Source organism: Urtica dioica, chromosome 12 (genome assembly GCF_054948205.1).
Source record: "Urtica dioica subsp. dioica isolate 48M chromosome 12, U.dioica_male_clone48M_v1_H2, whole genome shotgun sequence".
NCBI lineage: Eukaryota > Viridiplantae > Streptophyta > Magnoliopsida > Rosales > Urticaceae > Urtica > Urtica dioica.
The window spans coordinates 19,449,512-19,592,478 of NC_142767.1; the positions used below are offsets into that span (position 1 = coordinate 19,449,512).

The 142,967-nt window shown below is 35.5% G+C and overlaps 14 protein-coding genes and 5 pseudogenes across 18 annotated transcripts in view; 15 read left to right on the top strand and 4 right to left on the bottom strand.

Annotated features, from left to right (window-relative positions):
• NEET (2 iron, 2 sulfur cluster binding protein) overlaps positions 1 to 4,129 on the top strand; it is an 11,986-nt gene extending 7,857 nt beyond the window's left edge. The window contains exon 2 of the mRNA XM_089603395.1: positions 3,836 to 4,129. Coding sequence (XP_089459521.1) covers positions 3,836 to 3,938 — 103 coding nt within the window. The 3' untranslated portion in view covers positions 3,939 to 4,129. The remainder of the gene's footprint in view (positions 1 to 3,835) is intronic.
• Positions 4,130 to 11,267: 7,138 nt separating this feature from the next.
• Positions 11,268 to 13,517, top strand: GT18 (glycosyltransferase 18). Its single transcript, XM_089603233.1, has one exon. The coding sequence runs from the start codon at positions 11,643 to 11,645 to the stop codon at positions 13,071 to 13,073; it is 1,431 nt and encodes a 476-aa protein (XP_089459359.1). The 5' UTR covers positions 11,268 to 11,642; the 3' UTR covers positions 13,074 to 13,517.
• A 7,201-nt stretch (positions 13,518 to 20,718) lies between these two features.
• PRH75 (DEAD box RNA helicase (PRH75)) lies at positions 20,719 to 25,015 on the top strand. The gene is made up of 14 exons (XM_089603179.1): positions 20,719 to 21,265; positions 21,606 to 21,740; positions 21,822 to 21,962; positions 22,070 to 22,181; positions 22,284 to 22,354; positions 22,528 to 22,682; positions 22,791 to 22,902; positions 23,075 to 23,176; positions 23,274 to 23,334; positions 23,439 to 23,607; positions 23,683 to 23,779; positions 23,885 to 23,979; positions 24,297 to 24,430; positions 24,534 to 25,015. Exons 1-14 carry the CDS (start codon positions 20,837 to 20,839, stop codon positions 24,719 to 24,721), a joined length of 2,001 nt encoding a protein of 666 aa, XP_089459305.1. The 5' UTR covers positions 20,719 to 20,836; the 3' UTR covers positions 24,722 to 25,015.
• Positions 25,016 to 25,421: 406 nt separating this feature from the next.
• On the top strand, positions 25,422 to 28,817 carry LOC149380011 (Peptidase family M48 family protein). The gene is made up of 3 exons (XM_089603182.1): positions 25,422 to 26,455; positions 27,125 to 27,273; positions 27,897 to 28,817. The coding sequence occupies exons 1-3, from the start codon at positions 25,637 to 25,639 to the stop codon at positions 28,147 to 28,149; spliced, it is 1,221 nt and encodes a 406-aa protein (XP_089459308.1). The 5' UTR covers positions 25,422 to 25,636; the 3' UTR covers positions 28,150 to 28,817.
• LOC149380012 (cytochrome P450 704C1-like) lies at positions 28,216 to 33,636 on the top strand. Of its 2 annotated transcripts, XM_089603181.1 has the most exons (8): positions 28,216 to 28,268; positions 30,630 to 30,743; positions 31,649 to 31,862; positions 31,931 to 32,146; positions 32,264 to 32,557; positions 32,637 to 32,939; positions 33,014 to 33,217; positions 33,326 to 33,636. In XM_089603181.1, the coding sequence occupies exons 1-8, from the start codon at positions 28,216 to 28,218 to the stop codon at positions 33,506 to 33,508; spliced, it is 1,581 nt and encodes a 526-aa protein (XP_089459307.1). In that variant the 3' UTR covers positions 33,509 to 33,636. The 2 variants fall into 2 exon arrangements, with proteins under 2 accessions (XP_089459307.1, XP_089459306.1); XM_089603180.1 differs by lacking the exons at positions 28,216 to 28,268; positions 30,630 to 30,743 and having other exon boundaries at positions 31,416 to 31,862.
• Positions 28,895 to 30,548, top strand: LOC149380013 (pentatricopeptide repeat-containing protein At5g66520 pseudogene; annotated as a pseudogene).
• Positions 33,637 to 34,670: 1,034 nt separating the features above from the next.
• Positions 34,671 to 37,394, bottom strand: LOC149380014 (putative alpha-L-fucosidase 1). The gene is made up of 3 exons (XM_089604286.1): positions 36,737 to 37,394; positions 36,012 to 36,254; positions 34,671 to 35,438 (listed from the first exon to the last, which is right to left on the bottom strand). The coding sequence occupies exons 1-3, from the start codon at positions 37,300 to 37,302 to the stop codon at positions 34,754 to 34,756; spliced, it is 1,494 nt and encodes a 497-aa protein (XP_089460412.1). The 5' UTR covers positions 37,303 to 37,394; the 3' UTR covers positions 34,671 to 34,753.
• A 14,295-nt stretch (positions 37,395 to 51,689) lies between these two features.
• LOC149380015 (elongation factor 1-delta 1-like) lies at positions 51,690 to 53,840 on the bottom strand. The gene is made up of 8 exons (XM_089602346.1): positions 53,728 to 53,840; positions 53,352 to 53,450; positions 53,158 to 53,274; positions 52,965 to 53,058; positions 52,500 to 52,626; positions 52,282 to 52,395; positions 52,010 to 52,171; positions 51,690 to 51,907 (listed from the first exon to the last, which is right to left on the bottom strand). Coding segments are annotated over exons 2-8 (702 nt in total). The 5' UTR covers positions 53,438 to 53,450; positions 53,728 to 53,840; the 3' UTR covers positions 51,690 to 51,905.
• Positions 53,841 to 54,601: 761 nt separating this feature from the next.
• On the top strand, positions 54,602 to 54,742 carry LOC149380016 (mitochondrial import receptor subunit TOM6 homolog pseudogene; annotated as a pseudogene).
• A 3,937-nt stretch (positions 54,743 to 58,679) lies between these two features.
• On the top strand, positions 58,680 to 62,465 carry SBT1.3 (subtilase 1.3). Its single transcript, XM_089602345.1, has 3 exons — positions 58,680 to 59,556; positions 60,013 to 60,478; positions 60,835 to 62,465. Exons 1-3 carry the CDS (start codon positions 58,909 to 58,911, stop codon positions 62,058 to 62,060), a joined length of 2,340 nt encoding a protein of 779 aa, XP_089458471.1. The 5' UTR covers positions 58,680 to 58,908; the 3' UTR covers positions 62,061 to 62,465.
• Positions 62,466 to 66,752: 4,287 nt separating this feature from the next.
• LOC149380018 (putative protein phosphatase 2C 75) lies at positions 66,753 to 71,230 on the top strand (annotated as a pseudogene). Its single transcript, XR_016294248.1, has 6 exons — positions 66,753 to 67,096; positions 67,582 to 67,713; positions 68,416 to 68,470; positions 69,743 to 69,874; positions 70,512 to 70,622; positions 70,949 to 71,230. The product of XR_016294248.1 is annotated as a putative protein phosphatase 2C 75 (transcript).
• Positions 71,231 to 76,266: 5,036 nt separating this feature from the next.
• LOC149380019 (putative protein phosphatase 2C 75) lies at positions 76,267 to 78,959 on the top strand. Of its 2 annotated transcripts, none has more exons than XM_089602666.1 (4): positions 76,267 to 76,707; positions 77,054 to 77,380; positions 78,093 to 78,198; positions 78,292 to 78,959. In XM_089602666.1, the coding sequence occupies exons 1-4, from the start codon at positions 76,303 to 76,305 to the stop codon at positions 78,573 to 78,575; spliced, it is 1,122 nt and encodes a 373-aa protein (XP_089458792.1). In that variant the 5' UTR covers positions 76,267 to 76,302; the 3' UTR covers positions 78,576 to 78,959. The 2 variants fall into 2 exon arrangements, with proteins under 2 accessions (XP_089458792.1, XP_089458793.1); XM_089602667.1 differs by having other exon boundaries at positions 78,325 to 78,959.
• A 767-nt stretch (positions 78,960 to 79,726) lies between these two features.
• Positions 79,727 to 82,641, top strand: LOC149380020 (putative protein phosphatase 2C 75). Its single transcript, XM_089604095.1, has 4 exons — positions 79,727 to 79,876; positions 80,285 to 80,626; positions 80,706 to 80,793; positions 82,280 to 82,641. Exons 1-4 carry the CDS (start codon positions 79,727 to 79,729, stop codon positions 82,630 to 82,632), a joined length of 933 nt encoding a protein of 310 aa, XP_089460221.1. The 3' UTR covers positions 82,633 to 82,641.
• A 6,396-nt stretch (positions 82,642 to 89,037) lies between these two features.
• Positions 89,038 to 91,391, top strand: LOC149380021 (receptor-like serine/threonine-protein kinase At4g25390). The gene has a single exon (XM_089602665.1). It carries the CDS (start codon positions 89,266 to 89,268, stop codon positions 91,201 to 91,203), a length of 1,938 nt encoding a protein of 645 aa, XP_089458791.1. The 5' UTR covers positions 89,038 to 89,265; the 3' UTR covers positions 91,204 to 91,391.
• Positions 91,392 to 97,815: 6,424 nt separating this feature from the next.
• Positions 97,816 to 100,736, bottom strand: LOC149380022 (transcription factor bHLH120-like). Of its 2 annotated transcripts, XR_016294160.1 has the most exons (5): positions 100,147 to 100,736; positions 99,585 to 99,968; positions 99,417 to 99,497; positions 99,133 to 99,270; positions 97,816 to 98,470 (listed from the first exon to the last, which is right to left on the bottom strand). XR_016294160.1 is itself a non-coding variant. In XM_089603144.1 (4 exons), exons 1-4 carry the CDS (start codon positions 100,504 to 100,506, stop codon positions 99,265 to 99,267), a joined length of 831 nt encoding a protein of 276 aa, XP_089459270.1. In that variant the 5' UTR covers positions 100,507 to 100,736; the 3' UTR covers positions 98,856 to 99,264. The 2 variants fall into 2 exon arrangements, 1 of the variants encoding a protein (XP_089459270.1); XM_089603144.1 differs by lacking the exon at positions 97,816 to 98,470 and having other exon boundaries at positions 98,856 to 99,270.
• Positions 100,737 to 109,720: 8,984 nt separating this feature from the next.
• On the top strand, positions 109,721 to 111,079 carry LOC149380023 (transcription factor bHLH118-like). Its single transcript, XM_089603498.1, has 3 exons — positions 109,721 to 110,188; positions 110,343 to 110,675; positions 110,772 to 111,079. Exons 1-3 carry the CDS (start codon positions 109,925 to 109,927, stop codon positions 110,844 to 110,846), a joined length of 672 nt encoding a protein of 223 aa, XP_089459624.1. The 5' UTR covers positions 109,721 to 109,924; the 3' UTR covers positions 110,847 to 111,079.
• Positions 111,080 to 114,413: 3,334 nt separating this feature from the next.
• Positions 114,414 to 115,600, top strand: LOC149380024 (transcription factor bHLH118-like; annotated as a pseudogene).
• A 15,573-nt stretch (positions 115,601 to 131,173) lies between these two features.
• Positions 131,174 to 135,328, top strand: LOC149380025 (Protein kinase superfamily protein). Its single transcript, XM_089603487.1, has 4 exons — positions 131,174 to 132,332; positions 132,432 to 132,878; positions 133,049 to 133,108; positions 133,408 to 135,328. The coding sequence occupies exons 1-4, from the start codon at positions 131,300 to 131,302 to the stop codon at positions 134,856 to 134,858; spliced, it is 2,991 nt and encodes a 996-aa protein (XP_089459613.1). The 5' UTR covers positions 131,174 to 131,299; the 3' UTR covers positions 134,859 to 135,328.
• Positions 135,329 to 140,742: 5,414 nt separating this feature from the next.
• LOC149380026 (carboxylesterase 1 pseudogene) lies at positions 140,743 to 141,920 on the bottom strand (annotated as a pseudogene).
• Between the last annotated feature and the right edge of the window lie 1,047 nt (positions 141,921 to 142,967).

Consider the following 142,967-nt stretch of genomic DNA (forward strand, 5'->3'; position numbering starts at 1 on the left):
CCTACCGACTACAACAGTTGAGCGGCGATATGGAGAAAAACCCCTGGAACGCTGAGCACCTTCGCCAATTTTACGTTTGACTTGTTTATTTGTTAATCTTTCAAAAAGCGGCTTGATCGCAGGTATCGCGTTTACATTTTCAAAAAGCGGCTTGGTCGCATGAATTATGTTTACTTGTTAAATTTTCGAAAAGCGGCTTGGTCGCACGTACATATGATTTCAAGTAATTTTCTATCTTTCAATTTTCTACTCGGAGTTTCGAGTAATCACGTGCTTATAATTTCAAGTATTTGTTCATTTTTCTTTCCTCTGCTCGTAATTACTTATGTATCGCGTTATGTATTACTTATCACACTATATATTATTATCTTTCAAAATTTCGACAAAGTAAACTGGGCAGCTAGATAACTAACGAACAGTTTTTAGAAAATATACCTAGTAATAGTAATACTTTACTCTACCAAAATTTTGAAACTAAATTTACACAAAATATAGATCCGACCAAGGATCATTTGTTCAAATCCCGAAAGGGAAAAACGAAAATTACATAATAAAAATCCGACCTCAGATCATTTGTTCAAAACCCAAGCGGGTTAGCAGAAATCAAAATAAAACAACAACAAAGACAAATTCTACTCCTGGTCGCCTTCTTCGCTAGCCCTCGACTCCGAGTCGAGATCGAGATCCGTCGCATCCAGAGTAGGATTCTTCGGACCAAGAAGTCGAACAGCCTCGGTCATCCCAGCGGTATAGAGATCATCGCGCATATCACGATAATCGTCGGAAGCTTTGTACTCTTCCACCGCCGCTAAACGAGCAGCCTCGAGGTCTTCTCGGAACTTTCGAGTTAACTCATACCTAACCTTGGCTGTCTCATCCCTGACAACATCTCTCTCCTTGAGAAATCGATCATTCCTTTGTCTCAAGGAGGTGAGCTCGGAGCCTAGCAGTCCGACAAGACCGGTCATACTGACAAAATTCTGCAACGATCAAACGATCAGCCACAATGAGTTATCAAAAGGGAAGAGGTACCGACTAGACGAGTCAAAACTTACCGAAATCGCCAAGTCAGTGGCCTGGTTAAGCCTCTCCAAAGGCTCGAGCCTGAGAACCTCCTGAGCCTTCTCGGCAGGGAAACGCTCGCGGAAGAAAGAAACGACCGGAGCCAAAGGATCGGAGGCAGAGGAAGGCTCGGCCAAACCCTTAACGGGAGAAGAGCTCAGAGGCTCCGAGACCTTCGAAATCGACGAGGACGCCCGCTTGCCGGCCGTCGAAGCCTTAGAAGCCTTGACGCGTTTCGGATTGGGAGGGATCAGCTCGGGAGCGGATTTCTTTTTTGCCATCTGGGCGATCTCTGTTAAGAAACGAAAATGAAAATGAGAAAAGAACATATGTAAGCTGAGAAAGGACAGGTAAAATACTTACTTGAATAAGGGTAATAATAATATTGGTCGAGCAGGTCCGGGTCCGATAACAAAAACGTCGACCGATCAGCCTCTGAAAGATCAAAAATTTCCGAGTGAAGTGGTCGCTCCTCCTCGGAATATTGCGGAAGGGAACCTGGAACCAAACATAAAACATATAAAAACCCAGAACAAAAGCCCGGCTCAGATTATCAAACAAGAATTCTGGACCAAAATCACACCCAATTCCGAGAACGGAGCCCTTATGGGGCACCTTTCATAAGAAGCGTTCCCTTCAACCCAAAAGAAATGATCTTTCCAATTTTTCTGGCTGGTCGGCAGGCGAGTAACCACCTTAGAATGATCGTCATTAGCCCGAGCATAATAGTAACCATGCTGCCCTGGGGCCGACTTAAACGAGTAGTATTGTGAGAAATCTTGCAAAGTGACAGGGCGATCATAAATTTTCGCCCACAGCACGGCCATCCCGACGAAGATTTTATACACATTGGGAACGAGCTGGGTAAGAGAACAACCCAGGTCGGAAACGAACTGGGAAATGAGAGGATGCATTGGCAACCCTCCGATCACGTTCAAAATGGCCCTATTGAACGCAATCTTTCCAACAGGAGGCTGATCGGCTCTCTCGTGCTCCAAAGGTGCCGAGAGGATAATTCCATCAGCTATCTCAAATTCCTCCCTCAACCCTTGTAGATATTTCTCGGTAACCCGAGAAGTCCAAACCTTGGCCGAAAACTGGCCCTCTTTCCGTTCAAAAACCAGGGCCTCTTCCTCTTCCTCTGGAAGATCAACCCCAAAGGTCCTCCCACTTGGACCCGGAATGCCTTGAGAACAGCCCTCTCCTCGGTCTTGCGAAAGAGAAAGGCTCGTCGTATCACGAGATTCCGACCCGCTCTCCCTCGAAGAATCGGACGAGGACGATATCTCCACGACCATAGTGTCCCTACACGACAGGGAAGACGAGTCAAAAACCTTTTTCTCGGTATCAACCCCCTCGGACTCAGGATTGGGAGGCACGCATGATTCATCATATGCCATTACAGGACGGTCCCATCCAATCTCTGGGACATGATACCACACGGGACTTCTGAGGAAAGGAAACTTGGACCCATCCAACAAGGTAACACTATCGGGATCAGGTTCCGATCGCCGAACGACGCGAGGATCGAAGCTTAGATCAGGACGCGCAAGTCCACCCATAGCCCTAATGAAGTTGAGAAACTAAGATTCCTAAAGTCCGAAGGATCCGAATACAATAAATAAAGAAGATATCGATCGCCGAACAACGATCTCAAAACAGAAGGAAGGTATCAAAACAATGAAAAAAGAACAGACCTTACCCGCGAAATTGAAGATCGGAAGATCCGAGCAAAAACGAAAAAGCCAAAAGCACAATCTGAATAAGCAGATCAAGCCGAGAACGCTCTGAGACCAGAATTTAGAAGAAAAAGCGAAATGAAGTCAAAAGGTGAGGAAATGCCTTATATAAAGACTTCATGAACGGTGAGGATTAAGCTTGTCCAGGAAGCCAAACACATCTGACCGTCGAAGCAAAAGACGCTACGGTTCAGAAAGGCCAGATGACAAACGACGTCGTCCTGTAAAAAGAAAAGAATGAAGAGTTCTACTCGGATCATCCCGAGACGAGTAAGCAAAGATGAACACGGTCACGAAGCAAACCGAAATAGTTCCTTACCATTTTTGCTAAAGAAAAAACTAAGAAACTGGAGGGCAGCTGTTACGGGGTAAATTAGTCAGACTCCGATCTGGCTAGTCGGACTACCGAGCAGAAATATGAATCCAGCACCGAGCTCAAGTTAAGTAAACCCAAGGGCCATCCATTGAAAAGGAACGAACCGTTCATAAGTTAAGAACGAAACCCACCGATCAGAACTTCGAAGAGAAGAGAAGAACGTGGGTCAAAGACTAGTCAAAACTAATAGAAAACATGTTTCAAGCTCTAAAACGCACACCTCGACGGTTCAGGAACCACACGAGGAACATTAACCGCCCACCTCAGAGAGAGGCGAAAGGCAGTTATCCATAACCGTCCAGAACGTGGGATTGATCACCCCACGTTCCTCAAAATAACCGTCAAAGACACGACCAGATGAGTATAAATAGAGGCAGCAGCACAGAACGAGACACGGACTTTTTTACACACTTTCTTTCACTTGAAATCTCTAGAAAACATTGCTCTCTTGTATTAGATTCGTCTGTATAAAGAGAAAGTCTTGCCTAAATCACCTCTGTACTCGGAGGCTTTGTACTCGGAGTCAGTGTATTTTCGTGAGATATTGTTGTACTAATTTTATACAGGTCAACATATATGTATACATATATGTATTCGCAATGATCGAAACGCTATATAAACAATGAGTTTGGTTTGTTGTGTGACCATATATTTTCAGGTGTTGGAGATCAGGAACTTTCCCTTTATGTGATGGTTCTCATGTGAAGCACAACAAAGCTACCGGCGATAATGTGGGCCCACTTCTCCTCAAGAAGCAATAGCGTCCGCTTTCTTTCATTATTGTCCATTTATTTCAAAGTTTGTGTTTTGTAATAAGGAAAGACAAGTTTTTTTGTATTATTAGCAGAAACGAGTTTTGCGGACGAGTTATTGTCGGGTTTAGATTTTATGGCACACCACGCATACTCTTTTCATATGCTCATTTATCTATTTGTTGGAACTCTTGCAGTTTTTTTTCCCTTATTATATAAATATGTGATATAAATATAATTGCATTAATGTACTATAATGAGTTGTTATCGCTCATAAGTCATAAACTCATAAGAAATAACATTTGAAAATTTGAACCCATATTTATGTTGACCTTTAATTCATCGTCACTAGACTAAACTTCTGTCTTACATTAATGATACTATTTCGGCCACGCGTAAACACCATTAAATAAGCTGTAAAGGCGAGACAATGTCACATTATGGAATTGTAATTTTCTGCGGGGGAAAAAAAACGTGTTTGAATTGTTGAAAAGTCGAAAACTACACTTTGTCATAAGTTTTGTCCTTTAATTAACCTTTAACCTTTAACCTTTTGCCATATGAATGTATGGCACTAATATTTCCAACTATTTTTATTCTCAGCATATTCCATCAAAATAGGGTAAATATAAATTGCTCTATCCCACATATATGGCGTTTAATTATCCAATTTGTGTGGCACTTTACTTGCAACAAAAATATATATAATTTAATTAATTATATTTTGATGTGAATTTGTACTGATACAAATGAATATAAAAGATTTGGTTTGGTAAAATTTTGATAATTAATTTGTAATACATGACTAATTTGTAATTAAAGTCAACCGACAAGTTCCATTTAGTATTAATCATAATTAAACTCCATTACAACTCAACCATACAATAATTAGAGGTCCTTGTGTATCTTGGAAACTCGTCAAATATCATATTCAAGTCGAGGTTCATGTATGGACCTCGTTTGGTCGATCTCATAAAGGGAATCAAAACTTTAAAGTGTCTTATTAATTGACGCACTCAATGAACATAAGTAAAATGGATTAAGAATGTTGTAACACATTGGGAACTATAACTTTGAATTGTTCATTTTCGCATAACGATTTTGACTCATGCCGATAAAAATGTTTATTTGAGTAATAAGGGAACAAGTTTTTTTTCTCCTTAGCAAAAAAAAAAGGTAATAAAATTATCCTACATCGCCTATTTCATTGTTCGTTCAAACTTGTTTGAATGCCTTTTTTGATGGAGGCAAAATTTCATATATAAGTCATAACCCATTTGATTATGCAGATCTATCATCGGAGGTGACCACTACGTTCGATCTCAAAGGCGACTTCCGTGTTGTCTATATCCGAGTGACAACAAAAGTCATATATAGGCAATATGTTTATGGCACTTAATTATGAGCATAAGGTAATCAAACCTTTTCTAGTTTGGATCGGTTATAGAAAACATAACTTAAAAAAGGGGTGTTGTACTATTTTTAGTTTTTTTGTTAGTAAAACGTTTCAAAATTATGTACTTGTTTATTTTGACATAATTGTTAAAGTGACCGGTAATGGCGATGCAGAAGATGTATCTTTTTCTTAAAAGGATTATATTGCTTTTTCTGCTCACAAAGAATTAAGTCCTAAATCTCAAATTCAACCATGCCATATTGAAGTGGAGTAAAGCTACAATATCCCGTTACGTAAACATCAGATTAATTAACAAAATAAGTAATATACGAGTAATATTTAATGGGAAATTTATAGATTCATCATTCATACATGTGTATTACAGGAATACATGTACGCATTTGTATTAAAAGCTCATAATAATCCATGCGCCGTTTAAAACTCCAATGATTATGATTTGAAGAATTTAAAAAGAAACATTAACTGTGATACTTAACATAATTTAGTGGGTAATTTCACACCATCTCTAAAGTGAAAGTCATGGGTTTAATCTCCATTAATAGCAAATATGTCCTTTTAAAATAACATTAGCTAGTGTTTTTACTATACATTTTTTCATGAGAAAGATAAATCAAGTTATAAGTTCTACTTTATCCATGGTTTAATTAAAACCCCAATACTAAAGTTGATCTATTTTATGCATTTTATTTATAATAGGTTTTGGTTATATATGTGTACAACGACGTTGGGGAACTGAAGTAATTGCTTCTATATTTTCACACCTAATATTGATAAGTAACTAAGTCACTTGAAATATAACAATTATTATTTAATCAATTTTTTTTTTAGGAAAATAGTCATAAAAATGAGGTGATAGTGTTTAAGCGGTTTTCAGTTTACGTTTTTCCATTTAGTAGATCTTTTAATATTTACATATTCACTTTATCATTTGAATTTAAATCAAATATTCAAATTAATTCAATTTAATATTATTTAGTTGTTCGATTTTTATACTCAAAGAAATCAGTTTTATTTAATTTTTTTACTTTGATTCAGGGTTATTTAATTATTCAATAATTTTTTTGAGAGGCATTTTGAACTATTATGGACGATATTGACAATTGTTATCGTAGCATATTAAATACTATATAAAACTATGTGTTTTGTGAACATTTTTGCAATGAAGCTGTTTCAACTTGTTTTTCTTCCCATATTTAAAAACTTAACTCGCTGATACCTACACAGTTAATGGCATCGTTTTACATAGCTTTGTTTTTAAAAAAAGTGGTTTTAGATTCAGTTTTTGAAAAAGACTGTTTTTTTCAAAAACTGACAAGGTGTTTGGTAATCTGTTTATAAAACAGTTGTTGCTGATAACAAAAAATGATTTAGCGTTTGGTAAAATAAATATATTATAGTAAAAAGACTAAAATAGACATAAAATAAATATTTAACAGTGCTATGGATAATCACGTGAGGATATTAATTTTATATCAGATACAAAAACGCTTTTTCTAAAAACTAAGATTCTTAGCTTTTGTGACTCATGTACAATTTTTAAAATCGTTTTTGAATTTTTTATAAAAACTGTTTTACCAAACAGTAAGATTGTAGTTTGGTTTTTGCTAACAGCAAAAACAGGCTTAAAAAAGCTGTACCAATCATGCACAATAACGGAAACAAATATAAAAGATAACGAGAATTTGTCTTTCAAGTTGATCACTTATAAAGATAACTATAATATTATAATAACAATAACAAAAAAAAGTGATAAGAAGAACAATAAATGCTATAAATAAACGAGTTTTAAACTGCGTATCGTATAAGAATTTTAAACGAAAATATGTGAGATTGACAAGACTAGTGATACCGCTTTCAAATATTCAAATGACATATTAAAAAATATTTACGTCGAATATAATTTAGATTGATTTTAATGCACACAAATATAATTTGGAAATTCATTGCCAATTTTAGCCTCTTTTTTTATCGATTATGAATAATATGAATTAATCAAACTAATCCCTAATATTAAAGGACAGTGTAGCAAAATAGCCAAAATGAAACTATAGATTTTGTTTTTAGCCTACGTTTCACATTTTTTAAGGAAATAACCAATAGACTTAGGTGGCAATATTTATTAGACTACTTTGCCCTTTTATTTTAAAAACGAAATAATGAATATAAGAAAATTATAATACTTACTTTAAATAATTGTCAAAAACTATTTGGTTACACGCAGCCTTAAAATCTAACAAACAATTCGAACTATCTCCACAATATTATCATATATATTAAATATTAAATATCATAAATTATGCGCGATATCCTAGAAGCCCCCATTGCCAGGAAAAATATTGGAAATTTCTCTGTGCATCAGTTTCTGTTACTGTGTAATAAGAACCCGCCAACACAGATAATAAACGTAAATTATTGGAAATTATCTCATTGTCCACATTGAAGTATTCTGAATGGAAATAAATAGAAACAATTGTAAATACCAGAATCCACCAACGACCAAGATGAAGAAACCATATTTTTAACGTTGGAAACAAATTATTTCTTCCAGGGGAAGAATTTTTTTTCTTCTGCGAAAGAGTTTCAAACAGCTTCAGATGCAACAAAAAAAAAATCGTGAGATTGCTTGTGTTTCAAAAATTCAAACTTTCCAAAATTTAAAAGCTAACTGCTTCCTTAAAAACAACAAAAAATATTCTGAGAATAAAATAATAAGTCAAATAGGCTAATTATAAAACACATGCACAAAAAAACAACGTGTCATAACAACCTTAAAAATAGAAGTTATTGGACCTAATTTTAATTAACACACGCATAAAGAAATTACCAACACATATGAAAAAAAAAAGTGTCCAACAAATTAACACACGCACAAAAAAAGGAAGAAAAAATATACGCTAATTTAAAAACTGTCTTAATTATTGAAGGATAAAAAAATAAAATATATTTTGCCACCTAATACGTTTGGTTATTTCCCTAAAAAACTTCAAACATAGGCTAGATCTCAAAACTAACGTTATAGGTGGTCTAGTCAGTTAAAAAACTCAATATTAAAAGGATATTCATCCGATATATCTACGTATCAAAATATCAAAAATAATAAATTAAAACTAAAGAAAAAGTCAATAATGATTAATGGTACGTCAATAAAACTATTTAAACCTGGGCTGTTCAATATTTTTTTTTTTTACTGATTTTACTATAAATGATAAATATGTGTCCAACGAACAGAAATTGTCACGAGCGAAAAGTTACTATTTTTAAAACAAAGTTGAAATGTTGTATAAATTGTAGCTTATAGTTATACATTTCATGTGGCCAATTTAGTATGATTTTATTATTAAAAAAATTACTTCTTTAAGTAATTTTTTTTATTGATAATGCTGGTAAATATAAGAAACTTAAAAAATTATCACAGCAATTAAAAAAAAAAAAAGATGAAAGTTCTAGAAATAAAAAAAAAATAATAATGATGATGACAGCGGTCAATGGATGTAGTTCAACTTCCATTTTGGACATACTTTGATGTTGATCTAAAAGTAGCTCACACAGAGCTGAATTCCAAGCCGCATAATTTCAACATGATCGTAAAAAAAAAAAAATCTAAATAAATTAAATAATCAGATTTTAAGATATTATTTTGCCAGTTCGTATCTGACATAATTTACTCTGGATTTCATATCACATACCTGTTGAATGCTGTATTAAACTGGAACAGCAGGCAATTAAAGGCGAAAAAATCAAATTGTGGACCTACCAAAACCAATTAGTACTATCGCAGTCGGTGATTAAATTGAAGTGGTCGCCGCCGATCATGTGGCTCCCATTCGAACACTTGCGTGTCCACTTAAACCATCCATCACGGTAGCCCAGGCACGTGTACGGTTGTGATGAACGTATCCACACGCAAGGGAATGGGGTTGCACGTACATTATCGAAACCCCGCAACACTACAAAATGAACCAATTTGTCGGCAAATGCTAAATAGTATGGTAGTCCTCCTCCTTGACTCCTTGGAACTCAAAGAACACATAATTCGCAAAACGTTTTTTAGTATTACAAAAAAATAAAAATAAAAATCCTATTTATCACAATCACGACTCCCTATATGCTTAAGAAGCGTCACTAATTTGAAAATTGAAACAAGAATTTGAAAATATGAATAACATGCATATACCTTCTGTTTTCCAAAAAAAACTTTTGTTTTTATTTTATTCATATAAAATTAGATGAAATATGACTACAAAATGTGAGTGTAAGATCCGAGTTCTTCACTCATGAATATCATTCGGGCCCAAAATCAAAATTGATTTTGATTACAAATGTGACAAGATCATTTTTGGCAAAATTGCATGTAGTTTGACGTGATTAATTCGCTTCCATGACCGAGCTCAAGACTAGTACACGTCGGCCCTAGAAGAGTCGGTCCTTACCGATGATCGGAGCTCACCCATTATCTAAGTCCATTTTCAAGGTCAAGCTGACATGCGCGTCATGACTAGAGTCCCAATTCGACTACATTTCTCCGAGATAGACGAAGAGCATGAGCCGATATTCAGCTATAAATTAGACACATGATAATATATACATTCTTACGCTTTTTCATATAATTTCTCGTTTATTTGTTGAGCTCGGTTAGTTTACATCGAGATTATAAATTCATGTAGTTGTTCATTCAAATAAATGAAGATCGTTTATTTTCGTTAGATTTATTATATTTTTTTTGTCATTTTATTCAATTTGTCGTTAGATTTCTTATATTTTTATTTCATCTTATTCAATTTGTCATTATTTTCATTAAAATACGTGTAATTCAATTATTATTTGACAAAGTTTTGAGATCCACCTAAAATATAAATAAAAACGATACTTCATGTTTTTAATACATAATTTGTGGTTGTTGAGGAGTCAGAATTCGACATCAACACAAAACACCTCTGAAAAAACAAATAAATTGAAAAATCTACAATTTGATGGTCCATCGTTAGCAAAGAAATAATCGCTCAAACGCTGTGAATTTGTAAATCAATATTGGAATAGGCGTTTTGGGGCTACGATGTGGCGGGTTTTGATTATATGCCCATTAAAATATTTAACCGCTTTTGAACTCTCTATAGCTGTTATACGCCGATCATAGAGCATTCATTAATCTCTTTGACGTCAAATTTGTTGTTTAGTAGTCTTGTCTTTCAAAGTTCAAACTTCCTCATCCTTGTACAATTTTAGTGTCTACTTTCTTTTTCAAAGATAATGACGCTAGCACATGGTTTGTATTTTGAGATGTTGTACGTGAATAGAAAAAAAAATGAACTTCTGAATAATTATTTACTGATTTATCGAATAAAATCTTATATTTTGTTTTGTGCAAGGACAAACCTCTGACATCAATATAGCCAACAAATTTCCAACTATCAACCGTTTTAACCACCTATGATTTACAGGCTTTAGTAGGTAAATAAGTTGGAGAGGAATTTATGAAGGAAAAAAAAAAAAATTATTATTATTATTATTATTATTACTACTATAATCATTAGTTTTATATAATTATAATAATTATTATTACTATTATAATCATTAGTAGGTAAATCTATTCTTTCATTGTCTTTGTCGTTTGAAGTTTAATTCTGAACTTTTGAAATCAAATCTTAGTTGATCGTGATTATTTAAAATTAAATGATTCTTAATTAACTTTGATGATTGTTATTTTATTCCCTTGAAAAAAAAGATTACTTTTGATTCAACAAAAATGAATTTCTTAAACCGTAGATTGCATTTTAAACGTGGCCAACAATAATAACAAAAAGAGAAAACTAAATCCAAAGAAGTAAATTAATTCCCATTTTTTGGCCTTACATATACGATATTATTTATCCCCATAACATTTCAGAAAAAAAAAATATCCAGAAAAAAATACAAGAAAAGAAAATATAATTTAAGGAACCCGGACAGAAAGCAATAGAAAGCAACAGGCACGTGGAGGTAAATAACGCAGTTTCACAAAGCCTGTCGGTGTTAGCCAGTACTCACACGTGTCACTCCCTCACTCCCTAAATTTCATATACACTGGAAAACAAAATAAAAATAAAACACAGTCCTTTTATGAACGCCCAAGAAGAACCCAAACAAACCTCCACGAAAGTCTCTCTCTCTCTCTTTCTCGTAACTCTCTGTTACTCATCATCATCAAAGCTTTTTTCGTATCAGTCTCTCTCTCTCTCTCTCTAGAGAAAAAGTCAGTCACACAACTCACAAAGCCGAAAAAGCCTCTCTCTCTCAAACAAAAACAAGAATAGAAATCTATGCTTTCCCTCAATCCTCTCGACACAGCGACAACAACAACGAAGAAGCCCAAACAACCACCCGACTCGCCAAACAAACTCAGACCCAACTCGGTCAACTCGGTCTTCCACAACAACCCGAGAACATGCCTACTCGCCGCGATCCTGACCCTCCAACTCACCCTCCTCCTCCTCAACATCCGATCCCTCCCCTTCTCCCACCGCCGCCACGTGGCCTCACCCTCCGCGGCCACGTCACTACCTGACCCGTGCGACTCGGGCCGGGTCTTCGTCTACGAACTCCCGGAGTCGATGAACGAAGGAGTCCTCGTCGGACTCGACTCGATGTCCAACTCCGGGTTTGGGCCGTCGGCGCGTGGGCTTTCGGGGATAATTCCGGCCAATCTCGCCGCTTCCTGGTTCAGAACCGACCAATTCGCCACAGAGGTGATATTCCACAACCGGATGATGAGTCACCCATGCCGCGTGTCGGACCCGGAAAACGCCACGTCATTCTACGTCCCGTTCTACGCCGGGCTCGCTCTCGGGAAACACCTCTGGAAGGAAACGAGCACCGCCGAGGATAAGGACGGAGACTGCCGAGATATGCTGACGTGGCTTCAGGATCAGCCGTACTATATGAAGTCCGGGGGGTGGGACCACTTCATCGCGATGAGTCGGATCTCGTGGGACTTTCGGCGGTCGAAGAACCGCGACGGCGCGTGGGGGTCGAGCTGTATATACCTTCCAGGGATGAGGAACCTCACGCGCCTCCTGATCGAGCGAAACCCGTGGGACTACTTCGACGTCGGAGTTCCTTACCCGACCGGACTCCACCCCAGGACCGCCGAGGATCTCGCCGGATGGCAAGGCTTCGTCCGAGACCGCCAACGCGACGCGCTCTTCTGCTTCGCCGGCGCAGCGCGTGGCGCTTTCCGCGACGATTTCCGCGGGAAGCTTCTCCGCCACTGCGCCGAGGAGTCGAAAGCGTGTTTGGCCGTTGACTGTTCCGGATCGAAGTGCTCGAACGACTCCACCGCCGTGTTGGAGGCGTTTCTCGGGTCGGAGTTTTGCCTCCAGCCGCGCGGCGATAGCTTCACGCGCCGGTCGATTTTCGACTGCATGGTGGCCGGAGCGATCCCGGTGTTCTTCTGGCACCGGACGGCGTATCGGCAGTACGAGTGGTTTCTTCCGTCGGAGGCGGAGAGCTACTCGGTGTATATTGATCGGAACGCGGTGAAGAACGGGACCGTTTCGGTGAAGAAGGTTCTGGAGAGTTATAGTCCGGAGGAGAAGAGGAAGATGAGGGAAAAGGTGATCGAGTATATTCCGAGGATGGTTTACTCTCAGCCCACCCAGGGTTTGGGCACTGTAAAAGACGCGTTCGATGTTGCACTGGACGGCGTTTTTCGGAGGTTTACGGACCACCAGAAAGAGGGATTCAAGTGGTAAAATATTAAAAAAAATAATAAACAATATATATATTTTTTAATTTATAAATTCATTTTGGTGTCAGAAGAGGGAAAACTAGGAGGATAAGAAGGATTATGGGGTTTGTATTCTTGTGATAATTTTTTTTTTGTACTCTCTTTTTGTCGTGTACAATTTACAGTGGATAAAGAAACAATAATGTCTGAAATATCATACTAGTAACCATGCAAGGTTAATATTCTTTCCTTTTTTTATTTGTTTGGGGGTGCTCTGCGAATATGTATGGACTATGGAGTTGAATAGCCACGCTTGTGGTGGGTGGTCCTGAAGAGGTGATTTGTATTGTAATTTAAAGTTGGACTTGGATGGGAAGGACTTTACTTATTGTGATATATATGAATATGATGATGAAGAGAGACATTGGTGTAATGTAATTTATTTGGAGGAAAACATTGAGCTTGAATATATGTTGGTGTTTTCATATCTAATGCAGCTAGCTACTTTTTTAGCATGTGAAGAAAAAGACTATATAGTGAGGCATTTATGTACATCTTTAGTATATAGACCAATAGTTTAGTTGCTTTTGTTTGGTAATTATATGATCAATGCTTGCTTTGCTTGCCTGGCAAGGGAAGGCTATGAGCAAAAAGAAAACTACTTGGCAAAAGTGAAGTTATGGTCCTAAGTGAAGTAATTTTTGGGTTCAGCTTCTCAAATGTTTGTTGTCTAAATAGAGAGACCAATTAAGAGGAAATTTTCTATTGCGCTATTGATTCTTTTTAGCCCACTTGGTCTGTCTTTTTCTTGTACAATATATATTCTCAAAATCTTTCTCTATTTTTTTTTTTTTTTTACTTTTGACTTTTGAGTAAACTTGAGGTTCCACTATGGAACCTTTTCCTTTAAGTGGGTAAATTTTTTTATGCATACATAATCAATCGTTTAAAACACATGGAGAGACTGATGACGACTACTTGAGTTGAATTTTATCTATTTGGAGCAAAAAAAAAGTTTTGAATTTTATTTTTAAATAGGGTTTATTGAATATCAAAAAGTTTAAAACGCTCAAGTATCTTAAGCGCAAGCATCTTTTGAAGCACACATGGAAAGAGACTAACGAGGACTAATTGATTTAAGCATATGTGGGATCGTGATTTTTAATTTAATATTTATTATTATTAAAATTAACCTCACTTGAGATTTTTTTTTTTTTTTTTAATTAACCCCTAATAACAGGGCCGAGGCTCCGTCCCTGTGTTGGATGGTAATTACTTAGTTCAATATTCAAACATTTGATTTCGGTTTATGTAGGAAAGTTAAAAATAATAAGACAAAATTTATTTGCTTTCTATGATCATAAAAAGCAACAAGATAATAGCGTGAAAAATGTTTTGGTGGTTGGTGGGTTATATTTGTTTTATAATTTATACCTATACCTATATCGAGGGGCCTTTAAAAACTACTTATTCCACACCCTATAAAGGTATATAAACAAAGTGTAAAAGCTGAATTGGAATATTTATCTTATTACAATCTTTATTATTAGTTTGTAACATTGCCAAAAGCAAATGCAATTAGAATTATAAAAAGTGAGAAAAAGTTTGAGCCTGTTTACTAATCCAGAACGAAAGTAACGATTACAAACATGTACAATGCTTATGTTTATGAATTAATATAATATGTATATATAGTTAATAACACTAATAAAAATATTAAAAAGAATGTATAAACGTCACTTTCTTTAGTGTTAAAGCAAAAAAAATAATAAATTATTTGTCCAACTACTAAGATACTGCTGATCACAAGTTATGCTACAATTAAGCTGATATAATAACATATAAGATTTCATTAAAAAAACGTCACATTCTTTTATAGATCAAAACCTTAAGATCCAATTATTTGTCCAACCATACTACAACACTGCTATGTGATGTAATATTATATACATAAATAACTCAGATACTATACATGTCCCCACGTACACTAAATTAATTTAAATTCCGTTGTTAGCGTGCGAATTGATGATATTACACGCTATTTTATATACTTATGACGACAGATCACTAGTACACTTGGCTAACTCTGCGTTGCACATATAACATCCTTTTTCCACAATTTTCTGATCTCATACCTACACTTGGCTTTGCCTCTGAATTGCCGAGAATTCGTGATCTCAGTCTTATAAGATGAAAACTAGGATCCATTATTGAGAAGAAAAAAAAAACGCGTTTCGTCGTTGGCGATATTCAACTTTCAATATAAGTAAACGCAGTCGGCGATTATCAAGGATCGATTATTATGATTATTATTATTAGACAAACCTTAAACAGAATCATGATTTTGACATCTGTTTGCTAGTGATTCATTAATTAACGTGGTCTCAAAGACTCAAACCAGCAAATCAACGTGATTAACAGTGATATGATGATGTATATATGTACACACACATCTCTCTCTCTCTCTCTGTTACGCATTATTAATATAAATAATGCGTATATACATAAGCATGTGAAAGTGTCAATGCTTTTTTGAGACAAAGATCGTGCATTGCGAGGGATTGGTTATTTACCGGACTATGAATTGCAAAGAAAAGCCAACGAAAATGATGGTCGTTTTTAATTTTAGTCCATATTTTTTTTAAGTAGCTAAACAAATACTTAATATGACATAAGTATGGGCTGCCTTGTATCGAGCTGACTCTCTAGGAAAGTATTTGTCCCTTAAGAATTAAGATACTTAGGCGATCGATAAGAAAAAAGTCTATATGGAAGCTCTCGCGGCCGATTTTCGAACCTCGTTCGAATAGGGCTCTTTACTACGAGCCTGCTTTCTTATGATCCACTTGTTTCATATGCGCACTAGGTCATCCACCGATCTGCTCTTTAAATTCCTTACATGCACCCTTAAAAATCGAAGAAATTACTTAGACAGGACTTTACATAATAATAACTAGAAAAAATTATTCCTATGAAAAAATAGGTACGTCTAAGGAAATTTCCCTAAAAAAATCGACAACAAAGGTGAAATACGCGAGCGTAGGATTGAGTTTCACTTACATCTATATGCATATACTATATAATTTTCTGATTACCAAATTAATGTATGTAAAATATCAAGCTTGAAACCCAATTATTATTTTGTATATAATTTTTTTTCTCCTAGAATCCTCTAAACTATTTCCTTTATATCATTTTTTCACCACAACAAATGTAGTATCACTTATTGTGAACATGTATAGATAGTTGAGTAACTTTCCAAACTAAGTAAATGAGTAGATTTCAAAATAAGAAACTTAAAGTAGATAATTATAGTATACATTTAAATATAATCTTACTTAAAAATTCAAATATAAACCTACCGTTTTGTTTCTAATCACTAAGCCACATCTAAGCAAAAGAGAATAAGTTACATGTAGTACTTTTATTTGAACCTTATAAGAATATCGTCTCAATCAATTTCATTAGGGATTATTTTTAAACTATAACATCTTCAATACTTTATGACCAAAATTCAGTAAGTCAAATTTAATCCAAAAGTATGACTTTTTTTTATATGTGGTTGTACAAAAATACTATGAATGAAATATATGTTTTTTATTTACTTTTGTTATTTACTTAATGGTCACAAAAGTAAGGCTAGAGATCATTTTTCGTTTGGTTGTGAAGTTAAAAAAATGAATTTTTATTTTTGGAAAATCTGAAGAAAAAAAAATGATTTTAAAAATTCGGAAATCGTTTTGAAGATATATTGACATTTGTCTTTGTATTGGCATCGTTGTCAATAAAAAGACAAAATGTCAATAAATCTTCAAATGACTTTTATATTTTCAAACCATTTTTTTCTTCTTCTGATTTTCCAAACAATTTTTTTTTTTTTAACTTCACAACGAAACGAAAATGATCTATAACTTTAATTTTGTGACCATTAAGTAAATAATAATAATAATAAATGATATTTCATTAAGTGTGTATTTGTCAAACACATATAAAAAAGTCATATTTTTGTATTAAATTTGATTTATTATATTTTGGTCTTAAAGTATTGATGATATCATAGTTTATTAATAATCCCATTTCATTATATGTAGGAATAATGCGTTTATATTCTTTATTTACTCGTTCATCCATGTTGTAAGTTGAACTTTTATTTCATCAAAATATTTATCGGAGCCTTAGTTTCGAGCTTCGAGTCAACCTGGCTATTGGAAGGAAATGGAAATTTCATTTCCAATAAACAACCTTCCATTTCTTATTAGAAATGGTATTTCCATTAGGCAATTTGATGCCTTCCATTTCTTATTGGAAATGGAATTTTCGTTAAACTTAATGGAAATCCATATTTTTAACGGAAATCCATATTTTTATTAACTTCCAATAAAGAATTAAAAAAAATAAAAAATTAAATTTAAATTGTATTAAGTATATAATTTATATGAATAGAATATGTGTACAACTTTTTGCCCCTTGCCCATATAATAGTCCGAGTAATTAGTATATTTTATAAAGAATGGCCATGTTTCTTTTTTTAAATAATTGATAATTAAATATTATATATATATATATATATATATATATTAAGGCAATTAAATAATATAAATTATAAGGTTGAATTGTTGAAACTTGAAAGTGTGTACCAGTTTACGCTTTGCATAAATGGTAATTCATAAAATAGCAGCAGTATACAATGCACACAGAACAACAAAGAGCCAATTATATACACGTTACACACACACACACACATCCTCAGTCAAACCAACGGCAATATGCCTTCCGATACCTTCCGACAACCTCTGCCATTTCCATGTGCCACGCGGAAGAAAACTGCCATTTCCGTGCCACGCGGCAGACGGCACTTCCGCGAGGCTCACTTCACGTGCGGAAGCCATTCCTTCCGTGGGACTCCCGTCCGAGAAGCCAGGATGGGCTTCGAGTATACCATAAAGTACTGTATACTGGCAGTCAAGTTGTTCAAAAGCTCAATCGAGTTTATCAATGATTTTTAAATCGGGAGATTGTAAAAGGTAAAGTTGTTCCGAGTTATAATCAAAATCAATATATATTTTCAAAATTTTGCGAAAGTTTATATATTTGGAATGGCAATTTTTTTTTTTTTTTTTAAGATTTGGAATTACCACTTAAAGAGCACTAAAATGTACATATTGTTGTCTGGCCACATGTTTAAGAGAATCGTTGAGATGAATGCATTTTCTACTTGATGTTTTTTTTAAGAAGCATTTTTTAATGGGTTAGCACCGATCATTGTGCAAATGTAAGAACTACAATAATACATGTGAAATGAACAAGACTATTACTGGCTAAGATTTTTTTTTTCTTAAAATCAACCTAAACTATAATTAGGACAGTTTTATTAGTGGACCCAATAAGCAATTATGTTTTTACCCTTTACTTAATTTGTTCTCTAAATTTTATCACCGGTTGATCGATCAATCGTACCATCGACAGAGTTCATCACCGCATTCGTCGTACAAAATGGTGGTAGAGTTCAGGTTCATGTACACGGAATGACCAACGTGGCCGTACCACTAGTACTATGACAAGGTCTTGACGGTGGAAGGACCGGAGGCCAATCTCAGCCCAAGCCTCTTCTCTCGACGGGTTTGTGGCTCGAGTCCAAGTGTCGCGACTTAATACTAGTGGACGGCATATGTGGCTCTTGGGCACCCGCCGCCGCCAGGTCATTCCCGACCATCTCCCCAACATGAGCACGGTGACTTTTGTGCTCTCGCCGCCCGTCGCAATAACTTCGACTTCAGGATCCTCCACTTGGTCGCGTCGCATGGTGGTACAAATCGACGGTTTTCAGCCACGAGAACGGGTGGGGGAGCTATCCAGATGACACCCCTGCGCTCGACCAAAGCTTCAACGTAATAACAATGACTCTGTTAGAGAAATATGGGAAGAAGGGGATTATGAAGAATACATTTAAGATCGCATAGCTCGTGAAGAGTGTTGAGAAAAACCTCTGATCATGATCCCAAATACACTCATCAAGATTTTATGTCACTTACAAAAATTCAATTACAAAATTTAAATTGAGCTATTATAAAAAGTTTTAAGTGTTTGCAAGTGAGATGAATCAAGTATAAGCAATAAGCCCCTTTATATAGATTTTGAAATTCATTATGATATGTTTTCCTTTTAGTGTGGGACTTTTCACATATAATGATGGAGATTTTTTCTAATTATGAAAACTCACACGACGCAAACGCACGTGTTGTCAAGTAATAAAGCATGCTTACGCACGAGTATCAATCTCACGAAGAACTTGTCTATTTTTTTTAATTCAAACTAACTAGAAACTCTGTATGAGTTGAGAAAATGTAAATAAATTGTGCAAATCATTTATTATTATTTCCTATATATTGTACTTCTTTTTCTTTCTCACAAATTAATTGGATTCAATGAGGGGCCAATCTACTTTCCAATTAAGTATATCGTGAGTCTGTCGTCATTTTCATTATAGTCATCCTAAAATCAATAGCATTTCGTCCGAATACATCATGTCATTGAACCTTAGTACTCCTATACATAGTAAGTACTATAACTAAGTTATATGGATTTTGTACAAGCGCTTATTTGCAAAAAAATTAAACAATATACCCGAATTACAAAAAAAAAAACATGCATCGGAACCCAATATTAACTATGATCGAAGATATTAAATTAATTTAAAACCCACAGTTATATCAAATTAACTTGATACTATTCCCAAACGACTCTGAAGGCTGAGCCACAAAGCAACTCAAAGGGATGAGCCCCAAGCGGCTTTGAAGATTGAAGCACAAAACGGTTTAGAGGACTGAGCCCCAAGCGATTCTGTAGGCTAAGCCAAAACGTCTTTTAAGGTTGAGCCACGAAATAGATCTTATAACAGAACCACAAATAACGGCTCTCGAGGCTGAGCCTTAGAAACTTGGAGTCCAAGAATCAAACTTCATATAAATACTACATATGTTTTGGAAGAAAAGAGAATAATTCTAAGAGAAAAAAAATACTACAACTTCTCTATCTTTTTTTTTCTCTCTCTCTATAAAAATCAAATACCAAAGCAAAAGATTTATTTCCAAACACCCAAAAAACAAGAGAAAAATAACCACAAAGCTCTAAACACTCTCAAAACACTCAATACGACCTAATGAAGGAAAACGATAAAAAACTCTCACCGATTCGAAAGACTCCCAAGAAAAAACAAGCCTTCACCACTTTTTCGAGATCCGAAGAAACGTGATCCCGACAACACAAGATCGAAATACGTCGCAATCTCACATTTCTATACGTATCCCGTGAATGTTATCCGAAAAATCGCATTAACAATGATCACATATAACTTCTACGTTATATACAACTTCTACGCTATAAATCTCATAAGCGTAAATCAATTAACCCCCAATATATATATTTAAAAAAAAAACCCAAATACTTACTAGTATTTTCCATAAAAGAAATACTTGGTAATAAAAAATAAACTCCAATTTTATTATTATCATTATTTTTTTTATAATCCTTAGATTTATTATTTTATTTTTTTATTTATATTTTTTTTTTCTGGAATATAATCCTTAACTTTGATCAAGCGGTTGTATCCCGATTTCGAAATCGAACGGCCTAGATTGAATCCTATAATCATCCCTTACCTATAAGTACCCAAAACCCTAGCAGTGCTCCGTCTCTGTCGATTTCTCTCTGCCTCCGAGCCTAAAACCCTCAGAGCAGAAGAAATCTAAACCTAGAAAACTCGGAAAGCCATAAACCAAGAAAACTGCCATGCCTTCGATAGCCCTATCGGAAAAAGAGAAGAAGAAGATGTTGAAGAACGGAGGCGAAAGCCCAGAGCTCGTGAAGAGCAGCAAGAAAGAGTCGTCGAAGCACAAGAAGAGGAAGTCCTCGGAGATCGACGATGAAGAAGTGAGGAGCGAGACGAGCTCCGAGATAGCCGAGCCCGTGGACAGCGGTTTGAAGGCCGAGAAGAAGAAGAAGAAGAAGAAGGCCAAAATCGACGAGAATGATGAGGGTGACGTCAGCGACGCGAAGGTCGAGGAGGACCCGAACGCCGTCTCGAGGTTTCGGATTTCTGCGCCGCTCAAGAACAAGCTTAGGGAGAGAGGGATCGAGGCTCTGTTTCCCATTCAGGCTATGACTTTTGATATCATTTTGGACGGTTCCGATTTGGTTGGCCGTGCTCGTACTGGTCAGGTAATTTATCCCAAATTGATATTGATTTCATGCCGCAATATTTGATATTTTTTTATTCGAATATCGAATTTAAACCCTGTTTGTGTGTTTTTAACGAATGCGCAGACAATCAAGTAAGTTTGGAATTTAGGGTTTAATAATTTTGGTTCTATTTATACATTCAATAGCGATTTAGATAATTAGGTCTGTTGTTCAGCCGTGGTTTACTGATGTTGGTCTAGATAATCAGGTTGTGAGTAGTAACTAGTAACATGCATGCTAGGGTTAAACATTCGTAGACACAGTTAAAACTTGAATGTTGTTGGAATCATCTGAGATGTGGTGTTGAACATTTATGTAGGGAAAAACTCTGGCCTTTGTGCTTCCTATCTTGGAATCATTAATCAATGGGCTCACGAAGTCATCCCGCAAAACTGGATACGGGAGATCACCAAGTGTTCTTGTGCTCTTACCCACTAGGGAATTGGCCACTCAGGTACTACAGAGTTCTTGAGTCTTTTATCTTTTCCCGAAGTTAATCGCATTTCTCCTTTAATTTACTTTTCATTGGTTATAGGTATCAGCCGATTTTGAATTCTATGGTTCGTCGTTGGGTTTGGCGTGTTGCTGTTTGTATGGAGGATCGCCGATGGGTGCTCAAGAAGCGAAGCTGAGAAGGGGAGTTGATGTTGTTGTTGGAACACCTGGTCGAATAAAGGTATATTGTTATGGTCTCTCGCTATGGATTTTGAATCGTGGTGTTTGGTTTTTTGTACTGTAGGACTGTTGGCTGTGACCTCACTAAGTTTTGTTGTTTTGTTGCAGGATCATATTGAGAGGAATAACCTTGACCTGAGCAATTTGAAGTTTCGTGTTCTAGATGAGGCCGATGAGATGTTGAAGATGGGATTTGTGGAAGATGTTGAACTTATTCTAGGTAATTTGGTTTATTTTTTAGAGTAGTTGAGTGATATGATATGTCTTGTTACTCGATGTAGCCTTATGCTGAATTATACTTTTTTTTTTATCGCGCTTGTAGGCCAGGTAAAGGATTTGAACACAGTACAGACCCTGCTATTTAGTGCAACATTGCCTAGCTGGATTCAAAATGTGAGTTTCATACCCAAGATGTCACCTTTACTCTTGTTGGTTGACTGTTTTCTCAGATTTTCTGTTCGAAATCTCGTATTATTATTTGATAAAAGCTATTGCGTCATAGAAATCAGCTTCCAACATTCGGCTGTTAAACTGTTTGTCTGATTTCTCAAATTTTTTATTTTCAGATTTCGTCCAGGTTTTTCAAGCCAAACAAGAAAACTGCAGACCTTGTTGGTAATGATAAAATGAAGGCTAGTGCGAGTGTGAGGCATATTGTTATCCCGTGTTCAACTTCCGCGAGACCTAAGCTTATCCCTGATATTATTAGTTGTTACAGCAGGTATGTTATACTTTACTTTTAACCCCGGCAATTAATAACTAATTGATTTAATTTGTGTCTTTCGCTAATTGTTTCTTGAATAATTTTCCACTCTTTGTGCTAATTCAGTGGAGGCCGTAGCATTATTTTCACCGAGACAAAAGAGTCTTGCTCTCAACTTTGTGAGATGATACCTGGAGCAAGGGCACTGCATGGAGACATTCAGCAAGGTCAACGTGAGGTTAGTGTCCTCTCTCCATATAAATGGTTTTGGGTTTAAGAAAATAGAATCAGGTGTTATTTTTTTCTTGTGATTCTAAAAATTTAAATATGTTGCCCTTTGGTAGTCTTTTAAAATGGGTAACTTGTTTTATTTATACCATGTTAATTTCGTTTGGAAATTTGCATGGCAGGTTACGCTTAGAGGATTTAGGGCTGGTAACTTCATGACCTTAGTTGCAACAAATGTTGCGGCTAGAGGGTTGGATATCAACGATGTTCAATTGATTATTCAGGTATGATAATGCTTTTGGTACTTTGAAGTTCGGGTTTCTATTGGATTGGGTTTTTGTTTGTTTGTTTCGGACTTATATATTTTCTTCCCGCTTTCAGTGTGAGCCTCCACGTGATGTAGAAGCTTATATCCATCGATCTGGACGTACAGGAAGAGCTGGTATATTCTACTTCTGGATTGTTTTATATTTTTCGCTTTGTAATAGTTTGGGCCGTCTTTTAGCTTGTTTTTAACGTATGTATGATATTTTGTGGTCTTTGCAGGTAATACCGGAGTGGCTGTAATGCTTTACGATCCTAGAAAATCAAATGTATCTAGAATTCAAAGAGAATCTGGTGTGAAATTCGAACACTTGAGCGCTCCCCAGCCAGCAGAGGTTGCTAAGGCTGCCGGTAATGAAGCTGCAGAAACAATAAACCGAATCTCTGATAGGTAAATTTAAAATAACTAATATGCTTGATGAATATTCTCGTTATTTTGTGTATTTACTTATTTATTTTCTTGCAGTGTAATTCCTGTTTTCAAGGCTGCTGCCGAGGATTTGTTAAGCAATTCCGGTTTGTCCGCTGTTGAACTTCTGGCAAAAGCACTTGCTAAAGCTGCTGTGAGTTGGATCTATATCTTATTAAATTTTTTATGTGCTTTGACGTGTTCGGTTTTTCACTTTCCAAGTATATCATTCTCTTGACTGCTGATTTCACTCTTGCAGGGTTATAGTGAGATAAAGAGTAGGTCTCTTCTGACATCTATGGAGAACTGTGTGACTTTGCTTCTTGATGCCGGGAAACCCATCTACTCGATGTCGTGAGTATCTGTTAAGCTATTCATTTTTTTTTGCTCTATCCTTGTTTAAAACCAGCTAAAGATAATAAAATACAAAAGCACCAACTAATTGATGGTAAATGTGATATGGGCATTGTCATGATAAAATACACTAGTTTATCCCTAGTAAGGTCAATTAATTACTTCCCTTTTAGTTCTTAGTTTTGTATCACAGGCTTTGTTCAATCCTATTATAATGGAAAAATTTGAGACGCTTGCATCTAATTATTCTTCATTACGTGGCGGTAATCAATTTTCACTTGGAATATATTAGCCTAATTCCCAATATCTTGTTTCAGTTTCGTGTTCGGAGTTCTGGGCAGATTTTTGCCGGAGGACAAGGTGAATTCGGTGTCGGGAATGTCTCTCACCGCTGATGGAAGCGGTGCAGTGTTTGACGTGCCCGCCAGCGACGTGGATGCCTTCATCGCTGGTACTATTTTTCATTCATTCGCTCCACACTCATCTCCCAATTATCACATACGTAGTATCATAATAATAACGCCACCGTGCATGTCTGTGTTGCGAATTTGCAGCTTCAAAGGACGCAGCGAATGTGAACCTGGAAGTGGTGAAAACATTGCCTCCGTTGCAAGAAAAGGAACAGGAAAGAGGACGATTTGGCCGTGGCGGTGGCGGTGGATACCAGCGATTCGGAAGAGGCGGCGGCGGCGGAAGAGGCGGAAATAGATTTTCTGGAGGCTTTTCCCGCAACAAGTGGTGATCCGAGGAAGAGGGTTTTCCCAAAAGACTTTAAGTTCTTATCATGATGTCCGTTAGTTGTAAGGATTTGTTTCTTTTACAACAAAAAAGACACAATTTATTATTTTTCAAGGTTTTTTTTTTGTTTTTTTTTTTGGGTTTTCTTGTTTTTTAGCTGGCTAACTTACCCAACTCATTATTTATGGGGATTTTTCCATGTGTCCCCATGGTTCCGACAATCCTTGTGTAAGTTTTAAATGTTATATATACAATACAAGAATTTATTTATAAACGTGGGTACGTATTTTTATGGTTATATGCATTTTCTCTTTTCTACTATATGTTACAAAGCTTAAAGAAATTTAATTGTTCCTAATGAATTAAGTTGGGGAAATTGACATCAATAATATCAATTTTTTTCACTTATCAAAAATCAATTAAAACTTAAATATTGACACATTTAGTATAAAAATTGGTTGCATGATCAATTTGATACAATGAGTCAATATTTGAGTTTTGATTTATTTTTGAAAATTGATAAACAAATGATATTACCTAATGTCATTTAGTAATATTATTATTGAATAATAATTGTTGGTAGGTCGGTAGTAACAGTTTTAATTTTTAGTTTAGTAAAGTTAGAATTTATTTAGAGTTCTTACATCAAATTGATCATGCAACAAATTAAAACTATATTATTTAGAGTTCTCACATCACTAGGTATAAAAAATATTAACAAGGTAAAAGGTTTACAATATTCACGGGGAATGATTTATTATGCCCCTCTCAAATTCCAGACACATCTAGACTTGGGGAAGAGTTCTACACGTACTTCATCAGGTGTTCCTTTCCCAGCTGTGCTTCTGCCAAAACCAAAGCAGTAAAATCCTCAAATATTCATACACCGAATCTGAATGTGATCACCGCAAAGAAGGGCATGGCAAGCCATAGAAGAGCAAAGCTCGCTTTCGACGCGCTTCGCGGCCTCACCTCCAAGATTCTCCGCCCCGCTTCTTTTTCCTCCCCCAAGATTCCGAACCCATTTCTCGGGGCTTCGGCGGCGAGGCGTCACTACTACGTTGACCGATACGAAGTCCACCACTTCCGGCCCCGAGGCCCGCGGCGGTGGTTCCAGAACCCGCGGACGGTCCTGATCGTGGTCGCCGTGGGCACCGGGACGATCGCCACCGTCTACTTCGGCAGCCTCGAGACCGTCCCGTACACGAAGCGGACCCACTTGATCCTCCTCTCGAAATCCATGGAGCGGAGGCTCGGCGAGTCTCAGTTCAACCAGATGAAGTCCGGCTTCAAGGGGAAGATCCTCCCGGCGATCCACCCGGAGAGCATCCGCGTCAGGCTCATCGCAAACGACGTCGTCAGGGCACTCCAGAGGGGTCTCAGCCACCGGATGGGCCACGTGGACGACATGGGCTACTCCGCCCCGGCGGAGTACGGCGACGGCGGCGGCGAGGAGGCGGTGGCGGCGCTGAGGGAGGGCGGCGAGGCGGAAGGGAATTGGTTCCGGGGGGACGAGGTTTTGGACGACCGGTGGGTCCAGGAGACGAGGAAGAAAGGGGTGGAGAGTGGGGCCCGCTCCGAGACAAGTCACTTGGAGGGCTTGAATTGGGAGGTCGTGGTCGTCGACGAGCCTGTGGTCAACGCCTTTTGTCTCCCCGGCGGCAAGATCGTCGTCTTCACCGGCTTGTTGGACCATTTCAAGTCCGACGCCGAGGTCGCCACCATCATCGGCCACGAGGTTTGTTCATTCACTCTATAAGCTCTTTTGGAATTCGGCTCGAAATGACTGAAACATTTGATATAAAGACATGTTTAGGGCCACTGAGGATAGTGTCACGGCCTCGGTAATTAAAAAAATGAAAAAAAGACGTGATCTTGAACCCATCTAAGACTGCGATTCCTTGGACCTTATCAGTCCCCGGTTCGATTAGGGCCACCAAGGATATTCTCGTCGTCGAAAAATGAGAAAAGACATGATCTTGAACCCTAAGACTGCGATTCCCGGGACCTTTGATAGTCCCCGGTTCGATTAGGGCCACTAAGGATAGTCTCTTTGGTTGATAATGTCACGGCCTCGGTTATAAAAATAAAATAAAAATGACATGATCTTGAACCCAAAGACTGCGATTCTTGGGACCTTACTGGTTCGATTCTCCGTGGACGCAATAATTAGGGCCACTGAGGGTAGTCTCTCGATCGATAATGCTTGGATTGCGTTGATTTTAGCTGGGTTTAACCCAGATGCCAGGGTTATGAAAAAAAAAATGAGAAAAAAGACATGATCTTGATAGGGCAGAATAGGAATCCTATCTATATTATTTGGGACGAGTGAGATTCCACATGATGGTCAGTGTTCCCTGAACATGTTTTGGAGTGGGATTTGATTGGTTTAATGGGTGTTATATAGGTTGCCCATGCGGTGGCGAGGCACGCGGCGGAAGGGATGACGAAAAATCTGTGGTTTGCGATAGTTCAGTTGGTGCTTTACCAGTTTGTGATGCCCGACGTTGTCAACACCATGTCCGCTCTTTTCTTGAGGCTTCCTTTCTCTCGCAGGTAACACCATTTCGCACAAGTTTTATTAAGTAGAATATTCAGTTAATTGTTCGGGCCGAAATTTGTGTTATCAGAGTGGTTAGCCTATAAATACAAGCTGGAATGCCCGAGTTCATCTTGTATTGTCTTAATCGTGGGTTTATTCTCGTATCGTGTTTTCCACGTATATCTGCGATACCATGTTTCTTCGTATATTATTGATTTGTTTATTTATTTGGGTTTCTTGTGCAAGAATTGAATTTTATCCATTTTAGTTTACTTGGGTCCATTAGGAAAATAGCCAACTTAAACGTTTGACATTGCTAAATAGCGCAATCGTTTGGTAAATCTTAGGTAAATAGTCGCTTTCAGACGTAAATCCTAGGTAAATAACCACTTTCATATATCAAACGTTGGTTATTTACCTAAGATTTACATATGAAAGCGACTATTTACCTAAGATTTACCAAACGTTGGCTATTTAGCAATGTTAAACGTAGTTGGCTATTTTCCTTAATTTTATGTAATTACTTTAACTTGCACATAGCTCGGATGGAATAATTCCTGGGTATTTTTGAATCTTTTCCGAATCGAAAAAAGGAAAAAGAAAGAAGCTTGGTTGATAATGTATAGTTGTTGAGCAGGATGGAAATGGAAGCGGATTACATAGGGCTGTTGTTGATGGCATCGGCCGGGTACGATCCGCGCGTGGCTCCCAAAGTGTACGAGAAGCTCGGAAAGGTGACCGGTGAGTCAGCGTTACGAGACTATCTCTCGACTCACCCGTCCGGGAAGAAGAGAGCTCAGCTTCTGGCTCAAGCCAAGGTCATGGAAGAAGCCCTCTCCATTTACGCCGATCTCATAGCCGGACGGCACGGCGTCGAAGGCTTTCTTTGAATATCAACTCCTCGAATTCTTCATACAATACAACTACATTCCTCTTTGTTTTCTTGTATCTGAAGAATGATTCGACCATTGTTGCTGAATTTCTGTTTTACAAGCTTCGCAAGATTTCGGTATCTCCCTCTCTCTCTCTCTCTCTCTCTCTCTCTCTGTGATGAGCTAATGAAGTGTCAAAACCAAACCTTAGGAATGTGATCTTACGTTTGTTAGTTGAAGAATGCATGAGGTCAAACATACTGTTAAGGGTTTTGACTCTGCATCAATATTTGATAGGCCGGTGTCTGTCGTGTCGGACATCCTCGCCTATTGCTGCGAGTGCCTAATCTCGTCGTGTCGGAGTTCTTGAGTTGTCTTGTACAAGAAGTCAGTTTTTTTTATTTATTATTAAATGGTGTATGAGAAGCTCGGAAAGGTCATCGGCGAGTCCGAATTAGATTAACTACCTCTTGAGTCTCAACACACTCATCGGAGAAGAAAAGAGCTCGGTTATTGACTCAAGCCAAGGTCATGGAACAGGCTCACGCCATTTCCGACCAGGGCTTTCTTTGACAACAAGCAAAGCCGTTCCATAAAGCTCATCACTTTGATATTTTTTTAATCAATTTGTTCGTACATATGGTATCCGACGAATGATTGGTCAATAGTGTTTTTTTTTTTTTTTTTTCAAGCTTTGCGAATTTTCTTTATTTATCTGGGCCGTTTAATTTGTTGCATTCTCTCCCTCTCCTCTGATAAGCTAATGTCAAGTGTCTTAGAAAGTCAAAGGCTGAACCTTAGGAATGTGATGCTACGTTTGTTAGAAGAGTGCATGAACATGAGAGAGGTGAAACAGATTCACACTCAGGTCATGAAGTCTCCGTATATTCACCAAAATGACCGGCCTTTGATCGTTTCTCGGCTCCTCTACTTTTGCGCGATATCTGATACAGGGTCTCTCAGCTATGCCGATGATGTTTTCCGCGCAATCAAGAACCCTAATCTGTATGTTTACAACATCATGATCAGAGCCCACGCGACGAGTCAAGCCTTTGAAACTCGTCCCTTCAAATCCTTGCTGCTCTACAAACAAATGCGTCGCGAAGAAATTCTTCCGAACAACCTGACTTTTCCGTTTCTTGTAAAGGAATCCACAGCCAGAGTCGATTCTTTCGCCGGAGCTAGTCTTCACGCTCAAGCCATTGGATATGGGTTGTACCATGATGTGTTTGTCCAGAATTCGTTGATTACGTTTTACTCTTCTTGTGGGTCTCCGAATCTTGCCCGCCAAGTGTTCAATGAAATTCCTCACAGGGATGTCGTGTCTTGGAACTCGATGATTATCGGGTATTTGAGAAGCGGGAATCTCGACGAGGCATTGAAACTATTCAGGAGCACGGAGAACAAAAATGTGGTCTCGTGGAACTCGATCATAACAGGGTTTGTTCAAGGCGATCGTCCAAACGAAGCCTTGGAACTATTCCACGAAATGCAAGCCGTCAATCTCGGTGTTAAACCCGACAAAATCACAATCTCTAGCGCCTTATCGGCTTGCTCTCGCATCGGGGCAATCTATCAGGGAAAACGGGTCCACAACTATCTAACAAGGACTGGAATACAGTACGATCTCGTGATCGGCACAGCTCTACTCGACATGTATGGAAAATGCGGGAGCGTCGAAAGAGCCCACGAGATCTTCGAGGAAATGACCGAAAAGGACACTTTGGCCTACACGGCGATGATCTCGGTTTTTGCTCTTCACGGGCTATGCGAACAGGCGTTCGAGGTCTTCAGAGACATGGAGATCAATGGAGTAAAGCCGAACCAGGTCACTTTCGTGGGGCTTCTCTCGGCCTGCTCTCACGCGGGCATGGTCGAGCGAGGCCGGCGTTGCTTCGAATCGATGAGACGGGTCTACTCGATCGAGCCGCGGGCTTGTCACTATGCGGGCTTGGTCGATATTTTGGGCCGGGCTGGCTTGTTCGAGGAGGCGAAGAGGGTGATCAGAGAGATGCCCGTGAAGCCCGACCAGTTTGTATGGGGAGCGTTGCTCGGAGCGTGTCGGATGCACGGGAACGTCGAGCTTGGTGAGACTTTGGCGAGGTATTTGATCGGCTTAGATCCCGAGGAACACGCTTTCTACGTCAACTTGTGGGAGATATACGCAAAAACCGGGAGATTTGAGGACGCGAAGAGGGTTAGGTCGGTGATGAAGGAGAGAGGGATGAGGAAAGAGACCGGTGTTAGCTCGATTGAGATCGACGGCGTTGTTTGTGAGTTTTTGGCGGTGAGAGGATCGCCTTGTGTTGGGATGGAGAGAGTGTTTCGTGTTTTGAGTGTGTTGAATTGGGACATGAACAGAAAAGAATGGTCGGCTTGCGATGCAAGTTTTGATATCAAAAAATGACTCGGTTCTTGTTTAGGTTGGTTGATTTTGATACTGGAATTAATTTGTAGTCCTCATTAGTCTAATCAAGCGTTTTTCCTCTGCTTAACAGAAAAATCAATGAATATCTTAGCAACGTGGTTCTACTGAGAGCACATGATTCTCAACTTCAAGAGAAAGGACGCTTCTGCAAACACTATCACTTGGCTTTGTTGCTTGTTTTCAGGTCAGAAGCCTCATCATGTCAGTTCTATTATTTGCTTCTCTTTTTCCTTCTCATAATATAGTATTGGTCAGGTGTTGATTGGGGAGACAAAACTGACTGTTACAGAAGTATGTTTTATTTTCTTTATTATTATTATTATTTTTGGCCGATCTATGTGAGGTGATTTTAGATTTATATGGGTCTTGGATCCTGTTCAGCTCAACTTCTTCATATTAATTTTATTAGAAGGTGAATTTAGAACCGTGTTTCACTCTTCAGATGGATCAAGGACTTCATGAGACACACGCTATTCCTAGGCTGTGAATATATATTTTCCTTCTTCCAAAATCTAAATACGGATAACAACGCTAGTGAAGTTTTATTTTAATAGACATTATACACAAAACTAATGGAGCGAGTCAAACTTCAAGGATGAAGATGCTTTATTCATTGTGGAAAAAGGAAAGTGACTGAATTGTATTGCACCAAAACCAATACTACAGCCCAAAATATAAAAGTGGTTACTTTTAGTGCGTGTGAAATTGAAATATGACAATGACTAATATTTGTCCGAGTCTTTATTTTATAAGCCATTGGCTAATGACTCTTTTTAGATAATTTAATTAATAACTCGGGACGAATTACAATTGTAAACCATCAAAATAATACTATTATTTGGGGGGCTATACATCAAGACTATTATTATTGTTCTTTATAAAAATATCTTATTTCAGAGGACCAATGTTGTTATTTATTATTTTTCACACGGAAGGGAAAAAAGCCAAGTCCTATCACTGTGGATCATCTTGTTCAATGGATACGGGTTTCTTCACATCCATGGATTTCCTCACTGCAAATCCTCTATGTGCCACAATTTTAGCAGCTTTAATATTCATGGCCATTATTATAATCAGCTTCCATGGCAGAAAAAAGGCAGAGAAGAGGAAAAAGTATCATCCAATTGCAGCCACAAGGCTGAACCAACTCATCAACTTCAACAGCCTTCATGACTACATGACACAGCTCTCAAACAAGCACTCAACCTTTAGAGTTCTCGGCTTATTCAGAAGTGAAGTTTACACTTCTGACCCTGCAAATGTTGAGTATATTCTCAAGACGAACTTCTCGAACTATGGCAAGGTTTGTACTCAGAACCCAATGATTGTAAACCTAGGAAAAGGATTTACTGAGTAACTGCTCTTTTTCAGGGTTGGTACCATTATGAGAACTTGTCTGATCTTCTTGGCGATGGCTTCTTCACGGTCGATGGAGAGAAATGGAAAACGCAAAGGAAGATAGCCAGTTACCAATTCTCAACCAAAAACCTGAAGGATTTTAGCACTTCAGTGTTCAAGACCAAGGCTGTCAAGCTATCTCAGATTGTGTCTGAAGCAGAGACCGCCGGTACAGTTCTGAATATGGCGGTAGGTTTCGATGTTCGGTTTCGCCCGAGTTTTTGACGTTTGCTTTTGGCTCTCTTTGTTCTGAGTTTTATGAAGGACCGCTGGAAATTTCCTGTTTTGTTGTGTTGTGTTATGAAGGACTTATTCATGAAATCGACGTTGGAAACGGTTTTCAAGATCATTCTCGGCATAGAAATGGAAGCCGTGTTCGAAACAGCCGAAGATGCCACCGAATTCTCCAATGCTTTTGACGAAGCAAATGCTATCACTCTGCATCGTTACATAGATGGTTTTTGGAAGATCAAACGATTCCTGAACATTGGTTCGGAAGCGGTCTTGAGGAAGAATATCAAACTGGTGGATGATTTTGTGTATCGAGTGATCAGAAGCAAGATCGGCGAAACCCATGAAAAACGAGACGAAGATTCATCTGTGAGTTAAACAATTTCTGCTCTTTACGTATATGTATGCATTTGTTTTGCCCTAAGAACTTTACTGGTACAAATCACAGACAAATAGAGGAGACGTGTTATCGAAGCTTATTGCGTTGGGAGAGAAAGATATGAAGTACTTAAAGGACATGGTTCTGAGCTTCATAATCGCCGGAAAAGACACCACGGCGACGACCATGTCGTGGTTCCTCTACATGCTTTGCAAACACTCGAACATACAAGAGAAAGTCGCGCAAGAAGTGAGAGAAGCAACGAACTCGAATCCGAGCGTCGAAGAGCTCACTGAAGAGGCCATCAACAAAATGCAATACCTTCTCGCGGCTCTGACCGAGACTCTCAGGCTCTACCCAGCGGTTCCGGTGGTATGATCAACACAACTGAACTTTTTTATTTTCAATACTTGTGGCGCAAGTAAACATATTTTTTTTGGGGGCAGGATGGTAAATTCTGCTTCTCAGACGATACGTTCCCAGATGGATTCAGCGTCAAGAAAGGCAACGCAGTGACTTATATGCCTTATTCCATGGGGAGAATGAAGTTTATTTGGGGTGACGATGCAGAGGAATTCAAGCCCGAGAGATGGATCGACCAAAACGGCCTTTTTAGGCCGGAGAGCCCTTTCAAGCTCACGGCTTTTCAGGTTTGTCCCAAAAGCTAGAAACTTGGCACCTTTTTTTTTTTTTTTTTTTTTTTTTTTTTTTTTTTGAAAACTCGGGTAATGAGATATCGTGCTCTGTCGAAATTACAGGCTGGCCCAAGAATCTGTCTCGGGAAGGATTTCGCGTACAGACAGATGATCATATTCATGGCTGTACTCTTGGGAAGCTACAAGTTCGAGATGAGTGAAGAAGGCAAAGAAGTTAATTACAAGGTCATGCTTAATCTGCATATTGATGGTGGTCTTAATCTCAGGGCATACAAGAGACAATGAAAGCCATTACCATTACCTAATTGCTAGCATTTATTTGTTTTAATGTGCTTGCATGGTCTCGTGTTTTTAATACTGTGTATCATGGAATAACGTATGTTGATCCTCCCAAATAAATATAAATTTCAGTATATTTGTTACGTGTGCTTTTATTACCAATTATTATAGAAATATGGCTTCAGTGATGTCAAAACAATAATCTCGTCAAAACCTTCACTTCATTACAATTAACAAATATTATTAAGATTTGGCGGTCTTGATCACGAGCTGAATTTTTTGTAGATTCAACCACACATTTATATAATTTATAGAAACTGTACGCGAAATGACTCCAAGAAAGCGAATTTCTACGCGACAACAAACGACAAAAAAATACGTCAGCTCGAAGAAGAAAAATATCGCAGAAAATTTAACTACAGTAAAACTACTACTTGCGGATAACTTTCAAATGTTCACCTCGCTAAACACTATACGCGAACAAGTTCTTACGAAACTCGAGATTTGAACTTATTGACTAATCCACAACTATTACGGACACGAAATTATCAAGTGCATCCAATTCAAAAGAAAAATTGAAGCTGTGATCCGACAAGGAAAGCTTGGACAATTCGTCAATTGGTTATGCCTTGTGTCTTTATATTAGAGTCGGATTGAAGCTTTGCAAATAGTCACGCTGTGCACAGAATCCCATCATAACAGAGTGATGCCCTAAATAGATCTGGTTCATGTTTAGTAAATTCATTTGAGGAGAGACAAATGTAAGAACTTCTTTATTTAAAGTCATCAAAGCCATTACGGAACAAGCGAAGTGTAGTTTGCAAAACAAAAGAAAAGGCATCGTTTTTCATTCAAATTGTTATTTTTACTGGATGTGTACTCTTTCATCATAATTGTTTATTTATTGTTAGTTTCGTTTTTAGTTGGGGTGTCAATGTTGACGAAGCTGTGTAGCACTAAAGCGATAAACGCGAAAAAGGGTTTTTTTTCCCTTTTCAAATGCGATGTGATGTATTTTGTATAATTCCAAATTTCAAGTGGGACGACATGATTTGTAAGGAATTTGTTTTCAAGCAATTGTACTCATTTATATTTGTCACCACACACAGCAATTATGGATGATTAAGACAATACGTTCTTATTATTGTTGTTGTTGTTGTTGTCGTCATTTAGCTGGGAATGAGAAATTTTTATTTTATTTTATTATTCTCTTGAATAAACTTTACGTAATTAAAAAAAAAAAAAAAAAATTCAACGACGACCCGGGTTCCAAAACGGGTCATAATGAAGACCAAAGGAAGAGATCAAAGGCAATCCTCCTCTGGACTCACTGATTCTGAGTCTCACAACTTTGCCATAAACTAAACCCTCTTCAAGCCTGTGAAGCCTCTTGTACCCGATTGTCGTTCCATTAGCCACCATTTTCCCATCCAAGTAAACCTCATGTCGTTTCACCCTCTGCCCAAGCCCAATAGCTTCCTGGATCCTCACCACGTTGAATCTCAGCCCTCCATCGCCCAAGCCCCGAAGCTCGATCCAATGGTCCTCGTCGCTTGGGCCGTTCGGGGCCCAATAGGTCCACAAGTGGTCGCTGTCGAGGACGTTGTGGGGCCCAAAACGGCCCTCTTTCCCGCCCCTGACGCTACTCGCTTTGATGCCACAATTCGCAGCCAAATTTGTTGAGAATATTTTATTAATAGCGCCTCTGAATTGTTTGAGTCTTTTAACGTCGTTTGAGGATATAAGCCCTGTGGAATTTGGAGGCACGTTTAGGAGTAACACGCAATTTCTTCCCACTGAGTTGTAGTAGATTTCGAGTAGTTGGCTCAGCTTTTTTGGGGATTCTGATTTGTGCCAAAACCATCCCGGTCGGATTGACACGTCACACTCCGCCGGTAACCAATCTCTCCCTTCAGGATCGCCGGTTTGGAGATACCTGAATTTTTGGGAAATGTAAAACTATATAACTTTTGATACAAAATAAACAGTTAAATTAAAGTTTCATCGCACGCAGTTTGTCCTTTGAAATTAAGAATAATATTTTCTTTTTAAAAGTAGAATCCAAAAGTTATCTTTGATGTAATTTGTTGAGTTGCAATTTCTTCTCTTTTTTTGCCTTTAACATTTTGTTGAAATTTGAACATAAATATTTGAGCACTGCTATTCAGCACACTCACGATTTTGGACGATACACACAGCTTTTGACAAGTGGAACAATTTTAAAGAGTTTTTGGTGTTTATCACTTTGTTGGGGAAAGTCGTGAGTCGTGAGGTCGTGTCAAAAATCATTCCCGTAAATATTTAGGGGGGTCAATGAAAACAAAAATCCCCAACAAATTTAGGAGCTCCGGTGTCCGCAAGTCTGACAAATAATCCTAAAATGAAAGTGTCGTATGATTCAAGTTAAGTTTTTTTAAATAAAAAAAAAGTGCATTTCTTTTTAACGCCATGACTACAAGAGTATGGTCGTTTTGGATTTTAGTTTGGAAAAGAATAATAAAGTCCATACCCTTCAATTCCAGCTTTTCCGATTGCAAGCGAGCTCCGATTAATGGTGGACCAGCAAGTGCTTCCGGCGGAACCTTGCTCGTCTCCGACCCAACGGACGTCCGGTCCGGCGTCGGAAAATATATTGATTGAGCTTTGTAATTCCTTAGCCATTGAGAACCATTCAGCGAAGTAATACGTCATGTTTGTTGCATTTTTTCCCTTTGCCCCATCAAACCATATTTCTCTTATATCACTCCCATACCTACACAATCATCACCCATAAATAATTATAATAAAATTCCATAAAATAAAATAAGAACATACCACAGTTCATCCAAAATAAAAACGGAAAATGACAAAGAAAAATATATAATTCTCTAAATTTATATAGTTCATCTATTATTGAACCATATATTTTTCTAAAATCACTCCCAGTACCTACCAAAATCACCATAAAAACAGGCAAAGATATAAAAATAAAAATAAAAAACTTTTTTTTTTAATAGTTATCATCGAAAACAAGAAGGATCGTCGTATTCAAAAATGCAATAAGAAAGGACCCTATATATAATTTTTATTTTTTTATAGTCCTATCAAACCATGTTTCTCTAATACCAGAATAGCCATAACATAGAAGAGAAGACCATAGCCAAGCATTCAAATCAATCCAATACTCCAATAAACATAAATAATTAATTTTATTCACCAGAAAAAAAGGATAATGACAAAGAAATTTAGTCTTACTTGTTGAGAAGCTCTTGAAGTTGAGCCAAGTAATACTCATTGTAAGCCACGTCACGTCCGTACCGTAGGTCGTGGCGGTCCCACGGCGACAAGTACAGCCCAACATCGACGCCGCGAGCTCCGGCGGCGGCGACGAGATCTCCGACGACGTCGCCGGCGCCGGAATTCCAGGGACTGCGAGCGACGGAGTGGTCGGTGTAGACGGAGGGCCAGAGGCAGAAGCCGTCGTGGTGCTTCGCCGTGAGGATGACGAGCGAAGCTCCGGCGGCGGCGGCGGCGTCGACCCACTGGCCGGCGTTTAGGTCCGGCGGGTTGAAGACGGAGGGGCTCTCGGCGCCGGTGCCCCACTCGGAGCCGGTGAAGGTGTTGACTCCGAAATGGAAGAACATCACAAGCTCTCTCTGCTGCCATTTCAGCTGAGAGTACGAAGGAAGAGGAAGGATCGGCAATGGCGGGGTCGGGACGCTCTCGAGGTGACACGTGGCGGTGATAAGGAGAAGTTGGAATGCCGTGAAGACAACGCACCCCCACCGACGACGGCGTAATAACTCGGGTTTATTAGCCATAGCTACGCGACTCGTGAATCTATATATAGGATATGAGAAGATATGTATATATATATAGGTCAAAGTTTAATTTGTTATCCTAATGGATTTGGTCGGTTCGAAAATGTGATCAATTTGATTTTTTTTCGGGATTTAGTTGTCAGCAACATGTATAGGTTGTGGACTTTTTAAATTTTTTAATTTTCGGCTAGGATTTTTATAGATTTTTAGAATTGTATTCTATATTTAGTAATAAAAGAAGAAACTGTTACTCTTAGGCTATTTATTTTTTTCAGAAATTATTTGATAGTTAAGTTAGGATTTCATGATTGAGTTTGGTTCCATTTTGTCTGATGTATCTAGTTTATTGTCTAACTTTTCAGGAGTAAAGTTGTCTCACATCTATTGGGAAGCCAACATAGTAGCCCATGAGTTAGCAACTTACGCTCTTTCCATAGATGATAAACTCGTTTGGTTGGAGGATTTTCCTCTTTCAATAGAGTCTGTAATTAATCAAGAATGTTTGTGATTAATAATAGATTTCTATTTTTCAAAAAAAAAAAAGTTAGGATTTCAACATAGAAAATGAACCACGTGCCTAATTTTCCCAGTATTCTATAACAATGTGTACTGTTTATATAGTATTCTTTTTTCCGGGAGACTCTCAAGACTATTTTGTTTTCTGTGACTGTATGTAATTATATGCCCTTTTTATACTAATTTTCCGAGACTCTCAATACCATTAATTTGTTTTATATCATATGTTAGAAAAGTGACGGTCTGTTTTCTAAACGGAAAAGGTCTTCCACTATAATTTGTTGGGAATCTGCCTGATACCATATTTCTTTGATGTTAATTAATTTGTTCACTAATAAATTCACTGTCTAATCACTTTGTGCGTTTAGGGTCCGGCAATGTACAAATACTAATGAATAATACATAACGTATCCCTCAGGCGAGCTTGATTTTATAAACTAAAATATACGTATAACTATAATAGTAAAAAAAAAGGTTAACGTGTATCTTAGTTTATGACACCAAGCTCGCGCGTGTAATAATTTTCATTTATCGAATTATTTTATTTTTATTTTTAAAAAGAGTAGGGTATGGAAATATTGCGTTCCAACAATATGACACGGATAGGGGACCGAGTGAATAAAAGGTGACTAAAAATATGCTTTTATAGTGTAATGACAAATGAGAAGGCAATTTGTTAAGACTACAAGTAAGCGAATAATTTCAGTGAGAGATTTTTGTTTTCGTCTACTTGTTTCTTTTTTTAATTCGGCAATTGTTCATGGATTGGCTTTGCTTTTCAGTGTAATGACAAACGTTTCAGTCTGCTAATATAGATTCCTATGGGCTACAACGTGCACATTCTGATTTCCACTATATGTAAAAGGAGATCCCACGATAAAAGGAAAAATCAAAACTATATAATACATATCACGCTAATTTATTTGAATAACATGTATATACATAAACGACGGACGAAGCCGAATCATTTTTTCGGGTAGCTAGTATTGCTGAAAATTTTATAATCTCTATCCCTTAAAATATTTTATCTAATATTTAAATAAAAAAATGGCCAAAATAATTTACTAAGACCAGAAAATGTTACCATTCCCCAGTAGTCCGTCAAATATATTAAGTTTTCGTATGATTTATCCATTAGATTTTCTATAAACCGAGTTTGAATGTATGTGATACTTTCTACCTATATTATGGGCTTGTTCATGTGTACATGATGCTCAACTAAAGCAGCGATTTTTTTTTCATTCTATCATCCTGCAGAGCTGGCTGGGGACAGATCACGAGGTGTTGTGTCTGTCTCCGATTTTTTCGTTTAGTGCACATCACATATGGAAAGTAATTAAATTAACAAAAAATTAGGTAATTAGTCAACTAATACGTTTGAGATTGCTATATAGTCAATATTTCGTAAATTTTAGTTAAATAACCATAAAAATGACGTGACATTTTTGGTTTGCCATTTTATTAATATTTACGTCAATTTATACGTGTAATTACATGGACGTGACTATTTACCTAAGATTTATTAAACGTTGACTATATAACAATGTGAAACTGTAAATATGGCTATATATATACTGAATGGATCCTTATATTAAACAAGGACTTGACCTTATTCTTCTTTGATACAAGAGTACTACATAAATTGTTAGTGTAACATTGGCTCTGTCTCATCTCACCAAGTTGTTGAATGATAGATCCAGACTGCTTAGGCCCTTCAAACTGATACTTAAATAAAAATACTAATTCTATCGTCTTCATCGACTTGATACCACGATTATAATCACATCTTCTGATTAGAAGACACATTAAGAAAGTATGTTGCTGTTGAAGTAAAGTGACATCAAACTAAGGTGAGAACAAATCGCACTACATAAAGTCAGACATATTGAGGACTTTTGCGAGCGTATAATATACATATGTCTGTGACCAAACCATGCCTCAAAGATGCTAGAGAGGCTAGAAGAGGAGATATGCCTGTAAATAGAGTTCTTTGAGACTATTTAGATTTCAGAGAGAAAGAGAGAAAAATAGAGATATATATCCTTATAATTTTATCTCCTATGCTCTCCAACTGGTTCTAGCTCTAGTTCTTCTGTCCTTATAATTTATTTTCCTTTCTGTTCATAATAGCTACACCTTGCTCCTGTATTGGACTGACCAATAAAGAAAGTCAACATAAAACAAACTAAGGCAGACAAATTAGACTAAAATAAATGTTAGTTGTAACTTTTAGACATATATTAGATGTGTAAAAACTCCCACATAGGAAAGTCAGAATAGAGTGATGAGCGTTTTAGGATATATTAAAGTGTCATTTTGATAGTCTTATTACCATTTAGTATTGATTATGCTAGTAAATGTGTTTAAAAGTAAGAATGGTTACTTACCAGATTGATTGACGATTTGAATCATTGTATCGCTTTGTCACTGTTTGCTTCCTATGATGACTTTAAGTCTTTTTCGTTAGCGAATCTGGTTAGAGTTGATCAGTGCCATGTAATTTTTTGTACACCGGACCTCGGGATGGCGTGCTGGTTTTGCGTTTGTTACGGACCCTTTGCTTGTCTCGTTTGACTCGTCTTGTTTTCTTTTGTGGCTTTGCATAGTTTTAGTAAATGGTCCCTTAATTTTTAAATTTTTTTTAAAAGTAAGAACTGTTAATTTAAAGCAGATATCATTTTACATAAATCAAATTATTATCTTTACGGGAAGAATTATACAAATATCTCGTTTTAAATATTTATATTTTCAAATGTTTCACAAATATCTTTTTTATGAACTTTTTAACGATTTATTTTTATTTTAAATAAAACTATACATACGGAAAAAAGGAAAAAAAAAACCAATAAACAAATATGAAAACAGTAAAAAACAACAAATTAGATATAAAATATAATTATTTATTTAATTCATTCGGACGATGTGTCATCATTGAACAATTTGATTCCCTCTCTACTTTCAAGTTGCCTCGATGGAAGGGACTATTCAGTCCCTCAGAGTCACAGACGACGATCATCAACTTGCTGGGAGCTGTAAATAGACTTGAGTTCAAGACAAGCAACATGTTATATTAAGTAGAATTAATCGAATTAGAATTTAATTGATCTTAATCTCTGAATTTAGGATATTGTAAATCGACGTGAATCCTAAAATCGTGAATATTCAAGATTCACAGTTGAAATCGTATTAGAAGTTACACAGTCTCTGATTCCATATATATCTCTATGTGTATTACTACAATTAATGAAATATTAGGTATATAGCAATTTATTATGTTTATAAAGCTGTATTGCCAGCAAACCTTGATAATCTGAGCATTTGACTTCTTCCAGAAATAAATAGGATTATACCACAAGTATGATCTTCCTAATAATTTTAGACCAAAATTCAATAAATCTATTTAAATCTAAAAGTATAACTGTTCATTTTGGGTATCTACCTTTTTAACCTTTTTTTCTTCTTCTTCTTCTTCTTCTCTCTCTCTCTCTCTCTCTCTCTCTCTCTCTCTCGTGCGTGGCTGATTTTTTTTATTTTTGAGTTGCATAATTATCACCATGTTCACTTTTGTTCTCATATAACCATTTGAAGATTTTTTTTTTTTTTTTTTTTTTGTATTTTTCATTTGAAAAATTTTGAAATTCGTTTGAAGATTTATTGACATGAATGTCTATAAATCTTCAAAGATTTTGAGAATTCGTTTGAAGATTCCGTGTCTGTTGAAAATTTATTGACATCTGCTTATAATATAAATTGTATTTTCTACTTTGTGCCAGCAAACTGAGGATAACTTCCTTAAGTATTGTAGGAGACGCAATTCCAAGAGAACTTGCGTGGAAATATAAAGAAATGGTCTAGTGCTTGATGGACAACGTGCAATTGCTTGGATGAAGTGTAACGTTTTATAATGCATTTTATTTCAAATCAGCAAAATAAGTTGTATCAACAACATCATCATATACTATTATTTATTTATAGCACTAATAACGTGATGGATTATATATTTGGTTTTATATGATAGTTTTTATTTATTTATCCTATTCGCTTATCCAACAAATTATTTTTAAAAAGTTTTTTAGTCGAACAAAATTATAGTCAAAGATCCTCTCTATGTAATCACCACAATTCAACTCCAACCTAGCTATGAACAAAATATTACCTGTTTAACACAACAAACAGCCATGAATTGAAACACATGGCCTTTTTTTGGTTTTTTTGTTTGTTTTTGTTTTTGTTTTTGTTTTTGTTTTTTTGTTTTTGTTTTTTTGTTTTTTTGTTTTTTTGTTTTTTTGTTTTTGCTGTTAGTATTAAGTGAATGTTGATATTGATCTAAATGAGATATGAACATATCCAAACGTACATTGACTCAACCTGGGCATCGGACGAAATCGAAACTACCGTACCGAGGTCGTGACCTTCCGACGATCTCCCGGAAGGAAGCTTTCCGTCGCGTTTCACACGGAAATTCCGTGGGTCCGGAAATGGTTTTTCCGTACCGAGTGAATATTCGACGGAACTTGACGGAACGCCTTCCTTCCGAGCTGCTCCAACCTGCGTTAATGGCAGAAATGATCTGGGTCGTTGGATTTTATATCCAACGGCCCAGATGAACCCAAATAATAATAATAAAAAAACTCAAATGTCAGGTCAACTGTATGACCCCCCGAGCGCTCCTCTGACATTTCCGCCACGTCCGCGGAAGGAAATTTCCGTCCTTCATCCAGCGGTAGACGGTTCTTCCACGAGGCGCAGTCGATGCTCGGAATTCCGTTCCGACGATTTTCTGCCGTCTGAATGCGCAGGATGAACATTGACTCATTTCCAAAGTTTAGAGTTGACATTTTCAAATTGTTTAAATGGTTTAATCAATTGATATAGCAAGCAAGTTGCAAATAAATGTCAAATTCACTATAAATTAAACATTGTAATTAAAGCGGTAAACTATGTGAAAATGTAATACTAGAACACAAACTTAATATAAAAAAATTGGGGAATGATTTTTGGCACAACTCACGAGTTGGAACGATCCACTCAGAAGTTGACACGTGTCCACCAACATCCACGTGTCAATTTCTGAGTGGATCGTTCCAACTCGTGAGCTGTGTCAAATAGCATTACTCAAAAAAATTACATAATGGCTGTTAGATTTCCATTAAAAAAGTAGGTCTAGACTATTTGTCTATTTCTCATAAGTAACTTGACGCGAAAATACTAAAATGCCTTTATACGGTATATCTACAACTTTTGGAATAATATAGACATCAATTTATGATGATGATCATAAAGCTGTGATGATATTATATAATATGTATAAAATGCATTAATCAGTTTCTCTCATTCAGAGTGGTAATCTAAAAAGGTGAATCAACACTTACACCCACACCTGGTTTGATCTAGAGCCGTACTTATAATAACATGGAATAAATAATGGTTGTGACACCCTTTAATACGTCATCGAAAAATGATTTCCGACTCCTGTCATTTGAAAATGGATAAAAATCTAAACTAAGAGCGTACATAGAAATTTTTCTTGACACGCATTCCGACGCTCAACACGTTGGACTTCAATATTTTTTATTTAAGTAGAGTTCAATATTGGACACATGGCTATATTTATATGACGAGTATATGGCCTTATTGCTGATTGAAATTCAATATTTAAAGTTGGTTATTTTATTTTGCATTTGGACGATATTATCATTTTTATTTACATACTTTTTTTTGTATAGTCACTTATGGTGCGGCTGAAGAGAAAGTATGGCTTATATGGCGTACCTGTAATTAAATAATGGTTCGGGTTAATTAGTAGTCTTTAAATATTAGTTGGTATTTTTGCAATCAGTTTCATCTGGTATGATTTTCACAAAGTTTCTATATTAAAGGATATTTTGTTTCTAAAAACTATAGAATTAGAATTTGATCTACATCAATTAAAAACTGAACCTAAATTGATAAAGATTGCTATGAATCAATATAAACAACAGTCAAAAGCAGCACGGTTCTCTGTCCTAAAAAAAAAAGAAAAAAAAAGAGCTGCTGGTTCTGATAATGAGTCTTCGGAAACCTTAGGGAAAACGTTGTGATGATGGTTATCGAGTGTTTTATAGGTAAAAAAGAGAAGAATTTATTCCAACTAGTCAATCTCCTAGTTTCTTTTAAAATTTTGACCAAAGTTTTATTTTATTAAAAAATAGTCCGACAGGTCAAAGTAATTTAATTTATTTCGGTCTGATGAGTTTTTTTTTTTTTTATAAAATAAAATAAAATTTTAAATATTTTTGAAAATGAGAGTAGGCTATTATCCTAATTGTCCATAAAAAAATGATATTGGATAAGATTTTGACTTAAACATACATTCATTTTAACTTCGAAAAATAAACATGCCACTTAAAATCAACGGTGGCGATACAAACGGTGAGCGTCTCTAATCACCCGGAGACTGTAACATGGTGGAAACCGCTAGTGATATCCCACCAAAAGTCACACTATTCGCTGCCCATTATGCATAGCATCTTTTGGGAATGTCGGAGACTTGATTCAAGCAAGACGGGGGATACTTATTTTTATGTTACCTTGGTTTGGAAAATTTGGAACTATAAAAATAATGTGGCGATAGGAAGACCATATTGGCTACCCGGGAAGTTGGTGGAGTAGCGGAAGGTTTTTGGAGGAGTAGTACCAATATGGATTCGAGGGAGGGACGGTTTGGACCACGGTGATAGCATTAGGCATCTCAAAATCAAGGCTTTTCTCCTCCTCTCATAGAGGCCGCGACAATTCTTCATGGAATAAAGATTAGGGACCGAGTAGTGATTCAATCGTATTGCTTCGAAGTGGTTAAGGTGGCTACACAAGCGGATTCATTCCTAATACGGATATCTTATATGATACGTTAAGGTGATGTCCTCTAATTTTCCTAATTTTGATATTGGCCCCGTTTGGTACAGATTATTAATCCCTGTTTTTGTTTTTTAAAAAAACTAAACTGTTTGTTTACGTTTGGTAAAACAGTTTTTGGAAAAAACTTTAAAAACGATTTTAAAAATTGTACGTGATTCCAAAAAGCTAGAAATCTTAGCTTTTGGAAAAAGCGTTTATGTTTGTGGTATATAATTACTTTAATATCCTCAGTGTCTGTCCTTTGCTTTTTAGTTCCTGGAAATTTGACAGTACACGCGTCCTTGTCTTTATCCCTTATCTCACCACATTCTTTGCCACGCGTCCTGGACTTTTCTTTCCTCACCCCTTTTACTTTTCTCAGTATCATGTTTTTTATTTTTATTCACCCTGCACAATTACTTGTTCTCTCTTCTTCTCTGAGCAAAGCAAACAAACATCTCTGAGCAAATCAATGTATGTACGTAAAAAACTATTCCCAATTACATCAAAAAAAAAAAAAACTATTATATAATATATAAAAAAAAACTATTCCCAAGGTTTGGTTATTATAAAAGACAAAGACGTTCAATTATATATGCACATTAACATTATATTAGTTCTTTTTGTCTTTAATATTATTTAATTTTTAAAAACATGTATATTTTAGTCTTTTTACTATAATATATTTATTTCACCAAACGCCAAATCAGTTTTTGTTATCAGTAACAACTGTTTTTTAAACAGTTTACCAAACACATGTCAGTTTTAAAAAAAAAACAGTTTTTTTCAAAAACTAAATCTAAAAACACTTTTTTTAAAAACAAAGCTATGCCAAACGATACCATTATCATCCTTCTCCGTTCTTGTAATGTGGTGGCAAGACAACTTAGCTTATCATTATCTTGGTTTTAGGGCTAATGTTAGTTGGTTGGGCCGGGTTTTGAAAGCGCTCTCCAATGACAAACATGATTTTTATTCTTGATTTGTAACCACGGTTTTACTCTACGCTGCATTAGTCAGGGGTTTAATGAAATTTAGTCGTGTGGTGCCACCCACACTTTGTTAAAACAAAACAAAAAAATCAAAGAAAAACTAAGTGCATGGGAAATTGGAGTCTCTTAGAAGTGTTGTGGTCGCTATGTTCTTCTTTTTTCTCCATGAATTTGCTACAGAAGACAGTATTAAAGAAACCAAAGATAAACACTGAAATTAGTGTTCTAACTAGTCCATGGAATAATTAGAATTACAAAATAGTCAAGATTTTTTGTACCATGTTAATAATTTTCTTTGAAAGTTGTAAATGGCTATATACATTGGTCAATGTTTTTTAATTGACAAAATAAAAAAAAATGGATCACAATGTTAATAATGGCAATACAAATAGACAAAGTTAAATAGTCCAATTTTTTTTTACAATGTTAATACAAATGTTGACTCCTTTGTATAAAATTACTGACACCTAATATTTACAGATTTGAATAAAATTGAGCTATTTATATTATTACGGACAAATCTTGATTATTTTACAAATTTATTAATTTCACTTTTAGACTATTTAACCCTAACTCAGGCGACATTTGTTGAAAAAGCAAATGTGGTATCAATTTCAAGTTTTCAACTATCTAAAACGCTACTATTATACGACTACGACTCTAAAAAAAACATCCAAAAAAACGACTAAAAAAACGGTACGATTCTATTCCTAGACGCTCTCAAATGTCAATTTTAAGTTTTTAAACAAGGCTTTAAAATAAAACTATAAAGGGAAATGATGTGTCAATGTATTATTGGAGGACAAGAAGGTAACCGGCACTGGGTGAAAAAGGTTAGCTATCAAGCTGAGCCAAACTCAGCCGTTGGATCATAGTTAGTTGTTGCCCAAAGTCTGAGATTAAATCTCAACAATGTATATATAACAGTCATTGATATCAAGACAAGTCAAACAATCATTGACATCCATTCCATGCAATTATACAAATCAAACCAAGAATCTCAAAACTCTCTCTCTCTCTCTTTCTTAGTTCTTGATTCGTTAGTTACAAGAATCAACAATGCCAGCTAGCGTAGCTTACACGCTATACGAACCGGGCGGTACAGTCATCGACGGCAAGCGATACAACTGCCGTCTGACAGTGAAGGAAAACCCACCACCACCGTACTCTCAAGATCAATCGTCGATTCTTCCAGAAGACGGCGAAGCGTACTTCATCTTCACCATGATTTACCTCTTCAACCATTTGTCGCCACCGGGAAGGAAACAGACGGTCTGTCTGTTCAGGAAACAGCGAGCGGTAAAGCGCCAAGATTTCTTCTCCGACACAGACACATTCGTCTCCGACGTGCTCGCCGAACTTCCGTGGCGCTTGCCGGAGGTCCTGACGGCTCCGGCGATTCAGTGGATACGCGCCTCCGCACGCGCCGCGGTGCTCACCGGGGCCTTTCGAGAGGCCAGGGTGGTCTCGCTGGAGATGGAGATCGCCGGTCCCGGCGGACACGAAGTGGCGGCGATAAAGGAGGAGCGTGATGACGTGGAGGACACGTGTCCGATATGTTTGGGGAAGCTGTTGGTCACGGACACGGTGGTGGTTGTACAGACGCCATGTAGCCATTTGTTCCACAAAGACTGCGTGATTCGCTGGCTCGACGGTCCAACTAAGAAGTGCCCTGCTTGTCGGAGCTCTGTCAGAATATTACGACAAGTCTGACGAGAAAGATTAGTTTTCTTTTTTATTCTTGTTTGTACTTGCTTTCTTGCCAACTTCGATATCTTAGTTCTTCGTATAGGACACACGGTATGATATGAATATGTATCTCACTATTTTCTGGTTCTTTTATTTTGCGGTTTCGTCATTATTTCTGTATCTTTCTTTCTTTCTTTCTTTCTTTCTTTCTTTCTTTCTTTCTATACATATACTGTGAAAAAATATGATAGTTGGTTTAATTTCATAAAGTTTCCGGTTTAGCAGGATATTTTGTTTCTTAAAACTATTTAGAGTTGAAATACATGACTGGAATTGACTTGTAATGACGATAAAAGGAACCATTGATTATAGATATATAGTTATTCTAGACCCTTAATATTAAAATTCAAGTTTAACTATATGATCATTAGGAAAAATAGTCGAAACTAACACAAAAAAGTGCCATATTAATCCAAATTAACACAAGAAATATACCCAATATGAGAGTGAGACGTAAGCATGAATTCAGCTATTTTCTTAACATTTGAAATAATCATACTATAATTTTAAATGAAGCTAATCGATACAATTTTTATCTTGTTACTATTTACAATACCCAATATATGCTTCCCTTACAAGCCTCTCTCTCTCTCTCTCTTTTAAAATCTTTTTCAAATGTTCTCATCGATTTTTGTCCTCTTCTGTTTCGAACATTAAATTATTCACTGCTTAGCAATTTAGAATAAAGTCATTATGTTTATAATTGAATTTAAGTTAATCTTCATATTGATAAATGATTTTAGAGAAGTCTATTCATCATCATTAGATTCGCAATTGATATTAATAATATATAGTTTTATGATTTGATATCAACAAATATTAACTAATATTAGCATTTGAAATTTAAAGTGTAAATTTTTTAATGAGTTAATCTTTTTTGTTAGTAGATTTGATTTTGTTATGTGTAGAAGTAGATTTTTTTCGATTTTTTACAAAAAAAAAAATGAAATAAAATGGACGGTTATTTTGGTAATTAATAGTGGTATTTCTGTGAAATATATCCGGTTTATTTTGGTTATCAATGGCAATGTTGCAATATGGATATACAAAACGTTAACTATGCAAAATTCAAAGCAATATTTTGGCTAACTAATTTATAAAATTTGAATGAAATTATATGAATGTTTGCTTAATTAATGTATATTCTACAAATAATTTTACAACTTTTGTTTGTTTTTACTAGGATTAGTTTTGTACGTTGGGCTGTTTTATGTATATATATGTCATCCTATACATAAATAACTAATACGATAAGATTTTTCTAGCCTATATATATAACCTTGCTTTCCCAAACGAGGAATAGGATTCGATTTCCTACTAGGATTTATAGTGTTACACTTGCACCATATTATATTCACAAGCTTCACCGAGCATTAAAACTTAATCCGAGTGAATAAAAAGCACCTAATACCACATTATAACAATAATGGCAGATAGTTTAGCTTACCGACTATACGATCATCACGGCACAGACATCGACGGCGAGCGGTACTACTGCTACCTAGTGATGAGCGAAACTCCTCCGTACTCCTCAGATCCACCGCCGCCGCCGCCGGAAGACGACGGCGAAGAGTACTTCATCTTCACCGCCAAGTACCTCAACTTTATACGGCCTCCGGGAAGAAAGCAGTCCGTGAATTTGTTCACCAAGCAGCGAGTGTTTGACCGCCGGGATTTCTACTCCGACACGCACGCCATCGTCTCCGACATGCTCGCGGATCTTCCGTGGACCTTGCCGGAGGCGCTTCTGGCTGCTGCCGTGCCGTGGCTGAACTCCTCCGCCGGCGCCGCCGTCCTCACCGACGACCCGGAGTTTCGCGACGCCTTCCGCGCCGCCAGAGTGCTCTCACTCCAGTTGGTGATAGGCGGTCCGTACCGTCCCGGCGGAGACGAGTTCGTGGAGGAAGACTACACCGACGACGAGTACGAGCCGGCGATCGAGGCACAGCTTGTGCATGTGAAGCTCGACGGCGACGATGACGATAGCGAGAGAGGTGACGTGGAACGCACGTGCGCGATATGTTTGGAGGATATTGTGAGGGACGCTGTACGGACGCGGTGTTTGCATGTTTTCCACGGTGGCTGCGTCGTCCGGTGGTTGAAGGCTCGTAACTCGTGCCCTTATTGCCGTTCCTGCGTCGTAGTATTACCAGATATATTATAATTTAAAAAAAAAAAAAAAAGTTATATTCTATTGTTGCCGATTTGAATAGAGAAATTTCAGAAATTATACAGTTCAACTCCAAAACAATAATAAAGATTTAGTAGAAACCTGTATAGAAAATATGTGTATTTATACGAAATATCTTTACACCGCATCACATTTTTTTTTATCATATTGAACATAGTTTTGTTTTTGAATCTTGAGCACTTTCACTACCGGTACTTTCTAAAATTTGCCTTTGAATATAGTAGCTTCGATTACGACCGACGATTATATACCTTTATGTTCTATATTGCTTTTTCCCATCAAATATTTGAAATTTGCTTTTTAATATATATTACATATTTTTTATTCTTTCTATGCTTGGCAATTATCATGTTTACAGATCGATGCCTAGCTAATGTGGCTAATATACCTGATATTAGATGTTATATATATAATATCATTAACGAATGAATTCAATTTATAAATATCCAAGTAAAAAAATAAAACTAATAAAAACCTTACATATATTAATTATATTTTATAGTTAAGATGATATTAATGTTTTTTTTTTTTCCCTTTATTAGACTTGTTTTCAAAAGTTGATTTTATTACCATACACTGAGACTTAATTTTGACAATTCTGCAATTCTGAGATATGTACCATAAATGCTCTCTCTACAATAATTAAAAAGAAATATGCTCTCTCCCTCAAGATTTTGCAATGATTTATCCTTTCGTTCAAAAAAAGATAAGATTTACAAAATTGATCGAGGTTTTAGAAGAGATTTCATCTATATACACCGGGATGACTTACAAAACCATATAATACATTACAGGTATCATACCAAGCCTCTTCAAGCCTAGGTACAAAGAAAATAAATATACACACATATATAACTTATATTTAAGACCCTAGTCTAGACCAACTTATTCATTTTTAAAGTCTTTTTATTATATAAAATTAGGTTGTGTCGCTTTTATTAATAAGGAAGAAGACCTCAAACCAAGGAAGTTCAGTTTTCAAACTTCAATACTATAATCAGATGAAAGCAAATCATTTATTTTTTTTTTTGGTTTGAGGTCTCCTTCCTTGTTAAGAGATATACGATGTTTGTATGCTTGCGTTTGCACTGAACTTCAAACGAACAAAAGACTCTAAAGATGAATAAGACTATAATCGAATGAAAGAACACGTGAGTTCAATCAAACATAAGATAGACCACACTAAACTTAATTCAAGCACACCAAAAGATCAATAGAAAACTCGAATTGGGAACTCCCCAAAATACAACCGTAACATTGGGGACAAAAGCATCGAAGTGGAAACAACATAAATGTCAAAGATAAACTATACTAACCAAAAGTCCAAATATTAAGAGTATCATAACACACAAACTCAGGATAAAAATCACTACTAAACCTAAAATTAACATCCTCACTAGAAAAATTAATCACGAAAAACAACAAACACCGCCATAGCTTTCAGGATCGTAGCGGATAGAGAGATGGAACTATGGGCGTTGTTGGGGGGGGAAAGCACGATTGTGACGAACCCATCGACAGAGCCGGAAAAGAGAGCAGTGGGAGCGTCAATGGTGAGAGCAAATTCAAAGGAAGCACCACCCAATCACCGCTCCATTTGTTCCGAAAGCACAGCTCGGACATTGTCGAAAAAAACACTAATAAGAACAAATGGCTAAAATAGGATCGCAATCTAACACGAGAACAAATTTGTGTCACGGAAGGAGGTAAAGGTAAGTAACCAATCAAGGGAAGGGTTGAGTGCTTAAAGCACAAGCATCCCTTAAATTAGAGCTCACCGGGGACCAGCGACTCAAGAAAAAATTAGGGTTACTTTTCTTGGTACGCTGAGAAAAAATCACGAGTAAGTTTTCTTCATCCATTTAAAGAGTTGATGGATTCAGCTTTTTATTTTATTTTTAACTCTAGTGCGTTGATTAGTTCATTATGCGACTACTATCAATACAAATCAAATTAATAACACTTTTCGAAATTTTTAAATTCAAAACATTTGTGTTGTAGCACCGGGGAATATGTTGCAAGATCCTCTTTCCTACGGAATAAATAAAGGAAGCCAAACCAAATTTAAAATCTTAAAAAGTATTTTTCTTCTTATGAATTAGGTCCCGCAAAAAAGCTGCTCACAACAAAAACACACCACCACGCACAACTCATATAAGACATTCCAACAAACCACAACAAGAACATGAATATGAATCCTGTAAAACAAAACTAGGCAGCATTAATAAATGCTTTCAGTCTCTCCCTTCAACTCTGCAAATCCAAGTATGACTCTTGACTCCTGAAAACACACACACACACACGCACTTTTTAGTTAGTATATTTTTTTCCATAATAATTGTACAAATGAGCCCCAAGACTGTGGTGTATAGTTGAGACTTACAGATTTTGTTAAAAGCAGCAATATCGCAACTCTGGACATACTCGTTGATGGGCTCAACAGTGAGACGCTCTTCGATAAGCGAGTCGACAGAGACAAGGTCATCGACGATCGTGAGCATGATCGTCAATTTCTTGATTCCGTACCCGACAGGCACAAGTTTGGCTGCCACATCGAAACCATCCAACAAAATCAGCAAAACTAAATAAATACAATAATACTGAATCATTCAAACAAAAGAAGAAGAAAAAAAAAACGGATATAAATGAACTAACATGCTCCCCAAAGAAGACCCTCCAACTCAACACTCCTCACAGCCTCCTCGAGCTTCTTCATGTCAGTCTCGTCGTCCCATGGCTTCACATCCAACAGAACTGATGACTTTCCACCTATGATTCACACAAAACAGCCGTGTTTGTTTTTAAGGCTTCTTTCTTCAATACAAGACCTAATTATAAAATCATGATTTAAAAAAATAAAATATAAAACTCACTCTCTTTCTTCTTTCCGGAAGCCTTGACGGCAGCGGCGCGTTCCTCGGAAGCTTTCTTCTCCTCCTCGGTCTCTTCTCCGAACAAGTCGACATCGGAGTCATCGTCTTCCTCATCCGCAGCCGCGGCCTGAAAGCAATCGTAAAGAATATTGATGACTAAATTTAATAACTAATTACGCTGAAACATAAACATGTTCACTCAAGTTATGTTTTTTTTTCATTTTTGGCTCATAATCTAATCTTACGAACAACTGTGTCAATAAAGTTTTAAGCCAAGCAACTTGAGTATTTTGCTTCAAGATTTATAATTTATTTCTTTAAATATGTTGATAAAAAAAGTTTATATAATTTTGTTAAAAAATAGAGCTGAGTACTAACTTGCAAAGAAAATTAGTTAATGGACAGAAATGTCTTCAAAGCAAATAGTTCGGGGGCAATTTACGGTAATTTCCAAGAGAGACTTGCCTTGGAATCACCGGCGGGCGGAGTAGCAACAGCATCGTCGACGATCGGAGCACATCCCTCGATAACGACGCCACTCCCTTCTCCGGCAACACCGCTACACCACAAGTCATCACATAATTAGCAACACATATAATACAATAGAATATAAGTACATGGACACCCAGAAATCATTATGTTCTGTGCGTGCACTTACGAAATCCTCAGAAGCGCCTCAATGTGGTTGAACCATCGAGACACGTTCACGTACTCGGCCGACGGAGCTCCGGCGAGAGCGGCGTGCACGGTGATGTCATCCTTGGAAGCTTGATATCTGTAGAGACCAATACAGTGTATCAATAATGATGTGTCTATACAGATCTGAAACAGAGCTTGATTTCAAAAGCTTACCCGGTGATGTAACTCCGAGTCAAAAGGAAATCGTCGAGTTTCTTCAGGCCAGAGGCAGAAGTCAGCTCGTAGAATGCGACAGCCATTGATGAATATTTTCTGATAAAACAACAAATAAACACTCAGTGTTGGGATTTCGTCTCCTATTATTATCTATTGTCTCTGCAGCGAAATTCTCAGAACTAATTTGCTACATCATTCACGTTGAACAAATCAACATAATTCTAGTTCAGCGACAATATGAAATTAAGAGCCGATATTCCAGATAAATATAACACACATCAGGGAGAATAAAAAAAAACTGCAGCGAGAAATGAATGGAAGAAATATAGATGAACGCAAGGGAAATTCTTAATCTTCGTACTTAAACCCTAACCTTCTTTCTTGGTTTTTCGCCTGAGAGAGATGAAGAAAGAGAGTAGAATTGCAGATTGGAGGAAAAGGAGAATAATGAGATTGTATAATCGCAGACCTAGCTAGGCTGTTTTGCACGCTGATCTGATGTAATGACACAATCGTCCTTTACAGCCCAAAGACGAGAAAACGAGGCCCAAAGCCCAATGGGCTTTGAATTTAGGCTTCAAGATTTCCAATACGGAAATTTTAACTATAACTCTTTTTCAATGATGCACCTGTTTATTAAATAACTCTAAATTAGGTGTGTGATAAAAATAGTTTTTTTTTATATAAACGGTAAGCTTATAAATTTCTATTAAATAAACTTCTAAATTATACGTTTATCCCTTATTAAATTTGAATGAAATTATTTGAATGTTTTCTTAATTAATGTATAATTTTAAAAGTTTTGCTATTCTGCTAGGATTAGTTTTTGTTGGGCTATTTTATATTATATTAAAGAAAAATTATACGAACTAAGTCACGTGAAACGTTGCAATTGAAAGCTAACCAACGTTTGTAAATTTTTGTTTAAATAGCCAATTTTGATGATTTGACAACTAAACCAAATATTTGTTTCCAATTTTACCCCTTTTTAAAATTTTCAAACAAAAATAATAATGAAAAATCAAAACGGTCCTACTCCTACCCAATTTAACAAATAGATAAATGTTTGAGTTTCATACGTGAAGCAAGCAAAACCCTAGCTTACGAGTCTCCTAAAACTCATCAATCTCCTAAAAAAACGCATCTCCAAAGCCCTAGAACAAGTAAAACCCCAAACCTTCTAATGCTATTTTCCTCTTTCCACTTTCAATCGCTATTTATTTTTCTTGATTCAGTCGAAGAGCAAGATGTTCCCGGGCATGTTCACAATGAAGCCCGAAAACAGCTCCGAAGCCACATGGCGATGTTTGGATGGTGCGTCGTCGATCCGAGTCACACTTTACATCCTTCATTATCTCTTCCGCGAAACTGAGGAGCTCAAACTCTAATTCTAGATTTTCAATTTCACCACTAATGTCACGTATATGATATGAGTATATACTCGTTAACCTAGTATGATTCTAATATTCTATATATTTCATTTATTCTTTACTTCACTTCGTTGTCCCCTAATTTTTTCTTTTTTCTTTTTAACCCTTTGATTTTTATGGTCCCCATTCCCGCTTCGCATCTGTTTCCGTCAATCGATCTGTGAGATCTGGTTGAGCATTAAATAGTCAAAAATAGTTGCCTCCTCAGTTGAGATGTTTGAGAATTGAGAATAAATCTTTAGTTAATGGATCATCGGTGTCTTTGAGTTTGACTGTTTAAAAGGTGAGCACATAGATAATGGTTTCAACAAGAGAACATGATTATTGATCCGTCGTCGAAGGACCTTTAAAATAGATAAATAAATAAAACACTACAATCCCTGAATGGTTGTGAAAAAGTCGTTTCATGAGCGTTGGGGTGTGGCTGGTGAAGTGAAGCAATAAATAGGTTTTGGTGTCTCACAAAATATAAATATAATAGGTAATATAGAGACATGTAATATCACCATGTGATTGGAAAGAAAAAAAAATGGTAGCTCAGCGCGCGTAAGATTTTTTTATTTGGATAAATATTTCATTATTTATTACGTAGGTATAATACACAATATAAATGTAATAGGTATATAGAGACATGCAATTTCACCATGTGCCTATGTATAATACCTATGTAAAAATCGTTTTTTGAATATTTTATGCTTTATTAATACACAACCACATAAATTATGAAAATAACCTTTAAAGTTGGAAGATTTTTTACGTTTGCTGAGACTAGCTTGAACATACACTCTAATTAATACAAGAGAAAGACTTCACACAAAATAGCTAATATCACACTCTTAGGCAACGACACTAGTACTGTTGTGTGTAAGGATTGTATGCATGAAATGATGTATAATCTAATTTAGTAGTTTTGTATTGGGCCAACAATTGGATAAGATATATCCGGTTAGGTTTTACATGGCCTTTGATATCCTTTCAAAGTATGTGCAGTTCAATCTCAGAACTGATTGATAGTACTTAGTTAATTACAATGCAGTTGTGATGTTGAAGGGGATGTTAAACAGTTATTATTAATTATTATCATTATTATGTTGTTGTTGTTGTTGTTACTTGTTACTCAATAAAATAAGTACCGTGCACAACAAGTTACGAGATAACCCTACACTAATTTGAGATCAATCTAGTTGTGAACGAGCTAGAGAGAAAGCTATGCAATTTAAAGATTCGACCAACTTAATTGCACGGCCAACGCGGTTATAAGTAGTAATACATTCATTTTTGTTGTTTACTAAAAGTTTTGTTCTTGTTAAGATTGCCAATCTTGATCCAGTTGTACTGAGATATAGTATATAATATATTGCCTTTCTTTATAAAATATAGAATATATATCCCAGCCTTCTCGAGCACACGTGACATGCCAAAATATATGTTTATAACATCTACCCTAAGAAAATGTGTTTAGCAGTCCAATTATTTTCGTAGCATATTCACTGAACACTCGTGCGCGGTAGCTAGATTAAATATATGATCGTATCATTATTGTACATATAAAGCAGTAGGATAATAATAATAATAATAATAATAATAATAATAATAATAATTGGATTTTATTATAAAAAATCTGGCCATACCAAATATGCGATTTTCAAGTTTAACATGCTATTTACATGACGCGTGGCAGTGTGGGTCATATCGATTAATAATAGATTGTAATTATATATTTGGAAAAGTATCATTTGGAATTGGGAAAATATCAATAGATTCACTTGTGTTTAATCGAAATGCGAGATTTATCCCCTCTATTTCTAGAAATATCAGACATATCCCTCCAGTTTAATATAAATGACATATACATCCCCTAAAAAATGTTATATTACAAATATCACATTTTTTCGTTTATTTTTTACAAAAAAATAATTTGAAATCCCCTAAATACCCTTAATGAAATAATTTTTTATCTTCTATTCTATATACAAAAAAATTAAATTAAAAAATTTATTTATAAAAAGTTAAGGTTTTTTTTTATAAAGAGAGATTTTGATTTTTTTTAATAAAATGGTAAATAAATATTTATTCTATTAAGGGTATTTTGAGGAGTTCAAGTTATTTTTTTGTAAAAAATAAACGAAAATGGTGATATTTGTAATATAACATTTTTTTAGGGGAGGTATATGTCATTTATATTAAACTGAAGAGATATGTCTGATATTTCTAGAAATAGAGGGGATAAATCTCGCATTTCGATTAAACACGAGGGATACTCTAGATATTTTCCCTTTGGAATTTTGTTGTTTATATAGAAATTAAACTACGTCGAAATTCTGATATCCAACGTCACAAAATGAGCCACCAGAACTTCTATTTTGGTGGTTCTTTCGGACTAGAACTTTCAGCTCAGCTCTGTACATGAATCGAAAGTGTACGGAAATCATTGAAAACCTTTCACTCCGTTTATTACCATTAAGATAATAATGGAATTTTATTTATTTTTTCAAAAATTAGGGCGTTGGATTAGTTATAGCAATTGTCGGCTACTCAATTAAGTGATTGAAATTTAATTCTCCTTTCTCATAATTTGAATTTACATTTTAACTGTGTTTGGTTTATTACTTCAGCAGATTAACTACTATAAACCCTTTATATGAATGTGTGTGTGCATGTTATGGTTTTCCTTTGTTTTTCATGCATTATCATTTTGTTTTTGTGTTATGATTTGTATCATTTTATATAATTTTTCATCGACTCATTGATATTATCATTTATAAACTGCTATAAACCTTTATTGTACATGGTTTTGTTGTGGATTTCGTAGTCTGATTATGTTTTGTTTTAGATTGGTTGATTTGTTATATGCATACTAGTAAGGCAAACATGTTTCTCATTTTGCCAAGATCCATAATACCAAAAAAAAAAAGAACAAATGATATTAAAGTGGTAAGTCTATCTTTAATGCCGTCATATGCTGAAGAAGAAAGTCTATGTATTCTTCAGAGTTTTAGAATCATAACACAAATGGAAGAGAACATAAACATGAAAAGATCTCGCTATAGGGAAGAAAACCATGAACGGAACCGGTGTACTCCATTAACTATATATTCTTTGTACTCTCTTGAGTACGATAATCAATTTCCTAACAACACCAATAATAAAAAAAAAAGACTACAAACAATGGTTTCAATATTGTAATTTCTTTTTGTATTCAAAATCTCAACTACATTTTGTAAATATTTACGTTTTCTTCAACTGAACAGACGTATAATGTGACGTTTCACGCAAAATAAAAAATCTGAGAGACTCAAATTTTATGTACTTGTTCTTTTTTTTTTTTGGGCACTTGCGAAATTATAAAACATTGAATCTACATATACGGTGATGAATTATGAAGCGAGTGTCCTGTGGGCAGAGTTATGGACCGCAAATTGGCCATATCTGGCCCACAACAAGGCACTCTCAGGGTTCCACTCGTAGTCGTATTCGTATTAAATTGATTTTGTGTCTATTTTTTTCACCCATCTAAACCCTCACATGTCATTATTACACATTGCCCCCCACTTGTAATTCTTACCAAAGAAAGAAGCGCAACACATATGTATTGATCGCCTTCACACTATTGCATGCGACTATTGCTGCCAATATTTTTGCATACGTATGACAGCGCATCAATAAATATTATCAGACGAAAGTGACAATCTCGCGGTCCAGAACCAAAGCAAACGTCCCCTCTCAAAAAAAAAAAAAAGGCTTTTTCAACCTCGTTCGGTGCTTAAAAATCAACAGTGAAAAGGGTACGTAAAAAAGACGATTTATTTACCCAAAAGAAATTAAATTAGTGCTGTATACGGAATTCTGCCACAACAGCTAGGCAGTCTCTCTCTCTCTCTCTCTCTCTCTCTCTCTGCGCATTGATGAAGCGACCAACCGTCTTAATTGCTCTTCACAACACACCAGTCCACTGACCAAACTCTCTGTTTTCAAGACATATTTTTGAATCGAGACCAAGAGAAGAGAACCCACCAACATTATTATCGATCCTTCAAAAAGCCTCTCCTTTTTTCTTCCACATCTCACCCCACTCTCCAAACTCCAAAAACACTTCACTCCAACACACACACTCTCAGTCTCTCATGGCCGAAACTCCAGCCAAATGGCTGGTCCTGATCGCCATAGCCGTGCTAACCATCGCACACAAACCCACCGAAGCATCGGAGAAGAAGATCTTCATCGTCCAAATGGACAAAGCAGCGAAGCCGAGCTCGTTCTCTAACCACCTGGACTGGTACTCCTCAAAGGTGAGCTCCGTGGCGGAGAAAGAGTCGTCGGGACCAGACAGAATCGTGTACAGCTACGATACGGCGTTCCACGGCGTCGCGGCTCACCTGAGCGAAGAGGAAGCGTCGGAGCTGGAGCGACAGGAGGGAGTCACGGCGGTGTTTCCGGAGACCAAGTACGAGCTCCACACGACGAGGAGTCCGATGTTCCTGGGCCTCGACGCGGCGCGGGTCGGCGCGTGGTCGGCGGCGGGGGCGGCGGCGGAGCACGACGTGGTGGTGGGGGTGTTGGACACCGGGATATGGCCGGAGAGCGCGAGCTTCAGCGACGCCGGGATGAGCCCCGTCCCGGCGCGGTGGAAGGGTCAGTGCGAGACCGGAAGAGGGTTCGAGAAACGGCACTGCAATAAGAAGATCGTCGGCGCCAGAAGCTTCTACAGAGGATACGAGGCTGCGACGGGGAAGATGGACCCACGCAAGGAATACATTTCTCCAAGGGACCAGGTGTGTGTGTGTCTGTGATTTAAAATTAGGCCCTTTTTTTGGCCTAAAATTCCTGATGGTTAAGATTTTGACATTTTAGTCCTCAAACTTAATTTTTGGACTAAAATATCCTCATAAAGCTATTAAATTTTATATCATACTTAAAACACATATAGCATTTTTTGGGACTACAAAATTTAATCGTTTTTTTTATTATATGTAACACGTATTATTTAAAGAATTTTCTTAGATATTTAATAATTTTATTCCACACGACCTCCACAGAGGAGTGTGGAGGTCGTGGGTTCAATCCCCACTGCAGCAAAACTACCTTGAAGAAAAAAAAAAAAAAAAAAAAAAAATTTGAAGAGTATTTATATATAAAAAAATAGGGATAAAATTATTGAGGGCTTATAAAATCTTAAAATGAATAGTTGTCATATTATTTTGTCTTGATGTCATAAATATGATTATTAGGACGGGCATGGGACCCACACGGCAGCGACGGTGGCGGGGTCGCCGGTGCGCGGCGCGAGCCTGCTGGGGTACGCCGGAGGGACGGCTCGAGGGATGTCTCCGGGGGCGAGGGTGGCGGCGTACAAGGTGTGCTGGATGGGCGGGTGCTTCAGCTCGGACATCCTGGCGGCGGTCGACAAGGCTGTCTCCGACGGCGTCGACGTCCTCTCCATCTCCCTCGGCGGCGGCGTCTCCTCCTACTACAAGGACAGCCTCTCCGTGGCCTCCTTCGGCGCCATGGAGATGGGCGTCTTCGTCTCTTGCTCCGCCGGTAATGGCGGCCCCGACCCCGTCTCCCTCACCAACGTCTCCCCCTGGCTCGCCACCGTCGGCGCCAGCACCATGGACCGCGACTTCCCCGCCACCGTCCGACTCTCCGACCGCCGCAATTTCTCCGGCGCCTCCCTCTACAGGGCCACCACTAAAGGTGCGCTTTTTATCAAAAGTCAAAATTAATCAACAAAAAGTTAATTTTAACCTGTTATTTTATGGTTAACCAGAACAACAATTATTAATAAAACAACAAAAAATTAGGTAATTAGCTAACATTTGACGTTTGAGTTTGCTATATGTTTGACGTGACATTCCTGATTTGAGTATTTACGTCATTTATAAATACATGGACTGGATTATTTATCTAAAATTTACAAAATGTTGACTATATAATATAGCAATGTGAAACTAAATGTATGACAATATATCGAATGGACTCATAAAACAATCTCGGTTAATGGTCAATTGTTAATCGTCTAAAATAGTTTACCTGGTTAACCTCACTTTTAGGCACCAGCAAGGGCAAGGAAACAACAATGTACCCGCTTGTGTACATGGGGAGCAACTCGTCGAGCCCCGACCCGAGCTCGCTCTGCCTCGAGGGCACGCTGGAGCGGCGCCACGTGGCGGGGAAGATCGTGATCTGCGACCGGGGGATCAGCCCCCGGGTCCAGAAGGGCCAGGTGGTGAAGGACGCCGGCGGGGTCGGGATGATCTTGGCCAACACCGCCGCCAACGGGGAGGAGCTCGTGGCGGACTCGCACCTCATCCCGGCCGTGGCGCTCGGCCAGTCCGAGGCCGCGGCCGTGAAACGCTACGTCCGCTCCGCGAGAAGGCCCGCCGCCAGCCTGGCGTTCCTCGGGACGAGGCTGGGCGTGAGGCCGTCCCCGGTCGTGGCGGCCTTCTCGTCCCGCGGGCCCAACTTCCTGACCTTGGAGGTCCTGAAGCCGGACATGGTCGCCCCGGGAGTGAACATCCTCGCGGCGTGGACCGGCGCGCTCGGCCCGTCGAGCCTGCCCACGGACGCGAGGCGGGTCGGGTTCAACATCCTGTCGGGGACGTCGATGTCGTGCCCGCACGTGAGCGGGATCGCCGCCTTAGTCAAGAGCCGCCACCCGCGGTGGAGCCCGGCCGCGGTGAAGTCCGCGCTCATGACCACGGCCTACGTCCACGACAACACGCTGGGCCCGCTCCGCGACGCCGCCGCGGGGCCCGGATCGCCACCCTCGGGCCCGTACGAGCACGGGGCGGGGCACGTGAACCCGGCCCGAGCCCTCGACCCGGGGCTCGTCTACGACATCTCGCCCCAGGACTACTTCGAGTTCCTGTGCTCGCAGGGGCTCACCAAGCCCCAGCTCGCGGTGTTCGCCAAGTACTCGAACCGCACGTGCGGGCGGGCCCGCCGCGGGCCCGCCGACCTGAACTACCCGGCCGTGTCCGCGGTGTTCGCGGAGAAGGCGTCTCCGCCGCCGGTGGTGGTCCGCCGGACCGCCACCAACGTGGGGCCCGCGGCGTCGGAGTACGGCGTCTCGGTGTCGGCTTTCAAGGGCGTCGAGGTCGCGGTGGAGCCGCGGAGGCTGAGGTTCACTCAGGTGGGTCAGAGGCTTTCCTACAAGGTGACTTTCACGAGCAAGAATAGACAGATGGTTCCCGAGTTCGGGGACTTGGTCTGGAAAGATGGGACCCACAGGGTCAGGTCCCCCATTGCCGTCACGTGGCTTCCTCCGATGATGTGATCATCTATTATATATATAGAGAGAGAGAGTCATAGTAAACAGAAATGAGCTCTACAATAAATGGGGATAGATCAATATGTAGGTTCCAAATTAATTAAGCATTCATTGAGATGCTTTGTTGTTACTTCAAAGTTCACCAATTGCGACCGACTGAATGTAAGAGGGACTGTGGGGCTAGCTTTTTTAATTATTATAATTTTTTTTCTGCATTTATTGTTTACAACGACACGGATGTACTTTAGAATTCAGATCAAGCAAAAGTCGCAGAAAAGATAATTGATGTTTTGTTTTTTGTTTTTTTTGAAGTGCTTAAATTTCTTCAGATCATTATGTGAAATCGTTGAGGAAGGACCATGTAACTTTATTTGTGCTAGAAAGAAATGTGGGATCACCTACGTTACCGAATGTATCTATTTCAGGTAAGAATATTAATGCTGAGAGGATTTCCAAAAAATAAATGAAAGGAAGGTCTCCCAACAAAGCACAACGAAAGAAAAGTTATAACTGAAACAGATCAAATAAATCACAGTAAACGCTTTAGGTGACCGTCTTCATTCAATTTCAATTCCCTAGCTGGCTTCATTATTGAATATATTTTTAGTAATTAATACTTTCTGCAAGTGAAAAAGAGTGTTGAATTTTATTATAGCATGAACTTATAAATATATCTAGGATCTACCCTCATTTCATTATTTGAAAAAGAAGAAAATGCCTCCATAGGGCGTAGATATGCTCCACATCAATAGCTGCAACGTAGTCCATTATTAGGTACATATGATAGCAAATTAATATTATCACGCCATATATTATATATGACATGTTTTTTTCTTCTTCTTTATCTTTAGCGAGTAGTAGGGTTGTTTCTTGTGTTTTCTTCTTTCCTTCTGGAATTATATGTTAATATGTATATGTAACAAATAGAAAGAAGATGTATACATGTAAAGCATGGTTCAAATTTCATTGGCGGGTGATGTTTCCATGATCATGGAGTACAAAATATTGCCAAACAGTAAAAGTATAGACAAAAAATTACGAAAAAAGAAAAACTCGATGAAAATTTTTGTGATATTTTATGTTTTAGAGCCTATATTTATCGGGAATATTATGAAGACCTTACGACTTTGGATCGATATAGTGTAAATTTTTATTTTTATGGTATTTTGATAATGTCAAACTTGTATCGGTTAATTAGTTTTAGTTTTTCTTTTATATACCTGATGATCTTAGAGACACAAGTCGCTATATTGGTACAAAAGCCTAACCGAGTAAGTCATCTTCCAAGAGAGGATTTTGGGTTGTGTTTGGTAGTTAACTCAAAAAGTTTTTGTTTTCTGTTTTCTGATTTTTGTAGTTGTACTGAAAAACTGTTTTGTAGTTGTTTTCAAAAAACTGTTTGGTACAGTTTTCATTTTTGTTTTTGAGAAAGTGAAAAAACTGAAAAAAGTGTTTGGTATAGTTTTCATTTTTGTTTTTGAAAGAATGAAAAGAGAAGATGAGGAGAAAGAGGAGAGGAGAAGAAATTTTTTTTCAAAAACACATTTTATTTGTTTTCAGTTTTTTTTACTTTTTTCCAAAACAACTTCAAAATTTTTTGAAATTTTTTTCAAAAAACTTAAACCAAACATGTTTTCAATTTTTGCTTTCAATTTTTTCAACTCAAAAACTAAAAAATTGTTTTTGAGAGGAATACCAAACATGGCCTTGATTTCCTATTCTTTTATTATCCTACAAAGCAGTGGCGGACCCACGTTGAAGGCCCAAGAGGCCTGGCCCCCCCCCCCCCCCAAAAAAAATTCAGGCTTAAATTTTTTTTTTTTTTTTTTTTCCCGGCCAAAATTCAGTTTTGGCCCCCCCGCCTTCCGAGTCTGGATCCGCCACTGCTACAAAGCCACTGTCCATCTGCATTTTTTTTGTACCCTGTTGCATTAATTTACTTACTAATAAAGCCATTTGTGAATTCAATTTTTCTTCGATGTATGTTGGTATCATGTTGTACCCTTTGACGATGGCAAGTTTTTTTTTTTTTTTTTTTTTATAAGGATCAAGTAGTTAAGTAGTCCAATAATCTACTATCCTTTTGAAATAGGGATATCAAGTTTTTTTACAAGGGTCAATTAGCTCAATAATCTAACTCAAGTGGTTTTGTAGACGCGTTCTTGCTCAAGCTTTTGAGGTGTTTTAGTATTTTTAAACCACACAGTGAGTCTCTCAAGTAGGTTTTGGGACACCTAATGTGTCAAGTAGGAATTAGAGTCGGCGTCGGTGTATTTTGAAAACCTATTTATCTAAGCTTATTTTCAAAGTCAGAGAAGGATCTGACACGTGTCGTTTATTGTTGCGACTACAAGTATATTGGGCCAAAGCATTTTCATGACCATGAGTGATTAAGATTTTTGGGCTTTGAGCTTTAATGCCAGATGTGGCCTGATTGAGTAGGCGTGGGTCCATTGGGCCACCAGGTTTTCTTGTATCTCAAATAAGGAGAGTTGGACGTAAGTATCTCTTGAAATTGACGGAAATATCACCTTTTTTCATTTTACACGCAAATGTACTTACATTTTTTATACTGTCATCAATTTTGTATACAATTTTGTCATAAATTAATTTTTGAATTTCGTCAAGAATTTATGCCGACTTTATACAGTACACAGAAGGTGCAAATTTTATAATATCATCTAGAGTTTTATTTTTTATTTTATTTTAACGTGGGGGCACCACATAGAAATTCATTAAACCATCACTTGAATAGCAGAGGAAAACGTGGTTTCATAGCAATAAAACAGTCTCGTTGGTCTCTATTAACGTCAAAGAGAGTACACGGTGGGACAAGCCCCAGCCAGTGCGACTCCGATCTAAAATTAAGATCAAAACGAGCAAGGTTATGAGCAGCAACGTTACAATTCCGGAAAAGAAACTTATTTAAAAAAAAAACTTTAGTCACCCTTTCAAAGTTGAGAGTCACAAAAGTGGAGAGAGGCTTGTTCAAACTTCAAAGTAAAAAGACGTTCGATGGAGGGAATAAAAAGGGAGGGAGGAGAGAGAGGGGATTCATGTGTTATATTGTATGCCCCTGAAACATATTTTAATTACATATTATACGTATACAATTGTATTAGCATAATAGTACATCTCCGTACGTAATTCATATTCTAGCACACAGGACATGCATATTTCCCACAGACGAGACGAGCGTAAAACGTCTAATATTTGTCGAGAGTTCGTGTTTAATCATTGTCACCACATCAACCGATCGAAATTGGACTATCAACAAAATAATGTGAAATGGCTTTTAGCTAATAAACCAAAGCAGGTGGGTGACAGCTTTACAGTCGTACACATGTGAGGCTAATGTGTTTTCGATAATTATACATTTTCACGGTCAGTGATCAGTCTAACGATATATATACTTATAAAAATTTCTCTATATTTATCGAGTGAAATTTGTACCATATACAACTCCCTCTGTCATTGTTGGCTTCATCACAGGCGGGCACGTTCTTTCGACCTCACTTTTCCATCGAGACAAAATTATCTGTTACTTTACGGTGTTATTTTTCGTGTGTCACATTCAATGCCTTAACTTTCAATGACAAACAAATCCCCAATATATCATGCAATATGATGTGCAAAATACCTCGGATGTGCATATGACATCTTTTTTTTTTCTTTTTAACATAAGAAAAGGATTTGTCACAATTATTTTTTATTATCTTTTTATTTTTGCGAGAAACCGAATTACACTAATTAATAGATGAGAGAGTATAGAGTTTAGGCAATTTCAAGTATCTATTTTCTAATGGGTCCTTTCAATATATAATCATATTTACAATTTTGAATTATCATTTAACTAACACTTAATAAGATTTTAATGTATAGTAATGATTAAATATTTATACGCGTCAATTGATTGAAATACTCTATCAAAATATTTTAGTTATTTACTTAAAATTTACCAAAACTAAAAAAACGTTAAACTAATAAAACGTACGTTGATTATTTACTTAAAATTTACAAAACGTTGACTAAGGAAATAAATTTTCTTTTTATAATTGATTAAAAAAACGTCATTAATTTTATGTTTGAAGTTTTTTTTTTTTTTTTTTTATCTTTAGAATGCTTTAGTCTATTTAATTCTCCTGGTCTGAATATATCGTTCTTTACTCCGTTTTTCGAATTCTTGTTTTACTTCGAAGTCTGAAAAAAAAAAAAGAACGAGTTGCTCGTTAATTAGACCTCTAAAGTCGGGAAAGATTTTTACTTGCTCGTCACACCCTCAATCAAAATCTACTAACATACTGACAACATGGTCAAAATGACGATATACTTTGACCCTTTTATATCCAAAGAAGAATGTCTTAATCTGACCTATTTAAAAATAAACTAAAAAACTGAAAATAACCATTTGACAAGGGCCTTCAATGCCACGCTGGCAATCAACCATTAAGCCACGCGTACGCATCTACATCCCCGGATTGTGTGGGCATCGGGTCCCGGTCGGACACGTGGCGTCATGTAAGGATTTTCATGCGACTATGCGGTGAGAGGTCGGGCAGCTTCGACCGAGCTGCCCGAAAAATCACAAAGAAAAATCTTCCTTATTTAATAACCGAAAACAGCAAAACTGCAATACCTAATTTAAACATAAAATATAAAATAAAATACATTCAAAGTGCCGACGGAGATGAGCGGCGTTCTGCTGGGGAATGCTCAACGAAGATGAAACGGATACTCCGGAGACGGGCCGCGAGCGGAGGCGCCGGCGAATCGAGATCCGGAGAGTCGCCGCCGCGGCGTTGGCTTCTGCGTCTTCGCCGTCGTCGGAGAGGACCGGCGCATCGGTGGCCAGCTCGTCGAGCTGCGATGACGTGGCCGGGGATCCTAACGAGGAGCCGAATTTCGCGACGCTTTCGGTCCCAGGGAGGTCGAGGTTCATGGAGGACGCGATGACTGTTCACATGGCTCTCGCTACGCCGGAGATCTCTCGCCGGATGCCAGTTCACTTCTTCGCAGTCTACGATGGACACGGAGGCTCTCAAGTATATAATCACATTAACTCGTAACTCAAATCTGGTTATGGTCAATTGTAGCCCTACTTTTAAAGCAGATCTAGGTTAATTCAAGATAAACATGACCATGGTTCTACTTTTAATATTGAAATATTTAAGCTTCGTTGGCCTATTTCTCAAATTTTAAATAATTATAGTATAAATTTTTTAGTCTATTAAATATATAATCGTATTTGCAATTTCACACTGGTATATATTTAGTATTTCATAAATCTCATTCATATATTTTGACGTCAATAACACACATTTTTATGAAATGACAAATCAAGAATAACACGTCATTTTTATAGCTCTTTAGCTAAGATTTACGAAATGTTTGGTTATATAGCAATCATAAACATTTTAATTGATTAAATACTTAATTTTTTTTAAATTTTTTGTGCTTCATTTTTTTTAATTCTTTTAATTTTAGCCCCTCTAAAATACTTTATTCTTAAAATTATAACCTTGGTTAGGTTTCGGAGCTATGCAAGGAGAGGATGAACGCACTACAACAAAAACTGGCAACAGTCGCGACAAAAGTCGTGGCTGTTGCTATAAAAGTCGTGGTGGTTGCTCTTTCAGCCGCGACAACAGTCACGATAAAAGTTGTGGCTAAATTTAGTCGCGACTAGTCGTGGCTGTTGTCGCGGCTGATTTCGACCATATTATTTTGTCGGAAAAACCTGTTTTCCTCCAATTTTTCCCACCATTTTTTCCCGCCATTTTTTTCAGACATTTTTTCCCGTTATTTTTTCCTGCCATTTTTTCCCGTCCTTTTTCCGCCAATTTTTAGATGGTTCAAATGTAAAAATAATTACATAAATAAAATCTTATAAACCAAAATAAGATATATTTCATTCATACGATACGATGAACTCATAATTATACTAATAAAATGTCTTATAGTATTAAATACAATACAATACTAAAATAAATAACGCTCGCGACGCTAATAAACCAAAATATTATATACTATATCAAAGTAAAGTAAATCACTACTCGTACAGAGTACAGTAATAAACACGCCCGCGCTTGCCACCTCGGGTACGTAGAGGAGCTTTGAAAGCTAGCGCTTCTCTCACAACTTGATTCAATATGGAAGTGCCTAACCGCCGAGACCTCTTTTTCAACTAAACTCGCCGCAATAATAATCCTTTTGAAAAAACAAAACAACGACGAAGATGAACACAAAAAAGGCACAGCTCGCACAAGCCTCGCCGAAACTTGTAAACTGGTTTTTAATACGTAGAAGAAAGAACGCACTTTTCAACACTCGGACCTGCAATAGCTGTTGAATATACAATCAGAGCCCAATCGAGCGTGCGGGGTTTTTCACGAACATCTTGTTCGTAATACATTGCGGTCTGTTGGTTCTTATTTGGTAAGGTGTCCCACTTGTTCACTACGATAAGGCAACCTTTCCCTTCTTTTTCTATTCTGTTGGCGATCTTGAAAACCTACAATGTTATAAAGGCTCTTAGGAAATCATATTTAGACGGTAAAACTTGTCGGCTTAAAAGTCCTAGACTTTGACATACCTGCTCTGAGATCCAGACCATGGCCCCAATAACAAGAGCCACAACATCTGAACGACGAATCGCATGAAAAGCTTGATTGACAGATAAAGCCTCTGTCAGACTACCGACTGAAGCTACTGCGACTCTCCTTCTGATTCCAGCAGTATCAATCAGTTTGAACTTCTGTAAAGCAATTCATACAACTAGTAAATCATCTGATAAAATTTATAGCAAAGGTATCAGCTTTTTTCTTCTTCTCTAAAGAAATGTAAAAAAAAAAAAAAAAAGGAGACATGGCAATTATCTGGCTATATGTTCAAAGTAACTAAATCTTATGAGCCGTAAACCCAAAAGATAATCATAGACTTAGCTTGGGACCCGGATACAGCAAACCCTGACTTATTTTCTTAAAATCCGTCCCGAAGAAGGTAAATAAAAGGTTTACCTTGCAAGATAGACTAACTTTGGTGTGTTTGGAGTTTTTCAAAGTCGGGTTCTCCTTCTTTGTCTTTGATTCTCGCTGATGCATCAGTGGTGTGCCACCAAGACGTCGATTATGGAAAATCCATTTTCAATATCGACGAAGAAAGCTTAAAATTCAAAAGAACAGACCCAAAAATAAATTCAAAATTAGGTCATAAACCTTGATCGGTGATGGAACTGGGGAAGACACGAAGAGGTGAGGCATGGCGGAAAGAGAGACAGAGATAGAGAGATAGAGAGAGAGAGAGAGCTAATGGGATAAGGAAAGAGGGAAATGAATTTTACGGAGAAAAAGAAGTGTCGCTCTTTCTTTTAGAGAAAATTTGATAGCGCTCTTTTTCCAGCAAAAATTTGAGCAAAGTGCCGCTTTTTTTAGAAAAAAATTGATATAGCCGCGACTAGTCGTGGCTGTAGCTTCAAATGTCGTGGCTATTCTCGTATATAAAAATTGTGGTTGTTGCCAGTATTTCTTGTAGTGACGTGATAGTGGCGGAGGAGATGGGGCGGTTGAGATTCGTGCGGGGAGCGGAGGAGAGGGAGACTGAGGCGGAGGAGTGGTAGTGGCGGAGAGTCATGAAGAGGAGCTTTGCGAGGCTGCACTCGGGGGCCACTTACACCTCTCCCGACGGAATAGAAGTCGCCTTCGGCGGATCCACCGTTGTTGTGGCGATTCTCACCCCTCAACACATCGTCGTCGCCAACGTCGGAGACTCCCGCGCTGTCCTTTGCTGCCGTGGCCTCGCCGTGCCTCTCTCCACCGATCATATATATATATATATATATATATATATATATATATATATATATATATATATATATATATATATATATTTTGAAGTATGAATAGAAAGTCTAGAAACTCAGTGGAATTGAAATAATATTGATAACTTCATTGAAGACATATATGATGATTTATAATTTTTGTTTTTTTTGCGTGTGAGTGCCTAGCTAGTCTATTACAAACATCGTTGTGTAATTGATACATGTTTATAAGCTATTTGTTAAATAGCTCTTTTTTCGGTGTTATTAAGATAATATGGTGATATTATAATAATGATTAGAAGATAGATGATATCTGGTTGGATCGATCTTGGTTAATTAGAGTGAAAAAAGGAATATTATATATGAGGAAGTCCCACATTCATTGGGATAAATTATTCGTTCTCTTTATAAAAAGTCATGCGTGGCTCCCTTCATCGTTTCGTTGTCGACTAATATAATATTGAGATAGAACCTCAAAATACTTTTACGCTATAGTATATATTAAATATGATGCAAATTGATTTGTGTTTTTTTTTTTTTTTGAAACACTTTGATGGAGAAAGAGAGATTTGATATGTAGTAATACACATGTTAGTATCTATTTGGATCGATCTCGGTGTCTAATTCCAAATTTAAAATGCAGCCCAATAGATCGGATGAGCTGGCAAGGATTGAAGCTGCCGGGGGACGTGTCATTTGCATAAATGAGGCTCGAGTGGAAGGCATCGATCTTGCAATGTCCCGAGCCATAGGCAAGTCTCATCAAAATGAAATAAGAATAATGATGTTAAAGAAATAAAATATACAAATTAGTCATTAGAAATCAATTTTTTAGCAAATTAGTTTCGCGTTTAAGTTTTTAGTAACTAGCCACATTTATATTGATTGCAGGGACAAAAAAATAATTTAAACTATGTACTTGCACATTTATATAAATTCGAACTATTTCACTCATTTAGACAAATTTTGACTATTTTAAATATGTTAGACAAATTTTGACTATTTGTTAATTTCAATATGCTATTCAGCTATAACATCATTTTTTTGTTGATATTAACTATACGTACTTAATTCGCAGGGGACACTTACTTAAGACCGTATGTGATATCGGAGCCGGAGATGATTCACAAAGAGAGGAGCCGAGGATGTGAGTGCTTGATCATCGCAAGCGACGGCTTGTGGGACGTGCTTTCAAGTGATACAGCTTGCAAGTTTGCGGCGGAGTGTATCAGCATCGGGATTCCCGCTTCGTCCGCCACTGTGGACCACACTCACCGCCACCATTCTCACCCGCCTCACCTTGGGACAGAGGAGCTTGGATAACATAAGCATCATTGTCGTCGATTTGAAGCGGAGCTAGATCAATTTGATTATTATTATGGCACTTGTGTGTGTGTATATATATATACTGTACAAAATAGTCATTTGAAACTTATTGATTAGCAAAATAGTCAAGGTTTAAACTTTTCAGCAAAGTAGCCAAATTTATGTTTTCAAAAAAAATTTGACAGCCAAGATAAAATTTATTGACTATTATTATAAGCAATATTTATCATTTTCAAAAAAATTAATCTTGAGTTCAAATTTTTTTTTTAAACTAACTTGCTGCACATTTTAGCTATTTCACTAAATTAAGACAAACATTGACTATTTTACAAATTCATAATTTTAAATTAGCTATTTAGCTACATCACCCTTTACCGTTACCGTATATAGCTTGAGAAAACCCTAGGATCCGTATGGTAAGATTTAATTTGAATTTGTGTTTATATAAAGAAGATAGAGTGACATGAAATGCATGGTGCTTAGCTATTAAGCCAGAGGATTAGGTTTGGTTTGTGTAATAAAGAGAGAGAGTTGTTTCAGTTATTTGGTTATTTTTCTAGGGATTTTGAGATACATTGAATGTAGACATTCGGTGTTTAATTTTTTCGATGCGAGTGGGATAGTACGTGGCCAGGCAGAGTATGGCCCCGTTTGACATAGCTTTTGTTTCTAAAAAAAAGTGCTTTTAGATTCAGTTTTAAAAAAAAACTGTTTTTTTTTCAAAAACTTACAAGGTGTTTGGTAAACTGTTTATAAAACAGTTGTTGCTGTTAACAAAAACTGATTTAGCATTTGGTAAAATAAATATATTATAGTAAAAAGACTAAAATAGACATGTTCTTACTAATTAATTAATAATTATTGATATGCTTATTTATATACATATATATGAATAATATTTTGTACGAGGATATTACAGTAATTTATGTACCAAGCTTAAAATCACTTTTTCTAAAAGCTAAGAATCCTAGTGTTTCCATCTCATGTACAAAATCTAAAATCGCTTTTGAAGTTTTTTGTAAAAACAATTTTGCCAAACACTAGATAAGCAGTTTAGTTTTTTTAAAAAACAAAAACAGAGTTTTTTAATCTGAACCAAACGCATTAATGATAGAGCCTGGGTCAGGTCATTTTGTAAAATTCTTATTATTTTTTTTTATTTTTTGAGATCGCACGTCAAATTTGTCAAGTACCGTTATATTGATCTCTTAACCGGTGGATTTTGGCACAAGTTTTTATGAATATCATGAGATCTTTTCTTGCTCTTCTGAAAGAAAAGAAAAAAAATTTAGTCAATATGCTTTTTATCGTTCAAAAAAATTGTAGTAACATTTATATTGTTAAACATGAAACGCTTCTCTCTATGAATATATAGCCCAAAGTTAAAATAATTATCGCATATATAAGATCATCTCACTTTATGGAAGTATGATGTAACAAATATAGAATTGGAATTGCTTCACCCCAACTCTATGTTTTAGTACTTTATTATGGAGTTAATGAATAATAAAATTTCAAATATAGAATTTCCCTATTCATTCAACTCTATTTGTTAGTGGATGTTAATAATATAAAACTAATTTATGTAGTTATAAATCAACCACAAAACTTCTTATATTTATAAATTTTATGTGTTGTTGTATTCATTCATCACAAAATTGCATATAAATAATTTTAGCTAATTTTAATTTGATATGATAATTAATTTTGATATGTGATAGAAAATACTTACACTAAAAAAATCTATTAAAATATCAATTTTCATTGCAAACAAGTTAGATTATAAATAACATGACATACATATATAAATATAAAATTATTTAATATTTTTGTATGATATTACTTTATAAATTGTGTACCAAGTATATATATGTTATATATGCAATATGTGTTTATTTTATAAAAATATATATAACATTTTTGGATAAAAAATATGCAAGTTAAATAAATATGACTCTAGTGTAATAAATATAAAGTTGTCAAAATTATTAAAATAATAGAGAAATAAAGTATATGTTTTTTTGGTGTTAAAAATTGAGTATTTGGTTTGAGATGAAACTCTGTTTGATATTAATAGAAAATGCATTTTGGCACTTGTATACAAAAAATTGCATTTTAGAGTTTTGGGTTAGAGATACTCTAAGTTACATATTTGACAATAATAATGTGTTTAGGAAAAAAAAAGATTTATAAACAACTAGCCTACTTATAGAGGGGACTTTTAAATTATAGCCCAACTATCTATTTATTTAGAGAAATAGCCCATATTTCTCATACTTCCAAAATTGACATTGGTTTCATAAAACTTCGTTCTTATTTGTTTGTTAATTCTATATTTTTCCAGTTATTTATCATCGGATTTGAATCATGGAATCGTTCGCCAAATCGGAGACATGTATTTTGTTTTTTCGAATGGTAAATAATATTTACTATCGGATGGCCCGACTGTAAATATTATTTACCATTAAAATTATCCTGCGATTTGCAACCAGGATATTCGACAACTCATTTGGAATAGTAGGATCATCGATTTCGTAAATTTTCTTCTACTGTTCTTATATTATCTGTTCGTTTAGGTTAGTCATTTAATCCATCTTAGTTTATGTTTGTCTAGTGTAGGTGTTTAGGTTCTTTAGTTTCTAACAACTTCGTTCTTATTTGGTTGTTAATTCCAAATTTTTTCCATTTATTCATCATCAGATTTGAATCATGGAATCGTTCGTCAAATCGGAGACAAGTATTTTGTTTTTTCGAATGGTAAATAATATTTACTATCGGATGGTCCGATAGTAAATATTATTTACCATTTGAAAAAGCATATTTTATAGTTAATCTAACAGAGAATTGATCGGAGATGCGGGGGAGGGTTTCGATTATGGTGTTCTATGGGTTAATCGAATTGGAAATAATATATACTTACCATTTTTTCCAAGTCTGAGAACGGAGACGCTTCGTCGGCTTCGGAAGTGACAAAATCAGAAAATTGGTGGCGGAAAAGGAGGTCGGGCGCAATATCGGAGGATTAAGGGATTCGAAATCAACGGAGAGTTCGGAGGCAATATCGGAGGATTGAAGGATTTGGAGTCGGATCCAAAAAATTTGGTGTGTATTTGATGAGGGGTAAGATAAGAATATAATATTGTTTGGTAGTGGATTGGGCTAGTTACCTAATTTAAGTAATAGTTGGGTTAGAATTTTAAAAGAGATAGTCAATTTGGGCTAGATATCTAACCGGCCCAAAAAAAAATCAATTCTAATGATTGGTCCGTCAGCAGAAAGCCGCATTAAAGCCTTAACTAATAATAATGTGGTTTCTCTATAAATTAAGATTCAAACAAACTGTATTGATAAAAACAACTGGATTAATTTCATATCCAACGATAATATGTTAAGTTCCAAATGATGTATTGATGGAATACTTAATTGGAATATGGCAGTGTTTTTTTGTCACTGTATTTTCCTCGCAGAGGATGGAGACATGTTCATCACCCTTATTCCAAAGTGTGAAGATGCGTTCGACAAATTCCATCCTATTAGTGTATATATGCAATTTTAGCTACAAAGTTGTATCGAAGATCATCACCGACCGTCTTTGCTTGGTTCTTCCAATGCTTGTTTCTCCCTATTAGCCTTAAAGTCATGAAACAGTTATGACGAGAGTGCCAGTATTTATTCAACTAGACAGTCTAGATACTTTCTATTCACTTGAATTCAATGTGCCGGCTTTTGTTCGAGGTCTATGGATAGCCGAGATTGGAATGCTTGCGAGAGAGATATTACACACGATGAAAAAGAAAAAAAAATTCGGTGCGTTGGTATAAAGATTGGTATGAACAAGGCCTATGACTGTTTAGAGTGGGGATTTCTCCTCGGGGTCCTTAGATGTTGTGGTTTCTCTCCAACCTTTGTTAAGCTCATTGGGGAGTGTTTGTCATCGATCGAGTACGAGATTCTCTTAAACAGGTCTCCGCGTCACAAGTTTAAACTTTCTCGTGGTTTGAGACAAGACAGACCACTAAAATCCCTAAAGGGTCGGCATCACCGGGGTGGCGCAAGATCTGTGCGACTAGTGGTTTGGTGAAGGAATTTTTAATTTTTTTTATCGGCGATGGGAGATCGACTTCTCTCTCAGATCCTCTTGGGGAGAGACGTGTGGTTTTACTATCAAGCAAGATAAATGAATGGTGGTCCTAATAAAGGTATTTTAGTGTTTTATATCGAATATAAACTAATAATATGTACTTCGATATTCATCTAGGATCTAATACCAATTTGTGAATTATAAAGTGTTGAATGAGATTTTTTTGAGAGAGTTTTTTTTTTTTAATAAAAGTTAAACTAATATTTTTGTTATATTTTTGTCTCTTTCACTCTTACATTATCAGGTCATATAATCCTTATTATTATACAATTTAAAAAAAATAGAGAAATTAAATAACAATAAAAATAATTCATAACAAAATTATTTATTCCAAACCACCTATTATTATAATTACTTAGCGAAGAGACTTTGTTTTTTATTTAGTATAAATTCATTGTTATTTTTAGAGCATTTATCTGTTGTAGTACACGCATACTTAAGACACTATATATTTTAATTTACGAGCAAACGGATCGCTGTTTTTTCAGTCGCCTTAAGAAAGAAAAAAGTGGCCATGATAAAAGACTTTTAACTGAAAATAGAGATTTGACCACCGAACGGGCCTTTAATGTTGAATTTTGCCGATATCGCCACGCTGGCAACTAGACCTTAAGCCACGCGTACATATCCACACGCCCGCAGGTTGTTTTAACACGTGTACCACTGTGTAAAAAGACGAGGTTGACGGTCATTGGGTCACGCTCACAGTGAGCAGGACTCCAATCTCGAACACGTGGCGCGACGATAGGATATTCTGGCGATGAGCTCGGGCAGCTTCAACCGAGCTGCCCGTGCGAGCTTGGCGCGTTGCCCGAAATTACACAGAAAACTTCATTAATTATTAACCGAAAAAAGCATCAGCTAATTAAAATAAATAATATTTATATATATATATATATGTATTCTCAATGTATTTAGAGTGTGAGCCAGTGTCTCAGGCGAAACCTGATTGAAGACCACTTCCGATGACGGAATTCTGCCGGAGAATGCTCAACGAGGAAGAAACAGATTCTCCGGAGACTTGTCGCGAGCGGAGACGCCGGAGAATAGAGATGCGGAGAGTCGCCGCCGCGGCCTCGGCTTCTGCGTCCGCGTCGTCGTCGGTGGGGAGGCCTCCGCCGGCGGAGGACTTGGGGTTGAGGACCGGCGAGGCGGTGGCGAGCTCGTCAAGCGACGGCGAGGACGCGGCGGAGCGTATCGATCCGACGGCGTCGCCGACGGAACCCACGTTCGCCACGCTGTCAGTCGCCGGAAGGTGCAGGTACATGGAGGACATGGTGGCCGTACGGACGGCGCTCACTACGCCGGAGATCGCTCGCCGGCTGCCGGTTCACTTCTTCGCTGTCTACGACGGACACGGTGGCTCCCATGTAATAAATAATTACTAGGCGAAGATATTTTGTGGTGATGATTAATTGTGCTTGATATAAAAAGCTAATAATGAGTCCTTTCTAAATTTATAATTTAATACATTAAAACAAAACAAAAAAATATTTATTTTCATAGCCTTTAATAATATATTGATTTTTATGATAAAATTAACCGACCGCTCTTAAGCTTCTCTATTATAATCTACATGTTAAACAATTTTTAAACTTAATATGAACCCCTCCTTATATATTACACTAACAATAATAAAGAGCTTTTAGTTTATTGTTTTGTATGATGAATTAACCTTTCCCTCATAAGTTTCTCTAACATAGTATATATCTACAGGTTTCGGAGCTGTGCAAGGAGAGGATGAACGTGATAGTGGCGGAGGAGATGGGGCGGCTGAGATTTGCGAGGGGAGATGAGGAGGCGGAGAGGGAGAGAGATCTAGAGGAGTGGTGGTGGCGGAGAGTGATGAAGAGGAGCTTTGCCAGAATGGATTTGGAGGCTTTGAGCAATTCCTCCGACGAAATCGAGGATTTCGCCGTCGGTGGATCCACCGCTGCCGTGGCCATTCTCACTCCCGAACACATCGTCGTCGCCAACGTCGGAGACTCTCGCTCAGTCCTCTGCCGCCGTGGCCTCGCGGTGCCTCTCTCTATTGATCACAAGGTTTCAATGTTTTAGTATTATATCATTATGGGAAAATGACATCTATATATTTTGTGTTTTAGTTAAATGTCGAGTTTAATTTTTTATTTTTAAAAATATCGGGTTCATACCCCCTGTTTAACTAAAATGACGAAATCATACTTTGAAATAAACAACAGTGTTATGAATCTTCTTTTTATTGGCGTTTGAGTATAATATTTATATGTAAATATCAGTTATTTTTATTCATTCACATCATATATTTAATTTATTTAAATACGAAAAAAAACAAATAATAGTATCTGAATCAATCGTGTAGAACACGAAAGAGACAGAAGTAAAAATCGTTACTGTTTATAATATTTTAAATACATTTTTTTAGTTTAAAAAACTAAAACTAATACCGTTGAAAAATAATGGGAATTAAAATGCTTTATAAGTTATTATACTTATTAACTGATTTTGTAAAATAGAATCTCATGATGGTACCATTGAGTATGACTGGATCAGAAAATAAATTGCGCGTATTAACATACAATATATATTGTGCATGACCAGCCTAGCTTTTCTCTTTTAAAATTTTTGTAAATAATAAGACTCCGTATAAGACCGCATAGTTGTTCTAAAAAAAATAAAATAAGACCACATAGTATTGATTAAATGTTATGCAAATTGATTTGTATTTATTACATGAATTGGGATCAGTTTCTGATTCCAAATGTATAACTTGCAGCCGAATAGATCGGATGAGCTTGCGAGGATTGAAGCCGCCGGGGGACGTGTCATTTTTTCGAACGGAGCTCGAGTGGAAGGCATTCTTGCAATGTCTCGAGCCATAGGTAGGTTTCTTAAACAAATTTTGTTGCTATACAAAAAAAAAAAAAAAAGTTTTTACCATGTTATGGGATCGATCACGTATATGTATTTGGCAGGTGACAAGTATTTAAAACAATATGTGATATCAGAGCCGGAGATAACCATAACAAAAAGAGGATCGGAGGACGAGTGTTTGATCATCGCGAGCGACGGATTGTGGGACGTGCTTTCGAGCGACACGGCTTGCAGAGTGGCCGCAGAGTGTATCGCCAGCGGCGGCGAGGCTGTCGAGGCGCTGGATCGCATTACCCTCATCACAGCCATTCTCACCCGCCTCGCTTTGGGTCGCAGAAGCTTAGACAATATAAGCGTCATCGTTGTCGATTTGAGGCGGAGCTAGCTAAGAAGAGAGGTATAGAGAATACATTACTAGAATTAAAAATACAAGCGCTTTTGTAATATACGTGGTAGATTTGATGTTTTGTTTTAGGGTGCGATTTGTGTAGCATAGAGTATAGAGTCATATATATACACGGATTTTATGTGTACGTAGTGTGTATTCGAATGTGTTTTTTTTTTTTTTTTTTTTTAGCTGCGAGAGATAATAAAAGTCGTGACCAGGCATAGAGTATAGTAGAGCCTGGGTAGGAGGGATTTTTGTAAAATAATTGATGAAATGCACAATCTATATATTTTGTTTGATTTTGTAAGATGTCACCGCAAGCAGTTGCTGCTATATATATATATATTTGATCGGATTGTAGCTGCTATATTGATCTCTTCACCATTGAATTTTAGTACAATTTTTTTTTAATCATCAAACATCAATTATTGGATATTTTTTGTTGTTCGTAGAAAGAATATTTAAACCTATATTCTTTATGGTTTCGAAAAAAATCAGCTAACATTTATACTGTTTCTTTTCCCGGTTAAAATTTCAATTGATCTATAATATCTCTGAAGTGGAATCTGGCCAAATCTATAATATCCCTGACATAACAGAGACGCGTGTAAGCAAGGATAAATAAGAACAAACCAATCCAACAAAAAGGGAAAGCCACGTGGAAGGTTTCATGGGCCATGCAAAGGCGTCAAGTGGCACAGTCTCTCCTTCCACGAGTCACGACACAAACAACGTCTCCAACTTCACGTTTCACTCCCACTCCCACAACTTCCTATTATCACTCATTCAAATACCCCACACATATATCAATACAAATGTGTATGTAATGTATATACATATTTTATATATATAGAGCATTTTCAGTGACGAACGTATTCCAAAACATGGTACGACTATTGCAACTGGGACACACTACGAGAAGACCCGCCGTACGGAAGCACTCTCTGGAAGATTCTCCGGCGATGTGCCGGCAGCGCCGCCGCCGGAGAATCGAGATGAGGCGGACGAGGACCAACTGGCCCCCCGTCCGTACGACACTACCGAAGCGGCGTTCGGCGGAGAAGGACGAGGAAGGGGAGGAAAACGACGACTCCGATTCTGACGCCGGCGCGGCGCTTCCAAGGCGGTGGCGGCTGTTCCGGAGCCCGATGCCGTCGTATAGCGAGATTTCGATGACATGTTTAGCGGAGAGGAGCCACGTGGGCGGCGGCGCTGCGTGGGTTCAAGAGGACTTCTGTTCGCCGGACGTGTTTTCTGGTGGGGAGGCTTTGCATTTCTTTGCCGTATATGATGGTCATGTAAGAACACGTGTCACTCTTTACCACAACAATAAAAAATAATTAAAAAATTAGTCAAAGATGTTTGTTTGTTGTGGGTATAGTTTTTGTTTCTGTGCATGTAAATGTTTCACATAAAATAATAACTTTCTATGTTCATGAGAAATAATATGCTACACGCCTATTTATTTTCTCTCCGCCAGTTAATTCCACATAAAATATAGCTTTTGTTACTCGTATTTAATTTTCAAATAACCATTCGAATTGCAATGACACAGTTGTGATTCATATGTATATATATATATATATATATATATATATGTATTTTCAAATATTTATAAGAACACTTGTCTTATCATCATTTCAGTTACAAATATACCAAACATATAGTCTCTCTCTTCTATATTAACGGTAACAAAATATTTATAGGCCTCGTCTCTCTACAAGCAACATATGCACCGTCTAGTCGCGGAGGAGCTGGAGCGCGTGGACCACGCGCTCAGATCGGAGAAAAGCGGCCTCGCTCCGGTGCGGCGGCGAACCCACCGGCAGTGGTGGAACGACCACCTTCTGTCGTCCCTGCGGAGGAGCTTTGAGAGGATGGCCGACGGCGGTGGTGGGTCCCGCACCGCCGCCGCCGCAGTGACTATTCTGACGGCGGAGCATATAGTGGTCGCCTGTAGCGGCGGCGGCGCTTCTCGCGTCGTCCTCAGCAGCGACGGAGTTCCCATTCCTCTTTGTCATGATCGTCAACGTCAATATAATATTAAGGTTCTCATATATTTGTTTGCATAATATTTGGTTAGTGTGTTGTCTTGTCGCTGATCGTCATCTTTCATTACCTTTTCAGCCTAAAGGATCATCTGATGATACTATAGCTCATGATGATGATGATGAGATACGAGGGTATAAAGTTCTTCAAGTGTCTCGTCCGCTTGGTAATATCATATTGATTATACCCTTATTCATTAGTTTTTTAGCCCAACGTTTCTTTTCATTTATCGTACACACACCATAAAAATCCAATCTAATTATAAAGTCGTCGATGGAGTTTAGTTTACGTTGATATTTTCACAAATCATCACGCTTTGATATACATCTAGGATCTTATATTGTTGACATTGGAATCACTAAAATATTCATTACTTGTTGTTATTATTATTATTATTAAAATTATTACTTATTATTATTATGGAAAATTATTAAGAAAAATTTGTAGCAACTAGGCAATTCTTTATATTCGTTTCAGTTTTTAACCAAAGTTTTATTTTATTAAGAAAATAACTCATCAGACCGAAGTAAATTAATTAACTGTGCAAGTTAATTTAATTTGCCTCGACCTGGTGGGCTATTTTTCCAAGTAAATTAAATTAATTTAACCAGTTAATTAGTTTACTTCGGCCAGATAAACTGTTTTCTTAATAAAATGAAATTTTGACTAATTTTTAAAAGCAGATAGGACTATTAGGCTATTGATCTAATTGCCACAATTATTAGTAGGTTGATATTTTCTAACAATATTTTGTGATCAATTTTTTATGCTTATTATATTCAAATCGTATTTTGTTTTCTTAATTATTGAAGAGTCTTTACTTTGATTAAAAAAAACAAATTGTATCAATTAAAAAGCTACTAACCCCTATATAGTCCTATTATATAGAAAAATGACGTTTCAGCGGGCGCTGCTGAACTACACTGCTCTATCATATATAGGCTGCGTTTGGTTGAGATTAAAATGTCATGTTTTTGTTTTTAGAAAAAACTAAACTGCTTATCTGATGTTTGGCAAAACTGTTTTTACAAAAAACTTCAAAAGCGATTTTAGATTTTGTACATGAGATGGAAAAACTAGGATTCTTAGCTATTAGAAAAGTGGTTTTAAGTTTGCTATACAAATTACCGTAATATCCTCGTACAAAGTGTTTCTAAGTCATCTGTATGATATTTTAAATTCTATTTTCCTTCATAAATTGTGAGAATTTTTGTACCATAATACATAACTTTTCTCTGCCTCATCTTTTTCTTCTATTTAAGAGTGAAACTTGTTCAAAAATTATTTGTGCATTTTATTGGAATATCGTTGGCCGTTAGAGTCCAATAGTAGTTTGTCTTGTTACGTTATCTTTTTTCTCTTTGATTTTTTTTAGAAAAAAATATTATTCGTATATATGCATATAAATAAACATATTAATAATTTTTATTTAATTTTTAAGAACATGTCTATTTTAGTCTTTTTACTATAATATATTTATTTTACTAAACGCTAAATTAATTTTTGTTAACAGCAACAACTGTTTTATAAACATACAATTTACTAAACACCTGTCAGTTTTTGAAAAAAAATAAAAGCAATTTTTTTTAAAACAAAGTTATGTCAAACGGAGCCATAATAAACTAAAGTATTGAAATTGAATTAAATACCAGAAAATCAGGAGGCACGATCACCAGGGACAAGGGAAGTGGAGATGTTTATGATAGAAAGATCAAGAGACGAAGACGAGTGCTTGATTCTTGCCACCTACGGTCTTTGGGATGTCATGTCTGACAACCTCGCTTGCGACGTAGCCAATAAGTGCCTTCGTGATCTCGACACCAATTCTACTTCTGGAGATGGTCAACGTTCAGTCAACGCATCAAATGACCATGATCATGGTGATGGTCTATTCCCATCTACCACCACCGGTGTCGATGCAGCCACGTTGCTGTGCCGCCTCGCCATCGGCCGTGGAAGCAGCCATGGAATTAGCGTCGTCGTTGCTGACTTGAAGACGCATTAGTTGCTCTAGCAAAAAAAATTGTTTTTTTTATAAAGTGTTGTGTTTGTTGACTTGGTTGTGGCGTTATTTTCTTATAAACCCAATTGATTGTTTGATGACCAAATACTAGATAAAAGATTTCATATCTAAAGGCTCTTATCCTAAAAACTTGGACTAGTGCACTAATGGGAATACAGGCCCAATAAACATATCAGCAACTCCAGGCCCGATAGAATAATATCTTTTTATTTTTTTAAACAACTGCCCGATAGAATAATATCATCAATTCATTGGGCATTATTTGGCAACTTCGAATAGAGAAGAGCAAAAACCCGATACAATAATTTTTTTTTATGTTTATAGATTTTTTTTTAAATAATTTATTATTTTAAATTTTATTTTACTTTGTTTACTGTTTATAATTTCATTTAAAATAAAAATAATTCAAATAACAATTAAAAATAAGGTATAATAGATATATAGCAATATGAAACTTTAAATTATTCCATTTTTTTTTTGTTAATTTTAGGTAAATAACTAGGGGTGTTCATGAGAACCGACAAACCAAACAACCCGATCACCCTAACCAAACCGCACTCTTTTCTAATCCGCCCCATTACAATCCGAAAAAATTTGGGTTGAAACCAACTCAACCCGCTAGTGTTTCGGGTTGGTTTGGTTTTTGATCGTCATGAGATTGGGTTGAACCAAACCAATCCGATCCCGTTAAAATAAAAAAAAAAATTCTCTAAAAAAATGAAAAATGTTATCAAGGTAAAATAAAAAAAATACACCATATGCTTTATGGTTTTAAAATAAGAATATAAATGCATTTTTAAATTAATTAATTATTTTATAGGTGTATTTTTATGCTCACGACAGTTGATAAATAGATAATATAAATAGACTCAATATGATCATAAAGACTTACTTATATTAGTTTCAACAACTCGTTTTTTTTTTCTTTTACAGATTTTTCACGATGTCTAGATTTTTATGGAGTATGAAATTTGAGATGAGACATAATTTATTTATTCTTAGTATTTGCATGATTTTTTTTTTTATGAATTTGATTCAACGATTCTATTTTGTACATTTGTTGTGACAAATTAATCCGAACAACCCGACTTAAACCACATCAAATAAATCAAACCAAACCAACCCGATTAATACCGGTTCGGGTTGGTTTGGTTTCAGTACCATAAACGGTTTGGGTTGGGTTATAAAAATGACAAATCGAAGATTTCGGGTCGGGTTCATGAAAATGTACAAACCCGAATAACCCAATCCGATGTACAGGCCTATAAAGTGACGTTGCATCCCTTGGACATTTTGGGCTTTCCATAATTTTCCTTTGTGTATTTTTATTTTTATTTGAATATATTAAGTGTTATTCGTTTGAATTTGAATTTTATTATGCGTTTAAAATTTGAAATCATATATTCAGCCGACAATCATTAAGTGCCATATTATTTTAAAAAATATAGCAAGTAGTTATTTCTACATAATTTTGTGGATCGCCGAAATTATATTAGTGTCTAAAATATACGCAACAGTTAATTCTCTTATTTTGTGTCATCGTAATTCGCATTTATAAATATTAACATATATTTAAAAAAAATTACAATTATTTACACATGTTAATAGATATTGACACATTTATTTTATGTTTTTATTTGAACTTTTTGGGTAGTTATTCGTTTCAATTTGAATCGTTTTATGCGTTTAAATATTTCAATCAATTATGTAAAGTGTCGTATTAATTCCAAAAACATTGCAAACATTTATTTGTACATAATTACGTGGATTGCTAAAATAACATCAGTGCCCAAAATATACGTATAATTTATTTTTCTTATTTTGTGTTCATGCGATCGTAATTGACATTTAGACGTATTAACAAAGTTTCACAATAATTTACAATTATTTACACATATTAACAATTATTTTAAATAAAAAATTACAAATAAAATATGGATCTTGCGATTTAGAATTATTACATCTAAAAAATTAATTTTCTAGATAAATAAAATGATTACATTCAAATAACAATTGTTAGTTATTTAGTGATAAAATTTTACCCCTTATTTAATTTAATATAATTTTTTTTAGAATGCCGCGAAAGTAATTAGCAAGGCATGGACACGTTACTTTCTGAGAAAGCTTTGTGAAGTATTGCATTGCGCTGGATGATTGTCGCGATGTGTGCTTTGCCATTTCGATCCTCCACAACTCATGGAATGGTTCAAAATGCTCTGAAGTGCTTTCCATTAGCTTCGTGAAGTTTGAGCAGTTAAATATGGTCACGAACCTATAATTTCAGAGATACAAAAAAAATTATAAACAACTTTCAAAGACAAACTTCGATCGAAGCTTATAGGTAATGGAAAAATGTGTATGATACACACTTATCATTTACACTAAATTTTTTCACATGATTTTTTCGATTATTCAAACTCAAAAACAAAATTAATTAAAGAGCCGAGAAAGAAAAAGTGGTTATGAGAAATATATCAAAAAGAGTTCTCATGTTTATACTATATTTTTTAGTTGCATTGTGATCAGTGCGTTTTATATGTACAAATCTCTCATTTTTAGCATGAATCTAACGAGTTCTCAAGTGTATTTGAGGTTATTTGGTGTTTTTATAGTGAATTTCAGGTTTTGGGATGCATAATTGAGTATCGAAAAGTCATATGAGTCATTTAGAAGAAATCAGAGGTCAAAACAAAGCCAAACGACAACTTTTGATCAAAGTCAATGAAATTTTGAGCTGGTCAATGCTTCGGTGCGGCGCGCAAGTCGTCAACGTGCCACAATTAATATGCCAAATAACATACCGAGTTCAAACGCGTGCACCAGCGCACCACGATGACCTTCTATGCGGCATGCTGACTCCCAGATCAAAAATGTTAATTACCCGATATTTTACGTCTTTGAGCATTTTGATCCAATTCAAATACTCGTATTGCTCCAAAAAAAATTCCTAAACCTATTTAAAGGATCACTGTAACCTAAAAACACATATTTCCCTTTATTTTAGTTTTTCTTTCAGTGTTTGGTTGTTTTTTTTAGAACTTTTGGGAGAGAAAAAAATGTTCTTCGGCAGAATTGACAACCCGACATGTTCATTTTCTCCTAATTCATTCGTTTTTCTTTCTTCTCTTCTTTATTTATATTGTTGCTTTAAATTATTGTTGAACACCATTTTAATTTAATATGAATTCGTTTTTAGTTTTATTGTTTGTTCTTTTGCTTTTAATTATTATTTTGTGCTTAGTTTTGTTTATAAATTCTTTCAGTTGCTATATTTTTATGGGGCTACGATGTAGCCTTGACATATGTTAACGTGTTGATGATTCCCTTATTTTTATCTATTGCTCGTTCCCAAATATGTTTGCTTGATTATTAGCCATGCTTAATGTTAGTTCATGGATTAGCTATCTTTGCATTATTGTTTAGGTTCATTTGTATTTCGAGAGACATTAAATTGTCGTGTTTTTGCTATAATCATCACGATCGACCTAGGTTATTAGAAAACTATAGGCGATAGTGCAATTGTTTGAATTATTGTCATTTATGCGTGTAATTCATTTAATATGATCAGAGGTCGATATGATAAGAATCCGTCAATTGCATATGTTTGCTAGAACATTTGAGAGAGGCACTAGTGAATATGTTAGAAATAGTGAGATTGATACCATAAGAACGAGTCATTCAATAGACAGTAAATGATAGTCAACGTCGTCGGTTCGTTATGAAGTCGTGATCTTGTTTTTGTAAATCGTGATCCTGTTTTTGTAAATAAAGATTAACTATTTTGTGGGATCGATACTCGTACTTCGCGTACACTATATTACTTTAGTGATACGTGTGCTTACGCGTGTGAATTTATTCACAACGCATTGTAAGTAGTGTTTAAGACTTTAATTTATCATAATTGGACATTAAGTTGTTTTCATATTTTTTTTATTAAATATTATTATAGAAGGCTTCGTTTTTACCTATCTTCAAAGTTCAAAGGTTTCCAAGAATGTCGAGTTGCCTATAATAACCATACGATATTTCATATAAAAGTATTTCATATAAAATCAACTGTGTAAAAAACTTAAACGGGTACGTATCGGTTCAAATATAATGGTATCCGGCTCAAAATTTGTGAGCCTAATAAAGAGCCGCACTATAAATGCGAAACCTAATGATATTTAGGGTGACCGGTCATCTGCCACATGTGAACAACTATTCTCATGAGAAATAAATTAGTAAGACAGATCGAATATAAATATGTGATCAAAACTGCAAACCGTTTAGGATATATAATCCACGCAGATGACAGAAAGAATTGAGAGTGACAGTGGATATGAAGACCTGTTAATTACCCTTCGTCCCTCAATTTGTCCCATTTTAATTTCAGAATAAATAGTTTGTATAATATTCATATTAACAAAACTTGTCTGAAAGTGAAACCCTTATTTTAATATACTTCAAGATAGCTATATATAATATATATATATATATATATATATATATATATATATATGCATTTTAGCTAGATATAATAGGTATACAACTTTGTTTATTATTAGATGTGATACGTGTTTGTTTATAGAAGAATAATTTATTATTATTTGAGGTTAGTCTAAGTAATGTATGCATTTGGTATTGGGTGACGAGAAGCGTAAATGAGAACCTAGCCTATTAGAATATAATCCAAACATAGTTGTTGGAAGACAATGCATTAATTAACATAAATGTATTTGCTAAATCAGCCATTATTTCCAGACATTAACTATGTATTGATTGAGATGAATTTTAATTGCTATAGGCACGCGTAATAGAGGTTGAACAGTTCTTATTTATTGATATGATGTGAAAAAGGTAATATTATTGTTGTGACTGAGTCATAATAAATACAAATAAATAAAAGAAGGATAACGACTTAAAAATCAAACGAAAACATGCCGTTGATAACTTGATATAGATCAATAAAAAAAAGACATGATGCAAGAAAAAAAAAAAAAACCATAAAGCAAGAATCTCTGGTACGAAAAAATAGTTTTGTTATTTATCCTTGTACTTTAGTTCTAAATAAAGTTATTATCACATTTTCACGCTGAATACAACCAATGACTAGTGAACAAATTTAAATTCATGTTCATCTCTATTTGTGTCGGTAATATTGCACGGCGTTCATTATTTTAAACAATTTGAATTGAAAATTAAACTTTAATTTGATGAATAAGCGTGGGACACGCCATATGGCAAACTTGTATTAGTCTTTGCGAAAAGAAATATGCATATATTCCTGTGTAATTTAGTCAAACTAAACAAAAGAAAAGTAGATTTATAAGTTGTTGAATGTGGTCCTTTCTTTTATTTTCAATTTTTTAAATTTATTTATTAGAGACAGGGTTGATTGCTTGAAAGTTGAAATAATGCCAAAGATTTTGAGGTTGTAACTTGGAAGAAAAAGACGAAGAAAATTACCTGCTACATTTTTTTTCCACTTTTCTTTATTGAGGAACGAATAGACCAGCTATATTCGGTCTTTAAAAATTTCATCTGCTTGCTTGCTCGTTTGATTTTCAAACTTTTCATAATTCATTATATAAGCTCACTATTAGCCCCACAACTATTTCTTAGAAGTCATAAATGTCTATTCCTCTATTTTTATTCGTCTAGAATATTCGCAAAATATTTTGTTTTTTCATTTTTTCAATTGATAGTTTTGTTTAAAAAAAAAAAATTAAAAAAACCGTTTTTTTTAAAGCTACGAAATTTTGATTTTCTATTTTCTTCTATATTTGTAAAAACACTTTTTAAATTTGACTAAAAACTATTTTACGGTTGAATTTTTATAAAAAATTAAAAGTACACTTAATGAGAAAAGCCAAGCACAGATGTGAATGTACGTTTGCGAAATTGCATATAAATTCTAAAATTTTCAGATGATATGATATGAGGATCTTTAACTTCAATCATCATTGATTGCTTGATGTTGTTCTACTCAATGTTTTCCAACCGTGCAAACTGTAACGTCGCATTTAAAATACTGGGAAAATCGAACTAGAGTTTCTTATTATATTGCGTCGTTAAAAACTTAAATTAATGTAATTTTACGTAAACATTTGTAAGTCAAAGACAAAGACCCAAGGCTCGAGAGAGCGTGGGAAACACTTCCCAATTCCCATAGCACTAACCGAGAGGTCCGAGACATTGAAAGAGAAAAACAAAGTGGACTTTCAGGGTCAATATTTATTTATTGTGCGATACACAAAATTACACTAGACATAAATCACGGCCGTGGATTTTGACTCGAAACCCGAATTTTAACAAAACGACACGGATGCGAAATGGGCTCTCTGATATCCAGGCCCTACGCTTTATAAAAGCCCATTTAATACCCAGGGCAAAATCGTCATATTCGAAGAAGAAAAAGAAAGGACGGAGAGAGAGACTACAGTGTCTGTCTAGTCGAACTTGGGGTTGGGGAGGACAAAAAAGGAAAGAAACAGAAAATCTCCCTCCATTTTTTCTTCTTAATCTTCGGTGACGAACAAGTAGAAGAAGAGTTTTTGCTGAGTTGAAGAGAAAATTGAAGTAAAATTAACAAATAAAAAAAGATCACATAATTTTCGTTTTCATGAAACGACCATGCCGTCGCGCTTCTTAAGCTCGGCGTCTCCGTCTCCGACGCCTTCCGCCACCGCCGCCGCGGCTCGCCACCGCCACCTTCCTTCGACGGCGGCGCTATCCACAGCCGTGGCTTTCTCGTTCGTCCTCTTCCTCGTCGTCTGTCTCCGGAAAATCACCAGAAAGCGCACCGCGCCGGAGAGTCCGTCGAAGCCGCCGTATCGCATCCCTTACTCCGCTCTCCGCCGCGCCACCGACTCGTTCTCCGCCGCTCGCCGTCTCGGACAGGGTGGATTCGGTCCGGTTTTCCGCGGCTCGCCGCTCCCGAAGCTCATCCCTGGAGCCTTGGGCGAGATCGCCGTGAAGGTTATGGACTCAGGCTCAATCCAGGGCGAGCGAGAATTCCAGAACGAGCTTCTCTTCGCGGCCTCCGTCGCCGAGTCTCCGTACATCGTTTCTCTTCTCGGATTCTCTTCTGATCGCAAGCGCCGCCGTATGTTGCTCGTCTACGAGCTCATGCCGAACGGAAATCTCCAGGACGCTCTGCTCCACCGGAAGTGCTCGGAGCTCATGGAGTGGAAGAAGAGATTCTCCGTCGCAGTGGACGTAGCCAGAGGTCTGGAGTATCTCCACGGACTCGATCAGCCGATCATCCACGGCGACATCAAGCCGAGCAACGTTCTCTTGGATCTGTCCTTCTCCGCCAAGATTGGGGATTTTGGTTTAGCTAGGTTGAAATTGGATGTGAATAGCCAGATTGAGATCTCCGTCGAAGGCATCGGTAGTGGCGGCGGCACTGTGGAGGATTACGGCTCAGTTGCAGAGGAGACCGAGAGCGTCGCAACCGCGTTCGAGGACTCGAATTTAGCTTTCGAGCTCTCGCCTGATCCCGCGGCGGCCGCGACCGATTCATCTCCGGTGAGCCACTCCCCGGAGGTTTTCGACAAGGCCTCGGCGTCCGCTTCGACGACTCCTTCGCCTGAATTGGTGAGCTCAGAGCGAATCGAGAAGAAGGATTGGTGGTTGAGGCAGGAGAGCGGAGGAGTGAAGGACTACGTCATCGACTGGATTGGAACAGAGATCAAGTCCGAGAAGCCGAAGAGCGGCTGGGACGGAGTAACAGTTGCAGAGAACACCCCTCCGGAAGCTGCCACGAAGAAAATTAAGAAGAACCGGAAGCAGCTAGAATGGTGGATCTCCATGGACGAAGAGACGGAGAAGAAGAAGAAGAAGGAGAAGCGAAGGCCGGCGAGGGAGTGGTGGAAGGAGGAGTACTGCGACGAGCTCGCCAAGAAGAAGAACAAGAAGAAGAAAGCAACCAAACAGAGCCCCGAACCCGACGAGTATTGGCCCGGGGACGAGGACATGTACGCGGAGAGGAAGAAGAGGAATCGCAGCCGCGGCCATAGCCATAGCCGGAGCCGGAGCAGCCTGGACTGGTGGCTGACCGGAAGCCATGACTCCGGCGGCAGCGGAGGAGAGGTCCCACGGAGCGGGGGCGGGTGCAGCAGCACGCCGAGCATGAGAGGGACTGTCTGCTACATCGCGCCCGAGACCGGCTTCGGAGAGAATCCATCGGAGAAGTGCGACGTGTACAGCTTCGGGGTCACTCTGCTGGTCCTGATCGCCGGACGCCGCCCTCTCCAGGTGACGAACTCGCCGGCGTCGGAGTACCACCGCGCCAACCTCCTCTCGTGGGCCCGCCGCCTCGCCCGCGCCGGGAAGCTGGCGGAGCTCCTCGACAAGAATCTGCGTTCTTTGGACACGGAGCAAGCCGTTCTCTGCGTCACCGTCGCTCTGCTCTGCCTCCAGAAGATTCCGGCGAGGAGGCCCACCATGAAGGAGGTCGTCGCGATGCTCACCGGAGAAACGGAGCCGCCGCAGCTTCCGGATCTGCTGTCTCCGTCGCCGCTGAAGCAGTCTCGTTTTCCATACAAGTCCAGTAAAAAGCCGAGATAGTAGGGGTGAGTATTCTTGCCTTGTATAAATTTGAATTTGAGGAGTAAAGATAGTTTATTGCCTAACAACACTTGTCTTTCATTGCTTAAAAGTTTAGTTTTACTTTCTCTTCATGATTTGTATAGACATTACATTGAGTTAGAAATGAAATCACTGCAGCCCCACTTTGGGGTTGGTTATATCTGTTACATGGATTTCAGGAGTGTCAAGATGATGATGATGATGATAAACCTTTTGCTTTTAGATTTTTTGTAGATACATCTATATGGTTGATTTATTATAGGAAAAAGAAGAGAAAAGAGAAGAACAACTAACTTGCTTTTTAACTTTAGAGAATTCTATGCTCTGTCCGCGTTGCTGGCTGCACTTTTTTTTTTGTGGTGGACTATGATGCTTTTAGAAATGTACAGGATAATAAGATAGTTATATAAGAGGAGATTTTATTTAAGAACATAGATAGATTTCAAAAAATTTACTGATGATTATATATACAGTATAATAAGGAAAATTGTTCAACCCTCGTACTGTGGTGATATACACATATATCAGGTATTGATTTGTTGTTATCTACACATATACCCTCGTTAAATGTCGATTAACCTTTAGTTTTCAAAAATTTGAGTTTGTACCTCTTGTTTAATAAAAATGATAAAATTATACCATAAAATAAATAATTACACAATAAATCATCATTTTATTGGCTTTTAATTAATGTTGACTATGATATTTATATTTAAACCTCATTTTACCCTTATTCGTTCGAGTCTTATAATCTCATATATGTAATTTATTTAAATAAAAAACAACCACTAATCTCCAATTTTGAAATCAAAGTAAATTAGAATAGACTCATAAAAGTCATACCTCACAAACTGCAACTTTAATTTCTGGATTTCACGCTTGAATAAGAGATTTTGATGATTCTCGAATGTCGATTTTTATCCTTTTCCATACTTGTGTTCTCCACGATATTTCAGATTTGAGAGATTGTTGTATTTTTTATTTATAGTTTATATAGGACTATAAAGAACGCGTGAATAAGGGTAAAAATATGATTCACATATAAATATGAGAGTCAACATTAATGAAAAGTCAATAAAAATAATATTTTTGACACAATTTTCTATTTTATTTTATAGTATTATATTAAACATAAGTTACAAAATCGACATTTTTTAAAACAAAAAGATTAAATTCGACATTTTACTTTAACACATGGTATATATATGTCTCATATTCCCATATAAATGAGGTAACTTTGATATTAGTGTTTTTTATTATAAAATGTGTGGAAATAATTGGCCTGCGGACCAATTGCAGCGGTGGATTTTTCTAATATTTTCTTTTGCTTTTTCATAATTGCAATATTAATGAAATTCATACAGCTAAATTTATGGAAAGTCTTAGAACTCTAATGTTAAAATATGTTTGAGTGTATAAGTTATTAAGAATTCCTGCCAGATTAGATTAGGGACTTGTAAAAAAAAAATATAAAAAATAGTCAATCAATCAATCAATTTTTTAAACCATCTGGTCTGATCTAAAATACTTTTTGCATGAATTTATTCGGTTCATCAATTCCGCAGTTAATTAATTAACTAAAGAGTTTAATTTACTACGGACTTAGTGGGTTATTTTCTTAATAAAATGTAACTTTGATTAAAATATTAAAATTGGTATCTAACTCAACCTCACCGCCGAATAAAAAGATAACAAACAATTAAATAATAAATAATAAAAAAAAAACGCATAAACGACATGTCGTAGAAAATCAAAACCCACCTTGACCTTTTCGATAGAGCCGTGCTCTTCTAAGAGCTTGGCGAGCTGGTAGTCGGTGACGTTGCGGGGTATGTTTCCGACGTAGAGCCGCCTTGCGGAAGGGGGTGATTACGTGCGGATGGAGGTCTCTTCGGCGGCAATGACGGAAATGGGTTCGGAGAGAGGGTTCGGAGAGTTGTTACTGGAGCAGCAGCGGAGGTGGAGGATGAGGGTCGGGGTCGAAGAAGCTGCCACGGGTGATGATAGTGCTGGTGAGGGTGGAGCCCACCATGGAGCGGCGGCGGAAGAGTCCGGTGCCCCTGTTCGGCGGCGGCCACGGCCATGTCAGAAAGTCAGAGTCGGGCTCTAGCTAGTTTTAATTAGCTAAAGAGTAAACTAAATAAACTTAAAAATTAGTTAATTAACTTAATGCGAGTTTGTTCGGCTATTTTCTTAATTAAATGAAACATAGCTGCTGATTTTATTTAAGAACATAGATAGATTGCAAAAAATTTACCGATGATTATGTATGTATATATAAGGTTTAGATAACATAATAAGGAAAATTGTTCAAGTCTCCTACTACGGTGATACTCAGATGGAAACAGAAATATTTTAGGTGTTGATTTGTTGTTATCTACGTATTGTTATATCCGTTAATAAAATTGAAAAGTAAGGATCATCCTGTTATAAATAAAAAGGTAACTTTGGTATCAGATTCTTGTAAATAATAAAATATATGAAAATATTTGGTCTAGCCTGGGGACCATCTGCAGGGGGGGGGGGGGGGGGATTTTTCTAAACTTTCCTTTTTCTTTTTCATCATTACAATATTAATGAAATTCATAAAATGAAATTTATGAGAAGTCGTCTTAGAACTCTAATATTAAAATAATGTTGATTGTACAAGTTATTAAATATGCATGCCAGATTAGATTAGGAAATTCTAAAAAAAAATAGAAAAACCATCATATATCATCAATTTTTAAAACCGTCTGGTCTGATTATTTTTTAATAGTTTAGTTCAATTCAATTTTTTTAGACCGGTATCAAATGATCTGACTCGATTTCAAATATTTAAATTTCAGTACTCTCCCTTTGATTTTCAACGCCAAAATTAAATCACCAAATTATACGAATCGACTGGACAATGTATACACATCCTATATGTTACATACAGTGGTACAGAAAGACTCTATGATGTATTGATATCATAGTATAGTATTTAATTATTATACTACAAGCGGCTCAGGAATTAATCATTGTTTTGTAACCTGTAATGATACCTCTATGGTGTGTCTAAACTTTTACGTGACACAATAATGGCTTTACTCGGAAACGACCGTTGTGTATGGATACGTTCTCCAACATAGGTTCACGCTTGAGCAATATTTTTGGTTGCAAACTTTTGCATCTTAATATACACGACGTTTGTACACTAAACAATTGATATAGTGTTGAGTCACCACAAGGTGTCGTTTTATGCATTGGGTTATGCACGAAATTTGGTCTTCTAAATGGCCTTGTTCATTTTTGATGAAATGTTTAGTGATTAATCATGACTAAGGCTGTTGTCATCAAACTCCGTTACTGGGTTAAAAAAAACCCGTTTCTCTCTCTCTCCGAAAACCCTAATTTCTTTTTCAACCAGTCTATCCCTTTGAGTTTTGGATGCCGTTACTGGGTTAACCAGGGCCGCGGTTCCAACCCGGAAGGGAGGGCAAATCGTTCTCAAAGGAAAATAAGATGTTGGGTTGGTCGCTGACCTTATGCTTTCGAGCTCCCGCTGCGATGGGTCGCTTATTCAGCGGGTGTCGAGTTTGAAGATGTGTTCCTTTAGTGGGAGGTTGGTAGTTACTCCATGGATGGATGTTGCTCGGATAAGTGGCATCCTTGGTTATGTAGGAGTTTATCTCCGTTTGAGAGACATGGAGTTGCTTCGGCAAATCCCGAGCAGGCCTAATCATACGGTTGTCTTGGTTGTTCTCAGGAGACACCTTCGGCTTGATCTAATCGGTTTAGTTATTGTGTTTTTCAATTTCAGCGGCTTTAGTGACAACTTTACTCAAATTGCCTTGATTGGACTTAGGACAGCTCCGAGACACCTTCAACAAGATTCAAAACTAAGCATTTTTTTTTTGGCAAACTCCGTTGGAGGAAAATATGTCAAGACCGGGCTAAAAAAAAATTACTCTCCCGGTTTAAGGTGGTGAACGTTTTAAATTTGAGATTCTTTGGGGGGAGAGAGAGAGAGAGAGAGAGAGAGAGAGAGAGAGAGAGAGAGAGAGAGAGACGACATGGAAATGAAAAAGAATAGTGATATTAGTTTAAAGTATATGTTTTCTCGATTTTCATGATTCTCATTAATAAGTTTATTATTTAAGAGAAACCATGCACGTACATAAATGGACGGAAAATATAGTGGGCAAATAAATCAATTTTTTGACCAAATTTTGTGCTTAATCAAAATGATGGCTAATTAACTATAATAAATTAAAGGTTAACCATTTTTCAAATTTGTAGTATCAAAATGACTATATAACTAATAAACTTTAGTATTTTATGTATTTTTTGTCGTTGGACCGTTGATTTCATGGCTTTGAAGTGTTATTTTTCTCTACATAATATCTTCTTTGTAAGATTTAAGTTTTCGTGGATTGTTTTTTCCTATTATTATTATTATTATTACCGAGTTATTATAATATCTAACTGTATTTATAACAAGAAATCTGAAACAAAAAATATTGAAAAATGAGAGAGAGAGTTTGAGGAAAATAATGAGTAAAAAAGAAAAAAAAAGATTCAATCAATGCTGCCATAAATGAACAAAATAAATTCGGCAAATGCATTTTAATTGGTTAAAACAACTTCTTGACTATGTAAACAAACTTCACATTTTTGGCTGATTAAAAAGATGATAAGTTTACATGAATATTATTATTTCAACACCATTTTTTCAAAATTAACTATGATCAAGCAATATTTCACGGATCTATTAGTAAATAAGTTTCATGAAAAGGCCAGTCACGAAATTCAACAATTTCGTGACATATCAGTCGAGAAATCTAAAAATTTCATGATCGAGCTTGAACTTTGCGATCAATATGCACAAAATCCTGAATTTCGTGATCGATCTGTCACGAGAATCGGAAAATTCGTGACCAATCTGTCACGAATTTCAATAATTTTTTGACTGATTTCATCCAAGGTATAACTATCTTTTCGCAACTCATTAACTAATAGATCTGTAAAAAAATTGCTTCATGATTAATTTTGATAGAATAGTGTTGAAATAGTAAATATCCATGTAAATTTCCCTAAAATATTTGGTTCATGTAAATTTCCCTAAAATATTTGGTTTTTTATCGTGCTCTATTTTTTGCGTCAAAATTGGATTTTGAGTATGATTTTGAATTTTAAAAATGACAGATATACAAAATAAAACATAGACGAAGTTTATATCGAAAATGCAGGTGATAAATACTATATGGGATGTCTTAAATGTTTTTGGTATTTTGTCTATTTGACAAATACGGTGATTCTCTTAATATATCAATATATTTAAATATTACATAATTATCTAATTTTTTCAAATAATTTTATCATAATTTGACATGAAATCGTGAACAACTAAGAAAAAATAAAAATTATTGTAAATAGTAAAATAGTATGATATAAAGTGTAAAAAAGATAAGGAAAAAAATGGTAAAATGACGTGCTCTTTAGATAAAGTGAGATATTATCAAGAAAAAGTATAAAAAGTGAGATGTTTCCGAAAAACATTTTCAAATTAAGATAGTTCGGATAATTTTTATCCATATCACTGGTACCTTCTATAAAGTCCTTACAATGTTGGACTTGGGCCTCTATTCCAAATTAGTCATTCGGTAAAGTGTTAATTGTCTATGATAGCAATTTGTTATATTTTATCACATGACTAGCATCTTTAAATTTTTTACTGTGAAAATAACATTTTTTAAGTTGTACATACAGTCATTTTTTTTATGCTTAATGAATTTTTTTTAAGTTGTAATACAGTTTTATTGTTCACTGTTTTGAGCTCCATTTAACTTTATTTTGTGTTTAAAATTTTATTTATAAGAAAATAATTATTTACCATTAAAAAATATCGCTATTTTTTAAAGGATTTATAATAGCCTCTATATTAGTAAATTATACCCTAAAACCGTTATTTTTGTAATCTTTCTTATAATAAATATATTGCCATTTTGTGGGATTTTTTTTTTTTAAGAAAATACCAGCTGTTTTCAAAACTTACTTAACAGATAGCATTTGTAATGACACTATTATGTGTTATAAATAGCCGGTAAGAGTGAGGAAAAGAGAGAGAGAATTAGTGAGTGTTTTAAAAGAGTTTAGAAAAGATTGGAAAAACTTTTTCACTCTTGTAAGGGTAGGAAAGTGAGAAATCTTGTGTCAAAGACTCTCGTATTTTATAGTTCTCGTTTTGATTAGTGAATAGCGGAATTTGATCGAAGACTACTACGTCCAATTTTCAAAGTTTTGTTTTCCTTTTGTTGAATCTCGTGTTAGATCATAGTTACTTGCGAATCAAGAAATCTGTTGTTGATTGTGTTTAGTGCAATTTGTGTAAAATAGGCTTTCACACGTATCAGCACATTATTCAAAGAAATCTAAAAAGTAAAAGCTAGTACTGGAGAAGTGAAATGTCAATTGGAACTTAAACATGCTAGAGTTAATAATTACAATAAATTAGTTCATCACAACTGAAAAATTGTATGTACATATGAGACAATAACAAGTACAATGAAGAAAAATAACTTCATATATATATATATATATATATATAAGTGATTTAATTGAGATCAACCGTAGAAGAGAGCTCATATGTAGTTGTAGAACATATATGTGTACCTAATCATAATTAAACTTTCAATACTCATATTTCATATATATCGATTTTATTCCAACTGGTAAATACACAAATTCTGCATATGGTGAGAGAATCCGCATATATAATCATCAGTATATCAGTGCAACTGAGAATCACATCATCTCTATATATGTACACAGCCAAAACACAAAAACAATGTCGATGAGATCGATTTTAAAAGACAAACTAGGTGGTGGCTCAAATCTAGGCGCTTCCAAAAACATTCAAGCGACCTTATTAGTATAAAAAAGTAATTACGAAATAATTGAAAACAAAATATTCGTCCAAATTATTAAGTAGCGCATAATAATAGAGATCATCCATAGTATCGATATTAGTATTCAGAATAAACCACCCAACAAGCTTTAGACTTGTGACTTACTAGAAACAACGATATGTACTTCAATTATACATAACTGAACTGCACTTTGACCCTTTACAGCATAATTCGGGGAATAGAAAATCAAAGAAAATAATTCAGGATCCAATGATCCATTACATTATTAGCTTGACAGATCGGACAGAATCAATCACTTTATCCATTATCACCAATCTTCCAGGCTAGCTAATATAAAGCGTACACATTACATGCTACCCAAACAAAAAAAAACAAAAAAGATTTTCCAATTAAACAAGATAACATTATAATGTCGATCGCCCAGCCAAATCAACTATATTGTTAAAAAAATTAGATTGCATATGTGATATTTATGAATGCGTATCTTCATGCACGTGGTACACTACTTCATGTGTCATTAATTCTTGTTTTTGAGATCCTATAGAAATTTGATATAAACTATGAAGCTAATAGCTAAATGATGTCATTGTTGGTACAGATTATAAAATATAAATAAACATAGAAGAACTAATCCATTTAAAGGATATTGCTGTCCGCAATTGATCATCTCAAAGAGGAAAAAAACCGGCACAGTGATTATCTATACCTAATTGAATAAAACATGATTTTCTCATATGGAAATTCTAGGCGACTTACTGAGAATTTAACCTAATTAAGAGATTTCGATCTATATATTGTTTAATTTAGAGAACTTTGTGTCTTGGGAAAATAATGTATTTGTACCCTTGTGAAACCTTATAAAAACTGAAGACGCTTTTTATAAAGACATGATCTGACACTCCATACTTCCTTACACTAAAAAAATATATATATTTTTTAATAGTATTCCTAATCATTTACAGAAATTTAATTATAAGACAACTCAATATACTTCAAATAAAAATATATAACTTACCTTATCAATCCACTACAGAAAACAAAATAGAAGAAAAGAAGCTTCTAAATCTGCAGATGCCGTTTTCAGAAAACAGTAAAAACTTGGCTCCATCAAGTGGGCGAAAGATGTCAAAATGACTTTTTTGATGAGTCAAACCTAGGATCAACACAAACATAAAAATGTCAGATTATTATGACAGTGCAACATGCAATACGTCAAACTTACTATTACTTGATAATAACAAGCATTTAATATATATATATATATATATATATATATAAATATATTCATATATATTATACTCTTATGTCCCGGCGACGCAAAATCACTTGATTTAGCTTCTGTTCAAGCGCTGAAGCATTGATGGACTCTCTTGAACTGGCCTGTATAGAATACAAAGTTGAAATTACAAGTTTCACAGTGACACAAGAATGATAATATATATGAACCCTAAGCAACTTAATAAATACCTCTGAGTGAATATTGTAAAGAAATCTTCCATTCACTTTCGTTGAAACACAGCTTACTATGCTAAGCCCTTCTCCGAGAAGCACCTCCAAGACCCTGGAGAGAGGTAAATTACCAATATAGCCCTCTTTACAATCTCCGGCGGTAGCTATTCCGATCTCAACTCCACCACAGCAAGGATGGACTGTCAACCTCCACGGCGGCGGAGTAGAGATCTCCGAGCTCTCTAATCCGCCGTGGAGGTCGGTTGACTCGGCATTTGAAGAGCCGGGAAAATCGAGTTTTATTAGCTCGTCTCTCTTAGCTCCGAGCTCTTTGATCTTTAATTGGAGGATCTTTATGTACCTTGCCGCTTCGTGGATGTGGTCGGAGATCGAACGCTTTCCCTGAAAAATCCATCACATATTCCAAGGTACTTACCAACTGAGCAATCTCCTCTTAATTTTCAAATCGTCTATTGATTCCATAGGCCTAAGCATAAATTAGAAGGTAAAAGTAGAAATATAGTTCCATTTTTTTTATTTAGGTTTTTTTTTTTTTTTTTTTTTTTTCATTGTTAATTACCTTGATAAACTGAAGTGGGAGATGTGACCTAAGTGAAGCATGAAGTGAAGCCATGTCTTGTCTCCTTTGCCTCTCGATGTCTCTGTGCTTCATCTTCTTGTTCTTCTTGTCTTTGATGTCGTTAGAGCTTTGAGGGTTGTTTTTATCATGGTTATTATTATAATTATTATTATTGCTCAGAGAAGGGAAGAGGTTGCGGCTGGACCGTTGGATTTGATCAGAATCATGATGGTCTTGATCCAGAGGAGCAGAATCATGGGCAAGATCAATCAGATCTTCTATTGAGATTGTGCGCTTTTTGTTATCAGGATTGGGTGAAATCTGGAAGCACAGCTCATTGCTTTGGTGTAAAGGAAACATATCTGCAAGAGAGAAGAAGAAGAAAGAGAAGAAGAAGAAACGGAAAAAAAAAAAAAAACAATAATAATAATAAATAATAATAATAATTTGATGGTGGTTTCCTGTATATGGTTGAGTAGTGAGAGGGGGGTCAAAAGGCTGGGGATATGTTTGTTAGGGTATGTGTAAGAGCCAGAGATTCCCTCAAAGCTCTTCACATTTGAAAGATGAGATAGTGAGTGACCTCACCCTCCAAATATTTAATTTTAACCTCTATTATTAGAATTTATAACCCTTTTCTCCTTTGGCTTTTAGCACTATTCCCACCTGCAAACGTTAGCCCCACTAACTCATTTTGCCTTCGCATTTAGTGGACAACCCAAATTACTCTCTCTCTCCCCCTATATGTAAATATTTTGGAGAGCCTGATTGACAATTGGGGATTAAAAATATTATTTTATAGTTTCACACATTTAGAATTTTTTTTTTTCTTGACGTTTTATAATCCATTTTCTAATGGAATTTGACTAGTATTTTGTAATCGTAGAAATTTTAATCATTATATAAACTATATCAAAAAATTGGCTACGTAAGCCATCTAAGCTATAAGAATTGTAAATTAGCCAACCTTTGGTAAATAATTTGTAAATAACCAACTTGCATACGTGGCAGCCTATTAACTACCTAAAATATATATTTGGTTGTGTTAAATAAGACTTTTATTAATCTGTTAATAAGTTTACTTGACTATTTATAATAAATTAATCAAAGGTGAACTATATCTCAATCCACTATATCCATGTGGCTATATAACTTAATAATCCAAACTATATTATAAGTATTTCATAAGACTATTTTACACTTATACTTTGGGCCTTGGGTATCTATTTTTTTATTTTTTATTTTTTTATTTTGCATTGTCAAACGACGATCCATAACTTGATGTCAATCGACAGAAATTTTATAACAAAATTGACTACTTGTACATTTTTTTTTCCTTCCCAATATGATGAGTTCGAGAGGTCATGAGAGTAATCCTCATCAAGGCGTTGTAAGTAGTTTTAGACGATATAAACGAATGTATATTTGACTTTTCTGCTTAATTCTATGTAAGTAAAGGGATCAACCACGAATTCTCGTTTTCTTAATTACAAATATGTTTTTACCTTCCTTTACTATAATTCTTGTGACATTTTAAGCATGTAAGTACACAGTGACTACCAATTATTAGCTGCATGGTCGGTCACATACATTTCCAGATAAAAAATTAAATTAAATGTGCATGTTATGCTAGAATGCCAACCTAATTGGAAACCACCCTCCGTCTTTTAAATGCCATTTTCAAACCAAATATTACAGTGACGCGTTTTCTTTTTGGTTTTTGAAAAAGGTACTCAAAGTTATTGTAGCCTCGATAATATGATCATTTTCCTGGTTATTTTTTACCCACTACATTAAAGTAATACTATATTCAATTTCTGCACGTGTTGAATTTCAGTATTTTACCTTTTAACTTTTTTGAAGTTCGACTTTACACGCCTTATTTTGCGTTTTTATCGTGGAATCGGAACGGAGCACGATATGGTAGCTCGACTTGACTTCTGGTCAACGAACAAAACAATGACCCTAGTCGCCAAAGGAACAGTTTGTTTAAACTAAAATAAAATCGATTATTCGAAGATATGGATATTGGAAAATGCTTTGTTGCTAGGATTTGTTTATTTTGTTACTTTAAAAAAGTGACAGGACCAAACATTTATAATAGTACAGCTAAAAGTTCAAATAAGAGGCCAAAGTAATTTGTTTAATTTCTAAGCATACTATATATTTAGTGAAGATATTCTCCTTCTAGCATATCTTCAGATTCCGGACTTATTATAAAATATATATCCGTGATACTGTTCATTTAGAAGATCTTTGGTCGGAGAAAGTACGATATATTGCAGGAAAAACCGGCCACCACATAGAATCAAAATCAAAGGTTTATTTATGTTATAACAAGTCCATGCTTTATGAGTTGGACTATCGCTACCTATGAAATATGTAAAATATATATATATATATATATATATATATATATATATATATATATATATATATGCACATACATAGGCTCTATCTATGCGATGATGATCAGTGTAACTGGATGTAGGAAATGATAGCCAGCCTAACTATACCAAGAGCATAATATAGAATACTTTTTCTAAGTCATGGACGACGCAGCTGATTGTAACGTACTGTGAATTTTCTAATTATATGGCTTTGATTTCGCAGCAATATCAATAATTATTTTATCAAATACAAAATATATATATATATATTTAAAATTTTGTAGTATAAATAATTAGGGAGATTGTTAAAATAAATTACAAATGAATTATATTTCCTCAATATTTCTTTCTCTTTTTTTTTTTACTTTGTAATCTAATTATCATTATATTGATTTAATTTCGTATTTAATTTTCTTTATATTGATTTAACCAAGCCCAAATATGTCACAACTTGGTATTACTAAAAGTTGACAAATTAAAGTTATAAAATTTTGCAACTGCCACATATGTTAAAATTTTCAAATTTCAAAAATAATTTGTGCTCGTAAAAAGAAAAACTAAGACCAATCAGTAAAGCTCAGTGACAATTGGTATAGATAAGCCTAAAAAAATGTGACAATTACGCTATATTATGTCATCTTTATTCCAAAAAAAAAAAAAAGCTATATTATGTCATCAATTTTATGTGTGTCGTATTACATGCATATAGAGTTATAGACCGACCAACAATCACCGCATCCGCAAATTATACGATACACATTCTGCCAAACTACTTAACAAAGGTTGGTGCAGATTCCATGCAACACCTTTAATAGTTTAGTAGTACTTCCATCCCAATTAATTTTAATGAAACTAGATTTTGAGAATCCTTGAATTTATAGTCCATCGTAAATCCTCATTAAATTAGAGAAAATAAAGGATACTAACTCCCCTTAGTTAAGTACTTCAAAATTTGAAGTTGGTCCTTCTTTTTTTTTTTTTTGAAAAAGAAGTTGGTCCTTAGAATGTTTCATTTTCTACCAATAAAATATAGGCTTGTGAAATTATAACAATATTTCTTTTATTATTGGCGACAAGAACCAAATCTCTCAAAGATATGATCGAGAGGACAATAATACAAATAGACATATTTTCAATGAAATATAAGAAGCCGGGAAAGGTGACCCTCACTTCTCAACTGTTGACCTCGTCAAAGTTAAATTGTTAAACGAAAAGCTTTCTTCTTTTTTTTTTTTTTTTTTTTTTTTTTTTTACAAAATTCTTATTATTTTTTAGGGTACAGTGGCTATCTAGCCATATGAAACGTTAGAAATTTTGAAATATCCAACGTTTCGTTAATTTTTTGTAAATAACCACGTAAATCTATTTACGCTATCAAAATAATAGAAAATGCAGAGTAAATTTCTAGTAAATATGACTATTTACGAAATATTTACAATAGTTTTTGGCTATTTACGAAAAATTTACAAAACGTTGGTTAAAACGCAAATGCTTATATGTTTATGTGGCTTATATCGCTAAATTTTTATAACAAATTGGTATCAGGGTTACTCTAATCTTTTTCTTCATTTGGAGGGGTGGGGTATTTTGATAATTAAGCTAAAAATTCTTGTTTCGTAACGTTGTTATTCAACAAAATGATAAGATTAGGATCTAATTATTTAATTAATTACAAAAATTGTGAAACAGTTGGGCCCGTCTCTCGTTAATCAAAATCAAACACTTGTCCCATTAGAAGTTGACCTAAATCTTGATGCTCACTTATCTATGAGATCACTTTCCCATTTTCTTTTTCAAAAACCCAAACAATTTCTATGGTTTTACTTGTTTCAAAAGATCCCTTACCCCAATTGTTTTGTATGGCGATGAGACCTTATGTCTGTATTTGAGATGAACTTTTATTCACAGGGAGAGGGAAAGAGTTCAAACCCCATAAAATAAAATGTAAAAGAATCTTCAATGCTAAAGTTTAATAAGTATTAATTATAGGAAAAAGCTGGCTTGCCACTATAACAAATATTAATGATTTAGTTGTGCGACCGGGGATAAAACCATAAATATAATAAGGGGTGTTATGCTGTCATTTTTATTATGAGAAAAATGACTCCTCAATCGCTAAAACAGTAATTCAATTATAAAATGACATCATAAGACAAAAGCATAATTCAGTCAAACGGGCTGAGGATCTTCTTGACCAAAATCGATGGCCCGTAAGCATCCGTGCACACCATTTTATGATGGCACGCGCCATGCGTTATGCACCATGCTTCACTCGCCATGCACTATGCTTCACGCGCTTTGTGCCAAGCTCCATGCGCCATGCTTTCGAGATCAATATCCTTTGCATACCTCACTCACACAAATCATAAGGGATGTGAGTTTCAAATGTCAGAAATCTCTCAACTTTCAAACCTCTCTAAACTTTCATTCTTTCTCTCAAACTCTAAAATAGCTCTCAAACTGAAAAACGTAGAGAAAATATACAAATTACTCTCTTTCATTCATCAAATCCTCGCTCTACAATCTAGAATCGAGATGAGCGTCGGAGCGCGTGTCGGGAGAAATCTATGATCTGCAGCTTCTTAGCTTACTTTCTTGTTTATCTCAGGTGACGGAGACCGGAAAATCGAATTTTCGGTGTAGAGAAGATCAAGACCGAAAAACTGACTTTCTAGTGAAGAGAAGATCAAGATCGTAAAATGAGTTACCAGTGAAGAGAAGATTATGACCGACAACCACTGTCCTTGTTCTTATAGATATCCTAAGGCTCTTTAGAAGTTGTGGCATATCAGATCCGCTTTTTCAAAGTCACGGCCCTTTCAAGCCCGACGTGGAAACAACGTTACAATATCACCAACCCGTCGTTTTCTTGACTTTCCTAAAACTCTTTTGAAGTTGTGGCATATTGGGTCCGCTCTTTCATACGGCCTCTCGAGCTCAACGGAGAGACGAAAAACACTCTAGTGCACGTACGTGACATCTCGGGTCCACCATTTGCATTGTCACGTGCACTCTTGAGTGTTGATCTAGAAAATAACATTAACAAGGTATTAATATCCAAATAAAAAAATTAAGAGGAAGAGGGCTAATAAAAAAGTAAAACAAACAAAAAGTGAAAAAAAATTGGAGGGACTTGGGTCTATTGATTGATTGATTTTATAGCCGCGATCGTGGCTAGCGGTGTAGAATGTATCTTTTATCGTGGACCTTTTTTATTTTTATTTTTATTTTTCTTAAGTTAAAATAATAATCTTTCATGGTTTAATGTGTTTTTAATGGAGTTGCCCTATTTAAAATGTGTTTTCATCAGTGTCGCTCAGAACTTTGCACATGATGTGCTACCATTGGATTATAGTGTTGAAATTTTTACGATTTGAGGCCTTTACTCTCGATATATGGAGGAGGTTGGTGTCGGTACGTGTAGGCATTCTACCCATTAATTTTCAAGTCAATATTTAAGCTTGTTTAGCCTAATAATCCTTAAACTAATACTTTTGAACCAATGATAGAATCTATCACTTAAAAAATTTAATTAAAATATACATACACACACACACACACACACACATATATATATATATATATATATATATATATATATATATATATATATATATATTATATATGCCAAGAAATTAAATAATTTTATTTTTATAAAAGGAAAACTATTATCCGGCCATAAATTGTTAAAAGTTGAAATTTTGGATAGTTAGAGTAAGATGTTGTTCAAGAACAACTTTGAAATTATAAACACGTTATGTAAAGTTCTAAATATTTGAGTTATTTAGGTGTTAGAATTTCATTGAAACAAAGTTTTATAATTAAATGAAAAGAACTTAGTTCTCAGAAATCCATATTTCTCAAAAAATATGTTTAAGGCTAACCATCAAATATTTAAATTCAGAAATATGAAACAGATAGTTACAATTTCTATTTTTTTTAAGTCCACTTATCGAAACTGAAATGTTTTAACGGATTCTTACTTCTCATTGCATTTGCAAACATTGGAGTTAAAATGAATGAAAAATTAGTGCTCAAAGTGTATTGAAAAACATCAAAAATTCTAAAGGAAAATAGATGTGTTGTGAACAAATGTACGTGTACATGTAAAAGTCTCACTTAGAATAATTATGTAGTTTGTAATGTCTACACTTCTACATATAATGAATTTAAAGACATGAAATTTAAGACGTTGTCTAAATCATAAAATATTTATTAATATAATACTCTAAATTTTCACATTGACTTTGCTAGTTGTTTGGAACACGACTCTAATGAACTTTAATGTTGACTAAGAGTGGTAGTGTTATCTAGCATTTTCTCGACTAAGAATTTGGGTCACCAAAGAATAACTCTATTTTGTAGAGGGCATAGGGCAAACAAGTCCAAATCCACCACACGAACATGCAGCGCGCCGTTATCGTCCATCCGTCGGGTGGGTTGGACTTACTGTGGTGCAATATTTTGGGATATTAATTTTCCTTCATTATGTTAAATCCCTTAAAATGTTCAAAGCATTTAATAGGTTGTAATTATGCTCTATGAGTTGGTTACTAGGCTGAATGGGTACTTTTCAAAAGCCATCAACACGTTTTTATGGCATTAAGTTGTCATCATGAGACTGGAGCATGAGCTTTTCGCATGAGAAAATCCTATTATACTTTCCTCTCAATTCTCTCTCAGTGATGTTAACTTCTGGCATATGTTTAAGTTCATTGGAGTTTAATGGTGATGTTTTGTTCATTTTGTACATCGTTGTATCTTAAGAAGCAGTTGTACATATTTTTCAACACCCGATAATATAGTAATAACGCTGCAAGAAAATCGTCAAAAGACCCTCAGAGTTCTTCATTTCCTTCTTTCTATACCCTTTTTAGTTTAATCCAAGTTTTATTTTATATCAATTATTTCGTGGTCTATATTATTATATTAATTTACGTCTATTATTTATTTAAATAGTATTATTGCAATTTGTCTTTTTTATTTATTTCTGCCTATTATTAACAAATATGGCGAGCATATATACCTCTCGCCAACAAAACCGACTTATAAAGAAAGGGATCATCACATGAACCTTTTTTTTTTAAACCAAAGTTCACTACATTAATTTCGGAAAAACTATCTAAGAGTTTATTTACAATAATTTTTAAAAAAAATACCATGGGAAAATGCATGAGATGAGAGAACTAGAGAAGATTAGCACAACTGTATATGTGGGTCGAGTTGAGGTCCATATGCATCCAAAATCGCAGACAGCCTTGGATCCGAAAGATAATCTTCAAATATTTTGCTTATAAAAATTTAAAATATATATCCAACAGCTTTGAAGTCCAAAGATATCTATAATAGGGATATGTATCACCTGTTTTTGTTTTCTTTTTGTCATGAAAAGATATCGGAGCAGCTAAGCTGCGTAATAAAATAATCAGTTATATCCTGTAATGCGCTAACATTATTCGTAATGGATTATGGACTCCATTTGTTGATAAACTATTCATAAGAAGATCTCCTGTTGATACTGCTGGTGTCTTAATGCTCTGTAGATGCTGATCTTAGTACCAACTACAGTACCTAATAATATCTAATAATTAAATATGATAAAATTAAATAAAACCAAAAAGTTAAATTAAATGTATATTAATTACAAGATTACGGCTTCCGAAAGGTTGATTAGCTCATATATGCTTCATTTATTTTACGTTACTCATGCTCTTGGTATCAACAACTCATATTATACCAACTTCATCGCCTATCTAGTCCTGCATGGAAATTTGTGTAAAACATTTTTTCAGAGGGTTTATGTCAAACATTTAATTTAACTCTAGCGCTTTTTTTTTTTTTTTTTTTTTTTTAGTTTTTACAATATTACATTTACACTAATACAATAATAAATAGAAAGTTATTAAACATTTAATTTCAATTAATCGGATATATAAATAGGAATAAAATATTTTTTAAATATATATGTTTAATTTCAAATTCAGCTACCATTATTATATAGTAGTACAAGTAATAAATGAAACAAATTAGAAAAATATTCCCAAGTTAGAATTGAAGCTGTATTACTATGTAGCCATACCTTATATTATTAATATCTATATATTTATATGGGAACGCACGGTTGACTATTTTAATTAGCTCAATTAAAATATTAGCCAGGTCATAAAGTATCTTGATATCATTTCATTTAACTAAAGATTCTTCATTACTCAATCTTCTCATTGTTATTAAGCTCGCATAAAAATTCATCACGAGTTCAGCTTGATTTCAAACGAATTTCAATCAAGTGATACATAATTTTTTGAAATAACATTTCTCTAGCTACAATTACTAGCCTCAGAAAACTATATTAAAATCCCTTAACAATTATTGTCAATTTTTTAAACTTCTAAAGCTAACTAATTTACTTCAGAATGGTAAAGCACGACGAACGAGAAACCACGCGAACGTAAGAAATTTAAGGTAAAAAAATGGCTTAGAAGAATTTTTTCGAATATAGAGATACATAATTTTAGAATAATTGAGAGAGAGAGAGAGAGAGAGAGAGAGAGAGAGAGAGAGAGAGAGAGAGAGAGAGAGAGAGAGAGACTTCCTTTTAAATTTTCATAAATACTTATAATATGTTGGTAGGGAGAAAAAAAAAAAAAAAACTAATAGCATATGTGGGTTTTATTATTACTTAAAAAAAATTAGATCTTTTATTTTTCAAGGGGATTGGGCTGGTAAATGTCCTTATTTGCATTCCCCCGTAAAAATTGTCAAGGGATAGAGCCATAAATTAAGATTAGAGGGTGAAGTATAAAAAAAAAAAAAGCATTATTGGGGTCAAAATTTTAATTTTTTAAAATATTAAAATTATTTTTTATTCAAAATTCTGTTGATTCATAACCATTGAGCTAATGAAAATATTAATTTTTATCATTACATAAAAAGGTCTATAAGAATAAATAGATAAAACAATATAAAGTAGTAATTAATTATGTAACAAAAATAATCAAAAGAGTTAAACGCAAAAATGAAAAGAGTTGGAGTGGCTGGGGTTCTGTGGGTCCCGCCTCTGAAAACTTTTATTATACGAGCCACTTGTTTAAAACATAAACAAATAAAATTTTATTAAAAAACAAATAACAAATATAGAAACAGGTCGTTTATTAGGAAATCAAATGACAAATTTTCTCGAAAATTGAAATCTATGGCATATGCAAGATGCCAAGATCTCCCCTTCCCAACAAACTCATCTCCACCTTATTTGCTTTCATAACCCTAATGGAAAATTAAGGTTGACGAGAGCTTATATTATTGGGTTTAACAACCCATTCCCACCCAAAAAAAAAAAAAAAAAAAAAAAAAACATAGAATAATGTTCAGGAGCGGCGAAATTTTCTGCCATGTCTTTTCTTCTACTTCCCACCAACAAAACACAATCCCACAAGATCTCATCAAAACCCACTCGTGCTAATATTTCTGAACACTACTCAACGATTCCCGCCACCAATTATTTGTGGGTACGGACACAATTATTGGCGACTAACATGGACGACGAGACTAATAAGAAGAAGACTAAGCACCGAGAAATCGAAAGGCAAAGAAGACAAGAAATGGCTTCCCTTCACGCAGACCTCAGATCCCTAATTCCCCTTGAATACATCAAGGTATATATATATATATATATACACTAAAGTTTAGCTAGAATTTTTACATTATATCCACGAAATTTAAATACCTTCGTGTTTGGGGTCCAATTGATTATTAACACCCTAAAGTAATTGGATTTGTCTTAGGAATAAGTGGTTTGGATTTTGTCAGGGAAAGCGTTCGATGTCAGATCACATGGACTGTGCGGTGAATTACGTCAACCGGTTGAAGATCACAGTCTCGGAGCTTAGGGCCAAACGAGATAACCTAATGAAAGAGTCTGATTCGAGTCTTAGTTCAAGCGATTTTAGTGTGAGCTCGTGTTTAGCGGTCCACGGTTGCTCGGTCGGCGTTGAAATCCTCCTGAATGGTTGTAGGTCTGATGGACATGGTTTGCCTTTATCAAGAGTTCTTAGGTTTCTGCTCGGAAAAGAGCTCGATTTAGTCAGCTGTGTCACAACCAAAGTGTCCGATGAGGGTTTTTTGCACACCATTCAAGCTGAGGTACACACAAGTACACATATATAGGCGCATATATATATATATATGTATATATATATATATATATATAATTTACTATTTTGTCTATTAATTTGACAGGTTCCTCAAGAAATATGCATCGATTTTTCCGAACTCAAACGAATTTTAGATGAAAGGATCTCATCAAGGAAGTGAATTAGTATTGCTAGTTTCATACTTGTGGTACACAAAATTTTCTCTCTCATTTTCTTTTACTAGAGAATTTAAATTCCAATTTAGTCAAACCTATACATGTTATTATCATTCCTGTTATACATAACAATGTTTTAGTTTTTTTAGTGTGTGTGTGTGCGCGCGCATTCACTTAATTGTTTGAGTGTGTGTATATCTATCTTGATCTTATATGAAAGGGTTAAATTTATACATGAGTTATACATGGTCTCTCTCTCTCTCTCTCTCTCTCTCTCTCTCTCTCTCTCTCTCTATATATATATATATATATATATATATATATCGTTTGCAAAATCAAGCTGTATAGTACTCGAAGTTGGAGTAAACTTCTGTCATGAATCATGGTCATCACTACTTCTAATGACATATGAGTTAACGTCTCATAAGAAATGCCCATGACTTTCAAAGTAGTAACCACAACACGGAATGATATTCACATGAATTTCAAAGTGTTGTCACGATGTCATTAGTATAATTTTTTTTACAACCTCAAGCTATAACTGTAGATGTACTACGTGTCATGCATGCTAGCATAGCATGCACACACATAGGCCTACACACACATCTTACATAATATACGAGCACATGTGTGTGTTTGAACTTTGATTTGATCAACAATGATTTTTTTTTTCCTGTATATACTCAGAAATTGTATACTTTCCTTTTATCTTACATTTATGAGGAGTGACCGGGGTGTGGTTACTTATTTTCCTTTTATCTCGGTTAAACATATTTCTCCTTCTTTTGTCTCTGCGCTACTAAAATATGATTACGCTTTGCCTCTGGATTATACATCTAGACTGGTGTACATATATATTAACGGTCAACGCGTTATATTGGTTTTTCTTTGTTCATGGTTCAACGTAGAAGCAGGACCTTTTGTTGTATGGAAACTTATGTCTTTAAATTATGTGCATATTTTGAATCACGTATTAACTAGGATTGAAACCTGTACAAGCTTGTATCTTTATGTCATGACTTTTTTTTCCCTCTGTGCCTGATATATATAATCTGAAATCGTTTGGATAAATAATGGATTTTGGGTGTGTTCAGATATGCAATTATATGTTGATTCTTAGCTACTTTTTTATTTTATTTTATTTTATAAGAAAGTATATGTATATATTACGTGTGAAATTTGTTGTCATGGAGAATAATAGAATGTGTGCCATAATAGAAGGTGTCGAGATATGTTTGTTCTTTTTCCTTTAAAGGAGAAAATTATTGCACTACCAATACTTCATGAAATTGTTTCGTATGCATTAATTTTGTTTGGGAATTATTAGGCACCCACACAAGTTAGTTCAGAAACTTTATCAAATACCAAATACTTTAAAAGTCTTCAAGTATGGAAGATGGCTCTCTTGTTTCGACCCATCCCAGTCTATTACAAATGAAAATTTCAAAATCAGTATGTGGTTTTTCTCATAATTTTCGCAAAATAAAAAAAATCATCGTAAATCTGATAATCAAGATTTTACTTAGAAAGCAAAAATCTTTGGAATTATTAGTAATATAAATTAATCACATATAATTTGAAACACTTAGATCTCTAATAACATATTAGTGATAAGACAGAGTTTAGTTACAAAGTTTATTATTTATACAAATAAACATTTGAACCTAAATCTAATAACATCAATACACGTAGTTCTCGTGAGTCACCTTCTCAGGGCCAACTTCATCAGATACGTGTGCGAAGGAATGAACACTCGAGAATTTGTCTCAGGCCACATCAAGAGTAATCGAGTGCAGTTATTTTAATCTTCATTGCAGAAGATGTTGATGTAACTTTTAAAGAGAGTTGACTACGTGCATGTGTGGAATTAATCTATAAAAAAAAGCTAATCAAAACAAACACGACGCATATATAATTATTTTTTGGAACCTTTGGTTTCTATTACTAGTCGCATAAGCCCATGAGCATAAACCGAGATAAAAGAATACCCCTAGAAATTGCAACAAGAGACTTGATTGATCTTGCAAGCGATCTTCTAGAAACTACTAGACAAATAAAACAAGCTGACATACTGATTGGAACGAGGACGTAAATATGCTCCTGAAAATCTTATCTTTACACGTTAACTGTTTTCAAATCTTAAATAACATAGTTAAATTCAAAAAAATTTGGATAAAAATATATTCAACTTACCAAAATTATTTATCACTGACTGTAATTTTTTAAATTTTTTTGTCTAATATATTATATATTATACAATCTCGATTCATATTTGCTTTATCATTAATAGTATAATAGTTTCTTATAGATAGAAGAGCACTAATATTAAAACAATTCCAAATAAAGTGCACTACCTAAAGTCCATTGCTTGATTATCAGATTTTCGTACACTTCCTAGTTCCTTCACAATATTCTAACCACTGTGTATATTATAAGGCAATATAGCACTCGATCATCATAGAAAGAAAAGATTTGAAACAGCTAAGCCAATTTTGTGTCATTATACAACTTTAATCTAAACACACATATAACAACATGCATTTTTTTTCCCCAATCAATGAGTTCATTATATAAATCAAGCGAATAATATTATCCGTGGCACCGATCTGTTGATGTTGCTGCTTCTCTGCCCAAGATTATTGCTGTGACCAAATCTTGTGATAACCATTCTTTAATTTCTCAACTTTCATCAAATATAGAAACTTCTAATTAATTTTTTTATGAGTCAATGATTAATACAGACATGTGCATCGGCAATATAATAATTAGAATATCGTTGATTTAAAGTTTGTTTAGTACATATATATATATATATATATATATATATATATATAATATCTAAATGTACGATAATATATATTAGCTTCTTAATAATGAAGGAAAGTATCATGATCTGACATCCCGGTTAATATTTAACTCTAAAATATCAAGGAAAGTATAGCCAAATCGAACATAATTTTATTAGGTCCCATCTTAGTCATAAGTTATTATGATTTATCGCCACTGGTCCTTTTAAGAATGGAGTATTGGAGTGAGTATTGCATTCAACAAATTTAAGGATAGCCCAACCAGAATATTAAAGAATATAGTTAATAGTTTTGAGTGACTCACATGTGAATTATCGTATATATATTGTGTACAAGTATTACCATCAAAGTATTATTATATATAAGAGCAATGCTATTCACAAGGGAACTTAATTATATACTAGCAAGCATTAAGTCACCATAAGATACATAAGAGCTCGGTCTTTCTTTTTTATGCTTTGATTTAAAACACTAGAATACTCTTTAAACTATATACATGAGCAAAAGTGATGTTATATTTATATATGTCAAGTAACATTAGACATAAATATTGTTCATATCAAACAATGAATGCACAGCTTACTGCATTACTTTTACAAGTAACATTATTTGATGCTGTATTCAATACGAATTTTCCATGTCCTCTCCTAACTTGTCTTCTAGCAATCAATAAAGGATTTTAGTGAGAAAAGAAAAACGCGGATATAGTTCAATATTTTTTTTTTTCAAATATAGCTCAATTTTAAACTTGAAGGCGCGTGTGAAATGACAATTAGCAACCCAGTAAAATATTGTGGTATGTAACAAATACATTATTTTAATGTGACACATTTCTCAAATATCCTTGCATAACACACGACACCATCCAACAAAGGGGTGTCTATGTTCTTTGTTAGCTTCTCCTTAAGATATATAAAAGAGAAAGGTGAGAGAGGCATACAAAATATAAATAAGGTTTCATAAGCTTTTGATATTCTGAGAATCTTATATAATTATCACTAGTCTTGTTTCAATTATTTCAAAAAAACAAAAACAAAAAACTAGTCTTGTACTCTTGTTACGATGTTTCCTTCTAAAGTAAATAAAGCGATATGAGCTGGTAACCAAAATCTCCTCCGATCCCCACCAAGAAGATTTTATTGACCAATTATTGGGTCAAACACCAGAGACACTTGTGGATCAAGAATAATCATCAATATCCCATGAATAAAATGGGAAAAAAAAATCAGCGATTAACAACAAAAGTAGTGATAGAACTGAAGACAATACTCACCATGGTGATAATGATGATCGTGAGAGAAAAATCATGCTCAGAGACAATGAACGATAAAGAAGACAACACTTGACCTTCCTAATAAGTAATTCACTCAGATCTCTCCTACCTCTAGAAATTAATGATCAAGGTTCTTAAACTCTCAATATAACCCTCTTTTATTTTTATATTAGGGCTTTGTGTCTTTTATCAGGTGTGGATGAATATTTAGGATTTCGTGTTACACAGAGAACACGTTTCGGCCTCAGATCACATGCACGTGGTTGTTAATTACATAATCCATCTGGAGAGCAGGATCAAAGAGCTGAAGAGCAAGAGAGACGAGCTGATCAGAAATTCAAGTGGAAGCTGCTCTGAGAATCATTGGCTGCTAAACTACTCCGTGGCAGTTAGGCCTTGTTTGGGTGGAAATGGAATAGAGATTGAGATCATGAGTGTGCACTTTCCCCTATCAACGGTTCTTCAAATATTGGTTGAGCAAGGACTTACTATTGTGAGCATATCTTCAACTAAAGTCAATTTCAGTCTGATTCACACCATTCAGCCCCAAGTGCGATATATATATATATATATATATATATATATATATATATATATATATATATTAATTGTTTATCATTTACATTATTGGCAAATTTTGCCCAATGTTCTGCTTAAGAATACATTAGTATTTCAGTAATGTACTTAAGGAAATATTCATTTTAACCTTTTATGAGTCTTCTTTGGTATTAATTCTAAAATTTATACAATTGTTTGAGAAGTTGAGCATGAAAGGTCTAGTATTGACTTGTCGGACATCTATCAGAAACTGAAACATATCATGCGCAGCTCTTCCTCGTGACTAATTTGGCTTGACAGTAATTATCTCCTTATTATAGGGATATCATTATGTAGTATTATTTGTGGAGCATTGGTATTTATCCGGTGATACACTAATGCAGGTGTGACTCACCTGATGACGTGTAGGCTCCACCTCTTCTCTCGCATCAACAACGGTGACTACTGATGAAAATCATTTTTCGTTGTTTGTCGCCTCATTATTTTGCTGATATTTGATTGATCAAGTTAGACTTTTGGCATGCTAGTTAATACAATTTATATATATTATTGCATTTTTGTGAAATTCCATCAAAAGGTGTTGATGGTTGAAAATCACAATGAAAATTCAATCGGCGAAATTTAATTAGAATCAAATGCCGGAATCATAAATGTAGTGCGAATATAAGAAATTATAGGTTCACCACAAATTATGGCTACATCCTCTTGTAATGCTTGGTGATGTTTCTCTCGCTATATTCAAAATGAGTACAAAAAAATGTTTTAGCGTAAAAAAGCGCATTGAACCTCCTTTATTCAAAGGGTCCTTAAATAGGACGGTTACATTCCACTACTTCAAAAATGATAACCAAGTAATTGTTGTTGATATAGTGTTTCAAGTGTCTGGGGAGTTGGATGAATTAACCACTATGAAGTAAACGTTGATGCTCCGTTGTGCTCTGTTCACGAAGTAATCTTTAATGCTTTGACATCAACGTAACTATCAACGCTCCATTATGCTCGTTTTACTAAATAACTCTTGGTGCTCTATTTATGACCTAGCTTTGACCAGCTGAGCTACTTTGATGATCTCGGTCGGTTGAGCTTGTCTAATTGAGCTTTTGCCTTCTCGGAAATATGCTTAAATAAGTTCGAGCTACATAACAAATGACCAGAGATTGAGGTGTTTTAGTATGACACGAGCTCAAGTTTATTATTTTTGTAGTCACTCAAAACAAATGGTTAAAAATGCATTTAAAAAAAAGGGGTAAGTTGGTCAATTATTCACCTACTCGTTAATTCAGCATAGCCTAACTCAAAATCGCTAATAAAGAGTATAATAAGTCGACGGAGAAGACGAAGCCAACGAGTTAAAATCTAATTAATAAGAAGCAAACAACGTTGAAGAAAGTGGAATGTGGTGGTAACAAAGATGAGAGATTGAAGAAGTGTTTAAGTAAGAGAATAAATGGTTACGTGAAAGAAAAAATGGTGAAAATATGAGTTTTTGGACAAGTTCATTATATTATACTTATATTATACTTAAGGGTATTATGTCTTCGTACTTTTTTACCTTTTAAAACACTCATAGAAAAGTCTATAACCTCTTCTAAAAATGTCATTTGATGAATAAAGAACAATTGCATCGATTACTGTAAGCTTAATGTCATGCAAATTCCCCAAGCAGCCTCATTTTAAAAATAATTTTTCGAGAATATCTCACTCCTTATTCGGATCTCAAAATGCCTCATTTTATTATAAAAATATATTTTTATAGTTTTTTTTTATACAATTTAATTAGAGTTTTATTTTTATTTTTATAGTTTTATTTAAATTTGTATAATTTTTTTTATAATTTCATTTTCTATGTATTAACTTTTAAGGGAAAATAGAAAAATAAGATATTACATTTTTTTAAATTTTTTGAAATATTTAAGAACTCATCTTCAAGTGGAATTATCCACCAGCCTCAACCACATAATGGGCCTTAGCGGCCAACTACACCTGTAACTCTTTGGCCCATATCCTTTTTGCAGTTTACTAACGCGCAAACCCCAATCCTCGGCATATGTATAAATAAAATAAATAATTAGAATGCGAAAACCAAAACATTAAAAACCAAATAATGATAGAAACAAAGAAAAGTTATACTTATATGTATCAGATAAATTTTTATAATAATAAAAAAAAAATGACTGAACAGGATAGCCTCTTCCGTGCAAAAACGAGACCTGGTTTAATTTTTCCAACTTGGAAATAATTCCAAAATGAACTACAAAATTAACAATTTTGTATATCTGTAATAGAACTAATCTAACTGATTTTACTTTTACTTTTGATCTTATGTTTCATTTGTTAAAAAAATGAATACTAGATCCTTTTCAGCCTCTCTATAGTTTCGTTTACGGGTCAAACATAAGGGAAACAACTTCATTTCGGACCCTTTTTTTTTAACAAAATTTATGGTACGTAGGTCATCATACACGGCCAACTTTACCTTCACCCCTCTAAATATATAGAGAGAGATTCGAATCAGATTATAAATAATAATCAAAATGTGCGTGATCAAATATTATGAAGTATTGTGGAGTTCCATTTGAAAATCAATTAATATAACTTTATAAATTTTATTAGTTCCAAGTATTATTTTTCAACAACAGATTCCTAACATGTACCATAATATATGGTGGCGCCAGTTCACGTCTAAAGCCGAATCTCAAACACTAACGAATACATGTTTGAATTTTACGTGCTACAATATAATAATACATCAAATTAGTGAGGTTCCGTCTCAAAATTATTTGACAAAGAGCTTATAATTAAACCTTGTTAGATCTTTTTTTTTTAATGTGAGATTCTTGATAAATGGTGGCTCTTTAAGTTTATTTATATTGAACCGAACCTCAAAGATTATATCAAATAATAGTTTGACTTTTTAGACTCTAAAATTATATGTATTATCATGGTGGCTCCTACATAACCAAGGATGATATCATGAATAATCATCCGAGCAACAACTAATCATAAAATGGCTTCCAACCTCCGGCTGGAGAATCACCTCCTCAAACTTGATACCCGCAGATTGAGCACCATTTCGCGGCGGAATCTTGAAAGTTTGAAATCAGCTAACAACTCAAAAAAAAAAAATTATGTATAAAAAGCACACAACAAATAAAAGTAGATACGGCTGACTAGCAAAAGAAACCAAACAACCTAAGAGATCTAAAAACCAAACCAAATATTTAAAAACATCACCAACATCTAAATACTTAAAAATTGAAACTACACTAGGCGAAAATCATCCTCATACCCAAAGAAAAAAAAAATACCCAAATCCATCTCATCCTCGAAGACAGACATCATGGGAATTTTTGGCCGATCGGAACAGCTGAAACACTTGGTCAGCCACTGCCGGCCTTGAGCTAAGGCGGGCTAGGCCCAAGCCTAGGGCCCCATATATGGGTGGGCTCCAAAAAATTTATACTTTTTGCTTATTTTTATTTGTTATCCTAAAATTTACACTTTTGACCCATTTTCTAAAAAAAATTACATTTTTTACCCTGAAAATTTAAATTTTTATTAGTATTATAGGGTCCCAAAATATTGAATCGCTTAAAGCCCCCGGTGAGTTTGGGCCGGTCTTGTGATCAGCGAAAGAGTCGGATATCTGGACGGCAACTCTGACTCCGTCGTCGAGACTCGTCCATGGCGCGGAAAGAGGCACCAAAAAAGGAGGACAAAACACTCCAGATCTGGGCTTAGAAAAGTAGGGTTTCAGAAAGAGAGAAGTAACAATCTTCTGCTGTTGAAGACGCTCGAGCCCTTTGAAAGAAGTTGTTATTTGTTAGTTCATATTTTTTTTTTCACCGTGGGATCTCTTGGCAATCACTCACATCTATCAATCTAATTATTCAAGCAGACACATCTCATTAATTTCAGAGGTATGTCTACTTGCATGCATTTTTTTGGTTTTAGCATAAATTATTATTATTAATCCTTAATCGATAAATTGTTTCGTTAATGAAATATAAGCGTGGTAGAGAAAAGGAAAACATGATAACAGCTTTAATGCTTCACGAATCCCAACACTGCATGGGTGTTGCAAATTGACGTTAAAAGAGATGAAACTTTAGTTAAGCCTATACTTATGAAATGTGTTCCTATGAACTTGGGAATTGCTTTTGTCTCTCTCCTTACTGACAACTAACACAGCTTTTAGTGTTAAGCTACTTCTAAACATATGTTATGTAACTTCCATTAACGTGTTCAGGAAAAAATATCCGTTTAAAGACACAACTTAAAGAAAAACAACAAAATAGTAATAATTAAACACACAATTTAGCGTACGCATAACATAACACATGGTACGTAGTCATAAAAATGGGTATGTGTTTAAAATATTAATATTTAGAATTCTAATATTTAATACATGCTTGTGAATTGTGATTGTGAATAGCCGACCTAGCTACGAATAAAGGTCTATGTATCTATATAGGCTACTAAAATAGAGTGTAGAAGAACCGAGAAATTTTATCAGATTCTATTTACATGTCAGTCTTTGTTTCCACGTCTTAATAATTTGAGGGAGATTAAAAAATATCGTATTCATATCATCATTATATTTTCTCTTTCTATATCTACAGCGGTGAATGAGAAGTGGAAAATGACCTGTGATGTATACAACTATACATACACCAATCGTGTATTGAAGATGTACATTTTATGTATCTGCTGGTCCAGTTTGAATGTTGTTGCAGCCTTGAATATGGCACGCGAATTAGAGATGAAACTTTGATATTTGTCATGAGTACTAATCCACTGATCCATAGGCTATTCTCGAAGACAATTTCAAAGGGCATATTTTCTCATTTCTCAAGTAATTTTTCCGGACACTAACGTATATAAGATATCTACGGCCATTGTCATTAGTCATATTTCTTCATATGAGTTTCTATACTATGTTAGTTTTCAATTCCTAATCTACCAATAATTTGTGTCCGTCATATTCCCGAATATTTGAGCAAGAGAACGTCATAATATATGAGATGGGAAATATGTTGTAGCGTTTACATCTGATCTATATTAGGTAATTAGCTAAGATATTATTACATATATATGGAAGGAAAGATTTACTGTTCATTAATTTAGAAACAATTCACTATTTAGCCTTACATGAAATTACAAGTTACAACTTTGGCTTTCGAATTTAAAAATATTTACATTAATGCCATCAATAATTTTTTTTTAAGAAAACCATCATTAATATTAAATCCAATACGACATAAAAAAAAGGAAAAATTGTACAAAATAACTATTTGAAACTTATTGATTAGCAAAATAGTCAAAGTTTCAACATTTCAGCAAAGTAGCCAAATTTACATTTTCAAAATTTTTATGACAGCCATGATTAAAATTTTTGACGATTATTATAGCAATTTATCACTTTCAAAAAAATTAATCTTGGGGTCAAATTTTTTTAAAAAATCAGATTGTTGCACATTTTGGCTATTTTACTCATTTGAGACAAACCCTGGCTATTTGCAAATTCATAACTTCAAATTGACTATATAGCTACATCATCCTAAAAAAAATTAGAGTGTTGTCATTCGATTTCTCTAATATATAGAAACTCATTCTATATTATTATATTATATATATAGAATATCTATAAATAAACACTCACATTACATTACCACTAATACCGGTGATGTTAAAACTTTTTCTTTTTATATTGACTAATTACATTGCATAAATTTAGTTTTAGCTATTTACATATTTAGTTGTGCTTATTTATCTAATTATTTTTAAGCATTATTTTAAGTGAACACATCTATAAGTTAATCGTTCATTATTTTGAAAACATGAATAAGGACTTAAAAACATGAAACAATTTATTTATTATTTAATAGAGTATATAATTATGTATCATGTGACAACGCGCATGATATACCGCTTGTATTATATGTTATAGGTATATAATAAACGTTATATAAGATAACAGAAGGTGGACAAACGGCATAGAACATTTAATAAAATATGTTATTAAGTAAGTCTTAGGAGTTGGATGCTGAAATCTGAGACGAAACAAAATTCCGATCATTCAGTTTACATAGGTTTACTTGTTTAGCGTTGTTTTCATTTCACTTGAGTCGTAGCAAGCTAGATTATGAAATACTTATTGAGAGAAAGTCCAATATAGGTACAATGAACTAACCTAAAATAATTGAAACCTTTCGACTCATAATATTATAAATTTACGTGCAAATAACTAAGAGCAGCTAAACGAGGGGAATTAACGTGCAAAATAATTGAAATACGTAATTTTATGTCTACATTGATAAATAAAAAATAAAAATAAAAAACCCTTGTAAAATGTCTTATTTGGTATACACAGTTTATTTGTTATAGATTTTTAGTTGTGCGTTAAAAACGTAGGATACTTTATTTTTTCACCGAAACTCAAAACCTTATTCCTCCCCCAATTTGACACTCTCCATCCCCACTTTTTATTTTGTTCTCCCTCGGATCCTCAATCTGAATGTTCACTCTCTCCTCCTTTGTCTTTATTTTCATCTTCCTCAATTGCATTCCTCTCTTTCTCTTAATGTGTATTACTCTCTCTCACGCCCTCTATTTATTCCCCAATCTCTCCTTCGTTTCATGGCCATCCCTCTCTCTCTCTCTCTCTCTCTCTCTCTCTCTCTCTCTCTCTCTCTCTCTCTTCAAGTTCCACAATTGGAATTCCATGTTTCGGTTAAAGAAAAGTGATTGAAAGTCAATGAAAACACGAAAAAACTAAAAGAAAAAATATAACATCGCCACGACGAAGATAAGAGTTCACCGCGAGGTTGAAGATGATGAATTTTTTGCCGTTGGGATTGAATCCAACAACCCTGAAAAAATAAAAAATAAAAAACCGGAATGACGTTCTTCCGGTTATTTCCTTCCACTTATGGTTCGCTTATGGAGCCGGAAGTTCCGTTTCAACGCCACATCGGAACGGAAATTTTGGTGACGTATTCTTTAGCATCGAAATCAGTTTCTTCCGGTTCCAATATTGTCACAAATTACCCTCCCACTCTCATCCCTCTCGTTCTCTTAATGTGCATCACTCTCTATTGATCCCTCTATTTATTTCTCAACTATCTCCTTCGTTCCATAATTGCCCTCAATCTCTTCCTCTCACAGAATCTCATCCGATCATTTTCCCTTTCACTCTTTATCTCTCATCTCTTGTCTTTATTTCCATCTTCCTCAATACCATCTCTATATTTCTCTCAATCTGTATCACTTTCTCTAGCTCCCTTAAAAAATATGATTGGATATAAATAATACAACTCAAGTATATGTGACTTAAAATGTGATATAAAAAGTTATTAAAATAATAGCTAGATAAAAAATATATATTTTGTGTTGAAACTAGAGTTTTAGTTTAGAGATAAAACATTGTTTGATTTAATATAAACGGAAATTGTATAATAAAATTGTATAATAAAATCTATTACACAGAGTTATTGATACTTTAAAATATCAAAGGTGCAAGTATAGATTTAATATCTCCCTACACGACACATTAGGAGAAATTAAAAAAAAATTAAGTGTAATATTTTAAAAATAGTTATTCTTTCAAATATTTTATAAAATAATTGTTTTTCAAACAATAAATAATTATTTTAAAGAAAATTAAATTATAAACAATAAAATAAAGTTTAGAGTCCAAAATAGCAAACTTAAGTATTATGTATTACACATAGTTTCTAAACTTAATCCTCACACTTGCAATTTTAAGTGCCAACGACCTCAAGTATATCAGTTTGACGTATAATTTTATTGTAAGCCTTTTATTTATATGGTAGCTATGTGTATTTTTTTTTAGGAAAAATGGTACAAAATAGGTTTTTGAAACTTATTGATTAATAAAATAGGCAAAGTTTCAACTTTTCGACAAAGTAGCCAAATTTACGTTTTCAAAATTTTTTTGACCGCCAAGATTAAATTTTTTTACGATTATTATAAAAAATTTATCACTTTCAAAAAAATTAATTTTAGGTTTAAAAAAAAATTAAACCAGATTATTGCATATTTTGAATATTTTACTAAATTAAGACAAAAACATTGATTATTTTGTAAATTCATAACTTTAAATTAGCTATTTAGCTGCATTACCCTTTCTTTTATTGTGCAAGTAATTACTCGTTCGGAAAAGATTTTTTAGGAACCTTTATTCTCATTATCCGTGTTAAACTTATAAATAAACATTTCACTTCAAGGTTTAGGGTTTAAATAAGTATAGCACCTTAAAAAAAAATAACAAATTGATGAGAATAAAGGTAAGGATAGTTCAATTACGAATTAGATAAATTTCTTCTTATATCATTATTGAGAGAAGAAAAAAAAACAATTGATGTACAATAGGTGAAGACTTGCTATAATACTGGGGAATTTATATTTATTAATTTGATCAATGTTGAGTATATAAATGTAGATAAATTTCAAATATTTTCCTAACCTACCCATTTTACTTTTAAACTTTACTTTATTTTATTTCCTAGTGTACTCAGATTCGGTACTAGGATATGTGATCAGTGTTTATGCTTCATAGCTAATCCGGGGAATATAGACACTAGTTAAGTACCACTGGTTTCTTCCGGAAGAAATTCTTCCGGCCGTTAAGGGAAGTTCCGACCATCCGGAACCGGAATCTCCGTTCCAAACGTCTGAAATTTTCGGTTCCGCAAGTCGAATAGAAAAAATGAACCGAATATACGCTGGAATGTAATACAAGCAAAAATTACCAGTCTGTCGAGGTGAACATGAAAAAATTACGAAATATAGGCTGTTGAATTTATATTCAACAACCCAGAATTAATTAAAAATGAGCTAAATTACCGGAAGGAACACCTTCTGAATATTACCTTCTACTTCCGGTCTTCTACCGAATTAGAAGTGAATTAGAAGTACCGTTTTTGGTAGTTACGGAATTGAAAGTTTCATGGTAATTATTGACGGTTGAAACAAGGTTCCGGCTACTTCCGGTTCCGAACGCCTATGAGTATTCATATTCATGCTATTTGGCTTGTATCCTTTTATTTTAATTCTTTTTAGGAAGAACGTAATGGGAGGAAAAAAAACAGATTATGAGTTTTCAAAAAAATCTAATAATTATCAAAAGATAAGAGTGAGTCAATCATAATATCATAGTGGTGGTCCAATTGAGGTAATCTGAAGACATAAATCCCCATGCGATTTTGTACAGAGATTATGCTTTTGTTCCCAAGCGCACTTACTCTCTGAACAAATCCTAGAGAACATAAACTCTGTTTAATTTCTCTGCAAGAAAGCTACTTACACGAAAGTTACATATTATTACATACAAAGAAAATTTACTGTTCATTAAAAAATTCATTATTTAGCCTTAGATGAAATTACAACTTTGTCTTAAAAATTTAAAATTATTTACATTAATGCCATCATTATTTTTTTTTATTTTTTTTAAGAAACCATCGTTAATATTAAACTCAATACGAGATTAAAAAAAATAAAAAAATTAGATTGCTCTTATCCGATTTCTCTCAACTTTTCTAGAAAAGTCTTCTCTTTTTGTATCTCATATATTATTTAATTATATTATTATACATAATGGTTCCGTTTAGCATAGTTTTGTTTTAAAAAAAAATGTTTTTAGATTCAATTTTTTTCAAAAAATGACAAGGTGTTTGGTAAACTGTTTATAAAACAGTTGTTGATAACAAAAACTGAGTTAGCGTTTGATAAAATAAATATATTATAGTAAAAAGACTAAAATAGACATGTTCTTAATAATTAAATAATAATTTTTAATATGCTTATTTATATACATATATATGAATAATATTTTGTACGAGGATATTACAGTAATTTATGTACCAAGCTTAAAAACATTTTTTCTAAAAGCTAAGAATCATAGTTTTTTCATCTCATGTACAAAACTTAAAATCGATTTTGAAACTTTTTGTAAAAACAGTTTTACCAAACACCAGATAAGCAGTTTAGTTTTTTCTAAAAACAAAAACAGGACTTTTTAATCTGAACCAAACGCAACCAATATCTGTAAAAAAAATTCTAACATTACCACTATTATCGGTGATGTTAAAACTTTATCCTTTTATATTGACTAATTACATGGCATAAATTTAGTGTTAGGTATCTACATATTTAGTTGTTCTTATTTATCCAATTATTTTTTAAACATTATTTTAAGTGAACACATCTATCTATGAGTTAAACATTCATTATTTTGAAAACATGAAAAATGGCTTAAGAATATGAAACAGTTTATTTATTATTTTATATAATATAATTATGCATCTTGCGGCAAGGCACATGGTATACCGCTTTCATATATCTATAAAACGAAATGTTAAAGTAACATATAAAAAATACATTATATAGCGGTTGAACTATATGATGTGAAAAAGTAGAGTTCTAACATGTTATGAAACAATAGTATCACAAGTACATAAACTGGAAGTAAAGAAATAAAAGAGTTTGTAGTCCAGTTCGGTCAATCATGTCTACTTCTAGATGGATGATACTTCAGGTGAAAAGAGAAACTTCACTAGACAGTAAAGTAAGTACAACGTCGGAAAACCATGGATGATCACCTTCTAGGTTTCCTATAACTTAAACTACCCTAGAGTTTCTAACTCAGGTCCGTGTTTTAGCTCTTCTCACTTTCCATTCACGCTCACTTTCCTATAACAACGTGTATAACAATACGTGTTTACAATAATCAGAGCCAACACACAAACAACTTTGTGACAAAGCTCTAACAATGACTATCATCAACACAAAGTATAAAGAACACCTAGAACAGGATATTTCGGCGATGAGGACTGCAATAAAATACCTAGATGTGCAACCCTACCAAAAGAGGAAAAGGGACCCTTATAAAAGACACAAACCAACGTAGTGTCATTGGCTAGGGTTTCTCAATACACTCGGTTAACTCTCATTGGACGATCGGTAAAAAACGCAGAAGTATATCAGACAGAAGGCATGTCTGCAAAAACACACGTCACTGACATGTAAAGTAGATGTTTCATGTTGTAGACTGGTGTATCCAACATCGTAAGGAACAACAAATTTGCCAACACAAAAACAGCTAACTCAACGTTATAGGATGATGTGATAATGATATAGAAGCTAGAGCATATCAATGCTATATAGAAATTAGAGCATATCAATGCTATATTATTTTAGTTTGATTTTTATATTAAGTGAAGTGTAATTTTTAATGCTAAATTTTATCTGTTCTCTAAGGACACTAATTATATATATGTTACATTAAATAAAATTTTATAAAAATATATTTTTAGTTAAATTTATTTTACTTTACTATATTCTAGTTATAAATCTAACCAAAAATATATATATTTCAATTATTTAATATGAATTGCTTAGATTATAATAATTTTGAAGTATCTGGTGTAATTTTACACAAATTAAATTTTATTAAACTTACTTTAGTGTACCACTGTGGATTTGGTGCAAATCTTATATTAAATATGGTGTTTTTGGTGCTGCCGTTAGTGAAACTATATAATTTGCATACATTTACATAAATTTATTATATTGATAATGTGACTCGTAAATATATATGAAGATAGTATTTTTTTTTCATAAAATAAACACACATTGCAATACTTAAAACTAAATATACTAATTAAAACTTATTAAAAAATTTAGAAAGTGGATCATCATACTTAATATACTAATTAAAACTTATTGCATATCCCCCAAAAAAATTAAATCATTAGATAACAAAGATAAAAGTAGTTATATAAACGACTTATAAGTTATATCAAAGATATATGAAAAATAGACTAATTCTTAACTAGTCATGAAAAATTATACAAACTAAACCACTTGAAACGCTTCGATTTGAAAATAGGCAATGTTTTAGTATTGTTTAAAAAATACCCAATTAATATGATGTGGAAATGGGTGGATTATTACTTTGCCGATTTTGTCCTTTTTAAATTTTGTAATTATTTTTATTTATTAATTATTTTATTGATTTTGCATTTATAGTTATTAATACTTGCCTTCCATAATGTTTCGAATCAGTTATTCACAAATTTATAATTTTCGATTAATGAACTATAGCTAGATCTCTCTCTCTCTCTCTCTCTCTCTATATATATATATATATATATATATATATATATATATATATATATATATATATATATATATGACATTCATGTTATTTTATTTTTCTGTGCTTAAGATTTTACTTATCCAGACTCATCCCCACCTTGCACAAACACAGTCTATCACCCATCCACCGTCCAGACCACTACTCCGCCCTCCTAGGCCACTCGCCTGATCTACCAGATTCGGTCTCCGAGGGCGGCGGAGTTCTTCATCTTCGTCAAGAGTTGCTCCGCTAGATATGGGCTCGAGGGCCACAGAGCTCTTAATTAGTCTCTATCGAGCTAGTGTCGCGCGGTTAGATTTGGGCTCCTTTGCTGGCCAGCGAAGACGCTTATCCACCGTGCGTCGATCGAGGAGGAGAGAAGAATCGCGCCGGAATCGTCTGTATATTAACGTTAATTAATGGTGTGTTCCATGTTTTCCAAACTTTTTACTTTTAAATCTTATATAGTTAATTACCGGAAAAAAATTTAAATTTCGTTAATAATAATTCATTATTATTAATATGCAGTTTTGTTCATCTTCGACTACATATTTATTTTCTTATTTTTTTTGCAGTTAAGTTGTTTTATAAGTTTTTTTTTTATGTGCTCATCGTTTGTTTTTCACAATTAAATGGTTATTTGGTTCCAAAATCTATGTTGTATATAAAATCACTTATATAATTAATAGTGAATTACACGGCGTATTTTTCACAAAAATTCTTCAAAATACTGTCCACCGTTAAATACGAGAATTTTGTGACAACGTTGTGGCAAAATCTTGACTTTTGTGAAAAAGTTACGAATAAATTGCAAATTTTGTAATATCGTTACCATAAAAGCCTATGATTATTATGGAGTATTTAACATTTTGTAATTGTATCGTGTACAATCGAATGGAGGGTTATTGTTTGTTATATTTTTACACTTTCGTTTGTGAGTACAAAGACTGCGATTGAAGTTTTCTTTCATTTGAATTGCTATGAACTTTTTGTTATTCAAGAAAAAAAAAAAACATGATCTCTCACTTAAAAATATTTGTCCAAAAAGTTCATGGCAAACAGTTGTACCCTTCTAAAGTGGTCCATATATTTACGTGGAATCAATGTCATTACGTCCCTAGAGACACGCAATATAGAACCCATCGAGAAAAGAAATGCTTAGTAAATTAAATATATATATATATATATATATATATATATATATATATATAAACATATTCGGCTGATAATTATTACAAAAAAATAGTAAAATAGTCAATTAAATGTTTGGATTTAATAAAATAGTCAACATTTCGTAAATCTTAGGTAAATAATCACTGCATTTTATTTACAAGTGTATTTTTACAAAACCCATAAATAAGTTCAAAATTTTTTGGGTATTTATAGGTATTTCTGTAAATGTACGCTTGTAAATAAGCGTAAATAAAATACAATGATTATTTATTTAAAATTTACGAAACGTTAATTATTCTGTAAAAACAAACATTTAAATTGGCTATAAACCCTAATTATTATGGTTTCTGTGTACATAATTTTCTTCCACAATCTACTTATGTACTTATTCAGGTATTAGTTGGATGACTTACATAAATATCATATGTACTCGTACAGTTATAAGAATACCAGCAATATTGCTTCTTAGTTGTTGCAAGTTGAAAAAAAAAAGTTGCAACGTGTTAAACCTATGTACTCTAGCTACCCTAGATCTTTTTAACGCTCATATTTTGCTGGGTAGATATGTACATCTTTCATCACTAAAATAATGTTGTGTTGAATTAAAAGGAAGCATATGATTAAAGACACAGAGAATCTGTACTCGAAAAAAGTAATAAGTGAGTCGTTTATATATGAGCATCTCTCAACAATACTTAAAAAAAGGCAAGAATTAAAGTGTACTCGGCAAAATAATTTAAATGAAATAATTTGGTGAAGATGAAAAGTATTAGAGCATCTTTAATGCATACACTAAATTTGGTGCAAGTTTTATATCAAATTTAGTGTTATACCAATATTTTTTTTTCTCTAATGGTATTACACTATATTTTACATTAATTAAAGAGAATATTCTAATAGTTTATTTTTTTATTATGGTCCATTAAGAAAATAGCCAATTTAAACATTTGACATTGGTAAATAGTCAATGTTTGGTAAATCTTAGGTAAATAGTCAACTTTCACATACCAAGCGTTGGCTATTTATCTAAGATTTACGTCTGAAAGTAACTATTTATCTAACATTTACCAAACGTTGGTTATTTAGTGATGTCAAATGTTTAAATTGTCTATTTTTATTAAGCTTTTTAATCTGAGATGTTTGTAAATTAAGTGTCTTAATTTTATTAGTTGTTTTTAATGTCTAATTACATATATAAAAACGTAATCGTATTTTATTTATTAATTATGTGTAAATATAGTATAAATCAATAATAAATTATTTAAAAATAAAAAATGTAACTAATAAAAGTGAAAATTAATAAATTTCATTACATATGTAATACAACATTTTTTAGGAAATAAATAATACACTATTACAAAAACATAAATATGAAAATTACATATTACTAATTGAATTAATTTTTACTCATAAATAATACACCATTACATACTTTTGAAATAATAGTATTTGTAGTAATATCTTTTCATACAACACTGCTCATTTAATATAACACTGATTATTTTGCTTAAAATTACACAAATACCATGGAGATTTTCTCAGAGGATGGATGGACTATAGGGAAAGCAAGTGAAAGCAACAAACAAGAATAAGCCAACGAGGACGCGCCCAAAGAGTCATCTTGGAGCAGAGCCATCGATTCGACCAGTCCCTATCTTCCTGCGCTAAACCAAAATCACTCTCTCGCTCTATATATTCTCTCTCTCTAAAAAGATCACTCACTCACTGTGAGTCTCTCCACTCACTCACTAGTCACTCCCTTCAATTCCTTTGCTCAATGCAAGAAATGAATATTGAACCTTTTTCTTTCTTTCTTTTTCTTCTTTTCATATTCTGTAATTACTTGACTTGGTTAATTAGAGCCGCGTTTCAGAGTGTTAAGTACAATGATGACCCACATTTGTGGTGCATATATTTACTTACACAAATACATAGTTGTCAAAAATCAAAATGACAGTTCAAGAGAATAACCCTATGTGATGGTTGCATTAATTGATATTAATAATTCCCTGAAGAGTCATATTCAATGCCAGTTCCATATATAACCCGACTTCTTCTCACTTCTTTTCTCCTCCTTTCTTCCCCATCCTAAAAATTTATTTATTTTTATCTTATTATATGCTAAGTCGTTTTATTGCTTTTTTCTATTAGCTTTGGCTATCCCTACTTATATTTCTCTAGCTCTCTCTCTCTCAAAACTTTTGCTGACTTGCCCTTTGTTTGAGCGATATATATATTATATAAATATAATGACACATATATATACTCGCACCGCTACATATTATGAAAGATATAGAGAGAAGAAAAAAAAAACTTGAACCAGAAACTTCAAAAGACCTAGTTCTACACTAATGGCTCTCGTTCATCTTTTTACCAAGCTCTCTTGAGTTTTTTTTAAATTTTTTTTCCTTCTCTCTTTATTCCCTTTTTCAGTTAGGTTAATTTTCCCTTTAATTCCCGGGCCCCATTTAGATAGAGATCATCGAAATGGGTGACAACAAAGGAGAAACAACAAAGAAATCATCACATTCACAACAACAACAACAAACACCAAAACAACAACAGTCTCAGACTCAAAACCAAGGAGTCTCATCATCTTCCCCAAAAGATCCGCTCGAAGAGCAACAAAACCACCCTCACGTGATCATATCTTCTTCGTCGCCGTCGCCGTTCGATCAGGCGGCGGCGAGTAACAACCCTAAGAGGACGCGTTACACCGCCACCACCGGCCAATGGAAGATCTTGCCGTCTCCGAAATCCTCTCAGCAGCCCAAAGCCGTCCAGACCCAAATGACGGTTATACCCTCCGCCGCCACCGAGTCAAGCCCAATAGCCCAGCCTCAGCACCAGCAACAACAACAACCGCAAATTTCCTCCTCCGACACGGCTTCGTCTCCGTCGCAGTCGACTCTCCCGTCTCTTTCCGGGTCGATTCAGGACACCGGAAACAAGCCGGAGTCAGATTCGAACCCGGTTCACCACCAGTTCAGGAAAGGCAAATACGTGAGCCCGGTGTGGAAGCCCAACGAGATGCTTTGCCTGGCTCGAGCCTGGAGAGTTCAGTACCAGACGACCGGGTCAACGAGAGTCTCGCAGAGCGTTGACCCAGACTCTGGCGGTCTTACCACCAAGGGAAAGACCAGGGCCGATAAGGACAGAGAAGTCGCGGAGTATCTGAACCGCCACGGAGTGAACCGCGACGCGAAGACCGCGGGGACGAAGTGGGACAACATGCTCGGCGAGTTTCGGAAGGTCTACGAGTGGGAGAGAGGCGGCGAGAGAGAGACGGTCGGGAAAAGCTACTTCAGGCTGTCTCCGTACGAGAGGAAGCTTCACAGACTGCCTGCTTCGTTCGACGAAGAGGTCTTCGAAGAGCTCGCTCAGTTCATGGGCTCTCGCCTGAGATCGTCCTCTTCTTCCGCCTCTCCGCAGAGCCGATCCTGTGGCCTCATCCCAGGCTCGATCGTCGCCGTTGATGATAACGTCCATCGGAGTAGAACAACAGACGATCAGTTCCCAGGTTAGAACCGAACGCCAAAACCTAAATATATATCTATAAATGCACGTGAATGTGATTAGTTATTTTCATTTTGAGTAATGTGTATATTCATGTGGTTAGCGAGGTCAAAGCAATTGATGATAATGGGGAGTGGTGGAGATCAGACGTATTATGGGTATGGTGGTGGGAGACAATCTGGGCCGTTGATGGGGTTTGATCAGACGGCGTTAGGGGACATCAGCGTTGTCATGGGACCATCGCCGGCGACGAAGGAGCTCCGTCGGATCGGGAAGGTAAGGATGGCCTGGGAAGAGTCGGTTAGTCTGTGGGCCGAAGAAGGAGAGAATCATAGGGGAAGAGTGAAGATTCAAGGCGGGTCGTTGAACTTCTTGAACGCCGACGAGTTGACCTACTTTGACGAAGCCATGGTTGCTTCGACCATGGAAGGGTTCGAGGACGGCCCTCTCAGGGGCTTCTCCGTCGACAGGTTCGTCCCCGGACAGCAAGTCAAAGTCTTTGGTAGAAAAAAGTCAATCCCTGCCACCACTAGTACTACCACCTCTGGAGGTACATAAATAATATCTTTTTTTATTTATTGATCTGTGTTTTTGTTATGTGTGTTTTATGTATTAGCTGTTTTCTCTCTGCGAGAGCTTGGAATCTTGTGGATTTTTCTGTGACTGTGTATCTATTTCTTATGGAGTTGGTACTGTCGTCTGTGTTGAATTCATTGGCAGCAGAGAAAGTCATATCTCATCAGCAGCTACAGCTTCCATTCACGGAACCCTCTCTAAGATGTAAGTGTTGTGTCTGTGCTTCTATTTAATTTAATGTTTCTAGATCTTCCCACATGTGTGTCACTATTTATTTTACTTCTACAATGCCGTTTCAGAATGAAAACTACTATTGTGATTATGACACACATGTTTTGTGGGGCATTTTTCTGTGTTCATGAATAGGATTCTTTCATAAAAAATAAAAGAAATAAATGGATAGGATTCTTTAATATGTCACGTTGTATATATCTACCGCACGTATATGTATGGTAACCTTTTATTGTATGTATGAGGATTTTTTTTTTTTTTTTTTTTTGTAGCTATATCTCCATGGGAATTTCAAGACCCGTCGGAGTACTACATCGGATGCTTGCGGGTCCCGCCTGCGTCGATCCCGAGCCTGTTCGATCTCTCGTGGTACTTGCAAGAGCCACCGCCGGAGGATCTTCGATTCCCGCTCCGAAAAGATGTGTATCGAGACTTACCGCAAGGGAAAGACCTATTCTTCACGATCGCCGCCGAATCGCTCGACTGTCGGGCCGTCACATATGATATCCTCACCCCGATCCTCCGCTCAAACCCTAGCCTCACCGCAGCCTCAGCCACGAGCAGAGACTCGTTCATCGGCCTTTGGGACGATTGTGTAAACCGAATCGTTTCCAAGTTTTGCTCGGCCGAGACGATCATGGTCCGAAAGCCTACAGTATTCTCGTCCGACGATGACCTACAAGACGAATGGCCGAACGTGACGGGATTCACACGAGGCTTATGTTTGTGGAGAGGAGAAGAGACGGATCAGATTAGGGAAGGCCAAATCGAGCCGTCGAACTCCATCATCGAGAAGCTTCTATGGACATACGGCGATTTGCCCTACATTCTCGGCTACTACGCCGTCGGGTTTTCAATCACATTTTGCGCGCTGAGCCGCGGACCGGAGAGAATAATCCGAACCGATATTCACACACTCGACTTATCTTCCCCGTCCGACCGGCTCAAAGCCCTAGTCCCGTGCTACCGAATCGCCGGGCTCTTAGGGCTCCTAGCGGACCGTTGCTTCAACGGAACCCCTCCTCCGAAAGCCCTAGTCTACAGCGACTTCGAGAGGCTCGAAAGCAACGGGAACGCAACGGAGGCGACGCCAAACACCGTGACTAGGTTTTACGCGAACAAGAGAAAGTGGACCGCGGCGAAGGAGATCTACGACTTCCTCGACCACCGGATCCCACACGCCGAGTTCGTCACGAGGTCGTCGGAGACAGACCTGTCGTTGTCTTTCAAGCCGAGAGGGATTCGGTCTCCGCCGCCGAAGCCGGCGAGCTCCGACCAGCTCGTGGAAGCCTTGAAGTGCGTGACCAAGGCTCTGGTGGCGTTACACGACTTGTCTTTCATGCACCGGGACCTGAAGTGGGAGAAGATCTCCCGGCGCGTGAACGAGCGCGGCGAGAGCGAGTGGTTCGTGTCCGGGTTCGAGGAGGCCGTGGGAGCTCCGCAGATATACCCTTACCGGCACCACCTGGGGTCCCACGCGCCGGAGATGGAGCGTGGGCTTCACGGGGTGAAGGTGGACGTGTGGGGGGTCGGGAACATGGTGAGGGAGTGGTTCGCCGGGGCCGGAGCCACGTCAGCGCCGGCGGCGGCGGCGAAGATGCTCCGGGAGCTTGAGAAGAGGTGTCTGGAGCAGAATCCGGAGGCTCGGCCCACGGCGGCGGACTGTTACCACCATTTGCTACAGTTACAGTCAACGCATCATCACCTGCACGCGTCTGTCTAGTTTTTTTTTGCTTTGGCGGCTCTTTGATGTGACGTCTGTTTAATGCAACGGTCATTTTCTCTCCCTGCTACTACTCCTACTGCCCTATAACATTATCAATTAATTAACGCTTTCTTTCTTATATTTATATAGATATAGATATATGGAATGGAATAGATTATAGATGGAGAGAGATACCTTAAAAATAGGTTTTGGTGGGTTTATTTTGATTTATTTTAAATGAATTAATTAATGTTGGGAAGGTGGGAAACTGTGAAGTGATTTTTGGCGGCGGAAAGGTCTGCTGCGGTTAGTTCAATCAACTATCAATCAAGTCATCGTCAAAACTGATGTGTAATAGTGGTTTTTTCGGGTTTTATTTTGGCTGTATTTTTCTCGAAATGTGGACATGGGGTTTTGGGTCCTTTGGAAACTGTAATTGTTTTTTAAACCTAGATGCTTAAAATCCTTTTGATTATTTGATTATTCTTCTGATATACAATTACGTGTCGTTTATTTCATATTTTCATTCACATGCATTTCGGTATTGATCAATAATGTAATTTGAATTCATGAGTAGAGAGACAATAAATTCTGTTAGTAAATTGGATATTGAAACGACCTTCTTGTAGAAACGCTCAAGTCTCAATATATAAGGCAACCCAGGCTCTCTATTAATGGCTTTACGTAGATAGGTAGAGGAGTGACTAATACCTAATCGTTTTGTATATATGTCATTTCAAGTTAATTTGAGTCTCTTTAAGTGCAAATAAAAATTAGAATAGTTGACTTCGTAGGCGTTCATGGGCATTACCATTGACTACGTAATGCTAGACTAGTCAATATATAGTTATGCTATGTTTTCAAATACGTATAGATAGATAGATAGATATAATGATCTATACTGTCTTGATTTTTTTCTTTTTGTTTTTTGTTCTCTTCAATTCGTTTTCATTCCAGCAGTAACCCTATTTCTCTTCAAATTGATTTCTTTGATTTCGGTGCTTTAAATGTAGCATACACCGACTGAAGTATTAATCTATGAATTATGTTATTATTATGTCAAACTTTTGACTACTTAAAAAAAATATTAAATTGAGGATAAAAAATGGGTTAACTGAAATTAAATTGAGTTTTATGACAATGATAATATATAAATAAAATAATTTCGCTACAATAAAAAAAAAATTGTAACCATTGAAAACGCACTTACAATAATGGTACTTAGCATAGCTTATTGATAATTTCATAACACTTTCTGGATTCAATCCCCACGCCACCAACAACAAAGGTTTCAAAAAAAAAAACACGAACCTAAAATAAAATCATTTTTTTTTTAAATATATCCCTTGTATATATATGATAAATGTATCAAATTCTCAATTTTTGCCGTATTATAAAAACCTGTTATTTTCTCTCAAGTTTCTAGTTAAACTTGGTTTTTCTCCATTTTTCTTTTCATCTCTCCATAATTTTTTCTCCGTTTGCTTGTTTTACTCTCAATCTCTAATGTAAATCATCTCTAGGTCCAGCTAGTAGTAAGGCTAAAAACAGTTCTTCTGAAAATGAAACTTAAAATCTCGCAACTACGAGAGTTCGAAAGTCAAGCTCCTGGAAACAATCGGCTCAAAAGTGTGTGTGTGTGTTTTTTTTTTTTTTTTTTTTTTTTTTTTTGTATAGCAACGTTGTCTAATATCGAAGTTATATTTTCAAACAAATATGTTGATCTTCACGAATACTTAACCAATATATTGTCGCAACACTTAAAAATTATAACTTTTCTCCGCTTATAATAATTCTTGAAGGCCGATGTTAAATAGTTGTTCAAAACTTCAAATGAACAAAGATAGACGAGCTCGAACTCAAGCTCAAACGTTGAGGCAACTCCATTCAAGCAATAAGCGCAAGAAGAAATATGTACTAGGATTCGAAGTTCGGATTTGCAAAATATTATTGAAGATCGTTACAACGCACCTAGACAACACTGTGAGAGCCTGAATCAAGTGAATGCAAGTTGTGTTAACACACACTAGCACTCTAATGTGACATAGAAGGAAGGAGATTACGGCTACTATTCCTTAAAACCAAGTTAAATGTAGAAGATCCTAAGTTTTGAATATTTTGTTAAAAATTATGAACAAATTTTAGTAGTAATTAATTTTATATGGCTATTTTGTATATTTTTTTTTTTAACCTTGGTAGTTTTTTAATTTTTAATTATACATAACAAAAATTTAGCGATATAATCCACATAAACATAAGTGTTTGTGTTTTAGCCAAGGTTTTGTAAATTTTTTGTAAATAGCCAAAAACTGTTGGAAATACTTCGTAAATAACCATATTTACTAGAAATTTACTCTGCATTTTTTGTTATTTTTATAGCGTAAATAGATTTATGTGGCTATTTACAAAAAATTAACGAAACGTTGGCTATTTCAAACTTTGTAAATGCACCTATAAACATAAATATCTAGGAAATAACACGAAATCTACATTTGTTTTCTCTCAAGATTTCAACTGCTTTCAGACAGGAATATTATTTTTTCACTCAAATTTTAACCATTTTTTATAAGTAAAATTGAATGTCAATCGAAAGATAAGGAAGTGTGAGAAAAAAAAAACCACATTTTGAACTTAATGTGAACAAACTCAGGCCATTATGAACATAAACAAGTATTGTTCTTCGTGCTCTTTAAGAAGACACATGATAACAACTTTAATGCCCTACAAAAGTTTTTCAACCTACCAACTATTCATTATTGAATACAAATATATTCATAGCCACAACATTATTTTTTATTTGTTAATCAGTAGTGGGAAATCATCGATCTCGCAACAAAGCTTATTGGATCTGCGTTCTGTGGACACTTTGTCTCCATTTTGGTACCACTGCACCATATAAACCCAACTACGCACCTTTTCACTTCGATGTGCTTTGATATCGATATCAGAATTTACGTATATTCTTAACAAGGATATATCTGTGTCTCTTTAGGGTCAGACACTACGGACTCAGCTCCAAGATGCAAAAAGCATTTCCATGGCAGAGCATGTTCTAGCAACCGCAAAGTAAAGTATTATATGCATGAATAATATTGTGAATATTGTTGAATTTCAACTCAAAATAATTGGTGTCAAATTGATAAGTTCAACTAATATATAAACACATGCATATTCACACACACAATCAATGTTGATTGTGAGACTTTTCCATTTTAATACTCCCTCTCACGCGTAACGTGATCAGACCGAGTAACAATCTATCTCAAACTTCGCGTGAGTCGGGATAAATTCAAGTTATATGAATGTACAAAGTTCTGATAACATGTTGAATTTCAACTCCAAACCAATTGACATCAAATGGAGAGATCAAATTAATATATAAACACATGTTTATTCACACCTACAACAACCAATATGACATTTTCCTACTTCAATAGATATATGAAATAATTCAACTTTAAAAATCATATAGTGGGAATAAAAAATAGATGAATAAGAAATACGAGTTTATTAACTATTTCCTCGGAAAATGTTTCACTCTCATTGAGTTGACACACATGTATATGTGACGTCTATATTTACGCTTTATTGCTAGTAACTACTGAGTAGAAAGTTAGAAAAATGTACAAGATTTAATTATTAAGACTAAAATCTACAAACCATATGTGTACTTACATATGACGTCTATACGTGCTCTTTACTTTACTATTTTAATAGTATGTAGATTCTAGAAAAAGGAGGTCGATCAAATTTCTGATTTAATTTATTGCTACCCCTTAATTAGGCTTGATTATCAAAGCGAGAAGTAGATAGTGGCTAAAAGGTGAAAGCAGAAAAGTACTCCTAAACAATCAATTGTCGGACTAATAATAACAACAATTATATATTAGTCTTTGGACCGTTCTAGGTTTATTAGAGTCAGCGAAAATTATTCAAATCCAACCTAATTTTAGATTAAATAAGTGCAAATTGTATGTAAGCATATTTTTTTTAACTAATCACAAAAATAACGTTTGTGTTTTATCATGAAAATAGTATTTTTCAAGTTTCAAGTCCTTATATTTCTTGATATATACAGAGTTATAAAAATATTTAGTATTTTAGATGAAATTCAATTTTGTTTATTGTTTACCCCATTTATTTATGAATTTAAAATTCACACTATTTTAAAAATATTACACTTTTAAAACACCATTTTTATAATACAGATTCTATTTTTTTTATTAAAAAAAAAAACACCATTCCTATAATTTCACCATTAAATAAATAAAAGGTTTGTCTAGAATAGTTAAAAGCTTTGCGAAAAAGTTTGTAGGGACCAAGTTCATCGCTGTCTATAGTTTGTTGGGCTTGCATGATAATGCACTGAGAACTGGGTGGGAAACTTTTTGTATGTTTCGATCCATGAACTTCTCCTAATGGGTTCTGAATTTGAATCCAATATATCTAATTTAATAGGATAATGTAGGCCGCTAAAGTATGATAGCGATTGATGTAGCAAATCGTATTGGGAAAATATGAAAATATTTGAAATACTTGGGTCAATTATAAAAATACCTACTAAACTAAAACTTGAAATTAGATAAGGATATCGGCTTATAAAAATTAATGAATACATTAAATTTCACAGTATTGTTAAGCTTAGATTAAAATATCTGATTCGGTATTGATACTATTTAAGTTTTATTCATATATATGCTAATTAGTAAGTCATAATGATTTAGGTGAACTTTTTTTTTTTTTTTAAATCTTATTACGAACTATCTAGACTTCAAAATTAGGCCCGAAATTTTTTAAAAACTAACACGAGCTGATTTTACCCATGGAGATAATTCCAAAACTATGACCATTTAGAAACTTTTTTTATCAAAATCTATTAAATGATTTTTTTTATCCAACTCTGTGTCGTCTAGCCAGCGAGGGAGCCAAATCCTCTTGTGGCTCAGGTTCTTGTCGACAAAAATTACCCCATGCTACGATTATTTTAAGCTAATTTGAAGGCAAGCCTAAAGCCTAAAGCCTTAGGAACTTTAATGTCGATGAGGCGTTTGAAGCCAGGCTGATTTATATGTGGCTTCGATGGCTTTGTTTTTTTATGTTGATGTGCTTTCAGGTTTGAGTTCAACTCAACCCCTTGTGAAGTTGAGTCCGCATCGATAAAAATGATACAATTACTGCAACAGTACGCGTGTCCCATCCATGTGGGAGAGGAAGACCAGATCATTAAAGATATATTAGAGTTCAACGCTCACGGTTGTTTTCCTTTTTCTTTTGTTAAACGGTCTAGGAATTGTGTTGCGGATAAATAAGGCTTCTTAGGCTCTAATGCTTTGTCTGCTGCTTAATTGGATTCTTGGTGCCCCATCTTGTAGTGCTCATCTTAATGCAGCTGATTTGGCAAATGTAATAATATATTTCACTATAGAAAACAATGGTTTCTATAAAATAAAATAGAGAAAACCATTGTTTTGTCCCACTTAGTAGACGACAAACTTATTTGAGTCTCTTGCTCTGATTTATTCTACTCTACTTATCCTTTTTAAACTAAAAATAAAATAAATAATTGAGCGCCGCCTCTAGACTTGGGCGGACTTGGACGTGAGAGCCACATTGGGGAGAGTCCATGATGATGAAGTAGTAGTTGTGAACATAATTAACCAAAATTTATCTTGAACGTACAAGACATTACCCTACCCTACGGAACAATAATGGGACCCATATAAAATTTTCTCAAATCACATTTTAGTTTATTAAAAGTATTAATATAATAGACTTTTTCCCACATTTTTGAACATCGGAGTTAAGAGTCCGACACGACCAAACATCTAATGACGACACTCTCTCCACCTTCAAAGTCCTCATTTTCAACAGATAGGTCTTAGAAATGAGTAAAAAAAAGAAAGACAAAAAAAATGTATCACAATAATAACCCAAAAGAAATGCAACATGAGAAATTACCATTACATGCAAGTATTACTGAAATAGTCATGATTTAACATTTACGAAATCCTTAAGCAAAACGAACATGGCCTTTGCTTTACAAATATCCGTCAACTCAACTCCGTGATAATCCCCTTCCCCGAACTCACCCACGGCCTCAACGCCGTTCCTCTTCAACATCTCCACCAATGCCACCTGGCGATCGATCAACGGATCTCCGCCGCACCCGATCACCAGCACCCTCGCCCCTAGCCGTCCGATCAACCCGCACTCCTCTTCCGCAGCCGTCGGATTGGCATACCTGTGGTCCCGGTCAGCCCCCACCGGAAGCGCCAGCTCCCACATCACGTCGCCGCAGCTCAGCGGCAGAACTGGATCGTTCACCAGCCGGACTTCGGAGGCGGTCCTCCGAACTCCGCCGAAGAAAGGATGGTGCAATATCAGCCCTCTGATCTTCAACCCGAAGAAGCCGCCGAGATCAGATCCCGCGGCCGCGGCTCTCACGGCGGCGCGGTACGCGATGTTCCCACCGGAGCTCGTCCCGGCGAGGAAGCACCGGGACGTGTCGGCGAAATCCCTGAGCCACGTGTCGGATCCGGAGGCGGCGAATCTCAGGGCGTCGTCGGCGTCGTCGTAGGCGGCCGGGAGGCGGTGCTCGGGGGCGAGGCGGTAGGTGACGGAGAGCACCACGGCGCCGATCTCCGCCGCCATTGCGGAGCAGAGGTCGTGGTGCATAGTGGAGGCGGCGGTGAAAAGGATGAATCCGCCGCCGTGGAAGTAGACGACGAGAGGGAGTTTTTGGGGCGGCGGGGTCGGAGAAGGCAAGTAGATTCGGAGCCACGTGTTCCGGGATGGGTTGAGAGGGACGTCTTTGGAAGGGGTGTTCGCGGAATCCGGTGCGGCGGGGGAGTTCGGGAAGATGAGGTGGCGTGAGATTGTGCCGTCTGTTTTTCTGTCGATCTTGAGGTAATCGTACGGATCAACGGTGCAGATCGGCTCTGAGTTTAGGGTGGCGTGATCGTCATTGGATATGGACATAGCTGTTAGTTTTTTTGGGTGAACGGTTCTTGGAGATAAGGTGTTATTGTATTCTGTAGCCTAGGAGATTAATTGGGTTGTGCTTTTGGATCTGGCCTCTGGATACACAAAAAATAAATTAAAATAAAAAAAATTGGCTTATTATCCACGCGTCCAATACTTACGCATGTGAAGTTTCGTCGTAAATAATTAAAGTAATAATAATCACGTGCAATTAATTTGCTCTTAATTCAGGTTGAATGTTTGACCCAAAGTCCCAACTAAACATGGGCAAGTGAAATTAGAGCAGTCTCTTTGTTTTGATTCGCCGAAAAGTGGAATAGGAATTCTGCTTCGGTTCTAATTTTTGTTTTTGTTCCACTTCTGTGAACACATACTAGATCAGGATTCTGTTTTTGTTTTTGATTTTTATTTATTTATGAATATTTTCCGAAGGTATGAGTGTTCTTTAGTTTTCAATTTTTTCAAGTATAAATAGTACTAGAACGAAATTTTTGTTTATAGTTTGGCTTTAACTTTAATTCTGAACACTTTCAAAAGCGGAGCATTTTTATTGAGAAATTTCATCAAGAAACCTCTTAAGTATGGAAATATCAAGAATGAACCTATTAATTGCAAAATATCTAAGAATAGACTTTTGACAAAAAAAAAATCTCTTCAAAGCAAATCTTATCATAATTCATCGTATCTTATCGTAACTTATTGTAACTCATCGTAACTCCTTATTTCATCGTAATCCATCGTAATTTTTCTTTTTAATTTCATAGTAAAATTGGTTCAAAAGTCTTTTAAGGGTATTTTTGTCCATTTTAAGTTAAAAATTCATTTATGAATATTTTATAATTAAGAGACACATATTTGATATTTCCCTACTTAGCAGGTCTACATTATGAGCTTTCTATTTTTATTTAAATGACACCCAATATGGGGGAGATCAACTTTCTTGTTTTGTAGCCGCCGCCGCCTCCTGGGCTCCGGCCTGGGAGGTAGGACGGTTGCTCGCGAGGTGAGCATCGGCCTCGGTAGCATCTCTTCACTGACGTGCGCGGCTCTAGGTGGCGTTTCTTCCTTCGTCCTTGCATCGGCTCAGCTCATTGTTACTCTGACGCGCCGGCGGTTCCTGGTGCTCAGCCAGTTTAGCGGCTTCGG

Bases quoted from the DNA above. Each gene is read 5' to 3' on its own strand.
- LOC149380022 (XM_089603144.1), bottom strand. From the start codon at position 100,506: ATGTTTCCTTTACACCAAAGCAATGAGCTGTGCTTCCAGATTTCACCC. The intron at 99,969-100,146 runs GTAATTAACAAT...TGGATTTTTCAG, and splicing joins TCCCACTTCAGTTTATCAAG to GGAAAGCGTTCGATCTCCGA. The intron at 99,498-99,584 runs GTATTTATTAAG...TATTCTATACAG, and splicing joins TTTACAATATTCACTCAGAG to GCCAGTTCAAGAGAGTCCAT.
- SBT1.3 (XM_089602345.1), top strand. From the start codon at position 58,909: ATGGCCGAAACTCCAGCCAAATGGCTGGTCCTGATCGCCATAGCCGTG. The intron at 59,557-60,012 runs GTGTGTGTGTGT...TATGATTATTAG, and splicing joins ACATTTCTCCAAGGGACCAG to GACGGGCATGGGACCCACAC. The intron at 60,479-60,834 runs GTGCGCTTTTTA...CCTCACTTTTAG, and splicing joins CTACAGGGCCACCACTAAAG to GCACCAGCAAGGGCAAGGAA.
- LOC149380015 (XM_089602346.1), bottom strand. From the start codon at position 53,437: ATGGCTGTCGCATTCTACGAGCTGACTTCTGCCTCTGGCCTGAAGAAA. The intron at 52,396-52,499 runs GTGAGTTTTATA...TGTGAATCATAG, and splicing joins TTCCGGAAAGAAGAAAGAGA to GTGGAAAGTCATCAGTTCTG. The intron at 52,172-52,281 runs GTTAGTTCATTT...TCGATGTGGCAG, and splicing joins GGGTCTTCTTTGGGGAGCAT to CCAAACTTGTGCCTGTCGGG.
- LOC149380023 (XM_089603498.1), top strand. From the start codon at position 109,925: ATGTCTTTTCTTCTACTTCCCACCAACAAAACACAATCCCACAAGATC. The intron at 110,189-110,342 runs GTATATATATAT...GGATTTTGTCAG, and splicing joins TTCCCCTTGAATACATCAAG to GGAAAGCGTTCGATGTCAGA. The intron at 110,676-110,771 runs GTACACACAAGT...TTAATTTGACAG, and splicing joins TGCACACCATTCAAGCTGAG to GTTCCTCAAGAAATATGCAT.
- LOC149380025 (XM_089603487.1), top strand. From the start codon at position 131,300: ATGGGTGACAACAAAGGAGAAACAACAAAGAAATCATCACATTCACAA. The intron at 132,879-133,048 runs GTACATAAATAA...ATTCATTGGCAG, and splicing joins TAGTACTACCACCTCTGGAG to CAGAGAAAGTCATATCTCAT. The intron at 133,109-133,407 runs GTAAGTGTTGTG...TTTTTTTTGTAG, and splicing joins CACGGAACCCTCTCTAAGAT to CTATATCTCCATGGGAATTT.
- LOC149380019 (XM_089602666.1), top strand. From the start codon at position 76,303: ATGACGGAATTCTGCCGGAGAATGCTCAACGAGGAAGAAACAGATTCT. The intron at 76,708-77,053 runs GTAATAAATAAT...ATATATCTACAG, and splicing joins ACGGACACGGTGGCTCCCAT to GTTTCGGAGCTGTGCAAGGA. The intron at 77,381-78,092 runs GTTTCAATGTTT...TATAACTTGCAG, and splicing joins CTCTCTCTATTGATCACAAG to CCGAATAGATCGGATGAGCT.
- LOC149380020 (XM_089604095.1), top strand. From the start codon at position 79,727: ATGCCGTCGTATAGCGAGATTTCGATGACATGTTTAGCGGAGAGGAGC. The intron at 79,877-80,284 runs GTAAGAACACGT...AAATATTTATAG, and splicing joins TTGCCGTATATGATGGTCAT to GCCTCGTCTCTCTACAAGCA. The intron at 80,794-82,279 runs GTAATATCATAT...ATTAAATACCAG, and splicing joins TCAAGTGTCTCGTCCGCTTG to AAAATCAGGAGGCACGATCA.
- LOC149380014 (XM_089604286.1), bottom strand. From the start codon at position 37,302: ATGGCTAATAAACCCGAGTTATTACGCCGTCGTCGGTGGGGGTGCGTT. The intron at 36,255-36,736 runs GTAAGACTAAAT...ATGATTGTGTAG, and splicing joins CTTCAAGAGCTTCTCAACAA to GTATGGGAGTGATATAAGAG. The intron at 35,439-36,011 runs GTATGGACTTTA...CCAAAAATTCAG, and splicing joins GGAAAAGCTGGAATTGAAGG to GTATCTCCAAACCGGCGATC.
- GT18 (XM_089603233.1), top strand. From the start codon at position 11,643: ATGCTTTCCCTCAATCCTCTCGACACAGCGACAACAACAACGAAGAAG.
- LOC149380012 (XM_089603180.1), top strand. From the start codon at position 31,464: ATGTTGTTATTTATTATTTTTCACACGGAAGGGAAAAAAGCCAAGTCC. The intron at 31,863-31,930 runs GTTTGTACTCAG...GCTCTTTTTCAG, and splicing joins ACTTCTCGAACTATGGCAAG to GGTTGGTACCATTATGAGAA. The intron at 32,147-32,263 runs GTAGGTTTCGAT...TGTGTTATGAAG, and splicing joins GTACAGTTCTGAATATGGCG to GACTTATTCATGAAATCGAC.
- PRH75 (XM_089603179.1), top strand. From the start codon at position 20,837: ATGCCTTCGATAGCCCTATCGGAAAAAGAGAAGAAGAAGATGTTGAAG. The intron at 22,903-23,074 runs GTTAGTGTCCTC...TTTGCATGGCAG, and splicing joins TTCAGCAAGGTCAACGTGAG to GTTACGCTTAGAGGATTTAG. The intron at 23,980-24,296 runs GTGAGTATCTGT...ATCTTGTTTCAG, and splicing joins AAACCCATCTACTCGATGTC to TTTCGTGTTCGGAGTTCTGG.
- LOC149380011 (XM_089603182.1), top strand. From the start codon at position 25,637: ATGGCAAGCCATAGAAGAGCAAAGCTCGCTTTCGACGCGCTTCGCGGC. The intron at 26,456-27,124 runs GTTTGTTCATTC...GGTGTTATATAG, and splicing joins CCACCATCATCGGCCACGAG to GTTGCCCATGCGGTGGCGAG. The intron at 27,274-27,896 runs GTAACACCATTT...GTTGTTGAGCAG, and splicing joins AGGCTTCCTTTCTCTCGCAG to GATGGAAATGGAAGCGGATT.
- LOC149380021 (XM_089602665.1), top strand. From the start codon at position 89,266: ATGCCGTCGCGCTTCTTAAGCTCGGCGTCTCCGTCTCCGACGCCTTCC.